At 46.8% G+C, this 118,189-nt stretch overlaps 26 protein-coding genes, 5 long non-coding RNA genes and 2 other non-coding genes across 44 annotated transcripts; 18 read left to right on the top strand and 15 right to left on the bottom strand.

Annotated features, from left to right (window-relative positions):
• Positions 1–1,855: 1,855 nt before the first annotated feature.
• LOC100825279 (protein REVEILLE 6) lies at positions 1,856–3,941 on the top strand. Its single transcript, XM_003565163.4, has 8 exons — positions 1,856–2,159; positions 2,254–2,311; positions 2,406–2,631; positions 2,729–2,824; positions 2,910–3,011; positions 3,112–3,233; positions 3,362–3,421; positions 3,516–3,941. Exons 1-8 carry the CDS (start codon positions 2,044–2,046, stop codon positions 3,567–3,569), a joined length of 834 nt encoding a protein of 277 aa, XP_003565211.1. The 5' UTR covers positions 1,856–2,043; the 3' UTR covers positions 3,570–3,941.
• Positions 3,942–4,150: 209 nt separating this feature from the next.
• Positions 4,151–11,660, top strand: LOC100843352 (ABC transporter C family member 3). The gene is made up of 12 exons (XM_024458294.1): positions 4,151–4,592; positions 4,685–4,735; positions 5,115–6,877; positions 7,851–7,937; positions 8,023–8,655; positions 8,750–8,914; positions 9,610–9,904; positions 9,997–10,211; positions 10,399–10,704; positions 10,803–10,866; positions 10,944–11,183; positions 11,277–11,660. The coding sequence occupies exons 3-12, from the start codon at positions 5,135–5,137 to the stop codon at positions 11,378–11,380; spliced, it is 3,852 nt and encodes a 1,283-aa protein (XP_024314062.1). The 5' UTR covers positions 4,151–4,592; positions 4,685–4,735; positions 5,115–5,134; the 3' UTR covers positions 11,381–11,660.
• Positions 11,661–19,049: 7,389 nt separating this feature from the next.
• Positions 19,050–21,841, top strand: LOC100824974 (BURP domain-containing protein 4). 5 transcript variants are annotated; one of them, XR_002963711.1, is made up of 9 exons: positions 19,062–19,168; positions 19,258–19,302; positions 19,465–19,510; positions 19,593–19,666; positions 19,757–19,825; positions 19,905–19,979; positions 20,068–20,136; positions 20,796–20,899; positions 20,985–21,127. XR_002963711.1 is itself a non-coding variant. In XM_024459777.1 (8 exons), the coding sequence occupies exons 4-8, from the start codon at positions 19,794–19,796 to the stop codon at positions 21,662–21,664; spliced, it is 960 nt and encodes a 319-aa protein (XP_024315545.1). In that variant the 5' UTR covers positions 19,050–19,168; positions 19,258–19,302; positions 19,465–19,666; positions 19,757–19,793; the 3' UTR covers positions 21,665–21,841. The 5 variants fall into 5 exon arrangements, 4 of the variants coding, with proteins under 4 accessions (XP_024315545.1, XP_024315547.1, XP_003565210.2 ...); XM_024459777.1 differs by having other exon boundaries at positions 19,050–19,168; positions 19,465–19,666; positions 20,985–21,841; XM_024459779.1 differs by lacking the exon at positions 20,985–21,127 and having other exon boundaries at positions 20,283–20,845.
• A 2,350-nt stretch (positions 21,842–24,191) lies between these two features.
• Positions 24,192–25,303, bottom strand: LOC100836021 (glycine-rich cell wall structural protein). The gene is made up of 2 exons (XM_003567979.4): positions 24,761–25,303; positions 24,192–24,652 (listed from the first exon to the last, which is right to left on the bottom strand). Exons 1-2 carry the CDS (start codon positions 25,203–25,205, stop codon positions 24,546–24,548), a joined length of 552 nt encoding a protein of 183 aa, XP_003568027.1. The 5' UTR covers positions 25,206–25,303; the 3' UTR covers positions 24,192–24,545.
• Positions 25,304–26,826: 1,523 nt separating this feature from the next.
• Positions 26,827–27,470, top strand: LOC112271160. Its single transcript, XR_002964089.1, has 2 exons — positions 26,827–27,100; positions 27,192–27,470. It is a non-coding gene; the product is annotated as an uncharacterized LOC112271160 (long non-coding RNA).
• On the bottom strand, positions 27,385–28,354 carry LOC100830623 (glycine-rich cell wall structural protein). Its single transcript, XM_003568050.4, has 2 exons — positions 27,878–28,354; positions 27,385–27,794 (listed from the first exon to the last, which is right to left on the bottom strand). The coding sequence occupies exons 1-2, from the start codon at positions 28,260–28,262 to the stop codon at positions 27,685–27,687; spliced, it is 495 nt and encodes a 164-aa protein (XP_003568098.1). The 5' UTR covers positions 28,263–28,354; the 3' UTR covers positions 27,385–27,684.
• Positions 28,355–36,097: 7,743 nt separating this feature from the next.
• Positions 36,098–39,217, top strand: LOC100842128 (serine/arginine-rich splicing factor RS2Z32). 2 transcript variants are annotated; one of them, XM_003567915.4, is made up of 7 exons: positions 36,098–36,264; positions 36,647–36,763; positions 37,403–37,442; positions 37,552–37,647; positions 37,762–37,982; positions 38,055–38,144; positions 38,613–39,217. In XM_003567915.4, exons 2-7 carry the CDS (start codon positions 36,648–36,650, stop codon positions 39,007–39,009), a joined length of 960 nt encoding a protein of 319 aa, XP_003567963.1. In that variant the 5' UTR covers positions 36,098–36,264; position 36,647; the 3' UTR covers positions 39,010–39,217. The 2 variants fall into 2 exon arrangements, with proteins under 2 accessions (XP_003567963.1, XP_024315256.1); XM_024459488.1 differs by lacking the exon at positions 36,098–36,264 and having other exon boundaries at positions 36,641–36,763; positions 37,172–37,442.
• Positions 39,218–39,904: 687 nt separating this feature from the next.
• Positions 39,905–48,610, top strand: LOC100824671 (protein Hook homolog 3). 2 transcript variants are annotated; one of them, XM_010232020.3, is made up of 18 exons: positions 39,905–40,185; positions 40,629–40,838; positions 40,942–41,037; positions 41,204–41,256; positions 41,838–41,934; positions 42,713–42,786; positions 43,093–43,210; positions 43,664–43,774; positions 44,198–44,274; positions 44,999–45,065; positions 46,214–46,279; positions 46,567–46,674; positions 46,805–46,935; positions 47,035–47,101; positions 47,199–47,266; positions 47,378–47,471; positions 47,683–47,753; positions 47,857–48,055. In XM_010232020.3, exons 1-18 carry the CDS (start codon positions 40,033–40,035, stop codon positions 47,918–47,920), a joined length of 1,725 nt encoding a protein of 574 aa, XP_010230322.1. In that variant the 5' UTR covers positions 39,905–40,032; the 3' UTR covers positions 47,921–48,055. The 2 variants fall into 2 exon arrangements, with proteins under 2 accessions (XP_010230322.1, XP_003565209.1); XM_003565161.4 differs by having other exon boundaries at positions 39,907–40,185; positions 47,912–48,610.
• Positions 48,611–48,652: 42 nt separating this feature from the next.
• On the bottom strand, positions 48,653–50,477 carry LOC106866168. Its single transcript, XM_014898921.2, has one exon. It carries the CDS (start codon positions 50,459–50,461, stop codon positions 49,922–49,924), a length of 540 nt encoding a protein of 179 aa, XP_014754407.1. The 5' UTR covers positions 50,462–50,477; the 3' UTR covers positions 48,653–49,921.
• Positions 50,478–55,885: 5,408 nt separating this feature from the next.
• Positions 55,886–56,849, bottom strand: LOC106866004. Its single transcript, XM_014898475.2, has one exon. It carries the CDS (start codon positions 56,703–56,705, stop codon positions 56,127–56,129), a length of 579 nt encoding a protein of 192 aa, XP_014753961.1. The 5' UTR covers positions 56,706–56,849; the 3' UTR covers positions 55,886–56,126.
• A 3,343-nt stretch (positions 56,850–60,192) lies between these two features.
• Positions 60,193–61,591, top strand: LOC100824370. The gene has a single exon (XM_003565160.4). The coding sequence runs from the start codon at positions 60,448–60,450 to the stop codon at positions 61,363–61,365; it is 918 nt and encodes a 305-aa protein (XP_003565208.2). The 5' UTR covers positions 60,193–60,447; the 3' UTR covers positions 61,366–61,591.
• Positions 61,592–62,636: 1,045 nt separating this feature from the next.
• LOC104582450 lies at positions 62,637–63,502 on the bottom strand. Its single transcript, XR_730176.3, has 2 exons — positions 63,202–63,502; positions 62,637–63,065 (listed from the first exon to the last, which is right to left on the bottom strand). It is a non-coding gene; the product is annotated as an uncharacterized LOC104582450 (long non-coding RNA).
• A 1,944-nt stretch (positions 63,503–65,446) lies between these two features.
• Positions 65,447–70,308, bottom strand: LOC100823374 (importin subunit alpha-2). Of its 4 annotated transcripts, none has more exons than XM_014899394.2 (11): positions 70,098–70,308; positions 69,156–69,378; positions 68,514–68,667; positions 68,208–68,334; positions 67,856–68,040; positions 67,563–67,642; positions 66,934–67,084; positions 66,422–66,503; positions 66,264–66,322; positions 65,870–66,175; positions 65,447–65,758 (listed from the first exon to the last, which is right to left on the bottom strand). In XM_014899394.2, the coding sequence occupies exons 1-11, from the start codon at positions 70,174–70,176 to the stop codon at positions 65,597–65,599; spliced, it is 1,608 nt and encodes a 535-aa protein (XP_014754880.1). In that variant the 5' UTR covers positions 70,177–70,308; the 3' UTR covers positions 65,447–65,596. The 4 variants fall into 4 exon arrangements, with proteins under 4 accessions (XP_014754880.1, XP_024315253.1, XP_003567730.1 ...); XM_024459485.1 differs by having other exon boundaries at positions 68,550–68,667; XM_003567682.4 differs by having other exon boundaries at positions 68,232–68,334; positions 70,098–70,307.
• Positions 70,309–71,484: 1,176 nt separating this feature from the next.
• On the bottom strand, positions 71,485–73,995 carry LOC100844068 (cell number regulator 8). Its single transcript, XM_003567748.4, has 3 exons — positions 73,579–73,995; positions 72,281–72,483; positions 71,485–72,020 (listed from the first exon to the last, which is right to left on the bottom strand). The coding sequence occupies exons 1-3, from the start codon at positions 73,799–73,801 to the stop codon at positions 71,778–71,780; spliced, it is 669 nt and encodes a 222-aa protein (XP_003567796.1). The 5' UTR covers positions 73,802–73,995; the 3' UTR covers positions 71,485–71,777.
• Positions 73,996–74,070: 75 nt separating this feature from the next.
• LOC100829188 (mitochondrial import inner membrane translocase subunit TIM14-3) lies at positions 74,071–76,521 on the top strand. Its single transcript, XM_003567616.4, has 3 exons — positions 74,071–74,288; positions 74,816–74,994; positions 76,051–76,521. The coding sequence occupies exons 1-3, from the start codon at positions 74,286–74,288 to the stop codon at positions 76,205–76,207; spliced, it is 339 nt and encodes a 112-aa protein (XP_003567664.1). The 5' UTR covers positions 74,071–74,285; the 3' UTR covers positions 76,208–76,521.
• Positions 76,290–77,828, bottom strand: LOC100824060 (probable glucuronosyltransferase Os01g0157700). The gene is made up of 3 exons (XM_003565159.4): positions 77,158–77,828; positions 76,778–77,066; positions 76,290–76,700 (listed from the first exon to the last, which is right to left on the bottom strand). The coding sequence occupies exons 1-3, from the start codon at positions 77,715–77,717 to the stop codon at positions 76,506–76,508; spliced, it is 1,044 nt and encodes a 347-aa protein (XP_003565207.1). The 5' UTR covers positions 77,718–77,828; the 3' UTR covers positions 76,290–76,505.
• LOC100831835 (probable WRKY transcription factor 26) lies at positions 77,823–87,719 on the top strand. Of its 2 annotated transcripts, XM_010232018.3 has the most exons (5): positions 77,823–78,995; positions 79,081–79,233; positions 79,308–79,681; positions 79,766–80,015; positions 87,401–87,719. In XM_010232018.3, the coding sequence occupies exons 1-5, from the start codon at positions 78,777–78,779 to the stop codon at positions 87,563–87,565; spliced, it is 1,161 nt and encodes a 386-aa protein (XP_010230320.1). In that variant the 5' UTR covers positions 77,823–78,776; the 3' UTR covers positions 87,566–87,719. The 2 variants fall into 2 exon arrangements, with proteins under 2 accessions (XP_010230320.1, XP_003566790.1); XM_003566742.4 differs by lacking the exon at positions 87,401–87,719 and having other exon boundaries at positions 79,766–80,334.
• LOC100843557 (protein THYLAKOID ASSEMBLY 8, chloroplastic) lies at positions 80,491–81,383 on the bottom strand. The gene has a single exon (XM_010232019.3). It carries the CDS (start codon positions 81,345–81,347, stop codon positions 80,574–80,576), a length of 774 nt encoding a protein of 257 aa, XP_010230321.1. The 5' UTR covers positions 81,348–81,383; the 3' UTR covers positions 80,491–80,573.
• Positions 81,434–84,209, top strand: LOC100823672 (serine carboxypeptidase II-1). The gene is made up of 9 exons (XM_003566361.4): positions 81,434–81,925; positions 82,032–82,127; positions 82,223–82,315; positions 82,448–82,533; positions 82,628–82,891; positions 83,035–83,162; positions 83,277–83,372; positions 83,532–83,637; positions 83,738–84,209. The coding sequence occupies exons 1-9, from the start codon at positions 81,550–81,552 to the stop codon at positions 83,900–83,902; spliced, it is 1,410 nt and encodes a 469-aa protein (XP_003566409.3). The 5' UTR covers positions 81,434–81,549; the 3' UTR covers positions 83,903–84,209.
• LOC100839803 (lectin) lies at positions 84,512–85,784 on the bottom strand. The gene is made up of 3 exons (XM_003566082.4): positions 85,502–85,784; positions 85,163–85,281; positions 84,512–85,026 (listed from the first exon to the last, which is right to left on the bottom strand). The coding sequence occupies exons 1-3, from the start codon at positions 85,742–85,744 to the stop codon at positions 84,648–84,650; spliced, it is 741 nt and encodes a 246-aa protein (XP_003566130.1). The 5' UTR covers positions 85,745–85,784; the 3' UTR covers positions 84,512–84,647.
• On the top strand, positions 85,649–86,696 carry LOC112270897. Its single transcript, XR_002963493.1, has 2 exons — positions 85,649–85,790; positions 85,872–86,696. It is a non-coding gene; the product is annotated as an uncharacterized LOC112270897 (long non-coding RNA).
• On the top strand, positions 86,287–86,360 carry TRNAI-AAU. The gene has a single exon. It is a non-coding gene; the product is annotated as a tRNA-Ile (tRNA).
• Positions 86,701–88,768, bottom strand: LOC100823749 (protein THYLAKOID ASSEMBLY 8, chloroplastic). Its single transcript, XM_003565158.4, has 3 exons — positions 87,305–88,768; positions 87,107–87,196; positions 86,701–87,028 (listed from the first exon to the last, which is right to left on the bottom strand). Exon 1 carries the CDS (start codon positions 88,730–88,732, stop codon positions 87,959–87,961), a length of 774 nt encoding a protein of 257 aa, XP_003565206.1. The 5' UTR covers positions 88,733–88,768; the 3' UTR covers positions 86,701–87,028; positions 87,107–87,196; positions 87,305–87,958.
• A 50-nt stretch (positions 88,769–88,818) lies between these two features.
• Positions 88,819–91,594, top strand: LOC100833385 (serine carboxypeptidase II-1). Its single transcript, XM_003568652.4, has 9 exons — positions 88,819–89,310; positions 89,417–89,512; positions 89,608–89,700; positions 89,833–89,918; positions 90,013–90,276; positions 90,420–90,547; positions 90,662–90,757; positions 90,917–91,022; positions 91,123–91,594. The coding sequence occupies exons 1-9, from the start codon at positions 88,935–88,937 to the stop codon at positions 91,285–91,287; spliced, it is 1,410 nt and encodes a 469-aa protein (XP_003568700.3). The 5' UTR covers positions 88,819–88,934; the 3' UTR covers positions 91,288–91,594.
• Positions 91,595–91,843: 249 nt separating this feature from the next.
• Positions 91,844–93,275, bottom strand: LOC100844355 (lectin). The gene is made up of 3 exons (XM_003565060.4): positions 92,887–93,275; positions 92,548–92,666; positions 91,844–92,411 (listed from the first exon to the last, which is right to left on the bottom strand). Exons 1-3 carry the CDS (start codon positions 93,127–93,129, stop codon positions 92,033–92,035), a joined length of 741 nt encoding a protein of 246 aa, XP_003565108.1. The 5' UTR covers positions 93,130–93,275; the 3' UTR covers positions 91,844–92,032.
• On the top strand, positions 93,034–94,043 carry LOC112270898. The gene is made up of 2 exons (XR_002963494.1): positions 93,034–93,175; positions 93,257–94,043. It is a non-coding gene; the product is annotated as an uncharacterized LOC112270898 (long non-coding RNA).
• Positions 93,672–93,745, top strand: TRNAI-AAU. Its single transcript has one exon. It is a non-coding gene; the product is annotated as a tRNA-Ile (tRNA).
• An 8-nt stretch (positions 94,044–94,051) lies between the features above and the next one.
• Positions 94,052–99,228, bottom strand: LOC100822851 (NF-X1-type zinc finger protein NFXL2). Its single transcript, XM_003569212.4, has 13 exons — positions 97,967–99,228; positions 97,415–97,528; positions 97,285–97,340; positions 96,944–97,010; positions 96,545–96,637; positions 96,249–96,334; positions 95,985–96,147; positions 95,656–95,856; positions 95,328–95,518; positions 95,110–95,191; positions 94,690–94,896; positions 94,492–94,581; positions 94,052–94,413 (listed from the first exon to the last, which is right to left on the bottom strand). Exons 1-13 carry the CDS (start codon positions 99,161–99,163, stop codon positions 94,234–94,236), a joined length of 2,727 nt encoding a protein of 908 aa, XP_003569260.1. The 5' UTR covers positions 99,164–99,228; the 3' UTR covers positions 94,052–94,233.
• An 849-nt stretch (positions 99,229–100,077) lies between these two features.
• LOC100823450 (fasciclin-like arabinogalactan protein 11) lies at positions 100,078–101,254 on the top strand. The gene has a single exon (XM_003565157.4). It carries the CDS (start codon positions 100,238–100,240, stop codon positions 101,021–101,023), a length of 786 nt encoding a protein of 261 aa, XP_003565205.1. The 5' UTR covers positions 100,078–100,237; the 3' UTR covers positions 101,024–101,254.
• A 5,017-nt stretch (positions 101,255–106,271) lies between these two features.
• On the top strand, positions 106,272–107,519 carry LOC100823145 (protein DOG1-like 3). The gene is made up of 2 exons (XM_003565156.4): positions 106,272–106,843; positions 106,916–107,519. Exons 1-2 carry the CDS (start codon positions 106,337–106,339, stop codon positions 107,180–107,182), a joined length of 774 nt encoding a protein of 257 aa, XP_003565204.1. The 5' UTR covers positions 106,272–106,336; the 3' UTR covers positions 107,183–107,519.
• A 608-nt stretch (positions 107,520–108,127) lies between these two features.
• LOC100822836 (probable E3 ubiquitin-protein ligase RHG1A) lies at positions 108,128–111,620 on the bottom strand. Of its 2 annotated transcripts, none has more exons than XR_002962827.1 (5): positions 109,575–111,620; positions 108,975–109,314; positions 108,782–108,883; positions 108,573–108,698; positions 108,128–108,451 (listed from the first exon to the last, which is right to left on the bottom strand). XR_002962827.1 is itself a non-coding variant. In XM_024458291.1 (5 exons), exons 1-5 carry the CDS (start codon positions 109,942–109,944, stop codon positions 108,365–108,367), a joined length of 1,041 nt encoding a protein of 346 aa, XP_024314059.1. In that variant the 5' UTR covers positions 109,945–111,620; the 3' UTR covers positions 108,128–108,364. The 2 variants fall into 2 exon arrangements, 1 of the variants encoding a protein (XP_024314059.1); XM_024458291.1 differs by having other exon boundaries at positions 108,782–108,865; positions 108,941–109,314.
• A 296-nt stretch (positions 111,621–111,916) lies between these two features.
• LOC112268525 lies at positions 111,917–112,807 on the bottom strand. Its single transcript, XM_024460144.1, has 2 exons — positions 112,082–112,807; positions 111,917–111,983 (listed from the first exon to the last, which is right to left on the bottom strand). Exons 1-2 carry the CDS (start codon positions 112,753–112,755, stop codon positions 111,917–111,919), a joined length of 741 nt encoding a protein of 246 aa, XP_024315912.1. The 5' UTR covers positions 112,756–112,807.
• Positions 112,808–115,470: 2,663 nt separating this feature from the next.
• On the top strand, positions 115,471–116,213 carry LOC112271120. Its single transcript, XR_002964010.1, has 2 exons — positions 115,471–115,516; positions 115,665–116,213. It is a non-coding gene; the product is annotated as an uncharacterized LOC112271120 (long non-coding RNA).
• The last annotated feature ends 1,976 nt before the right edge of the window (positions 116,214–118,189 follow it).

Below are 118,189 nucleotides of genomic sequence, written 5' to 3'. Positions count from 1 at the left end.
AGTATACAGTACTGATGATTACTGACTGAACACACGTTTGCTGGAATCTATGAACGACATGATGCAGTGTAATTTCTGCTGCGTTGTGTTGTTCTGTATTTATACTGCTAGTTCGTTCTGTCAGGAGATGAGTATGGATGGTGTTTTCAGAGGAACAATTATCAATGCAGGATTACCGAGTGAAGACGACGGAGTATTTACCACCTTAGCTTTCTGCCCTGTTTGGAGCTGTCTAAGAAGAGGTTATTCTGAGTGTAATGAGACAGTACTAGCTTCTTACTGCGTGCTTTAATGCCAGCTCGTCTATTGTTTGAGGTTGTTCCTTCGATTTGCAATCGATCTATTGCAGAATATGGACATGGAAATGGAGCCTGTTTTCTGAAAAAAGTACCAGGACGTGGGACTTGATCTGGTTTTGTTATTTGTTGATATATAAATGTTGTGGTGTTGAAATTAGAATAATCAGTTTACAGAATGCCTTGCTGTTGACGTTACGATGTTCTAGTTTCAAAATGACTCATAATTGATGTCACAACTGTATTCTAGTAAGAAAGAAAATGATGTCACAACTGTATTCTAGTAAGAAAGAAAATGATGTCACAACTTGTTTGAACTTGAATCAAGATATCTTTGATCGTTTTAAGCGCTAGTGAGTATTTAGTTTCCTTTAAGGAGGCGGCTAAACCCAGCCAGCCAACAACATCAGTTTCATGAAGAGAACATGTGCCTTTTCGTATCATGGTAACAGAGGCCCATTCAAAATTCCCAATTTCGCCCAAACTTTCATTCCCAAATTGGACACCACGAACTAGTGCGACCAAAAATCGAACAATGGAGATGGTAGAATCACATGACAGTCCCCATAGAGCTCAAATTTTTCGGCTATATCCATTGCTTTTTCTTCATGTGGCGCCAACGGAGAAAGAGCGGGAAGAACAGAAGCAGGAAGAATAGTGCGGGAGGGAAATGAGAAGTTCCGCCCCATCTTCTTCTTACAATTGGCATAGGGTGGGCTCCGGTCGTGGTCGGACCAGGCCCAAACCGGTGGTTCGACCCAGATCATGACCGGGCAGCCACAAAACCTTGTTCACTTGAGTGCTAGAGGGCTGACGTGTGGACCATACTTTTGTCAATCTGCTTGAGTGCCAATGTTTGGATTTCTGTCGATTAGCACAATTGATATTTATTTATGGGAGTGTCTATTTCTCGGTAGCCTAGGAAAATAGTTATATCTCAGTCGACAACCGTAACCATCAATGAAGATTTTCTTATCCAATAGACCTACATTAATCTTACACAAAATTTAATGATCGAATAAAAAGGTTGCTATCATCCAGTAAGAAATAGTAATTTCTTAGCAAAACCGTTTATTGGTTGAAGTCTATGCAGCAGCACCAGGAACACGTGCTGAGTGAACCTTCTCCGATTCATCACTTTGAAGTCCTCAACCGAGGCGTGTCCTAAATATAGTCCACCCATAAATTAACCTCACGAGGAATACATGTTTTTGCCTTGGTTTTCTTTTCCCATGACCAGAAACACGTGCCGATAGATATCCCTCTTCTCCGGCTGATTCGCCGGCCGCCGAGTTTTGGGCAACGTGCAAGACGTGCGTGTGCTCTGCCGTTCCATATCCTAGGCTCCTAGCTTAGCTTGTCTGGTAATCGGGACACATGTCACAAATTAACACACAAAGATTTCCCTTTTGGGCAAGGCAAAAACAGGCAGCTCTATGTATCCAGATCGAAGAAATGTGACTGACGCGACCTCTCATCAGGAAATGACGCGGAGTAAAATCCTGGCGGGGAAGAGGCCACGTACGTAGCTGGTGTCCGTATTTCATCTGGTTTTACTAGCGCGTACGGCGTGCCGGCCGACTTCCCGGAAACGGCATTTCCGCGGCAAAGGCGCGTTAACCCCTCTCCTCTCGCCTAATTCTTAGGCCAGCTCGAGTTCGTTCCATCGCCGCCGATCATCCTTAACTAGCTGGCTCCGAACCGCAGACCGCAAGTGGCGAGCAGCACAAGAAGTGATCCCGAGAGCATGGAGCAGACGCCGCCGGGGCCGGGGAAGAAGGCGAGGAAGCCATACACCATCAGCAGGCCCAGGGAGAGGTGGAGCCCCGACGAGCACGAGCGATTCCTCGACGCCATGCTCAGGTCAGCCGCATGGAATCGATTGCTCTGCTCTCTTCTGAAGAAGAAGCCTGAATATTGCCAACCAATCACTTGTGCTTTGCTTGCTTTCATGCAGGTTCGGCCGCGACTGGAAGAAGATCGAGGAGCACGTCCGAACCAAGACCACCGTACAGGTGCTACTAACTCGGATCAACCTTTGACGATTATTTTGTGTTGAGAAATGCATGCAAGGATCGTAAAATGGTGACGCAATGTTCACTCGTGCAGATACGAAGCCATGCCCAAAAGTACTTCCTCAAGGTGCAGAAGCTCGGGCTGCCGCCGCACCACCCGATTCGCAGTCTCGGCATGACGCAGTTGCAGGCGCCGGCCGGGAGCGGCGCGGTTCCCAGTCCGATGACGGTGCTGCACGGCCAGCCGCACGAGTGTCCACCCGGTCTTCTTCAGAGTTCCATCGGGTGGAGCTGCCCCGGCCTTCTTCCTGCGTCCAATGGCAAGCGACTCTGCCTCCAGTTAATTTCTCCACTTAGTTTTGCATAACTAGCTTCTGTTCCGATCAATGACAATATGTTCCTGAATGTGTTTCTCAGACATGCAGAGTTCGGACTGGGCAGACAGTTCAGGCCCTTCGTCCTGGGCGAGCCATGGCGGAAACCCGACTGATACACCCGGAGCAGCACATCCAGGTACGTGTTACCGTCCTTCGATTTCCCTTTGTACACACCATCCACGTTTTTTGATCATCCAGAGCTGGAATCGAATGTCGTTCAGGCGGCAGTTCTTCGTCATCATCCATGGATTGGGCTAGCACCGGAACCGGCAGCGCGAGCGAAGCATCGGTGGACGAAACGATTCCACTTCCGTTGTCGCCTGGTAACAAATCTACATCGTTCAATGAGATCAAATCGATCAATTCTGTAGCACAAGCCCAGGTCAACTGAACTCTGAATCTTGTTTTTTGCCTCTCTTGCAGACGATATGCACTTCGCGCAGGTGTACCGGTTCGTGGGCGACGTGTTCGACCCGGCCACGCCGTGCCACATCGAGGCTCACCTGCAGAGACTCAAGGACATGGACGCCATCACCGTCAAGACGGTAAGTCCTGACCTATACATGGTGCAGATGTTTCGCAGCATCAAGTCTGTTCCCCTCCCCTGCTCTGCTCCACGAAAGATGGGTTCTCAGCAAAGTGACACAACGTTTTTCTTGTTTACATGGTGCAGATCTTGCTGGTGCTGAGAAACCTGGAGGCCAACCTGACGGCGCCCCAGTTCGAGCCCATCGTGAGTTCTGAATTCTCTGCAAATTAGTACTTACAATACAGTGGAATTAATGGTGGTTAACCTGCATGTGTTTCGTTGTCTGAATTTTGGACAGAGGAGGTTGCTGTCGAGGTATGACCCGGGGCGACCCCTGTCTGGCCAGTTATAAAGTACACAGAAAATGCAACCTGAAAAGGAAAAACATACTACTACAAGTGTAGTGCCTGCAGGACTGAAAGAACAACTAGTTGGGAAGTTGGAATAGATACATACAGATATATGTAGTCTAATGGAAATTATATATATATTTTTTAAATGTAGTCCAATGGTGATTCTTTTGAAGAGCTGGATATACAAAACGAGCATTGTTTGTAGGGAGTTCGGGAGTTTGTGTTTCAGAGTTGAGACTGTCTAGCAGTAGCACTGTATTACTGATATCCTTTTGGTGGACTTGAAAGTTGTAACATGTGCTCAACGTCCCAGAAAATGTAGGGATTTTTTTTTACTGAAGACAGGAAATATATGGAATATTTCACTGTAAGTTGTAGTAGCACTTCTGAACAACTGATTGGGAGTGTCTATTTACTGAAAACAGGAAATATATGGGAGTTTTTTGGCTCTATCTGTGGCAAGGTCAGGATCCATATGCATGGAAAATGTTGTGGACATGGATCTCATGCGCCATTCTTGGTTGGAGTAGATCAGATGGAGCTGTGTAAAGCGTGTGCTCTGCTCTGTCCAGGTGACCAGAGCTGCTCTGTTTCTATGTTATTAGTTGGTAGGTGGGCAACAGTGTTTGCACTCTGGGGTGTTTTTCTTTTAGGATAAGCAGATCGCAGTTCCTAAGGTAGCTCTCGCGCGTCACAACTGGATTTGTGCCCTCATCCCAACCGTTGGTATATGCATCATCCGATCCAGCGGCTCTGTGTTGGGGCCACCACATGCGGTTAATAACTAATCTCCTTTTTTTTAGCTAAAAAAGTTGCAAGTAATCTCCTGTTTTGTACTCTCAAAAAAAAGAAGTAGGGAAGCAGAGTTCTTATATAAAACGAATGCGATTCTAGGATTTATAAATTTTGGGTCCGTCACAAACAGAAAAAATTAAACAACCGAAGAAGGCTCAACATATCCCAACAGAGGGCGCACTCTGTTGAGTCGTCGGCGACTGCCAAACGACTTTAATCAGCGCGAGGTACTCTTATAATCTTTGGCCCTTTCCTCTGTTTCGATTTTTTTTCCTTGGAATCTGAAAATAAATAAGAACATACTACTCTTTTGCTGCAGATTGATCTTTCTGTTTAACTGTTGATCGTTCTGAGTCGTCATCTGATAAAGGTTGATGATGCCTACTTTTCGATTTATATTATCTTTTACAATTCATTCATGGTGGACTGCAGCATCCTGTGTCATATTTTTTTTTCCTCTTGTGCATTTTATTAATGAGTTTTAACCCAGATCTGACAACTTTCAGTAAGCAGCTGCGTCATGCTAGTACTAGGGTTTCTTGAGATTTGGGATCTGTATCAATCGTCTCTCTTGGTTGTTTTTGCCCTCTCCCCTAGATTTAATTGCTGGGCAAACAACTCGATTGGCTTTTTTACGCAAACCGGAGATCTGTATCTTGGTTTTTCTTTTATATAAAACATGAGGGTTCTATGCTCTGCTCCCCGCATTAATAATTATATTAAGGATTACGTCTTTTTCTGATGATCAGGAGTTATTAGGTTATCAATCATGAAGCAATCACTCTTGGACAAGGCAGCTTCTTCCCAATCTGGGGCAACGAGCAGTAATAGATCACTTTTCACAGATGCTGGATGGTTTAGCATTATCACTTTCTCTTGGATGGGCCCTTTACTTGATCTCGGCAGAAGGAAAACGCTAGATCTTGATGATGTGCCACTCTTGGATGACCATGACAGTTTTCATGGGGTCCTCCCTAACATCAAGGCAAAGCTTGAGTGGGTTTCTGCAACAAGGCAGTACACAAGCATTAAGCTGGCCAAAGCTATTTTCCTCACAACGTGGAGACTAATCCTTGTCACTGCAGTTTATGCCTTACTCAGTGCTGTTGCTTCATATGTTGGTCCCTACCTGATTCAGTACTTTATCGACTACCTGAATACAAGCCCAAGATACAGTAAACAAGGCTACCTATTAGCATTGGCATTTGTTGCGGCCCAATTCATTGAAGGCCTCTCAACAAGGCATTTGCACTTCAGACTACAACAAGTAGGCGTGCGTGCCCAGTCAGCACTTGTTGCTATTGTTTACCAAAAAGTCCTTGCCCTCTCTAATCAGTCCAGGCAAAGCAGCTCAAGTGGAGAGATGATCAATGTTATGAGCCTTGATGCCGAGTGCGTGGCAGGTTTCAGTCGGTGCATGCACGATCTTTGGCTGATTCCTGTGCAAATTATCTTAGCCATGCTTATCTTGTACTCCACACTTGGTTTGGCAGCATTTGCCGCCCTTGCTGCCACTGTTTTGACAATGCTGGCTAATATACCAATAGGGAGGATGGAGCAAAATTATCAAGAGAAAACGATGAGTGCCAAGGATGCCAGGATGAGGGCTACGTCTGAGATCTTGAAGAACATGCGTGTTCTCAAGCTTCAAGGATGGGAAATGATCTTCTTGTCCAAGATCATGGAGTTGAGGAAGGAAGAGATGAATTGGCTAAAGAAAAACGTATACACTTCGGCTATGCTTATATCTGTCTTCTTTGGTGCTCCTGCTTTCGTTGCTATGATCACTTTTGGAACTTGCATCCTTTTGGGCATTCCACTAGAAACTGGTAAAGTATTAGCTGCTTTGGCAACATTTCGGCAGCTTCAAGGACCTATCAATGGTCTCCCCGACACAATCTCTATGGCCGTCCAGAGCAAAGTATCACTTGATAGGATATGCTCATTTCTAGGACTTGAGGAGCTATCGTGTGATGCTGTAACTAAACTTCTGACAGGTACCACCGATGTATCAATTGAGATAAGGAACGGTCATTTCTCTTGGAATAGGTCCTCGCAAGTGCCTACTCTGCAAGACCTGAACTTCCGTATACAACAAGGTATGAAGGTTGCCATCTGTGGAACAGTTGGATCTGGTAAATCAAGTTTACTGTCTTGCATACTCGGAGAAATACCAAAATTGTCAGGAGAAGTTCAAACTTGTGGAAGGATTGCTTTTGTCAGCCAGTCACCTTGGATACAAAGTGGGAAAATTGAAGACAATATACTTTTTGGCACGCAAATGAATAGGGAAAGGTATGAAAAGGTCCTTGAAGTATGCTCTCTGATAAAGGATCTGAATATATTACCGCTGGGTGACCAGACGATTATAGGAGAGAGAGGCATTAACCTTAGTGGCGGACAAAAACAAAGGATACAAATTGCCCGTGCTTTGTACCAAGATGCTGATATCTTTCTGTTTGACGATCCATTTAGTGCGGTTGATGCTCATACTGGGTTGCACTTATTCAAGGTATAGATTTTCTATTTGCTTGTTCTCAACGTACACTGAACAATGCATGCTAAAACAAATAACTTTAGTTGATTTATGCACGTATTATTGTTTAAATATTTGTTCAAGTAAAATGATTACACTTTATGTTTAGCACATGCTCTCTCTCCGATCGTCACTGCAAGGGTAGTGTCGAAACTTTAAAATCACTAAATCTTTTCTCTCCTTTCTTATCATTGGTGTCTGCAATGTCAAATTAAACTTCAGATCAGTAGTAGCAATTCGTATTCTTATACCCCAAAATAACATTTGCGGCTCGGGCACTAATGCCCTCAGCGGGAAAACATAATGCCAAATTAAAAAAATATGCCGGAAAACTAACATGTAATTTTGTAGAATTACTATGTGCACACTTGTAAATGTTCGTACGAAAATAAGGTTGCGTAAAATCAAGTCCAACGTAGAAATAGTTCCCGTTTTAGCCTCTTGTCCTTTTTTTCTGGTGCAGACCACATACAAATTTCGCATCCAATAGTTTATTCGGTATCCGCTATATTGTTTAAACATGGATGTAGTTTCAGCCTGATGCACATAGAACCAAGTAGCGTGAATGCCTTATTTTTCGGTATGGTTTGTCCTTTTTCTATCCAATCTATCCGAGTACTAGTACTGGCAACCATTAGATAGGCTAATCTGGTCGACATCTGTTTCCTAGAGAAACAAATCTACAAATATATACTTATCTCACTAAAATGAATCAAATTTGGAATAGAAGTAGTAGCTTATCTCGAATTCATCTAGGATGGGAGACGCAATGTGCTTCTATGTCCATTCCATGATGATGTTTTTCATAGTTATTTTAATCATATTATTTGGGGGTTGGCTTATATTGGCTAAGCAGTTTTGAGCTATTATGTCCTTGAGTATGATCTTGGAGTGAATGAAATATTTGTTTCTATCAAATAGAACTTGATTATGACTTATATTTTTGCAGGAGTGCTTGCTTGGAATTTTAGCTTCAAAAACTGTCTTGTATGTTACACATCATATTGAATTCTTACCCTCAGCTGATGTTATCCTGGTAATTTGGCTTCTGATGTCTAAGTCTCTACTTTATGATACATGCATGAAGATTTTCCTTTTCAATTATTCCCTTCACATTTCAGGTCTTGAAAGATGGAAAAATAACACAAAAAGGGGATTACACTGAAATTATTAATTCTGGAGAAGAGTTAATGGAATTAGTTGTGTCACATAAGGATGCCTTATCCACTCTAGACATGTTGGAGCTTCCAGGTAGTCATTCTGATAGTAGTCATCATCCTGATGGCAATAGAAGCACCCTATTCACAGAAGACGGGGAAAATGATCATAAAATTGAAGGAGAAGGAATTGTTGGAAATGGTCAACTTGTACAAGAAGAAGAGAGGGAGAAAGGCCGGGTTGGATTTGTTGTCTACTGGAAATATATTACAATGGCATACAAGGGAGCACTTGTGCCACTTATTTTGCTATCTCAGATCATTTTTCAATTTCTTCAAATTGGAAGCAATTTATGGATGGCTTGGGCAGCTCCAATATCTAAAGATGTGGATCCTCCAGTCAGTAGCTTAATGATGATAAATGTATATGTTGCATTAGCACTTGTTACCTCATTGTGCATCTTCATACGGTCCCATCTTCTTGTCATGGCTGGATGTAAGACTGCCACTATACTATTTCATAAGATGCATCAATGCATCTTCCGAGCTCCGATGTCTTTCTTTGACTCTACTCCTAGTGGACGCATCTTGAATAGAGTAAGATGTTAGCTTTAGAAACTTATGTTACGTGTCCCTGGAGTGCTATTAGCTTTTTGATTGGGTTAGCGCTGAAAGTCAAATCAAATTGCAGGCTTCGACCGACCAAAGCGCAGTGGATATCAGAATTTTTGACCTGATGGGCTACCTTCTGTTTCCGGCCTTCGAACTTGTTGGAACAGTTGTTCTAATGTCAAGGGTTGCATGGCCAGTCTTTGTAATTTTTGTCCCCGTTATTGTTGCATCCCTGTGGTATCAGGTAATATACTTCTCAAGTTATTATATAGTACTCCCTCCGTTTCATAATTTGAACTAAAACCACGACAAGAATTATGAAACGGAGTATGTAATTTGCTCTGTTTGATTCGAATTTTTGGTTGGTATCCACCATTTTTGTCATTCATAGAGAAAGTATGCGCACGTTGATTCACAGCTAATTATTAATGCAAGAATGATCCCAAGACTTTGCATAAGGAAATTAGGGTAGATCAAGGTCAAATCCAACATAATTTAGCAATCAGAAATTGTGCAGCAAAAGGCAGTTCTACCTATTGAAGTAGGAGTTCTGAGTTCTGACAAATGACTGCAGTTGAACCGAAAGCAAACAATTTTGTTCTGAGGTAAGTTGTTAATCTCAGTGATTTCACATGAATATCATGTGTTAAATTGGTAGGTGCAGTTCTCAATGTTAGGGACTCAAGTGGAAACTGTAGAATTTTTTTCCCGTCAGAAACTGTAGAAATTTAACAGGGAGATCATATAAATCGTGCACTTTAACCTTTCGTAAACATATTTTGGCAAACTAATAAGTTATTCCTTATGATACTACATTTTCTGTATAATGCTCACCATATTGCACGTCCAAATGAAAATTATGTATATGTGTATTATACGAAATTCATTGGTGCACCTCATGTTATTTTACTAATCATCATTCATTTCCTTCCCTTTCAGCGATATTACATAAATGCTGCTAGGGAGTTGCAAAGGTTAATTGGAGTTTGCAGAGCCCCTGTGATGCAGCATTTTGCTGAATCGATTACTGGCTCAAATATCATTAGATGCTTTAATAAGGAAGGTCAGTTCATCAGTTCTACCGGTCATTTGATGGATAACTTTTCTCGGCCATGTTTATATAATGCTGCTGCATTGGAATGGCTGAGCTTGCGCTTGGATATTCTTTCATTATTTATTTTCGGGTTCTCCTTAATACTTCTGGTCAGCTTCCCAACTGATCTAATCGATCCAAGTAAGTAAACATGCTTTTGTTAGTCAGATAAAATTCGTTTACAATGTGTATTAACATCATTAATTAGTGCTAATTATATTATATTCATACAGAGACAGCTGGCCTTGCAGTCACTTACGGACTAAGTCTGGGTATGCTACAAGGGTGGGCTATTGCGGTCCTGTGTTGTTTGGAAAATTCAATGATATCTGTAGAAAGAATGTTGCAATACACGACTATTCCTTCTGAGCCACCTCTTACAATATCAGAAAGTAGACCGAATTGCCAGTGGCCAGCAAAGGGAGAAATCGAGCTTCGTAACGTTTATGTTTGTTTCTTGAACTTTATATATTCTCTTCTTACAATTATTGCAGCTAGTTACATCAGTATATATGTAGGTGGGACTTCCAAAGTTCATGTTTTCACCTTCATTATCAAGATATTAGTCATATTACTCAAGTATTCGCACTTTCGTTTATTAGTAATTGGTGACAGTTTTGATGTATGTGATCCAGGTGAAATATGCACCGCAATTGCGTTTTGTTTTGAAAGGCCTGACCTTCACCTTACCAGGAGGAATGAAGACCGGTATAGTTGGAAGGACAGGTGGTGGAAAGTCGACCTTGATACAGGCACTATTCCGCATCATCGATCCATGCATTGGGCAAATATTGATAGATGGCATAGACATCTGCACCATTGGGCTGCATGACCTACGGACAAGACTGAGCATCATTCCACAAGATCCTGTTATGTTTGAGGGGACTCTGCGCAGCAACATCGATCCTCTGAATGAATATAGTGATGAGCAAATCTGGGAGGTACTTCCAAGTTTACTTGTTATTTTCATTGCCGTATTTGCTACAGTAGTATTTTGATGGCATGGCCAAAATAGTTTATGTGTCCTATTGTTATCTAGGCATTGGACTCGTGTCATCTTGGAGATGAAATTAGAAAGACTGGGCATAAGCTTGAATCTACAGGTACCAGAATGTCCCTTGACTAAACTGTTTTGTTTTATGCCATTTCTTTACTGGTGATCTTGTAAATCGGAATCCAGTCATAGAGAACGGCGAAAACTGGAGCGTGGGTCAGCGGCAGCTTGTTTGTTTGGGAAGGGTTATACTGAGAAAGAGGAGGATTTTGGTTTTGGATGAAGCAACTTCTTCAGTGGATCCAATAACCGACAGTTTGATTCAAAAAACCTTAAAGCAGCACTTCACCGAATGCACAGTAGTTACGATAGCGCATCGTATCACGTCAGTTCTTGATAGTGAGAAGGTCATTCTTCTGGACAACGGTTAGTCCCTCGCTTTAAAACTTATACAAGACAAAAGTGCCGAATTCTGTACTTGTTGTCCTCCCGGTTTAACCGTGTTATGTTGTAAACCAGGTGAAATTGCAGAGCACGACTCACCTGCGACGTTGCTTGAAGACACTTCATCCTTGTTTTCCAAACTCGTGTCAGAATATACCATGGGATCAAATTTTAGGTGAAAGATGCAAGAAGGGCTTGAATTATTCGAGCCTGCTTTCCAACTTGAAGCGCACGTTCTGGCTAAAATTTCCTGGTAGTTTATTCTTTAGAAGAAAAAAAACCGGTTGTTCAGAAACTCTATATTTCTTCGTCACAAGAACGTGTGATAATTGTAATGGAACAAATTCGTGCGTATACTCAATATAGTTGTTATCTTCACGTCAATAGAGTGATGGAGAGTATTCATGTACAAACGGAATTTTTATCGCAACATCTGGACAATAGTATATGATGATCAAACTGTTCGTTTGAAAAAAAGACTACTTTATGCGTTCGTGGCAAAAGAAGGAATTCAGATTGTCAGTGGATTGTGAGCTCTTGTTTTTTCACTGCGGGCATATGCAATAGTATTTTTTTCAATCACTATCCTAAGTCAAACAACATAAAGTTTGTAGAAAGATATACTAATGTCTACATCGTCAAATAAGTATACTATGAAAATATATATCGTGATAAATTTACTAAAACTAATATAGAATTGTAGATGTTGGTGGAGTTTTCTATAAATTTGATCAAACTCTAGAAAGTTTTTTTTTCATGTGAAACAGCACGATGTGCTATTTATATATCAAAGAGATTCGAGCGGAAAGCTCAACTCAGGGAGCTTACAAACACAAAACAAAAACTATGAAAAACAGAAGAGGGGGATCAACTAGGGAACATCATCAGCTCCTAAGCCCGGATGTGTTGTTAAGGCTCCACAGGCTTGCCTTAGTCTTGATCCAGGACACAACAGTACAACACCACCAACAGATTTCCGCGAGTGATTGGAAATTCGATTGTTCCGCTCCTTCCATATGGTCCAAAGGGAAAGCAGGAAGAGGGACGTGGCAGCCCTGGCTTTGGACTTGGAGTAGGAAGATCGAAAGAGCTCCACCCGGCCAATCCACCATTGCCTAAGGGAAGACGAGGGCTCCGAGCCAGCCGGGTCAAAAGCAGGAATTATGATCCAGCTCGCAATCTCCCTGTGAAAGGCCGCATGGTTCATATATATTCCAGTGTGATCAATCAATCACGGATTACACGGATGATACAAGGTAACTACAATCTCTAGGCTTGATCTCGAAGCTAGTCCTATACCAGGGAACTATACAGGAGATTGGAGGAGATGGCGGGCTACTAGCACCTGCCATATATACACTTTCCAACACTCCCGCCCTATGTGCCGAATGAAACAGCAATTGAAGAAAATATGACCAGCATTCTCCAAGGCATGCAGGCAAAACGGACACCACTTATCATTAGAAATTTCTTTCCTCTCAAGGAGATCAGCAGGGACGCGACATTGCACAAGCAGCCAAGCAAAGAACTTGCACTTCTCCGGAGCCCAACAGTTCCAAAACATCTCACCAAATGGTTGCCTAAAGGTAACCTGGAACTGTGCAAAGTACGCCAAGTAAAGACACGCGAGGCACTCAACTTCCAAGCGACAGAGTCAGGGGCGAAACTAGAGAAAAAAAATACCCGGGTGCACAGCTTTAGCATTTACACAAAAGCACATAAGGAAAAGCATAGTATACAGTAGCAAACAAGTGATTTTTTTTGGGTGAGAAATAGCAATCAAGTGATGATTATGAGGCTTCAAACATTGATGACTTAACAAAGATTCATCGCATTCACAAACAAAAATTAAACCTAATATAATATGGTTATTACCAATTACCAGAGAGAATTTGTAAAAACTAAAAAAAATGTTTATTCACTCTAGAACTAGTGATGATGTACATCAAATCAATTTTTTTTAAGAAAGAAGATTAATCCAAAGGGACGAGCCTTTGTTGCCTGGGTGGCTGGGACCCGTCCCTGGTGCAATCTTCCTGCTAATATCTGGTGCACCTACTAATTGCAAGGAATAATAAGCCTTAATTTTTATTTCTCACCCTGGTGCCTGTGCACTATGGAGTCATCACGTAGCTCCGCCCCTGGACAGAGTCATGGGTGTCCGGGGAGAGCTTAACCTAGGAGACATGACCAAAGAGATTGACAAATTCCTGAAGCTCAGCGGCTGAAACGGCAGAAGGGAGGTCGCGGATCCAGCGATCACCGGTGATAGCTTGCCAACACAGCGGTCTTCCTTTTAGACTTGACAAACAGCAGTGGCGCAAGATCAATGGGCCTGCAATTGGAAGCCCAAGCATCATGCCAGAAATTGATCAACTAGCCATCTCCAATAGAGATCGCAGAACAGGCGGAGAACAGCTCGCCGTCGGCAGCGGAGATGAGAATCTCCAGCCTAGCCCACGGCTTCTTAGGCGCAGCCCACCTCAGCCAGGCCCATCTCAGCCTCAAAGCAGCAGCGAATTTGTGGAGATCGAGAATTCTGAGCCCACCAAATATCTTGGGCCTGCAAACATCAGCCCACCTAACCAGACAGCTGGCGCCATTGCACACCTCCTCTCCCTTCCACAGCCAACTTCTGCAAAGCTGTTTGATCTTCTTAATCACCCAGCTAGGAAGATCAATGGCGGTGAGAAAAAAACATAGGGATGGCGGAAATTACCAAGCGCAACAGGGTGATCCTGCCACCTTTGCTGAACATATTGGCCTTGTAACCAGCAAGCCTGGAAGCGATCTTGTCGATGAGCGGCTGAAAAACTACCTTGCGCGGCATGGTAAGTGATAAAGGTAGCCCCAGGTAAGTGGTGGGAAAAAGCACTGATCGACGTAGAGAAAACAGAGAGTAAGTCTTGCAGTTGCAGGTCAATCCCTTCGCATCGAATGGGAAGAACAAAGCTCTTAGCAATGTTGACATGCAGCCCAGAGATAGAGCCAAACACCTCAAGAAGTTGCGATAGATAGAGCAGATCATCTTTGCCAGGCATCATGAAAAGAATCACGTCGTCGGCGTACATGGACACCCGAAGCCGAGAGACACAATAACCCGATAGCAGCTTGATGAGGTCATGGAGCGAAGCAAGATTCAGCAGTCGACACTGAGAGGCTCCACTGCAAGGTTAAACAAATATGGCGATAGAGAATCACCCTGCCTCAAACCCCTAGCATGCCACAGCGAGGCGCCGGGAATCCCATTGCAAATGATCTTTGACGTCGATGTTAGAGCTCACAGCGGATCGGCCCAGCTACTCATACATGATCGCCGGTGCCTTACCGGCCCAGGTCCACAGGAGCCCACAACAAATAAGGCCTTAAGCCTAACTCAACCCAAAAGACCGATCCAATAGGCGAGGTTTGCTCCACCTTATATGTTGTGCTCCCCCACAGTCAATTACCGATGTGGGACTAAACCCAACATTCTCCCCCGTCACACATCGGGCCGAACGGGCTCCCCCGTTATCTGGAGATGTTAGGTTCTTTTTACCAATTGTTAGAGCGCACAGCGGCTCGGCCCAACTACTCATACATGAGCTGGTGCCTTACCGGCCCAGGTCCACAAGAGCCCACAACAAATAAGGCCTTAAGCCTAACTCAACCCAAAAGACCGATCCAATAGGTGAGGTTTGCTCCACCTTATATGTTGTGCTCTCCCACAGTCAATTACCGATGTGGGACTAAACCCAACATTCTCCCCCGTCACACCATCGGGCCGAACGGGCTCCCCCGTCATCTGGAGATGTTAGATTCTTTTTTTTTCCTGACCATGGGCCTTGATCTCCCGTTACTAAGAGATCAACCACGAGGCTCTGATACCAATTGTTAGAGCGCACAGCAGCTCGGCCCAGCTACTTGTACTTGAGCTGGTGCCTTACCGGCCTAGGTCCACGGGAGCCCACAACATATAAGGCCTCAAGCCTAACTCAACCCAAAAGACCGATCCAATAGGTGAGATTTGCTCCACCTTATATGTTGTGCTCCCCCACAATCAATTTCCGATGTAAGACTAAACCCAACATTCTCCCTCGTCACACATCGGGCCGAACGGGCTCCCCCGTCATCTGGAGATGTTAGGTTCTTTTTCTGACCATGGGCATTGATCACCCATTACTAGGAGATCAACCACGAGGCTCTGATACCAATTGTTAGAGCGCACAGCGGCTCGGCCCAGCTACTCATACATGAGCTGGTGTCTTACCGGCCCAGGTCCATAGGAGCCCACAACAAATAAGGCCTTAAGCCTAACTCAACCCAAAAGACCGATCCAATAGGTGAGGTTTACTCCACCTTATATGTTGTGCTCCCCCACAGTCAATTATCGATGTGGGACTAAACCCAACAGTCGACGAGCCCCAGATAGCCGAGAGCCAGCTAATCCAACAAGCCTCCAAACCTCTGGCATGCAGCGTGCTAATCAGGTACGGCCAGGACACAGAATCGAAAGCCTTATTGAAATCAAGCTTGATGAGCAGCATGGGCACTCTAGAGCGATGGAAACGCCTAGCCAAACCTTGCACATAGATGAAATTGTCTTGCAAGCACCTGCCGGCGATGAAAGCACTCTACCCATGGCCAATGAGTGAAGGCAAACAAGGAGCAAGCATGTGGGCAAGTAATTGAATGAGACTGATGGGTCTATAATCTTTGATAGTGGCAGTGTCCGGCTTCTTGGACAGGAAAATAATCGAGGCAGAATTCAAACGCCCTAGCTGAGAATGATGTCCCTTCAAGAACTGATGGACGGCCGACCAGAAATCACCCCGGACGAGGGGCCAGAAACTCTGGAATTTTTTTCTTGTGAAACCATCTGGCCCAGGTGCTCAGTCAGCCGGCAACGAGCGGATCACCACGTCCAGGTCTTGAATAGAGAAGGAGCCGTCAGGCCGACCTGGAGGCAATCGCGACATGCCAAGTGCATCTCAATCAAACACCACCCCAGCAGAAGACGGCGAGCCAATAGTGTCCATGAAATGTTGCGCCATCTCCTTTTCCTCGTGGGAGGTGCACAACCTGTCAGTCGTCGTGGAGAGACTTCTGATGAAATTTTTGTCACTACGACCCGAGGCCTTGAGATGGAAGAATCGAGTGTTTGCATCACCAGCGTGCAACCACACACACCTAGATCGTTGACGCCACATGAAGCGGTCCATGGCCGCGAGGCCTAAGACCCGCAGCTTCAGCTCACAGGGAAGGGAGATCTCAGGGACCGAGAGAGGACGGTGATCCTGAGCAAGATCCAGGTCCGCAATGAGTGTTGGCAATTTCCATTTGCAGCGCAACATCTCCGATATTGGAAGAACTCTACATGCGCAGATCGTGAGCACATTCCGCAAATTGTGGTCAAGCTTGCCCTTCCTTCCGTAACCATGTAACCCCCTTTTCCGTGTGCAGTCCCAGGTGAGGTCGATGATTGTTCTTATCGGTTTCCGGTCGCGTTGTTCTGCGCGCTGGAGGTTCTGGGCGGCAGAGTCAATCAAAGTATGCGACCGTGCCAATTGGAGACATATGAATATAGTCATCCACTACGCCAGAAAGAGGCTCTGGTGCACGGCCTCCAGTGACGGTGGGGGCGGGTCAAAAGACTCACCGCCACTCGAGGCTGTTGGAGGAATCCGGAACGAGACCAGTGGCGGTGGGATTGTGACACGAGAATCACCGCCACTCGTGCTCATCTACCAGTGGCCGTGGCTGTCCACCGCCACTGGTGTTCGGTAGGGTTTTCCCCAACGAGCACCAGTGGTCGGTCAACTAACCTACCCGCCACCGGTAACTGTTCTATAAAAGAAAGTTATTGTATCCGCAGCTAGTCTAGCTCGCGCGTCTCTGAGACCAGCTGCGGCTCATCCACACCGGTGGCGGCGGAGCTCTGCCAAAATTGGATGGCGCCGCCTGCGGGAAGGTTGATCCTGTCCTTCTTCTTCCTTCTGTCCCTCTTCTTCGTCTCCTCTTCTTAATTCCTCTCCCGGCCAGCTCAAGCTCTCTGATGGCGTGCCAACCGCCGTTCGCCGGCGCCGGCAGCGCGTGGCTCACTGGGCCGGCCCCCTTGCCGGAGCTCCCCCTCTCTCCCTCTCTCTTCTCCCCCCCTCTCTGCTCACTCCCTCACTCCCTCTCTCACTCGTCGTGCTGCTGCTGCAGCTTAGCCCCCGGGGGCTCTGAAAACCGAAGTAAACAATTTCAGGCCAACATCAAAGTTGAGCTACAAGAAGGTGGTAGACTACTGGAAGACTGAAAGAGAAGACGCTAAATCCTCGTCATTTCTCGTGTATGATGTTCAAAGGGAAATCGCCACAATTCATAACCGAGAGGTACTGAAGGAGAATGGGGACTTCTACGAAGGTGTGGTGGTCAGGATGTACAACTAGTCTTTCGCATGTGATAAACTTCGAAACTTTGATGTGTAATGTAAGTTTGAAACCATTTGTATTGAATGATGTGTGGCTTTTGTAATAAGTTATGTGACCAGATGCAGTTTTTCATATATATATATTTGCTGCTGTGCTGTGAATTCTGCCATTGTACTGTGAATTATGCTGGTGTACTGTAAATGCTACAGGAATTGCTTAATTTAAAAGAAACAAATATATTTTTAAACTGAAATATCGACAATAGAGCACCAGTGGCCGTGGCTGCTCATAGCCATTGGTGATGTCCACCCAACAACGGCCGGTCGGGCCACGGCCACTAGTGTTGCTTCCGGGCCTCCAGTGGCGGTGGATCGTCCAGCCACTGGTGCTGGTACAACACCAGTGACGGTGGCTGCACCCGGCACTGGAGCTCTGGATTACTAGTGGCGCGAGCTCAGTGGCGGGGCACTCCACCGCCACTGACCTTGTTTCCGGCCCGCCACTGGTGACCATTTTTCTAGCAATGATCCAATGGTCGTTGTTTTCAAAAGAAATAAACATTTATAAGCAAAGATAACAATGAGGTGGCCCAACAATTAGAGGTCTGTACGTGAAACAACTTACTTAGCATGGTTGAGTAGGACAATATATTTGCGCCTTTTGAATTTGACCAAGAATCCTCAAGGAAATTTTGCGACCTGGTTGTTGAACTCTTGGCCATTCTTTTGGGCCGATTGTCACATTGTTGAACAACACTGGGTGGATTACGGCCGCGTCAGCTTGCCTCATCCGTCTGGCCTCCCTTGTGCAGTATAGAGCCCACAATCTTAACATGTTGTTGTCGAGGCTTTTGCCATTGAAGACGTGAAACAAATCAAGAATCAGCTCTGATGGGTTATCTTGTAATTTTTTCTACTCCCTCCGATCTATATTAATTGTCTCAAATTTGTCAAAATATGGATGTATCTATGCCTAAAAAATGTCTAGATACATGTAATATTTCGACAATTAATATGGATTGGAGGGAGTAGTATATATGTATATAATTCCATTAATTTGCTTTCCTAGCATACTTAACCATAGTAAATAAATGGACCTCTAAAGATGTGAATCATGTTTTTGTTTCGGTAGGCTTATGGCCAGTGCCATTGATTTTCAATGAGTGGTCTAGACTGAGCAATGTTACGCCGTGATATTACTGCATGACAATGTTAAGAGGACACGAATCCTCCAACTCAGGCATCTAGAAACAGTGCAAATCGCATGCACACGGCAAGGTGCACAATGCGCATGAAAGGATCCCAAGCGTGGAATCAGGCCCAAATTCCGGCACACACGATATGTGCTAGCTCAGTAGTTTGGACCTGTCAGGGTACTCAGGCTCGATTTCGTGCAAAGTCAAGTCTTTTTCCCATGGCTATATATACCCACTCCCCAGCCTGGTACATTATTCGAGCCACAAACCTTCAATCGTTTGTTTGACGAAACCATTAGCCATGGCTCATGTTGTGCTAGTCGCTCTCATTCTCTACAGTGCGCTGGAGAGGGGGGACGCGACATTGGACACCATGGGTAAGCATGTACTCCGTATTGTTTTCTTTCCAGCTCATTAAGGACATATTTGATCACCTTTGATAAATACGTACGTACATGTGTTATAGGTAGTGGAACTAGTGGAGAAGGGGCTAGTCGATCCTTTACCGTGGGTGAGTACCCCGTCAATTGGCATGGCCGAGTTTCTTTAGCACCTCTTCGTAACATGTTAAACCAGCTTTTCTCCTGCCTAACTCATCTTAACTACTACTGCTCACTAATTAAGTCTTGAATATGTTAAATCAGCTCATACTACTGTGTATTGTTTCCTGCAGAAGGAAGTGCTTTCGCAGCAACTGCTCCGCCCACACTTTCCCGCAAGTACTAGCACTTCTTACCAAGTTGAGAATGCATCCGATCCAAGTCTGATTTAGCTGAGCCCTTAATTTGTTATCCCCTTCAGAAGAAGATGGTTTCGAACGAGTGCCTATCCAGTAAAGTGGAGCGGGAAGGGAGAAGAACCTCCAATTACCTCTGGTAAGTACTACTTGTCCTAGCTATTACTAAGTTGGTAATTAACACACGTTGAATCTGAATCATCTCATAGTTATTTGCTTTGTCGTGCAGGAAAAAATGGTTTTGAAGCCAGTGCATACCCGGTGAAATGGAGCGGCAAGGGTTATTTCGCTCCCCCTCGTGAGTGTACAGCTACCTTAGCCAGTTCAAAACATGTTAGTTCCAAATCAACTCATAGTTAATTTGTTATCCCCTTCAGAAGAAGATGGTTTTCGAACGAGTGCCTATCCAGTAAAATGGAGCGGGAAGGGAGAAGAACCTCCAATTACATCTGGTAAGTACTACTTGTGCTAGCTATTACTAAGTTGGTGATTAACACGTTAAGTCTGAATCATCTCATAGTCATTTGCTTTGTCATGCAGGAAAAAATGGTTTTGGAGCCAGTGCATACCCGGTGAAATGGAGCGGCAAGGGTTATTTCGCTCCCCCTCGTGAGTGTACAGCTACCTTACCTTAGCCGGCCAGTTCAAAACATGTTAATTCTAAATCAACTTATAGTTAATTTGTTTTGTCCTATATATTATATATGAGCTCTTCTACGGTACCCCAGAATTAATTTGGACCGTCCATTTTTTAGATCTAAGGGCTCAGATTTGTTACTACTCCCTAATACTCCAATTGTGAAGTGTGGAGTAGTAGGATGGAGTAATCAGAATAAAGACCAAAGACGTAATTTCGTCAAAGAAAAAAAATCCCCAAAACACACCCCGACTGACACCGGAGGCTCCCGTGGCAAGGGAGTGGAGGGCGGAGGCGGCGGCGCATGCTGGGCGAGGGCTGGTCGAGGACGGCGGCGGCATCTGTCAGGAGGAGAGGTGGCCGTAGGCTGGGAAGGCGTCGCGCGCGGCGTCGAAGGTGCGGGCTGCAAGGATGGAACGGGGAGCCGTGAAGGTGACGGTGGCGGCCGCGCGCAGCGAAGGCCATCGGCGCGTAGGGAAGGCGGTGGCGCGGCAAGGGTGGCAGCGGCCACGCGCATCGGGACCACGAGAGACGAAGACAATAAATCTAAATTTATTTTTATCCATGCGAAAATGTGAAAAGACAAAAATATCCATGTGTAATACTCCGTTTAATCCTGCTGGAGTAACAGGTACGGGAGAATTTGCCCTATATATACAACAGAAAATGCCTTTTCAATGAGTTCTTACCCAACGAGACGACACCGATGGGATGGGCCTCCATCAGGGACACCTCGTAAGTATTAAATCTCCAAATATAAGATGTGCATGTTGATGTTAATATTATTTTTACATTCATTCATGTGTTCATAACCGTGCAGCTTCAGATGTTCCTAACTCACCAGCAAGTCACCATCACATGAGAGTTCAAACCGGCATGCTTTTCTTGAAGAGGAGTCTGCACGTTGGGGTTATACTTCCGGAAGGCACCATGTTTGCAGGAGCTCATGTGCCAAAGTCTGAGAATTCTTTCTCTACTCCCTTGGAGTTAAAGTATTTGGGCACCATCCTTTCTATTTTCAAAATACAGCACAACTCAGTTAAAGCAAAACAGATAGCTAACACCTTTCGCTCATGCGGTGGGCCGGGTGACAAAGGCGAAACGCACAAGTGCTTCTTATCGCGCTCGGAAATGGCAACGTTCGCCAGCGAAGCACTCGGAATCAGCCACCCACGAGCAGCGATTACAATCATCCATGGGGAAGAAAACCCGAGCTCCAGGTACGTCGTGGCAGCTATCTCCCAGATGGGCAGCGATGTGGTGGCATGTCATCTCATGCCATTTCCTTACGAGCTGTTCTATTGCCACCGGCCAAGAAATGTACTGTCCTTGAGGGTGCAGCTCAAAGGCGCAGATAGTACTATGGTGGGCGTGACAGCCATAGTGATGTGCCACATGGACACGTCTAACTGGGACAAAGAGTACTTTGATCTGCTGGGTGGAGAGCTCGCTGAACCTATATGCCACTACATGCCGGACAACTATGTTATGTTCTATTAGATGCAGCATTGTGTAATAAATCACTATCAGATTCTGGAACCCTCACGCTGCTACAACACAATCTGGTAGTGCATGCCATGCTAATATATATACGTATGTTGTGATGAGATGCATCGTGATGAGATGTATCGTGATGCAAAATTATCTATCCTTATATATAATAATTAAATTAATTAAGGTGTGCTTGCTGGACAAAGGACTCATGTGTGTTGTTTTAATACTGCTAAGTTTCTCTGTGGGCTGGTACTGTGTTATCTTGGTCCGGTACACTCCCAGTGGATGCATCTTGAATAGAGCAAGCAATTATCTATACAAACTTCCGAGCTGATCCACTCCTAGTTGCTATCCCCCAGGTAGCCTGGCCGCCATAAGAGTACTTGACTAACCAATGAGATTATCGGTTTATTCAACCGAAGATCAACCCTAACATTTAAGTATGTAATGTGACCGAGTAATCTTACATGCCACTAACTGAATCAGATAAACACAGGCTTCCATAAGATTAAAATCGGAAGGAACTTGCCTAAACCCTAAACCCTTGAAAACAGAAGGAGAACACTGAAGATGCAACAACCCTTCCGCAACTAAGCCACTGATATGCATTTCACGCATGTGTACCGGTTCGTGGGCGGTGTGTTCGACCCGGCCACGCCGTGCCAGATCGAGGCCCACCTCCAGAGGCTCAAGGACATGGACGCCGTCACCGTCAAGACTGTAAGTCCTCATCTCTTTCGCCATGATCATTCGAAGCATCAAGTTTGTTTCCCCTGCTCTGCTTGCCCACTTACAATGGATTGACTGAATTCTGAGCAACAGACTCGACGTCTTTTTTACATAGTGACTGCAGATCTTGCTGGTGCTGAGAAACCTGGAGGCCAACATGACGGCACCCCAGTTCGAGCCCATCGTGAGTTCTGAATTCTCTGCAAATTACAATACAGTGGAATGGCGGTTAACTTGCATGTTTTTGTTGTCTGAATTTTGGACAGAGGAGGTTGCTGCCGAGGTATGATCCTGGGCGAGCCCTGTCTGGCCAGTTATAGAGTATACCAAAAAAATGCAAACTGAAAAAGAAAACCATACTCCAAATGTAGCGCCTGCGGGAGCGGGACTGAAAGAAGGACTAATTGGGAAGTTGGAATACATAGTCGATCGGGCAGAGATATGTGTAGTCTAATGGTGATTCTTTTGAAGAGCTAGATACAGATCGAGGATTGCCTGCAGGGCAGGAATTTGCGTTCCGAGTTGAGACTGTCCAGTAGTAGTACTGTACTAGTTTGGGCCTCTCGCTGCTCTTCTTTACCTCGGAAAGCTATTCTGACGGATAGCCGCCGTCGATCAGCTGGAGAAACCCTAGCACCCGCCGTCGTTGAAGATTGCCAGTTCCCCTCGCCTCCGGCCGCAGTCTTGGCGCTGCGAGGTGAGGGGAACCTCGATTCCTCTTATATCAATTGTTTGGTCTTGATCGGCAATGCGATGGCGGAGGTTGCGATGTCGTTTCGAATAAAGGTACTCTGGTTCTTTGTCTACTGTGGAGGTGCCTCAGCGGTCGTTGCCGCGGAGCAAGAGAATTTTAGTCACCATATACCCGATCTTACAGATTTTGGGTTTGTGTACTCGCAGATTCGTTTATACGTATCGGTTGAGTTTTTGTCAGTGTGTCGTAGTGCTTTTGCTGGTTTTATGTTTTGGAATTTTGGAATCCTTCTCTGGCGTTCTGGTGAAGATCTTGCGGTTCGATGACCTGTACTTCTAGGGGATCATCCCTGGCCCAAGTACGTTCAACGCTCATGACTTCTCATCTTTTTAGATGAACGACTCAAGGGGCTTTCTGAAACCTTTGAAGGTAGTGAAGTTCGTGCAGGGATACGAATGGCTATGTTGCCGCTCCAGTCTGATTGCAGTCTCCATGTTGAAGCTTGGTAGTATTTCATCATGCAAAAAATGATACCACGGAGAATATGTTTTTGAGAGATTTCGTTGTAATTCTTAGTTATAAGAATTATCTTGTAATCTTTTGGGTCTATGATCCAATACTTGTACCTGTAATGGTTCTCGAGTTTGAATAAAGTTACAGGTCATTCTAAAAAAAAAAAGCTATTCTGACGGACTAGGCCGTCATGTTGTCCCACCTCGCCATGAGATTGTAATTTTAATTTCTTCTTCTGTAAATTCCTAGCCCCTCTATTGTACATAAACGCTTTTGGTTTGGTTTTATAAAATGTGGTGCAGGCTGGCATTTTGCCCGCTCAAGTTCCTTAAAAAAAAACTGTCCAGTAGTAGTACTGTACTAGTTTTATCTTTTTGTGGAGTTGTAACATGTGATCAAATATCAACCGAATATCAATTTACTGAAAACAGGAAATGCACGGAAATTCTTTTGTTCTTTCTCTGGCAAGGTCAGGATCCATGTTGCTGTGGAAAGCGTGTGCTCTGCTCTCTGAACCTGTTAGGTCTCTGGAAGATAATCCGGAGCAGATCAGGTTGTGTGTTTTGGGCCGAAATGAGATGGGCTGATTCGGTCATCGAAACGAAATGCCGTTTTGTATAAAGCGGCTGGTGGCCGGGTGATGATGCCATGCGTTTACAAGATTTTCCTCTGCAATCCGTGCACACAACACAGGCCGGGTTCGGTACATATACCTTTGCATTTTGTTTAATCATGGAGTAGACATACAGCATAACTTTGTTTTGTACACAGCCACGGTACAAACACAAGTCATTTTACCGGTTCATGCAAGCATAGCGTGGCTCTTTATTTAGGTGATACTGGTACGGATGGATTGAGCATGGTTACTAATAGTTCAACTAAGGCAGGCATGCCTTAGCTGGGCTCGCGCGTCGACGGGCGGCATACATGTCTTATGTGTAGGCCTGTTCTTCACTTCCACTTGCGGCCGTGCTTGCCGCCGAACATGCCCTTGTGCTTCCCGCCATGGCCGCCGTAGCCGCCGTGCCCCGTGTGGTACGACCCCATCCCCATGTGACCTGCACGCACGTTCATCATCACGAGCGTCAGTTACTCACAGTTGGTTAATTGGAGCAGGTGCTATATATAGCTTGATGAGATGACAGTTAGCTATGTATGTATGTTACCGTGCTGCGCGCCGTGCGAGGGGTACGCCGCCGGCGCGTAGCCGCCGTGCCCGTGGCCGTGCGCCTGGTAGCCGCCGTGCGGAGGGTAAGCGCCAGCGGCGACAGGAGGGTATCCGTGCTGCTGCTGATGGCCATGGCCGCCGCCGTAGCCGTGCTCGTTGCCGTAGCCATGGCCTCCATACCCGTGCTGGCCATGGCCACCGCCATAGCCGTGCTCGTACCCGTGCCCATGACCGTGCTGCTGGCCGTACCCCTGCTCGTAGCCGTGTTGTCCATGGCCACCGCCGTATGATGATCCGTAGCCATGTCCACCGCCGTATGAGCCGTGTCCCTGCTGGTGGCCGTATCCGCCGCCGTATGATCCGTGGCCTTTGCCGCCGGTGACCAGGCTGGACACGAACCCCTTCACGCCGCCGCCGCCGTGCATGTCGTGCCCGCCGCCCATGATTACTCACTCACTTACTTTCGCCGATCGAATCAAAGGATGATCACTTACGAGGAGCTGTGATCTGTGTGTAAGTCTGTTCGAGTGATTTTGCCCGGTGTGCCGAGACCCGTTTTATAGCGCCTCCGGACGGCTTGCGTGCCTGCGTCTTCTTTCGACGTGTCCCGTAGGCTGGAGAGCCATCTGCACGCGCGCGTGTGCTACGTCGGCAAGCCGGTCGAATCTGCACGCCCGGCCGGCATGGCTCAGTGGTGCATGATAGGGTTGATCGATTCTTATGCCCTCAATCTTTGCCGATATTTTGTGGGCAAGATTCTTTTTAAATTTTTACTATATTTGACGGTCGAAAATGAAATGGGTTGAGTGCACGCCGCACCTGATTCTGTACGCCCATTTCCCCTTCATTTTTAATGCACCTGCAAATATTTGTCTCTCACCGAAGAAAAAAAAAATAGGGTGTGGCTATTTCTAAGTCGTCTGTTTTTTAAAAAATGAGCCTTAAATATTAGTCGACGTTTCAGAACCGTTAGATTAAGATCAGAGGGTCATCTCCATTCTCTCATCTCTCGCTTGCTATCGTTGGATTAAGATCCGATGGCTAACATGTCGATTGATATCTAATTAAAAAACAGACGACTTCTCAATAGCAAAACCGAAAAAATAAACTCACGCATAATCTGTTTTTTTTTAATTAAACTTTTCGCATACCGAGACACCAGAATGCAACTTTCAGGAATGAACTCTCGTGGGCATCCAACATACCTTGTTGGGCTGACCACCCAAGTTAAGCTTGGTTCTCCATAATCTGCTTTTAGCTAGCTTGAGGCTTCCTCTTCTTCCTCCCCACGCCGACTTCCAAGGACGGAGCCAGGATTTAAGATTGGAGGGGCAAATAGGAGAAGTTTAAGATTGGAGGGGGCAAATTAAGTACAAATGTTAGTATTTTTCCTATTTTTACTCATAAACATCACTAGTTTTTCATTAAAAATATTTTTGTCGGGGGGCTGTTAGGTATCAAGCGTTGCCAGTGAATTTAGTCCCACATCGCTAGTGGAAGGGGGTTACGGGCAGCTTATAAGGTAGAGTAGCAATCTTTCCATTTGACCGGTCTTTTGGAATGAATAGGGCTCTCTGCTTATGGGTTGTGCCGGATATGCATAAACATCTGAACACGACACGATTGTGTGGAGCTAGGCCGGAAATGCTGACAATTGGTATCAGAGCCAAGTTGCCATGCCTGCCTGTGGGGCTTCCTGGGGGGGGGGTGATGTTAGGTACCAAGCGTTGCAGGTGACTTTAGTCCCACCTTGCTAGTGGAAGGGGCTACCGGCAGCTTACAAGGGATATTAGTCATCCTTGCATTGGACCGGTCTTTTGGGATGGAGAGAGCTATCTGCTTATGGGCTGTGCCGGATGCGCATAAACGTCTGAACACGACACGATTGTGTGGAGCTGGGCCTGAGAGGCTGACAGGGGCCAAGCCGCCCCGCTGCGCCACCCCTTGTCTCCTTCACTGCCGACTTCTCCCTGTTCGTCACCCCCCATGTCTCTCGCTGCACCATTCATCCAGCCTACATTTTCGGTATCGCACCGTCGGATGCCACAACTGAATATCAACACACACAAAAACAATAAGAAACAAGTTCTGTTGAGACAATTATGAGTGTGATTGAGTTTTTCTTGTTCCACCAAACAAGTTACCATTCTGTTATTTCAACCAGACGCCCTTCAAAAGGGTGACAACACTCATTGAGATACTCGTTCGCTCCCCTAGATCGCTGAGTAGGTGGGTGAAGAGTGTGATGCCATTTGACGAGGCCGGACGCACTCATCCTATCCCATGCCGCGGAGGTTGTTCCTACATCGGTGGTCTTCTGTTTTGCACAATTGTGTTGGTAGTTTCTCATCAACTGTCTCATCGGCTTGTTTGTTTTCTACTCCCTCCGTCTCAAAATAATTGACGTTCATTTGTATTGACGTGGCCAGCTACCTTCTCACATTTTTAACTCCCCCGCTTCCACGTCGCTGTTGGAGTCGAACTCAGCCGAAGACCGCGGGACAGAGGAGGTATAGAATGAGGGTTTGTTTGTAGGGGTGAATTTGTGTTCATATAGTTCAGACTGTCTAGTATAGTTGTGTATTTTTCCTTTTGGTGTATCTGTAGGTTAACATGCATGTGTGTTTTGGGCCGAAATGAACCCAGCACGCGTATAAAACGACTCTGTACGTAGTCTGTACAGTACAGTGTACACATACATCACTCCTTTATTTTGCACACACGCTCACGGTACGGCACAAGTCATTAGTAACCAGCTGCTCAAGCAAAGCCATCGTACGTACATAGTACTACTAGCTCTTTATTTAGGTATACATGATACGGAGGGAGCATGGCCCATTAATTCAGCTAAGACAGGCATTAAGCTAGCGTACGTAGCTGCCTGCCCTGCCTAGACCGATGGGCGCGTGGCTATCCGGTTCTTCACTTCCACTTGCGGCCGTGCTTGCCGCCGCCGAACATGCCGCCGCCCTTGTGCTTCCCGCCATGGCCGCCGCCGGCGCCGTGCCCGGTGTGGTACGATCCCGTGTAACCTGCACGCGTACCATCAAATTAAAAGTTGGAAAATTCGTGCACGTGCTTGATGACGACGATTAGTAGTAGTAGTAGTTCTTACCGTGCTGAGGCGGCCCGTGGGAGCTCATGGGGTAAGCCGCCGGCGGGCAGCCGCCCTGCCCGTGCGGCGCCTGGTAGCCGCCATGCGGAGGGTAAGCGCCGTGCTGCTGCTGCTGCTGCCCATGGCCGCCACCGTATCCGAGCTGCTGCTGCCCGTGGCCCCCGCCGTACCCCGGCTGCTGCCCGTGGGCGCCGCCGCCGTACGGTCCGTGCCCCTGCTGTCCGTATCCCTGCTCGTAGCCGCCGCCGCCGTACGGTCCGTGCCCCTGCTGGCCGTACCCGCCGCCGCATGAGCCGTGGCCCTGGCTTTTCCCGCCGGTGACGAGGCTGGACACGAACCCCTTCACGCCACCGCCGCCGCCGTGCATGTCGTGCCCGCCGCCCATGATTGCTTGCTTGGTTCACTTAATTTCGCCGTTCGATCGAGTGACTTGGCTTCTCGGTGGTCTGCTCGTCGTGTCGAGCTCGGTGGCCCGTTTTATACCCGCGGCTCCGGCCGTCCGGCCGGCCTCTTCTCTGCTTTGGACGTGCATGTCACGCTCGAGCCGCCATTCGCGCGTATGTCGACGAGCCGAATCTGCGGCAGCAGGCAGGGCTAAGTGGTGTGTACGATAGGCTCGATTCTTATGCTCTCAATCTTTGCCGATGATATTTTAAGGGCAAGATTCGGTTTTACTATATTTGACGGTTGAAATGGGTTTAGTGTCACAGCCCCAGCAGCCACGTATTTTATAACTCTATAAAGTTGAAACTCACTAAATGCAATAAATTTTGCAGCTGCACATGCAGCCTATCCACGTCATCGTCCACGTCAGCGCTTTTTTCATCTTCTATTCCCCCGTGTTGCGTTCCATGCCGTGCCGCCAGCGAACCGTGCGCCGGTCACGTCGCCTTCTACCCACAGGTCACATCAGGCGCTTGGGCCATGTTCCCAGCCCACCAGCAGTCTTCACGGACCTGTGCAGCCGATCGATGATTCCATGTGCCCCGTGCTTTCAATTCCCTTGCGCTGCCCCGATCGTGGCCCTGATACAGAAGAACAAACTTTCCGTCCGTTCCCCTTCATTTTCCACTTCCACTGCCCGCTACCATTCAATACAAATCGTCAGCCTCCTCCGCTTCCTCTTCTTCCTCCTCCTATATCTCCAGCAATTTCAGTAGTTGCCGCTAGCCCAAGTGCCCATCTCAGCTCATCTTCTTCTTTGTTGGCCGTTGCCCAACTATTCGAGCTTTAGGGCATGGTTACTGATGTAAGATTCGCCGTAAGATTCGTGACCAGGCTACGAACCAATCGGCACCGCCGTCGTCGACCAGGAAGAGAAGGAGCGCAGGGAGGTCTTCGCCGCGGATGAGCGGAGTGCAGCCTGCGCGCCGCCATGCTGGGAGCGGCCGGTGTGCGGTGCCATGCCAGTAGAGGGCTTAGAAATGGAGCCCCCTGCCCAAGTATCCCTTACTTTGCTTGAGAACCATAACTGCTCCGCCGGCTTGCATGATGCACTAGGCTTCCCCAAATCCTCCATCACACATCAGAGATTGGAAGATTATTGATGAAGTACATAATTTATTATCTTGATGATCAAAAGGAAGAGAAATGAATGAAGGTACGGGAGTTCTTTCTTAATCTATGAAGCTGATGCCTAATAATGGCATGATGCCTACCAATTGTTCGTCAAAAGGACAAACAAGAAGTTTAATCAGTGTACCTTTATCACTTAACCTGGATTTATTTGGGCGGTAGACATAATTTGTTTACTTTACCAATTAAGCTTTCCCACTATAATATCAGTTTGTTGCCATGATGCTTCTGCAATGTAATCATTGATACCCCATTACATTGATCTAATTTTTTTACTGCACCTTTTTTACATCTATTAGTATGCAATTTGCTTCCAGCATGTAATATATTCAAGCTTTAGTTTCTCACAGATATATTAGAGCTGAAATTTCAAAGTCATTGATGGTCTTCCTTTGCCGAGCTTATGATAGATACAGATGCAATGTTTTCTGTGTTGATAGTTTGATAGGTTATTGTTAATTGTCCGAATAACTGATCTTCATTTTGTATTTAAAACCAACTTTTGCTGCCTGTTGTATTTTGCCCATTTGGAGAAGCCGAGAAGCTGGTATGATATATAAGTTATCGTCATCACCATTTGCGATGCGACTTTTCATCTATATAATATTTTTTATTTGTTTGCTTCAGGAATTGGCAAAATAGTGCCATGTTCTTTCTTATCTACCTTCTCTTACACACATTCGTGAGTTTAGCGCTTTGAAGGGAGGCCAATACTTTCGATAATAAGTTCTTGCTTGCAAGTACTTCGGTTTAATGTTCTCATCTTATAATTTCTCCACACACCATCGGATTCCTATACAGTGAACACTTGGCAGCAAGTCCGCACGCAATTAAAATTTATAGTCTCTGATTGTGATCATGTTTGTGGTGGCAAAGGTAACCTATCATCTTTTGTTTGGAGATGCTTCTCCAAAATATAGTTGTTCAGTGCAGTTTGATGTTGTAAGAGCTTTCATGCTTCACAGCCAAAACATGTTTCAGTTAGCTCTGTTATAATACATAGGTTACTGTCATTATTAACGTTATTCCATTCTACTGTAATATACAGTTCCAATGTTCACAAGGTTATATTTTTAGTGCAATTCCAAAATCTGGTGATTGTTTGGTATTGATTGTGATTTTCCACGGGAGCTATCCTTTTAGATATAATAACAAAGCCTACAAAGGGCTTCCGTGAATAAACTAAGTCTAATTGTAACCTTGATGCATATTTAAGTTTCCTAATCCATTTTTTAATTTGATGTGGTATTACTTTAATTGTACTTGAAACTCCTCGTACCTAAGACTATTTTTTGTGTGCCTATATCAATCCATTAGACACTTAGCAGAATGTTCTCTTTTTAGCTAATCATAGTTTTACTTTGTTCTCTTTTTAGCTAATCATAGTTTTACTTTGTTTGTTTTATTGTTACTTTATAAAGATACGTCTTAACAATTCCGCAGCAACACGCGGGGCATCATCTAGTATATAAAGCACCTGATCCCGTACTTACATCCTTTTGATCCTATATAATGGTATGTTTTGTTTCCCACTGAAAAAACATATATACACCTGTTTTTTTTTTGTCTCAACCCCACCCGGCCTTGTACAGACATAAATAAAATACGTGGTTCGGCCACCGGCACAAGAGTTGTACTAGAGCCACGATTCCAATTAGAGGTGTCATGCTGCAGCCTAGGCTAAATGCTGCCATTTCACTACGTTGTCAACAAAGTACCACATTGAAACTACTCTCGCACGGTCTCCACACCGTGCCCCTGCTGGCCGTATCCACCGCCGCATGATTTGTGCTAATCAAACATTAACCTAGACTTGATCAAAATTAATTAGCACTAATCGGATTAAACCCTTAACCCAAAATTAGACTCTAACGACTAGTGATGGCTCTGATACCATTGTTAGATTTTGAGCAACATTAGGATTAACAATTTCATACACTAGTCATATTTAGAGCACTAAGATAGTGGGGTTAGAGTTGTTCTTACAGGAAGATGATGCCATGATCGTAGTTGCAGTAGGCGTTGCCGTAGGATGGAGATAGCGTCGTCGCTCTGGCCGCTACCGGCATTGATCGGCTACCAAAGTTGACGTCGTGGTCGACGGCCTTCCTGCAGCTTCAGCGCTCCCTAGATCGGTAGGGCTTGTATTCTTGTGTTTGGTCTGTTGAGATCTCATGTCAACCAGAGAGCCAAGCGAGGGGCCAACTTTCCTTTTTATATGGCGCTGCACTACAGGGGACCGAAACCGTTAGTTGGTTAGTGCCCCCGATCAGGGCGTGATTAATGGGGTTAATGCCATGAATGTTGGTTCTGGCACTTCCCTCATCAACGGCCTAAATCAACGTCCTTAATTACGGGCGTGATTTAGGGGCATTTATTCCGATGGTTAAACCAGAACAACCAACATTCTCCCCCTTTATCATTAGGTTTATTTTCATTTGTCCTTTTCCACAGGAATAATGTACCAAAGTAAGGGTTACAATGACCGATGAAATGCCTCTGAAACTCAATACTTATAGTATATCAGCCTGTTTCAAAAGATAACATTTTTCTTATTGGGAGTGGTTTCTTTTAGCGGTCCCCAAAATTCCAAGATCAATAGGCTTCCAGTAGTCCCATGCCGGCAACATGCTTACAAAAATACTGGGTGGTAAGCCTTTAGTTAGTGGATCCAAAAGCATAATTGTCATACTTATGCTTAACATTATTGGTTTGATTCTGAATTATATCTTTCACAACATGAAACATATTGTCAATGGTTTTGGCAAAACACCATTTGACTTGTTGTTACTCGCATAGAAAACTGCGTGTTCATTATCGCAGTATCAAGTGGTTTTGGGATGTTGTCTACCACTTTGGTTTTGGGAAAATACTTTCGACATACAACCTCTAAGTAGCCTCATAACATGCCATAAAATAGTTCGCATCATTATTGATGCCATGAGTGTCCTTCGGAGCTTTTCCACGATTTAGCTCCACCATTAGCGAGGGTGAGGATGTAACATAACGTGGAAACCTTAATATCCACACACCACGCTAAAGCAATGTCTAGATAGCCCACGATATGGAGGTTACCAGACTTCTTGTTATTGTGCATGTTGACTTTTATTTTCTTGCGTACACCGCAAGCATTTTCAACGGCTTTTCCAGTGGTCCTGTTCTGGATTCATTATGTAAATTTGCCAATTATCCCGATCAGAGTTAGGGGCCATTCATATCTACTTAAATACATATGGCTTCTAACAGCTGAAGCGATAGGAATCGACATTATCTGATCAGTTTCAAATGGTCCCTTGGACATTGAAATATCCAACTTTATTGCCCCTAACTTTATTAGCAGGTGAGACAGAGTACTAGTGCATAACGTTTCTCTTTTGTACTCTGCCGATGTATGTCATCATAATATGACTTATATACTCCTCTTGGACCTTCGACTTGATGAATCTCAATACAAGAAAAGTATGAGGATCACAAAGATTTTTTATCTCATAATTAAAAGATGGAAACTTATTGGTCTGCCAATAAGATTTCATCTACGTAAAGTGGTGAAACTTACTCCCCCATATCTCATTGTTCCAACGATTGTGCTAGCTCATAATGGTATTTCTTTAAACATGCCATACGTTAACTTATTCTTTCTTTATTATGAGCATTTCATTTAGAATTCTAGGTTTGAACCTTTCAGGATTTTCATAGAGTCACGTTTGATTTTGTAGAGCTATTTATAGCCCACCATTTTATTTAACTCACTCTGGAAACTTACTTAGTTCCATATACAATTAAAGACATCATAATTTTCATCCTATATGCATGGCAACAAAAAACTAAGATGAATGTTCACACACTATTTATCACAAGGAAATTGTTGAGAATCAAGACTAAGTGTTGCATTAGGGATGTCATAATTCTCAATCCACCTGATGCACATGAACAACGATCTCACAGAGTTCTTCTTAAGATTTATGTTCATAGGCTCCAGGGTCCCTATGATATCTTTATTTTGGTTAACATAAATCCAAAATCCTGATAACATGCATTTCAGTTCTAATCCACGACACCGTTGGGCAGAAGATGGAAAAGAACTTAATGGAGTCTGGCACATGATTATAAACAACGTTGGTCAGAAATATAATCATAATGCACATAATACTGACAAACTTGCCACTTGAACATTCATGTGTGATTCTCATAATGTTCATGAGGGATTAAAGTACATAATAAAAGGAGCGTGACTTCTATATTCATTCTCCAAGTAAGACTTGGTGATTCATTTTCCAAGTAAGACTTGGTGAAATCATGCTCCAAGTAAGATTTCTCGTTGGTTCCATCTTACTTGGTGACATTCATCATTTCTATCCCATATTTAATGAGACTTTTCATTCTCCCCCTCGAAATGTGGACATAACCGCAATTTTGATGAGGTCTCATTATTGAGTTCTCTTATATCTTTAGTTGTGTCATAGCACACATAATCATTACAAAGGTCATTCGGTTTAGGCAAAACTTGTACTGCCTCATTGCGAGATTAGCATTTGGTACATACATAATCAATGCCATCCATTATAGAGACACAAATTAAGTTCCTCCAGTAATTAACTAGGAGCATACAACAATAACATCAGTCATCTCGTAACATTAGTGTATAAATTCAACTTTGTCTCCTTAATTTGCATCAGCAATATTCACAGCGACACCTAATTCAAATCAACATAAAAAATATATCCTGAAATTTGGCTCCAAGGATAGGAAGCCATTGTAATAGTCCTCAATAGAGGAGAAATATTCACATTAGCATTCTTGGAATTAGGGATTGCTCCCCCATACCCAATATAAACATTAATTAATGTCATCTATGTGACATAAGACTTCACTCCCATTTTCTGTCGTAACATCATCGTCATCATCATTAATAATAACAAACAAAAAAAACAACAACATTAGCGACAGAAGCTATGGGAGATTCCATATGTTGATTTGAATTATTGCTCTAATCTGTATCACCGTTGGGTAGAAAAACAGAAAATAACTTAATTTATTCACATGTGACACATGACAATAATCAACGTTGGTCAGAATATTATCATATGACATAAGAACATCTGGTCATTAATTGAATCTCTAACCAAAACTTCCCGTTGGTTCCGTTTTGACTAGAGAAACTTAAAATTAGATAATGATCAGTAAGAACATTTGCTAAATTAATAGCCCTCATTAACATAGTACAATAATATTATGAAATCCATGATGTTATTGTACACATGGATTCATAACTTGTTACTGATCATTAACCTTTCAATGACATGTTACAAAAATAACATTCATTTTGAACATTAGCGTGAGCAGTCATAAAATGACATCTCACTGAGACTGACCTCAGTGTGAAAAAGACATTGGTATTATTAATAATAAATTTGTACAAATGATATTTGGATATCAAATTGCATCCGTGGTAACGAAATTACAATACTTGGTGAGTGATAGTTGCCAAATAAATGACAATGAGACCATGATATTAAGGATGGCATTAAAATTCCTTAAACATAGGCATTAAAATTCCTTAAACATAAAAACCTTCCTTATTTAGAGAATTAAATCGAATTTGGTCAACATCACTATGAGCCTTTATGACCTCTTAGAAAGTGCATGCCAAAAGGCATAAATACACCAACATAATACTTTAGCATATTAGCTCAACATTATTAGTCCGCACAATACGTTGTGGAAAACCGTACCACACGTTAATTAAAATTTTCGTTTACAATTAAACTACATCAACTCATTAGAGATGATCATATTAAGAAAATGCCATAATTATAACAACAACATTACTCATTAGTTATGACCATACCAACAATAAAATTACATAACATAACATAACATTATCATAGACTTTCATCATTAATTTTAGCATATAATAATAAAAAAAGATGATACATGCATTAAAATTGTCATTAACATTAAACATCGCATTGAAATTCTCTACACAAAAATTCTCATTAGATCCATTTTGTTTAGATAATCAAACAACATTTTCAATATCAACGTTTTGAGAATGACTCATAAATTAAAACAGCTTTGGTCAGAATTAATTTTAGAACCTGAATTCTCAAATTAGGCATCAAGTTCAAACATTAGAATTTAATCATTAAGTGATGCCTAAAATGATGATCAACATAAAACAAATGAAATATTCTAAATAAAGTATCTCGTTGGTTCAAATTTATTCAGAATAAATAAATGTCCAATTTCTGTTAGCAAGAAAATTCGGGCCATTTTTCATTAAGTAACAGTGCAAAAACATATTTAAATAATCCTTTTATAAGGCAAATGCACTGGAAATAAAGAAAAAAAGTTTAGAAACTTCAGTTCGGCCGAAACTGGGCCGGCCCAGCATTTTTCTTCTTCTTTTTACGCGCGGCGCGCAACGGAAAAAAATACCGCGTGTCTTCTTTTTTTTTCCTTCAGCCAGCACGAAAAAGTCCACGGGCTAGGCTAGCCTAACCTGGGCGGAAGCCCGTCGGCCAAATTGGCCCATTAACACCCGAAGGCCCAACTGCATTTTTGCAGTGCCGCCAGTCGTCGGATTGCATCTAACGGACAGGGGCGACCCACGGTTGATCAAAACTCCCCCCAGAAAACCCTAGCCGCCCACAGTCTATCTCCATGAATCAAAGGGGGCCTTAGTCAAAACTCGATGGACAACTAGACCAGATCAGATCTCGCAGGCTCGCTCCGTGGCTCGTCCTCCTCGCGCCAGCACCGCCACCGCTGCCGAGCGCCCCAGCCCCCTGGCTCGTCTTCCGCCACCGCAGGTTGATCTCCCCTCTCTCTCCGGACCGTTTCTCCTCCCATCACCCCACGAACGGATTCCGCCCTTTAGCTCCCCGTTTCATCTTCCCCAATTCATAACTGAGGCGAAAATCAAGGTGGGGCGGCCGCCCTACCGGGTCCTCCGCCCGTGGTTGGCGCAAACGCGGTGTCGAGCAACTTGTGCTAGATTGGTCGCCGCTTCTGTTCTAGAATCTAGATGTATAGGAATAGAAACAGATTGTTGAATACTTTTCTAATTACAAAAGTTTAGTCGACTAGTTGCGTTGAAAGGAGCTTGCTTTGCTACTGCTTTGCTGTTTGTTTGCAGTGATGTTAGTGCTGGACTTGTAAATGGAAACATTTTGTCTGTTCGTTACGGTGCAGAATGCCTCGCTACGATGAGCGCGATCGATACGGCGGCAACACTAGGCTGTACGTGGGTCGTCTCTCCTCGCGTACCCGGTCCAGGGACCTGGAAGACCTCTTCGGCAGATATGGGAGGTGAGCAAGTTGGCCCTAAACATTTCAAATTTCGTCAAGCAGGACTAATTCATTCTGCCAAAGCTGCCTTTGCCTACCAAAGGTCTAGTTTCTTATATCGCCTTTGGATTTTGAAGGGTTAGATATGGCAACGGTTCAAATTAGTCAGTGCTATTATAAGAGTCAAATAGGTTTGTGCTTTGCTTGTTTTGTCTAATAACATGGTAGAGCAGAAGTTCGGAGGCGCCTCTCCAATTTCTTGCACCCAATGGCACTGCCATCCACCCTGTTACTTTGAGGCACTACCATTCCATACAAGAAAACCAGCACCTTGTGCTCCCTCAACATTCTTCTTCCCCATTGTTTTTCTTACAAATCAAATAATATCCACAAGCCCTTCATGTTTTAACTTGGATGATCTTGTTGAAGGTTTTGGGGGCATACCCAACCTCGGTGTCCATGGTGAGAGGGTGCCCTTGGTGGAATTGGTGGCTATTCTCGCAAAGTTTCTAGCTGACTTTGGCGAATCTTTTGATAAAAACTGTGTCCTGTTTTATTGGAAATCACAATCATGACTGGTGTTTAGTTCGTTCTGACTGGTGATACATTTCTCTACTTGCATCTTGATGGTGTTACTGTTTCTGGAAACCATTTGCGCAGAGTGCGATATGTGGATATGAAGCATGAGTTTGCATTTGTTGTAAGTAAAATGCTCTTGTTTCTCCTTATAACTTTTAAATCCATCATGAGTTCATCTGCACTGTTCATATATGAGTCAACTCTTTTGTCTTCCATGTATCATATTGCAGGAGTTCAGTGATCCCAGGGATGCTGATGATGCAAGGTACAACCTTGATGGCCGTGACTTTGATGGAAGCCGCATGATTGTAGAGTTTGCTAAAGGGGTAATCTTAATTGTTTCTTAAATCTGTTTTACTACTGTTTCTTGATCTGTTCTTTGATGCTTTTACATTGTTATTGTTTGACCTGTCTAATTATGATCTTGATTATAATTTTAGGTTCCACGTGGCCAAGGAGGGTCACGTGACCGTGACCGCGGTGGTGACCGTGAATATATGGGTCGAGGGCCCCCTCCTGGTTCTGGCCGCTGCTTTAACTGTGGTATTGATGGGCACTGGGCTCGTGACTGCAAAGCTGGTGACTGGAAAAACAGGTGCTACCGTTGTGGTGATAGTGGCCACATAGAAAGGGACTGTCAGAACAGCCCTAAGAACCTCAGGTATTTCCTGTGAGGTGTCTTCTTTATTTTAACTAGAGCACATCTTAATGCGAGCCACCTTTATGAAAGCAGGCGTGGGAAAAGTTACTCAAGATCTCCATCTCCTCGCCGTGGAAGGGTCCGTGATAGGAGCTACAGCAGGAGCCGCAGCAGGAGCTACAGGTATATAGAGCATTCCTAGTTTTCAAAAATTGACAATATGGGGTCTTCTGCTGATTTGTCCGTCATAATTTATCTGTCATGAATCATGATGCTGTGACGGTCTGTGGGGTCTAAGCACAGTGCTGGTAGCAATTCATACATTTTTTCAAACTAAAACCTTCCATTTTTTTCAAAAGATGTGGTAATTCTGTTCTCTAGGTATTGTTTTCTATCACATCAGGTAGTTTCACCTATTGCTTTTCTGTGGGCACAGTTTTAACTGAATTTGTTTTGAACTAAAACTAGTTGATTTTTTTGCAATAGTTCATAGAATCTCATGAAAACCGGATATATGTTTTTTTATGCCTCTTTCAAACGTACAAAATTAGATTAAAATGTTTGATCTTTGTTGCAATTGAGCTACGTTTTCCTAGAATGATGTGCACAATTTGTATCAAACACTGACAGTATTCCCCTTGCTTTACATAGCCGCTCACTTTCTCCAAGGAGGGATGAAAGGAGATCAAGGAGCCCCCGTGATAGCCGCAGCCCAAGGAGGAGTCCCCGTGACAGCCGCAGCCCTATGAAGAGCCCCTGTGACAGCCGCAGCCCTGTGAAGAGCCCCCGTGACAGCCGCAGCCCTGTGAGGAGCCCTTCACCTGCTAAGGGGAGGGCCAGGAGCCCCACCCCTAATGGCAGCAGGAGCCCTGCACCAAGGGGAAATAGCAGGAGCCCAATGAGGGCTGACAGCCCTAGCCCAGCTGACCGTGAGCGCCGTGACGTCAGTCCAGCTGCCAATGGTCGTAGCCCTAGCCCAAGAGATGATGAAGACAATGGCAACCACCGCGCTTCGCCCGGTGGAAGTGCATCCCCTGGTGGGGGTTAATGGATGGATCAAATGCTCGCTGTGTTCATGAAACTTTGCAAACATGTTGAAGAAAGACTTGCCTGTATGGCTGTATGGATTTGATTTTCAGTGTGTACTCTATTTGGTATTGATACTCCTGTAGACCATAATATCTGTTTGTTGTACTAAGTGCACATGGAATCATTTTTGAGTAATCTTGTGTGTTGAACTGGTTATCTGTCGTCAATGTTGTGCTAATCATGTATTGCAGGAAAGTACTGTCGTCTTTGCATTCTATCCTGGAAAAATGACGGGAAAATGTTTCCCATTTTAATATATTTGATTTGCCTATTGAGGAATGGCTAACGTGGCTTTTCAAAGCCTATACCTATGAGGTTAGTCTAGTTTGTGCAAACACTTTGTGTGATTTCGTCGGTGTATAGTGTATAGTGATCATGATGGAGCTTTTAGTTTTCTCCTAGAGGTTCGGTAGCAATTTATTTGTCTCCCATCGTTTGGGTCTAGAATTTTGAAATTCAGTTTGGATTCTAGGAACAAACTTGTTTGGCTTGGTCGATACAGAATTGAGGACATAAATTCAATCTAAAATTACGTCGAATCACATCTATAGACTATACCTAGTCTCAATTCCTCTCTATAAAAGACATTCTCATTATATAAATCCATGTGACAAACAAATATGATTTTTTAATCTAAATTGAAATTCAACCAAATGAAACTCAAACAAAAGTTTGATCTCATTTCATTTCTACCCACGAAGACAACCAAACGAGCAGTAAACATTCTCTAGAAAAAGGAAACAGCCGTTTTTTACAGAAAAAAAGAAAGGTCCGTAGAAAATAAATAAACTATCACCGGAAAAAAAAAACAGGAAAGCGAAAACCATACGAAACCCTTCTTCTCCTTCAGTTGAAACTCTGAAGCCAACTGAATCCCCTACCTGAAGAAGACAAGCAGAGAGCAGACAGCGCCTCGGCCCGCGGCCCCCCTCACCCACCTACTCCCGCCCCGCCGGCTCGCCGTCGCCGTCGTGATCCCGCGATGTCTTCGTGGCTGCGGAGCGCGGTCAGCAAGGCCGTCGAGGCGGGCGGCCGCAGCGGCGTCGCCCGCACCGTGCTGGGCTACGCTGACGCCGTCGCTCACCACGCCGGCCAGGCCGTCGCCGAGGGCACCAAAATCCTCAATGATCGCATGGTGAGCGCCCCGCACCCCTACCCCCGCTCCGGAAACCCCTTCAATTTTGTCGAATTTCTTGCTGCCGCGAAGGTGCGAGTGCGACCGGGTGAGCTGTGAAATTTGTGAAACGCGCGATTTTTATGCAGACTGGCCAGGTTAAATGACACCCGGGGTGTCCTGATAGTAGCTCAGTGTGTATGAATTGAGAGATCTCCCAACAATTGCATGATTTCATGCCCCACATGTTATGGCAAGTGTCATATGTTCCAAGACTGGGAGGGGTTGGCACAAAGGGGAAGAAAGGCTAGCAAGTTTGGGGATTTGGGCTTTGATTGTTTGGTTTGGTGCTGTGTGTATACACTGTACTCAGAACATCAAATGCCATGTTCCTGAATCCTCGTGATGGTTTTACTCTGGGTGAATGTTCCCTAAGTTATCCATGTGTTTTATGTGATCTGCAGAGCACTCAAAACTACAAAAGTGTCAAGCAGACAGTGAAGCGCTTGGAAGAGGCGGCGGTTTCATCACGCGGGGACGAGAGAGTTCAGGTTCTAAGGCGCTGGCTCAGGGCGCTTCAAGAGATCGAAGCTGCACTTGGAGGTTTGGATGGGGCTGTCCCACAGAATGTCCCTTCAAGTGAACCGAACACCTCAAAATCACCATTAGCAAGAGTATGCATCTATGCATCACATTAGCTTCGTGTGTCCTTTAGCCATGCTCTGTCTGCTATACTTCCTTGGTTACATATTTTTTGATTTCTACTCCCGTGTGCAGGTCTTGTTTTATGACGCTGACATTGGAGGATCTCCTATGAACTTCCGAGATGTATTTCTCTATAGCCAAGCACTTGAGGGTATTACATTGTCCATGGTGAGTTGGTTCAGCCATGCTATCCTGGCTGTCAAGATACCATGTACTTCATCTGACTAAGTAATTCATTTCTTAACAAACCAGCTAGAATTTCCTGTTATATAATGTTATTGTTTGTCCTTACCACCGATAGAAGCTAAACACCTTTAATTTTTGTCATGATCAGATTCTGGAAGCTCCAAACGAAACAGAGGTTTCCCTGCTTTTGGAAATTTTTGGGTGAGCATATTGTGTGCATGATCTACATTTATGTTTGGTTGTTAATGTTGCTAACTTTCTGTCAGATTGATCTACCGGCCTTCTATCTTCGGTTACTTAAATACTGCATTACTGGGAAAAGAGCATCAACATTATATAAATTATGTTAGTAGTTTAGTGGTCCAGATGAATAATGGAGTACTGCACATGATCTCTTGAAACACCTGAGGAACTTACTGCTTTGAAATTTCAAGGCTTATTTTTATCCTTTAGGGCTGACAGTTGATTTCATGCTTATTTATGAGATAGTATTTGCAATGTGCGGATATAGGATTCTTTTATGTTTTCTCCATGTTGGTAATGTATATTCTTCCTGAACATACACAGTTAAGATAACACTTTATGCTCTTATGGTTCTTACGTCGTTATTATTTCTGAGAAAAATATGATCAGTTGATAATTGATCTAATGTAGCCATGGAGCAGCCTAAGCTAGTTACAGTTGCCCGCATATTCTGAACAACCACATTCTTGTAACACTGAATGTTTTTCTTTTTGAACCTCAACACCCTTTCCATTTTAACTATTTGTCATTTCCTCCAGCCTATGTCTTACAGGAGGGAAAGAAATTAATAACGCGATTATGAGCAGTATTCAAGACTTAGCAAAATCATTCTCGGTTTACCATGATGAAGTCCTGGTATGTTTGTTGATTGTCTACATACTCTTATGCCATGCAAATTACTAAACCTGTGGAAGGCTAAAATTGTAATATAATTATTTGTAGTTTGTACCGATGATTCGAGATTATTCACTCTGTGCTCTGTAACTGCCTGACTTGTAGTCTACAACTGCTAGTCACATCTTTATCTAGATGTCTTCTTTCCCAGTGACTGGAGTTTGTTTGTCTATCTTATCTAAAATTTATTTCTTGCTTGCTGCTTACATGGTAGATTTTTTTTTACCATATCTTGCTTCTTTTCTTTGCAAGCACTCATTTATATTTTTTATTTGCACTATCCAATTTTAGGGTGTATCCGTGTTTTACCCTGCACATGATTGGCTATCAATTTCTTTTTGCGATAATCATACAAAACTCCTACCAAAAGGGAAATAAAAGATGTTATTTAAGAAGACTTTAGGTTTCTAACGAAATAAGTACGAGAACAAAAAAATAACTATAGACGGTGAGGCCAGTCATTTGTAACTGTGTCATAAGCTGTGACCAAACAGTCATACTCTGGCACTGTGCTGAACCACTGATTTATTACAAGAACTAGAGTGATGAATTTGGTGATGCATTTCTCCTCAACTGTCACGGACTAGGGGTATTGTCTTTTATGGAGAGAGAGAGCATAACATCGTTCAGTATTACGCATTTTTAACGTCTTCCAGTTAGGGGCAAATTTGAATGTGATGCACAAGTTGGTGAACTTCTGGGTAATTGATTCTTGCCAAAATATTATGTTCACATTTAGGTGAAACGCGAAGAGCTGCTTCAGTTTACCCAAAGTGCTATTTCAGGACTAAAGAGGAATGCGGATGTTGTGAGGTGAGCATTAATGTACTGACTGGCTGTCAAACACCGGTTTTCTTACCGATTGTCTACACAATCTGATATATATTAAGTGCTGTAATGAGATTAGATGTTATATTTGTCCCATATATTTTTGTAGTAATTGATTCAAAATGTGAACTAAACTGTCGATAATTGGAATCACAAATTAGACCCTTCCATTTTTCTTTACCTGCAAAATCTGGAGCGCCCAAAAGAGATACCATGGTGCTTTTGCCTCTGTTTGTAGATAAATAGTAGCAGTTCTTTTTTTTTTACTCTAATATGTTAATTTCACTTCAGGATAGATGCTGAAGCCACAGAATTATGGAAGAAACTAGATGAAAAGGAGGCATTGCGAGTTCAATCAACTCAAGGCCCTGAAAAAGTTTCAGAAAATACTGCTCTTGCAATCGTTGAGGTGTTGCCTCTGCCAAATTTATATTATATTAGTAATTACATATTCACAGAAGTTTTCTTGATTTAGCTTAGTCGTCACTCACCGGACTACAGTGTGATGTGCGTACACATATGGGATTAGCTTGAGAACTTCAGTTATTTCATTGGAGTAGAATTTCTTATTTCACCCCACCTTATTGAGCGAATGCTGGTCAGAAGTGCATCTGGCAGATTGATTCTCCCTGAAATCAAATGTGAATGACTAATTGACTATACAGAACAGATGCACCAACCGCGGTTTCACTGATCATGTTAAATCTGTTTGTTGCATCAATAGGCAATAGTTCTCATCTAAACAAAAGCAGTAGTTCAATATCACATGCTTGATTTGTTTTAGCATTTCACATTCTATCAGCAATGTTTTTTGTTTCTCAGTTCTATGCAAGGCACTAACTGAATTCTCTGCTTTGACCAGTCTTTCAAAGAAGCACTCGCTGAAGTCCGGTTCTGCTCTAGAATGGAAGATCTGCTAATGAAGAAAAAAACAATTAGTGCTGGGGATTCCCCAGATGTTCACTCCCAAAAGGCACGTATTCATGTGATCTTTACGAAATCATTTTTTAGCTAGACATCTTCATATTTTAAAAGTAGCTATTTAGTCTTGGAAACTGATCAAACATTACAGTTCACAAACAAAACAGTGGGTTTTAATTGCCTGCATTTAGTGATATTTTAGATCTCGAATGAATACCTTCCATTCTTTCGATACTACACACTTGCTTCGTACCTTTTTTTGTTTGTTTCTGGGATTTCAACTGTGGAATTTATCCGTGAAAGAATCGAATCGACGAGTCACATTGGTGAGGGTGCCAGCTTCCGTATTACCTTTTGTACAGTTTAGACTTCTTATATTGACTCGGTAGACACTCAGCATTAAGTTACTATATATGCACACTTGGTGAAAAAAGACACGGATTGCAATAACAATATCATGTAGTAAACTTTGCAGGTGGACAAATTAAAGGTCTTAGCATCTTCCCTTGCTAATTCGTCCTCCAAGGCAGAGAAGCGTATTTTGGATCACAGGTGGAGCTTCCATAAAATTTATCTCTATGGATCTTTTGATGCCATTTGATGTATTTTGTAGCATCTTCTACCGATAAATTCATGTTCCCTTATTGACGATCCTTTCAAGTTTATGATTTTTCTGGATGAATTCGTTTACTAGAGTAACTAGAGTAACATCTAACAGTGTCATTGTTTACGTTTGGTTCATGTTTTGATAGTTCTTTGATTGAAAATTAACACTTTTTTTACAGTGGCACTATATTCCACTTGTGTATGCACACATTATTTTGTCTATATCCACTGTGGCATTATGTGGTGTGTAGTTCTGTACTTAAGATTCATGTTTTTTTTGAAAAGAAACCGTCTCCGACAGTAAAGTATATTCAAATAAAGGATATTGACAAAGAGTACACAGACTTAAGATCCTTTTACTCAATCTTTTTTTTTTTGCGAAGATCCATTGGATGCAGAGAGTTATCTTCAGAATTTCTGTGCATTCAAAAAAGCGACTTCGCTCTCTGCAATTACGTCGGCAGACACGCAGTTATTAATAACTCAACTCCTTGTCTATATGAAATCTCTCTGCGCTATTGAGTAGACCATAAAGTATCTGTCAAGTTGCTCTCTATTGTGGTTGTATGTTTTTCTGGATTTTTTTGGTGTACTTTTGTTTCGAACTAATCCATTCATTGTACAAAAGACTTTGAAGTGATCTTTCAAACTTTTTTGTGCATAATGTCAGACGCCAGAAAGAGGAGGCTCTTAACTTTCGTGCCAAAAAGGAGAACGAAGTGTGTGCAGTTGAAAAGGTAAGGATCCTAGCTCATATGGTGGTAGTAGAATATGTTTCTGTACTCCTTGTACTACACGAACTCACATTTTAAAACATACGATTCATTGTGATCTTCATTTAGTACCTGGTTTTAGCTATGCACCTTTTGAAGCTTCTCTTATTTCATGGCAACTGCATCTAAGAACTGTTGTCAGGAAGTCATCATGCATGTGCAGTGTCCCTGGGATGGGATGTAGGGCCGTGCCACCATTCCAAGCTGGAGCGAGCCACGGATGGCGTTCGAGCTTAGAGTTAGGCTCAAGCTCAGCTTAAGAAAACTCAAACAACTCTAGCTAAGCTTGGCAAGGAGCTCATGCATATAATTTTTTTAAAGAAAATTATACCGACTCCGAGCTTAGCTCATTTCACAGTCCTATCATTTCCATTGATTTTAAGGAGAAAATTCACTCCAAATCAACGGGTTAGACACATAAATGGTTGCTCAAGGAATTACCAGCTCTTGGACAAGTGTATCAAAGAGATTACATTCCTAGAAATCCATAAATTCCAAGAACTGTGTTGTATACCATTTGGCACTGTGGCCTGTGCTGCTGGCAATGGTGGCATTGAATATTGGGTCAGATCCCACCATTGCCACACCTCACTGGACACATATCAATTGGAGAGGACAGCGAGAAGGATGGGGAGGGAGATAGAAGGAACATGATCTCGTGGCTGCTAAGGCTGAATTGCAATCGCCTTTTGTGACTGGGGAGTGGGGCTTTTGACTGGTTACTCGTGAGCCAGGCAACTTGGTCAGGGGAAGTGAAATTTGCACAGACTTTGGGCTGTTGGAGTGAGATAGCATTATGCCAACAATGGACTACTGAAGTCACTCTTGAGTATGCAAGCTGGCTTTGCCGAATAGCTCAAGCTTAGTTAATTCTGAGCTTGAGCCAATCTTGAATTGAGTCTGGTTCTAGCTGAGTTCGAGTAGCTTGTTGAGCCCAACCTTTTTCTTACAGGGCTATTAGGACATCTGCCTATATTTGTGGATTCTAAGCAGTTCTCATGCCAATTCACACATGGCACACAGATGTTATAAAATGAATGCATGGATAAATATTGCTTTGCTGTATATTCTGCTGATGCTCCAAATACATTTTTAATGTGTCACTGATATAGGAGTTAACTGCTGAGATTTCTGAATTGGAGAAGCAAAGGGATGAACTCGAGGCTCAGTTGAAGAAGGTACTTTTTCCTTAGTAAGACCTTCCTGTATTATTATTTTCGTGCTGACTTCTTGTCCTATATTGGACATGGACATGATCACATGAACACCCCCACGCCATGGAATATTTATCTTTTTCATTAAAATCCTGCTGTCCTGTATCGATCTCATTATTTATATCTATATAGTGTATACTGGGGGAGGCACGTTGTCAAGTGCCAGTTTTCTCCCTACTGGAGTCCTGTTATTATTTTTATAAAAATAGTTTGTTTTGATTTTGAGGTCCTTTACTACATTTCTCCAACAGGTTAACATTTCGCTGAATTCTGCTGTTGGGCGGCTCAAGGTAACGAGGGAAGAGAGGGATCAATTTGATGAAGCAAACAATCAGATGATCTTTAGTTTAAAAGCAAAGGTGCTGCTACTTCTCTGATTGACCGACTTTTTGTTTTCTTCCAGTAATATCTCATGAGGTTGATGGTCGCTGTTTGTGTGAAAGTACTGATGAGCTTAATATTTTGTTTTCTTTGCTGGCATTTAATCAGGAAACTGAACTTTCAAAAAGTATTGCCTCTTGTAATGTGGAGGCTGGTGTAGTAAAAACTTGGATCAATTTCCTCGAGGATACATGGCAGCTTCAGTCGTCATATGATGAACAGAAAGAAAAGAAAACCAAGTACGTAGTGATTTATGGTCATACTAGCCTATGATTGCCACCATTTTATCCTATCATCCCCTCTAACCAATTCAGCCCTTTTTTGGTTTATGACCATAGTGATGAGCTAGAGAGATGCACAGGCAATTTTATGAAGCTGACGAAATTTCACCTTTCTACATTCAAGGTACTTGGATATAAAAGCCTCATTGCATTTGTAACAAACGCACTATACTATTTGAATATATCTTCACTGTTTTGTATGTATCTTCTGTCTTTGACAGGAAGTTCTAAACCCGTCAATTGAGCGGATCCACACATACGTGGATAATTTGGCAGTCTTGAATTCAAGGTTGTTCAATTGTTTTTTCTAAGTCTTCCATATACTTATGGAATTCTTTTCCACCAAAACAATAGGTCCTAATGACTTTTGCCATTATTTGGTTTGAACGAAATATTGTAGGGATGAGTCAACAGAACTTGAAGATGAAGAGATATCAGAAAAGACAAGCCCACAGAAATCCCTTGAGGAGGAATATTTGGAAACTGAAAAGAAGGTTCGTACCGAGTTCCCACTGTTGAATTTTGATTGCCTGGTTTTAAGATTGAGCTGCTAATTGATTGTTGTTAAGCTAATCGACCTCTTTAAATATTTGTGTGTGTTTGTTTGGCCAAAATTGAAGTTAGTTGTACAGTATAAATCACATCATGAACAGATATGATCTTCAGCCTGTTCAGTTTTGCTTAGGAATGTTGCGATGTTTTCAGATTGTAATTGCCTTCAGCATAACTGATCACATGAAGAAGCTGTTTTATTCTGAGCAAGGAGCTAGTTCGAGGTACTGCCCAACTTTGCAAACGTATATTCTTTGGTGTGCTTGTGAAGTTTGTAATCCCTGCAACCGGGATGTCTTATTTTCTTTAATTTTCTATTCTTTCCAGGAAAGATGATCCAGAGATCAGGAACTTATTTTCTTTAATTTTCTATTCTTTTCAGGAAAGATGATCCAGAGATCAGGAACTTATTTTCAGAGATAGAGAAACTGAGAGAGGCATTCGAGTCTATAGAAAGGCCGACACTAGATATTGAAGTCCGTAGAGCGAAGGTTCCGACAAAGGAGCGATCTGAATCGAACTCTTCACCTGTTCAGGCACCGTCGACGCCTAAAGCTACGCCTGTGGATTCCCCCAAATGTCCTGTGAAATCCGAGCAGACTCCGGATCCTGATTTGGACCTTGCAGACTTGGAGTTAGAATTTGGCAAATCTAACAGATACTCCCCGGAAGATATAAGCGGGTGGGAGTTCGACGAGCTTGAAGAGGAGCTGAGAGCTGACATATCCAAATCAAGCAATACGAAATAACCATTGACAATGTGAGATGTATACTACGTTGCCTGCCTTGGCGTGCGGTTTTTTTCTGGAAACTGCGTACGGCCGGATACTTGAATGTACATAGTGTTGTTTTATTGTGTCCATTGTTCTATTCTTACTGTACGAGGTATGCAAATGCAAATGTGTACACAGTTGACAAGTCATTTTTTATTTGTCTGTTCTTGTCATGGACGTGTATACAGAAAACAGTGAACCATTTTCTCCCTATGTACAACAGACTAGTACAGGTTTATGTTTGAGCTTTTGACAATGAAAATAATAAATATATATGCTGGGAAGAGGCTAAATCGGCAGTTGCTTAACATTTTTGAGATTACTGTCTACTACTGCAGTTTTGGCAACAATTGAACAAATTAATAGAGCATGTGCCTCACAAGTAGGAAATACAAAACCAGATCAGGTCAATGCCCCGATTCTGGAACGATAGGTCATTTGCAAATCCAAGATACCAACTCAAACGATAAAGCACGCTAATTACACCAGGATTGATTAACCCCAAACATACAGTAAATGCAGAAAAACAAGGCGTAAAATACAGGAATCAGAAAGAAGAGCTCGGACGAGTAACTTGTGTAACTAAGGACTCAGCAAACGGGGGCGGGCACTGACTGATGCACTCAACTCGCGGGGAGAACCAGGTGGGAGTTTGAGCAGAGGACGACGATGTCTCGAAGAAGGTCCACGGCCTCGTCGAGGGCGGCGCGCTGGCTTTCGGCGACGGCGCGGAAGTCGAGCGTGGCGAGGCGGGCGCCGCCTCCGCCCTGGCTGCGGAGTTGGGGGCCTCCCTTGTCGTCCAAGTGCTCGACTGCCCGCGCGGGTTGGAGCTGGCACGGTGCAGCCCCACGAGCTCGGCCGCCTTCATGTCGGACGAGGCGAGCGTGAGGCTGCCGGCCACGACCCTGAGCGCCTCCGCCGCGTTTCCGGCGTTGGTGCTCGCCGCCGCCGTCGTCGTCCGGATCGGCCCCCGCGGCCATCTATTATCTCCTTCTCTCGCTCTGTCGCGGGCGGTGGTTGTTTGGTGGCGTCAGGGCTGCTGCCTGCCAGCCTGGCGGAGTGGGCCCCGCTTTTGAAACCGCAGGGGGAGGGAGACGGTGAATTCCCGTGGCTCACAGCTGGCATAATATCAAATCAATCGTAGCACGTATGCAACTCTGATCCGCGCGTGCTGTCATAGATGTGATCATCCTAATTTGAACAATAGATCAGGCCAACCTGATTCTGGAATTAGTCAATTACAAATCCAAGACACCGGCTGAAACGATGAAGCACGCAGCAGCAGCTAATTACACTCAGATTGATTAACCTGTTCCTGTTCTTAGACAAGCCCAAAGAGATTACATACAATGCAGAAAAAAACAAGGCGAAAAACAGTCTGTGTGCGAGACTGCCTTTGCAAGTTGAGAGCACTGAAGCATTTTTACATCCGCAAACGAAAGCATGAGACATAAGAATCCGATCGAAAATGACTCGCTGCGTCGTATCGTTCATACATCGATCCCAGTTTGCAACAGATCAGAAAGAAGCAACAGTTGGATCAGAGTTTCAGCGCGGTCGGCTGCGAAAGTTGGCAGGCGGACGATCGAGACGACTGACATCCATGGCGACCGAGACAGTCAGGGAGGGAGAGCGAGGAGGGCGATGTTGATCTCCATGACGCAGGCATGCAGCGAGTGCCTGGCGTTCTCGAGGGCGACGAAGGCAGCGGCGCGCTGGGGTTCGGTGACGGCGTGGAAGCCATGGCGCTGGCGCTTGCTCTGGCGGTCGAGCAGGAAGCAGAGCGTGGCGAGGCGGCCGCGGCAGCACTGGAGGTGCAGGCGCGTGGCCTCGTGGGTCGCCGCCGCGGCCTGGACCCTGAGCAGCGCGGCCCGCACGTCGGCGGCGTCCGGGTGGAGGTCGGCGAGGGAGGGGAGCGGCCGGCGTGGGTGGGGGCTGCCGCCGCGGAGCGCCAGGAGCTCTGCCGCCTGCATGTAGGAGGCGGCGAGGGTGAGGCTGGTGGACACGCCCTGGAGAAGCTCCGCCGCCTTGCTGGCGTCGCCCGGGTGGCGGATGAGGGTGGCCGCGTGGAAGAGGCGCTGGAAGGAGTCCTGGCAGAGCGCCTCCACTTTCAGCACGCGCTTCCGGACCCGGCACTTCCACGCCGCCCGCTCCGCCATCTCTCGATCTCTTTGGGTTTCTTGGCGGCGGGGGCTTGTTTGGCGTCTCGGCGTCAAATAGGGAGCCTGGCGGAGTGGGCCCCGCTGCGGTAACCGACCATTCACCCCGCGCCCGCGGTGGAAGTGAAAAAAGATTTGAAATCAATCGGATCACGCAACTCCGATGTATGGGCCGGCGGAAATGCTTTTCTCTGCACCAACAGAGAATAACTTCCACCCATTCCACTGTAAACAGACAGTCCCGCCTCCACCAAAAAGGATACAGTGCTACTCTCAACTCTGAAACACAAACTCCCTACAAACAATCCTCATTTCGTATCTAGCTCTTCAAAAGAATCTGTATTTGTTTTAAATAATTTTTTCCATTCAACTACATATATATATCTACTTGTTCATTCCAACTTCCCAGTCAGTAGTTGTTCTCAGTCCTGCAGCTGCAGGCACACTTGGAGTATGGTTTTCTTTCTCAATTCTCAGGCTACATTCTCGTATGCTCTATAACTGGCCTCGCCCAGGGTCATACCTCGACAGCAAACCTCCTCTGTCCAAAATTCAGACAACAAAAACACATGCAAGTTAACCACCATTCCACTGTATCGTACTACTAATTTGCAGAGAATTCACAACTCGCGATGGGCTCGAACTGGGGCGCCGTCAGGTTGGCCTCCAGGTTTCTCAGCACCAGCAAGATCTATTTCTCACCTCCAGGTTGTGCTCTTGGATCACGCGTCACCGCTTTGTCTTATCCACGCGTCGGACAAGCGTTTAGGTACGAGGTGTCGCGTCCGGCCGCCTGGCTGTTTGCCTTGGCGCCACGCCAGGACCTACGTGGAATATTTGCACGTGTGTTAATCTGTACGTGTGTCCTGATGATCAGACAAGCTACTAAGATGGAATAGCACAGCACGTCTTACACCTTGCCGACTTGGATCAACAGCTAGCGCCCAGTATTTCTTTCCCTTGGCCGCGAATCAGTAGCTAGCGCATGTGTTCCTCGTGAGTTTCGTGCGTGCGCGGCCTGGACCAGATTTTGGACACGTACGCCTTCATTGGCTCTTGTGTAGGGTGCAACAAAAAACAAAACCGCATCCATGAACCATGCAAAGGATTCTTGGTTCCTTCCTTCCTCGGAATGAAATTAACGCGATGATGTTAAGTTAACGGATGATATATTGGCCGGTTTCATGAAAATAGGTAACTCAGATTATCTCTGACCAAGTTTTAATAATTAAAACACGCACTGAAAAAATGGATTCTCCATGCATGCACATCTTGATGAAATTTGGCTCCATCCGGAACATGCTCACTGGACCCCATATTTAAAAACGGTTTTGTTATTTTTAAGTGGAATCAATCGCTGCAGCATTATCCATCTACAACTGGAGCATCCTTGCAAGAAACAACAGAGGAACCTGTGGCTCACCATGCAAAAGGAAGCAATCGCGCGCGGTGGTCTGGATCAGGATCCAGGTTTGGAAGAACTGGTGACACACATGGTTATGCATCATCCTCACTTCCTGGGCGGTCTCTGTTTCCATCACTTGGATCAGTTTTGCTGCATCATCGCGGAGGGATTGGCGGATTCCCCACTTGTCTACACCGGTATATACATAGTCCAGACAGCAGGCAACTGACCAGATGATATCCAAACTCCTGTGGGCATGACGAGAAGCTTCGGCCCGTCTCCCCTCCCACGTCCTCAGATCGACGGCAGAGATACCTAGATACGGGGCACAGAGATGGAATAGATGGCTTGCCTCTGAATGCTGGCTGCGGAGAGCACAGATGGCGTTCTGGGCCCGGCGAAGCCTCAAGGACACCCGATAGAAAATGGATTCCTCCGTGATCTTCAGGGTCGGTGAAGCGGCTGCGGTCGGGAGGCCCACTGCCGCCGACAGTGGCCTATATAGCGGCGGAGCCCGTCCATGGCCTGGGCGGCGCCGTTGCCCGCGAGGACGACGTGAGAAGCAGTGTGCCCGGCACGGATCGCGCGACGAGGCTCCAGGAGGCCCCGTGCTCAGCTCGTACGTCTGCAGATAGACGCGGTGAACGAGCGGAGCTTGGACGTCCTCGGCGATCTCGATTGCCTCGAACAGCGCCTCCGCTGCCTCGAGGGAGCGCCTTGGTCGTCGGCGTTGATGCGGAAGCAGAGCGTACACAGCGAGCGGGTGAGCCACTGGCGGACCAAGTCGATTTCGACGTCAGCGTCTTGGATCCTCTTATGGAAGAGCTCCTTCCATGGCAGCGCTGTCGCCATCTGTGCCCGGGAGGTGTTTGGTTTCTGGCTTGCCGTCTCGGCGAGTCGGCGCAGCCGTTTTGTTCCTTATAAGCAAGTTGCCGATTGACCTGTGTGTCGTGGCCCGTGACATGGGAGCGAGGTGATTCTGCACAATGCCGCCAGCGTCATTGACAGGTGGGGCCGGCACTGCAGTGGACCCCACGTCCGTAACAGAATGTTTACCTCTGCTCTGCCGTCTCCGGCTGGAATGGAACGGAACGGAACTACTCCCCTCGCGCGCGGTACAAGAATGGCGAGTGTAATTAAAATATCACCACCGTCAGACGTCTGCTTGCGCAGCTAGACAGCACTTCCATGGATGACCTAATAACATTTCTGTTAAATTGTCAAAATCTACCGATTCCTAAGAACATTGCAGAGCTACACATAGGGAAAAGACAATCCTTCCCCGGACCGCTAGGGATGCTCGGTGACAAAATCGTAAATTGTTTAATGACAACTTTGTAACTTCACTCTTGAGCCATCCACAACCTACAAATACGAGAGCACCCCCTCTCATTTGAGGGTTAGAAAATTTCTCTTTCTCCGTCCGAGTAATCGGTCCCCTTCTTCTCGAATGTCCCGTCCTCCGATGGCCTTGTAATCATCCCGGTATCCTAGTTTAAAAAACCAGACCGGTGAGGCTGTCGGTGATTGGTTCATCAAACCAAGCACTGGTTCATTGGTTCAATAGTTAAACTGAGAATTAATAAGGAATATCAATTATTTTAGTATTGAAACAAAGAATTTACATAGTCAAGTAAGACCAGTTCCTTGTTTTAGCACAAAACCATGCGTGGACATGATGGTTAGTGCGTGTGGACTATCATAGTCATGTCTTGGTTCGAAACCTGCCCACTCCTTTGCTCAGTTCAGCCGCTTAGCAGACCGACGGAGGCGCCGGTTCCAAAAATTTTCCGGTAAGACCGCCGGTCTAGGCGTGGGGTGGCTAACCTTCATTGTCCGAGCAAGCACCCTAGGACAGTTTTGTAATTACAAAATAGACTTTACTAATGAGATTGATTTGTGATTAGTTGGGCTTCCATAGTTGATGGGTCAGGGCAGCTGGGTTTACCAATGGCATTGTTCGGTACTAATTAAAACATGTTGCAGATCTTTAAAATGATTGAGACGTTGAATTTTAGCAGTTTGAATGACCGAGATCTCTTGGATGCACCGCAACACGTGCTTTTGCTTTTAACGGTAGTGTACACAGAAATAGATGTAGATTGAAATATGACCAACAAATTATAGATAATGAAAATAGTAAAATAAATAAACAATAGATCCATCAAAACAGTAAGACTTGCATTGGCAACAAATATATATAGAACCATGTATTCCTGAGGTGCATGGGATATATATAGCTAGACAAGACCCTATAGACAAGCAGAATATTCTTATGCATGCATGCTCGATCCCAACTGTTCCCTATGCTTCCAATATATATACGAGCTTCACAAGGAATTTAATGCCAAACTTTAATAGCGTAAGTTTTATATACATATGTCAAATATAAATATTATTTCCCTGTAGTGGGTCAAATTAAATTCGACCTAGAAAATGGGTATATATTGACCTTATATATTTTGACGGAGGGAGTATCTGATGGCTACCCATAGATCTAGAGTCTCCATATGAATGTAGGTATTCTGATCCGGTAAAACCCTGTCCATGATCGTCCCAAAAGGATTGCTAATGGGAACATATTCTGTTTCAGTACCGATGACAGGCGGCGGCATAATAATCAGGCGGCGCCGGCATATGGGCCAAGTCTGGTTTGCCTCGATGAGCCACTTGTCCACGCAGTGTCCGCACGGAGTCTCCTTCCAAGCGGACGTCGCGGCGGCCTCGTAGCATACGGGACAGACTCCGCCGCCGTCGTCGTCCACCGTCTTGAGCACGTCATCGACTCCTTGTACGTGTTTCATGGAAACTAGAAACTCTAAAAAGGATTGGGTTTACGTTGTTGGCGAGCGAGCGGGATACTATGTTGTTGGTAGATATATGGGCTTTATTTGGCACAGTACGTTGTTGGCGAGCGGGATACTATGTTGGTAGATATATATACGGGCCGGAGAGACGGGACGCGGATTAATTAGATTAACCGGGCGGAGTCGGAACCAGAGCCAGGTGCCCATGTACGAGCAGGATTCGGTCCTTGACGGTGAAAAGAGAAGAAAAGGTAACTTGACCGTAACGACGAAATACAGTAGGAGTATATACGTTGGATGGCGAGCTGGATCGCGAACGTACGGCTCTGATACAGCATGCCGTTATCAATTGAGTTGGCCGTTGCCTGGAGGCTTCTGGCCGCTGATTAACTTGGAGATTCGATTAGGATTTACTCCAAGACCAATATAACAAGTGAGGAAAAGGGATGCGTCATCCAAATTGAAATTCTTCACGTCACGAGTTTTACTTAAAATAACCCCGATTATATATGATCAAAGTCAAACCTTACACTTGGATAAATTCCTAGTATAATATTTTTGAACACCAAAATAAGGCAGCGAACCATTAGAGATGTTTTCCGACTTCAATTCTTGTTCTTATAAACGGAGCCATTCTATTCTTCTTTAGTGCACTGCAGGAAACCCCTGCCCTCTTGTCGAGGTTCGGCAAAAAAAAAAACTAGTCATCGACTTCAATTAACCAAGGATCAACCACACTGCTAACATGCATCTTAATGGGTTGCATCACATCGTTCATACATGTACTAGTTCCACGAATTGATATGATCGGTACTAGAACAGTGCATTAGCATCCGAAGCAATCCTTGCAAGAAACAAGACGAACAAAACAAATACAGATCAATCTCGAACTGAACAATAGGGAGCTGTAGCAGCTAAGACAGTCGGATTAACACGTACGTTGCTACAAATTATAGATAATAGAACGGAAGGCCCCAAAACATGGCAGAAATGGGCGAACACTAATCTGCCGCCTTTGCAGGGAGTGAATACTGCACTGTCCGCAGTAAGAACTGATCCTCTCCAAAACACAGCAGCATTGACGAAATTAATAACTTGTTGACAGTTAGAACAAGACACGAATCAGCAATAAACGGAAGCATTACGCAAGCACAAATTAAATCGGATCGAATGCTGCATGATCACATCGTTCATACATGTATTAACTCCAGGCAATTAACAGCAAACATCCACGAATTGATCGGTACTGCGTTATCATCTAAAGCAATCCTTGCAAGAAACAAGAGGAACAACACAAGATATATGGAGTTGGAATTGGACGGACCACGCATGTCACTAGTCATCTACGGGACGGGATCAAGGAAGCAGTAGCGAGCGAGCGCTTGTGCAATGAAATCAAGAGAGAGACCTCGCCAACAACGGGAAACGTAGAATCGATGGATTAAGCTGTAGGTCACTGGATGCGGGCGACAGGCTTGGTGGCGAAGATAACAAGCGCGGTCATACTCACCGTCCTGTCATGCGCGTAGCAGAGCTCCCTGGCGACGGCGCTGATCTCGGCTTCAATGGAGGCGCGGGCGTGCGGGGCAGGAAACGGGGCACCGGGGAGGCCGCCGAGCATGAAGGCGACGCCCTGCACGCGGCCGCCGCACTCGCGCAGCCTGGTGAGCGCGTCCCGGCCGTGCTCCCTGGCGGACTGGAGCTTGGCCAGGGCGAGGCGCACGTCGTCGCCGTCGTGGAGGAGCTTGGCGCTGGCCACCGGCTCCGTCGGGATCCGCCCGCAGCCCCGCAGCGCCAGGAACTCGGCCGCCACCATGTGGGCCATGGACGCGGAGAGGCACCGCGATGCCTTGGCGATGTTCTCCGCCGCCGAGCGCAGCTTGTCGGCGTCGGCGTCGGCGTAGGGTCCCAGCACCTCCGCCTGGTCGCGGTTCGCGTCGGTGATGTGTCTCCTGGCGTCGAGGCAGTCGTCTAGCGCCCGCAGCACCTCGCCCTGGAACACCGACCTCCATTGCTCAGTCGGCTGATACATCTCTCTCTGTCTTTCTCTGTGTTTCTCTCAGAAAGAAAGAAAGAAGGAACGAAAGAACGAAAGAACGAAGCGGAAAGAAATAGGCAGCCTGGAGCCTGCACGACGCCGCGAGGTTCACTGACACGTGGGGCCGGCCTTGCGGTGGACCCCACTCCCGTAACGGAATGTTTACCCCCTCTGCCCTGCCGTCTCCAGCCTGGAAGTACCTCGCCGGCCTAGTAGTAGAAGAAGAAGAAGAAGAAGAACCGAGGGTAATTAAAAATCTACCGCTTCAACAGCGTCTACAAATAGTCAAATACTATCTCTCTCTCTGTTTACTAGAATCACAAGCCGGACACCCGCAAAGCTAGCGGCAATGGAGGAGGCGTGGCGGAGGACGGTGAGGACGGCGGCGGTCCACAGCCTCGCCGTCTGCTACCGCATGGCGGAGGAAGCAGCAGACGGCTCCATGGACGGCGCCTGCGTGAAGCTCCTCGCGGCCATCGCCGCCGCCCGCACGCACTACTTGGACCTGAACGTCGTCGGCCAGGACACGGGCTCCGAGCAAGCCGTGGCCGCCGCGATGCCAGCCACGGCCCGGATCTGGCTCGCCGTCGACCGGATGAAGCGTGCCGACACCGTCCACACGGCGTGCAGCAGCGTCTTTTCCCTCTGCGCGCCGCACATCGGGGAGGCGTCGTGGTGGCACGAGTGGCAAATCCACCGCACCGCCGCCTTCATCCACATGACCATGGCGTTGCGGTAGCTGCACTCGGCCTGGTCGCGCGCGCTTGCGGCCATGGAGATCCTCTTCATGCTCCAGGACAGGGAGCCACTGTCCCACGTCTGGGTCGCCTGGGGACCCGCCGCCCTGCAGCTCCTGCGCCGCGCCCAGGAGGAGCTGCGCAAGGCGTAGGAGGCTCATGCAGCGTGCCCTTATCCTTCAGTTCGCCCAGAGTTCGATTCATCACCAGTGATCGAGTAGATATATAGTCTCTTACGGTTTTGCGCGCTCTGTTCGTCTCGATCCTCTTCCTCTGGAATTCCGTCGATCCTTGCAGGAATTGATGCTCACTTTGATCAGTTAGATAGAGTGCCGCAGATCGAACATTAACTGATGCTCAGCTTGTTTCTGCAATCTCCTGTAACCTGATCCCTTCGAGTTGCTACGTAGATCAGAGTTTCAGTTTGTAGATCAACTTGGAGATTCCATGTACTAGAACAATATTGATGCTCTGTAATGTTCTTGATCAGTTAGATAAAGTGCAGGTCATTGCTGCTTAGTTTGTGCTGTGACTTGTTTGATTGTTTCTGCAATTAATCTTCAGTAACCTGATCCGTTTCTTAGTTCAATCATCTATGTCACACATCACTGGCTATCCCATGCGTCGAAACTACAAAACTGATTGATCACCGTTGATTTCTCTATTGTAGTTCCCGGCTTACTTCAAACCTGCATGCACAACTCCAAACATATTTTCAGTTGCCGCCGTGCAAAGTCAGACTGTGAAAGTCGACGGGTTGACTTCAGAGCCTTCAACAGGCCCAGTTTAGCGGTGCCATCCGTGTGGAGCGCCACCGAATCCAACATCAGGCCCATGGACTCCCGTCCCCTCTTGTTTGCTCACATTATTCTTTTGACGAAAAACTCAATTCTGTTCGTTTATGCGAGCTCAACAGCAACGCTGTATTCTAGCTGTGTACTGTACGTGCACCATTGCAGCAGTGACGTGCTCTAAATCTGTGCCAGCAATTTGTCCAGTTTTAGGAGCTAATATCTGACAAGGTTGGGTACTCGAGGGACGGTAAGCTGCCGAGATCATCTTTGTCACGAAACGAGATATGGTACTTCAGATAAAATAGCTAGGAAGAGTTTATTGGAAGAGATCAAGACATGGTGCCGGCTTTCACATTTTCCCTTCTTGCATTTCAAAAGAGAGAGCATGTTTTCATTCCTTTTTTATTGTAATAATATGTGAATTGTTCTTTTGCGGGGAATTATCTGTGAATTGTGATGGCATGCGCATCACTTTGCCTCTTTTCCTTCTTCACAATATATGTATGCGATGGAAATTACTGCATCATATCGTTCATAGATTCCAGTGTAACATCAATAACCAACAGCTAAAATCACGCACGGCTGATTGGATCAGTATGTATGAAACTCCAATTTTGCTTTGTAACTTGTCTAATCCGCACTAAACCTGTTTCACACTTTGGGAGAACTATATGATGGTAAGCTGAAGTGTCCGGGGCAAACTTGTGGATTTAATTCATGTTTTACACATTATGCTTATGTCTATTTATTATTTTTTGCTTTTCTTGTGTAGGCCAAACTTCTGAAGGTACTTTGAACTTCATCCTATTTATAGAAAAATACATATTGTTGAAAATTTTGTCAACACCGAGGTCAGTTTTCCCGATATTGAAGAGAGAACAATTTATGATCATGACAACACCACCCAAATTGCACAAGGAGAATACACTATCTGATCAAAGGAAGACAAGAACAAAGGGGGCGGGGGGGGGGGGGTGTGCAAATGCTAAAAATAAATTTTCAGAAAGGAAGGGTCATGCATAGACATCCTAAACTGACACTAGACCCCTACCTGTAAATTTGCATGATCAACAACATGATAATTTTGATCTTATGATACATGACATAGCATCGGGAGATTGGATGGTGCATTACCGGCTTAATCAAGCTGACCCTGCATTGATTGGCCGCTCTTCACCAGAGCTAAACCTCAGACACTTACTATGGATCGGAGTGAGACACTTATTATGGATCGGAGTGAGTAAGAATTAACTCACGAGAAGCTAGAGTGGGAGCGGATGCAGTTCTGCCACCCCACTTCACATGATAGGAAAGCTGGGTAGAAAAGCTAGAGAGAGCCTTTTCTGTTGTAAATGAACATGCTAATGCTATATTTGGAGGGTCAATACTTTGCAAGTGTCACTAAATTTAATGCAGCATACCGATCATACGTGAAAACCACCGTAAGCTCAATAGCCTCCCCCACACACACACACATACTTGATTGCCCGGTTTAGGGGCTCAGTTGGTATTTAAATATGATAATGTTATGTGATATAGTTCGCCGTGTTTGTATAAGCACAAAATGATGTGTCTCTTGTCCGAACAAACGTCAAATTGTTTACCAACGTGATGATGGTATTTTTTATTTCATCTAGAAATCACGACGTAGTAGCCCTGAGCATCTTGATCTCCATCTCTTGTAATGGAGGGAGTAGTTGGTTGGGGCACACAAGTAGTTTGTGGTGTACTCCCTCCGTCCCATGATATGAGAGAGGCACGCACGCATCCCTAGATCATTAATTTAACTAACCAAATATAAATTAAATAATTAAAAAATTATATCATCAGAAAGTTCTTTTGATAATGAATCTAATGATGTAATTTTTGTTAAAAGACGAATCAAATTAAATGCTTGTGTGCCTCGTGTTATGGGACGGTGGGAGCAGTTGGCAGAAACGTACGTGCGCAAAATCCTGCTTCTGCTTGAGCCTTGAGGAGGAACCCACCTCGCCGGCGTAAAAGTAAAACGAACCTGGGAAGGAAGAGCATCCGCGTTTATTTACAGCAGGCGGTAACTTTATTTAAAGCGTCTTCCAACGCAAGGAACCATTACAAATTGGAATCGCCCCCTTCTTCCTCTTCTTCTTCTTCTTCTACGTCCCGCTCATCTCATCCACCGCCATCACACGCACGCGCCCGCGCGGCAGAGCTCCATCGGTTTCGATGGAGGAGAAGCGGCTCTGGAGGGAGGCGGCGCTCATGGTGCCCGAGACCCTCCTACTCGTCGGCACCTCGGAGGGGCTTCTCGCCAGCATCAACGACGCCTGCAAGCTGCTCGGCGAGGACATCTGGGGAAGCCCCGAGGACGACGACGACGTCGAGGTCGAGGTCGTCGTCTCTCCCGAGGAGAGCACCACCGGCGGCGGCTCCGACTCCGACTCCGGGCGCCGCTTCGGGGCCCTCTTGAGGACTGCCAACAGCTGCGGCCTCGCGCACACCACCGTCGGATCCCCCTTGTTCACCACCCTCGACGGCGACCAGAGCTACGGCTCTGGGTTCCCCAGCTACTCCCCCTTGATGAACACCACCGGCGGGCGGAGGTACGGCTCCGCGGCCGCCATGGACACCAGCGATGGCGAGGCCGAGATCGCCCCCTACGACGAGCGCATCCACAACGAGCTGCTCGACGCCGGCTTCGACCACTGGGCCAACCTCCTGGCCAGCGCAATCAGCCCCAGCGGACCCCTCACCGCCGCCCACCGCGAGATCACGCGCCTCGTCGCGCTCCACGGCGAGGCCGGCCACGTCCTGGCCCTCTCCGCCGCGCGCCTCGGCCTCCGCGACGACGGCCCGGCCTGGGCGGCGCGCTGCGACCACCGGGCCGCTTTCCTCCCCAACGCGCACGACGCGCTGCTCAGGCTGAGCGCCGCGGCGTCGGCCACCGCGGCCGCCGAGGACTTCCTCCGCTGGCGGTCGCCCGATTCCCCGCGCCGGAGCCAGTGGGGCTCGGTGGCGAGGAAGCTCGTGGGGGACGCCAGACGCGACGTCCTGGAGGCCCGGCGCGCCGTGGAGCTCATGCGCGACGCCGCCGTGCGCGAGTTCTTCGACGCCTGGGCGCTCCTCAAGCGCGCCGCGCCCTGACTGCACTCCAACCGCATCATCCGACCCGAATGGACATATATTGTTTTGATTGGCGAATCAATTTCTGAGATCGATCAGGTGTGGATCAATCAATCTAAGCTTTTTAGCTGAATCGCAAACAACATCTGAAGAACACCAAGTGCATGCCTATTTCTGAAACTTTTTCGCTCAACTGTAACTGCAACAGTATCTGCAAAACACCAAATGCATGCTAGTATTTCTGCAACTGTTTGCTCTTGCCTGCCTCTGTTTGTTTTTTCCCCATTGCTTCTGATGCAATTGATTTCCGTTTCGTTATTGTTGGTGCTAACTGCTATGCAATGTTAAGGTGCATGCATCATCAGCTCATCGGCTGCCGTTAATTTCTTGCTTAGAAACACACTGCTAATCTGGCAGATACTGTACTAACAGCCCCAGGACACGATACATTCTTCAGTGTTAACAAAGGGATGACATCTTGCTTTTTCTTGAGCCGACATGAAATATATATTAGAATGGTAAGGCAACTTCAGTCTTGCTAGCGACAACCCTTGTTAAAATTTAAAGTCAAACCATCCCAGCACCGAATCCTACAATCTCTCCATAAAACTGAGCTCTGAATCTCCTCCTTTCAAACAAAATTCAGTTCAATGCTGAGATATCGAAGCTCCCCCTGCTTGCTTCTATCTGAAAAATTCCGAGGGAATAGCAGAGATAGCTGCTTTTAGTCCCTTTCTCTTGGAGCTTGCCAGATCTTCCTTTTCTTTTGCCATTCTCTCCCAACACTAGCAGAGAACACAAAGAAGCTGTTGCAGTTCTTCTGTCTCAATCCAGTAGTATGCAAATAACATGTCGTCTCCAAAGAGGCATTGCAGCACGGCCAACAGCAACTGTGTCATAAGTAGACCAGAGCGTGACCGTACAAGGACCAACTTGTAACTCTTACAGATCACAGGCTGGTACTCCAAGGAGTCAAGCACCAATGCAACACCTGGGAATGCACAACATGCAGGTACAAGCCACAAACAGCTCTAGTTTACCTGGAGCTCAATGCTCTGGGATTCAGAAATGTTCAGGGGAAACTCAGGTTTGTCAGTTGGCTCCCCAGAACAGTTATTTGTCAAACTTGGAAGCTAGAGACAAGATTTGGGATATGTTTGGTTTATGACTACATTTGCCCTGCTAAATTTTTGACAGCCCATGAAGATTTGTTCTTGTTTGCTTAGTTGGTTTCTCAAATTTTGGTTGCATACGGAACCTTATCAATCCCCATCACAATCCTTCCACAAATCTTTGGAAAATGGAAAATAAATTCTTGACCATCTTTTGGCTTAGCCAATGGTTGGAAAAAATTAGTAAAGCAAATTTGGTACAAACTCACCCAACTCATAAATTCTGATTGTTTGCAGCAACGCTAGAAATAAGAATTCCAGATGGCAATAAGTCAAGGTTCTCTAGTTCATCCAACTTTGGTTATGCTGCATTTGTTATTTTAGGGCCTCATTTTGCTTTTTGCACCAGGGCCTCAAATTACTCGATAGGGCCGCAGGGCGCGTGGATACAGGCCCGGCGGTGGGCTTCGGCGTCGTGGTAGGCCACGTCGCAGCCAAACCTCTCGTTGCCGCAGCTCACCCTGGCGGCGCCGGCAATGGCCTCGGCGCCGGCGCAGGCCCCGCGGTGCGCGCCGCGCACATCAGGATCAGGTGCCCCCCCGATTCGCACTGCATGCATGTCGCCAAGATTTGCGCAGATCAGAAATTCGAATCAGGGCATTGGAGATTTAGGATCTGAAGCGAGAGTTGGGGATCGAATCGAATGCGGTACTACTGTAGATACGGATTGGGGGCATTGACCGACCTTGAAGATTGGGGGCTTGAGGGGATTGCGGCACACATGGCAGTGGAGGAGCTCGAAAACCTTGGTCTTGTCGAAGAAGATGGGGAAGTCGAGGTCGGCCTGCGGCGGCGGCAGCTCCGTCTTGGGCGCCGGCGTCATGGCGGCGGCTTGCGCGAGCACCACGGCCAGAGCTCCCTCTCCTCCAACTCGGCTCATTTCTTGGGACTTGATGGCTTGTGGAGTGGAATCGACCGGACACACCACTCGTCAGAGCTTTAGCTTTCACGTGGGGGCGTATTAACTATGCTTTAGCTTTCACGTGGCTTCGCTCGGGAAGCCAGGTTCAGCTGAATTTCTCACAAGCTGCTGCCCAGAGAAGCTCCCGAAACTGTTTACATTCTTTTTTTTTTGGCTTCTGAAATTTCAGTTCAGAACTTGTGCTAAACATGAAACTAGTGCAGGTTCACGACGAGTTCAGCAAACAACAGAGAATACACACTTAGATGTTAAATTTTCTTGAGATACAAAAAGAGTCAAGATTGGAGACTCACAATTTAGATCCAACCAATTTCTGAGATTCATCCATGCCTAACATAAAAAAATTGTACCAGAATCACAAGTTCACCAAGCAACGGAAATTTTACTAGAACCACTGAAAAAACACAGTATTGCTAGAGAACCAGAGGAGCTCGGCGACCTGGGGTGGGGAGGAACTCGATTGACTAGGGGGCGTAGGACGGTAGGAGCTTGGGCAGAGGAGTCGGGGAGGAGGTCTTCTCATCCGGCGGCGCTCCGGGGAGGTCATGGCGGATCTACGGGCGGCGGTCTCTGGCGGAGGCTGGCGGTGAAGAGACGAGGTCCGGTGGCGGGGCAACGTCGTCCTGGAGCTCTCCGGTAGGGCTATGAGGTCGTGCTAGCGTTGACAAGGGGCGAAGTGCGGCGGCGGCAGATCTGGGGCAGCTGCAGCGGCTGAAGAGGGAAGAGGGAGGGGCGTAGATCCAGGAAGATGAGGGGAGGGGGCGGCGGTTGCGGGGTAGATGGGGATGGCGGCGGCCGACAGTCGGGATGGAGGGGGTAGGCGTGTGGGGCAGCCGGTTGCGGGGGAGATGGAGGGAGGTGGCGGTTGCAGGGTAGATGGGGATGGCGGCGGCCGGATCCAAGGGAGCTGATGAGGGGAGGAGGGGAGGGGGCAGCGGTTGCGGGGTAGATGGGGATGGCAGTGGCCGGCGGTCGAGATGGAGGGGGTAGGCGCGCGGGGCGGCCGGTTGCGGGGGAGATGGAGGGAGGTGGCGGTTGCAGGGTAGATGGGGATGGCGGCGGCCGGATCCGAGGGAGCTGATGAGGGCGGCGGCCGGCGGTCGGGATGGAGGGAGTAGGCGGGGTGGCCGGTTCTGGGGGAGATGGAGGGAGGTGGCGATGGACATGGACTCGGGTCTTAGTAAAAAATGGTTCGCGGGTATAACTTGGCGGTGGCATTTTGGCCGTAAAAACGGTTCGCCGCGAGGGCAAGTCCGAAAATGCTACGCGGAGAAGCCCAAGAAACTGGTCCGGACCAGTTTCTCCTGGCAGCTGTTTTTACACATGATTTGGGTTGGGTTTCTCCTGACAGCTGGTGGGAAATTTTCTCTTCTTTTGGGCTTCAGAGGGCCATAATCAAGTCTGGTGACCATGACCAAAAGAAGTAGGTCTAGGATGAAAATGCTAATGTGATGTGATTTGTGAGTATCGAACATGGTGTTTTTGCGGCTATTTTTTTTAAATAATACGAACTTTTTAGAATTTTCAAAAATAATACGCCATCGGTCTGGGCCAGGCCGATTAGGGCTTGCCAGCCTGGCCCAAGCCGATTAGGGGCAGTCCGTCTTGGGTTTGACAGGTGGGCAATAATACGTCATCGGTCTGGCCCAATCCGATTAGGGGCGATCGTCACGGCCTCGTCGAGGCAGATGGGGCAGCCGCGGCCGTCCGGTGGCGCCGAGACCGTCTTGAGCGCCTGCATGGTCCTCTCCACCAACAGGGAACGTACTGCATCTGGCTCACATGTTTGTTCCATCTGCGTCGTGAAAAATGCGGATGTCGATTTAATTCCTTCCCAATTAAGCTATAGCTCTTGTTGTTGGTGCTTCACGGTCTCCAGATTAATACTGTAGTTAGCACCTTAGAGAGATACGGCCTGTGTCTCTATTATACACGGAGGGCCGCCGATCGACTTCTTGTCCCACTCGGACTCGTATGCCAGTGCCTGCAGGTTAGCGGGGAGGAACACTGGGCAATCACAAAGACATTCAACAGCATTGTGTTCTACGATTGCATGCACAAGAATGCATGCGTTTTACAATCTGAGCACAACTCTGAGTTCATCCAGGTCTATGTATGTATGTATGGATGGATGGATGGCATCCAACAACACCGGCTCTCATTCTACGCCGTAATCCTCACCGAAATACTTGTCAACCAATCCATTCGCCATGTTCCTCATCACATCGTTCTCGTGGAACTGGAACCTCTCCATAGCCTCAATGCCATCCTCCCTCTCCACAAGATTTGGGCCTTGTCCATCGGGATATCCCCTCATGGCCTGCAAAAATCGGTAATACACCTCTTAGCGTATCTGTAGAGACGGCCTCATATGATGAACGAGGTTTTGGGAATAAGATTGAAATAGCTCAAGGCAGTAGCATTTCCTCACCAGTTCCAGGAACTGAAGTCCAAGTCTCGCGCTCTCTATATCAGCAGATCTGAGCAAATTTATGAATCCTGGGAGGGCTCCACTGTTTATGATCGAGACTAAATGTTCCACGATTATGTTTGGGGGTTCACTACTTCCTGCTGGGACAACACACAGGTTGCCCAGGGTGTAGGCTGCTTCCTTACGGATATCATATTGTGCATTATTCAGGAGGTGTATCAGCACAGGTGTGGCCTCACTGGTAAAAATCAATTTCTTGTGCTCAAAGCTGCCTGCTGCTATGTTTGACAATACCCATGAAGCCTCCTACATACGCAGTCCACGAATTTGAAATCAAAAGAATAATACGTGTTGGCCAAATGAAGTAAACTTGAACCAGAAAAGGAAATCAGACCTTCCTGAGAACCCTATTGTCACTCCTCAAGCATTTTATAAGACTTGATAAAGCTTGATCTAAGAACAAATTTAGTTAGTACTTGCAGACTGTAAATCATTAGCAAATGAAACATGGTGCTATTATATGATTAGAGACAAAAGGGTTCATTAGCTAACCTGTGATATTGTTCCCAACAATTAGGATTGAATCAACCATGTATCCATCCCCAGCTACAACATTTCCTAAACCACGAAGTACCTATTTAAAGTACAAGTATCAATTTGCATGAGCGGTGAAATCAAATACACTTCTTTTGAGGGCAAAACTGCAAGGAAGGGCCTGATAGTAAAAATCACACCACATAGACTCTTGGAGGTTTAATAAAAAGTGCACAATTATTGATGAGAAAGTATCCTTATAACTGCAGCTTTTTTATTTGACGGCTCTATCAGACATGATCTGCTCATTCATGCATTGGATATCAAATTGACAACCATATTCTAAACATGGTTACGGAAGTTCGAAGTTTGAGCCAGGAGGCATTACTCTTTAAGATACGGTCAGTTTGCTGGGTAGTAGTTAACTACGATAAACATTGTTAATAATAAGCATTTCCAGGGAAAGCGCCAAAAGTGTGAATAAGCAAAAAGAACACTATGAGATCGGAAGAGGAAAGAAGAGATAATACCGGAATGAGCAACTGTAAGTTCTCAGATGCTAGCAGACGTCGAATCAGCAACTGAGGCACATGGCTTCTCACTATTAAGCTAATAGCTTTTTCTGAAAGTGCTGAAAGATATACCACTACCCACGCCACCTCAGTTGCTAGCTCTTCATCCCTGAAAGATCGCTAACTCATCAGTGGGAGTAATGAGCAAAAACATGCATGCCACTCCTATAAACTTTAGTTAAATGTTCTCATGCCATTTACAGATCACAGAAATACCTAGAAAATATAACCAGGACTGGAGCAACTGCACAAGGAAAATAGTAGCAAGTGTCCAGCAAATACAACTTGGCACATGATACTAATTTACTAATAAATGAGGAGGTTGAAAGGAAGTACTGCTTCTACAAGCCTATATTACGATCATATAGTGAAGGCCAGTTACAGAGCACAGGTCAGTGAATCTGAACAATATTCTTCATGGAACTGTAAGAACCAGAATAAATAACTGGAACCAGTTGTAACGAGTAATAAGTTAACAACAGGACAAGGATAGGTCTCCTTGAATCTTAGAAAACCAACCAAACGGAGAGTAAAATAATTAATTGAAATTCAATGCAAAATACAAAGATGTCTGTTAAGAGACATACGCCTTTTCCAAGTTCTGTACGATCGCATTTAGCACACCCTCGATGCCAATAAGCTCATTCACAGCCTTGGGATCAGGCCCCTAGGTCATAAGAGAAACATAGATCTTAGTAAAATGATGCTTGGTCAATAGCCACTTCAATCTTACGCTTAAGCACTAGGAGCTCCTAAATAGACTCACTTTAAGCTTACGCTTAAGGATTCATAATTCCTAGATAAGCTCTGGGAGAGACATAACTATTTAACTTGACAGAAGAAACTTGAGACTCATACAGTCAAAAGTAAGAGATGTAACCTTGATGAGATTTGACAATGCCCATGCAGCAGTTCTTGCTGCCGAACCCTTGCTTGACAGCATTAAGCGGGCAAGAGGCCACAAAGCACCCTGTGCGAGTAATGTGCTTCTCAGATCTGCTCCTTCACCAGCAACATTGCCAATGGCCCACGCACATTGCTCAGCAACAAGTGTGGAGCTCTTTTCTACCAAAATAGAATGGGGAACTTTTTTAATGTAATCAAAGCTCCAATTTCCAACCGAACTGCAATCAAATGTCTACCTAGTACCTACCCAACGTTCATGATAAATGTGCATTACAGAGGACCAGAGATTAATATATTCCTAATGGGATGAAAAGAAAATTATATACTCCTCAACAAGGGAGAAACCGAACCACCAAGGTGAGCAACAAGCAATGGTAATGCGGGCAGCAACGATTTTGTTTCTTCTGGTTCCCCAGCTGCTATGTTTGTAAGGCACCAAGCGGCCTCTAGCAACTGCAATAAAAGCATCAACAATCTCCATAAGACAAACTGTTGAAATGAGTGTAAAAAAACAAATCCAATGCGAAGATTGGACACATATAACTGTATAACAGCAAATAGATAACATGGAAGTTATTTTTCAGGTAAACTAGAAAGCTGGACTCTCTTTTTTCCAATGCAAAATGATCAACCTGTTCATCTGAAGATCCGAAAGACAGATATTGTACCAAAAGAGGAACTGCTCCAGCTTTAATTGCTGCTTCAATTGGAGGTACTTCAGACTGTGACAGCAAGCGTCTCAAAGCACGAAGCACCTCTGTCTTCTTCTTCTGGGCCCCTTTCCCCCTATGAAGCATCAAATGGTTGCAGAATACACTACTCCATAAATAAAAGTTACTAGTGTTTAAATCAAACCTTACAACTTATTGACGTGTATCTTCAGAGTGGAATCACAGTAATCACACTAAGCCAGGTACATAAAAGATAAAATAGAATACCCAACAAACTAAGGTCAAATTTGGTTTATGCATGTGAATCATAACTCATAAGATAGCAGCATACATTTTTCGAGTCCAATAAAATGGGGCGTGTAAGAAATAATGCAAATTCTTCTCCATATGCACCACAAGCAAACATTACATGAAGAATTTGATCTCCGGTAATTGGTATACAGGAAAAGAACTACGAACCTATCAGGTAGTCATAGGCAGTGGGTTTGTTTGGATTCCATAAGAAGAAAACAGGTAGGTCTATAATATGCAAGGTACAACTAAATAACGTGTCAAGGAAGGACTTGTACTAGCACATGAGGAGATTCCAAGGAAGGCACATACTGGCTTGACAAAGCTGATTTCAATTCTTCAACAGCTTGAGCAGTTCTTGCTTCAAGACCTTCTTTCTCCTTATCAACAACCATATCATCCTCCTCAATGCCAGCATCATCGCTACCAGAAAGCGGGGTGCGGCACACGCGCTTTGCACGGATCAAGGCTTCCCTTCTTTCCTTCCCTATTGCGATAGCCTGTTCCCGCCTCCGGCTAGCTGCGGTATTGTGCACTGCAACCAGATTTCCAACCAATTAACGCCTATAATAACCAACAGTCTAGCAGCAAGCTCCCCTACAAGTGTGTTCAGTATTTTATTTTTGCCACCAGCAATTAGTTTATGATGGAAAAGAACTAACCCTATGATTTACACCAGATGGCACTTCATGGTAGTTTGGTACAAAACACACACAATAAGATTTAAGCGCTCGTGTAAACTTAAAAGTTAAGACACTAGTAAACTTGAGGGAAATTTCTACAGGCAGCAGACGTAATGACACTCGAATGGAACTGAGATAACATTCCACTCCTATGACTAGTTCAACTCATAAAATAGGTCATCTAACTTGCAGAAATGCATTTCAGGCAACCTAGGTTTCAGTCACAATTCACTACGTGTCAAATTGTTGGCAATCCCACACTAACTTTCTCACTATTAGCAAGTTATGAATAACTCAAGTGATTCTACACAACCAAAGGTTGCTGCTAGGCAAGATAAGCCACTATCCGCTTACTCTTTAACTTCCTAACCAGCTCGATCTTCCATGGCAGAGAGACGGGAGAAGGCGAGAAATAGTTCGCGCTCGTCGCTAATAACCCCAGCAAGCAAGTATACTTCCTGGTTTACTTAAGAGAGTATCGGGGACTTCCGCCACCGGCGGCGGAGCCACGGCGAGGTGAGCAAAGAGGAGCCGAGGAACTGGGCGTGAGGCGGGGAGGGAGGGAGCGGACCTGAGGACTTGATGGCGTAGCGGTGCCTCTGGAGCGGAGAAGCGGGAGGCGGCGAGGCCGGGGTGTTGCCGTCGGCCATCTTTTACGGCGGCGGGAGCTCGGCGATGGTTGGAACCAAACGGGACGGGACGGGGAGAAGACCGAGTAAGCAAGACCGTAGAGTGGGCCCAGCTCGAGATTGCTCGGTTAGACCATCTCCAGGAGCTTCCGTATCCAATCCCCATAGTTAAATTTGAGGAATTTGATCAAAATAAGAGGTCCAACAGCTTGCCCATCTCATTTCCTGAATCTAGTCGTTCGCTATATTGCCTTCGGGATCCCCCAAAGTGAGGAGCACGATGGAGAATCCCCATCCATCAACCACCCGATCGGAAGGTTTCGTTCCGCCGAAATCTTCTCCCGAAGGTACTCTCCACGCGAACGTGCCTCCCTCCGTCATCTCCCCGCCTCCCTCTGCGCCGCGGCCCTTGGACGAAAGGGGAGCGGGAGATGCAGCGCACCCGGATCTTGGACGTCGTCAGGGATGGAGAGAGGGAGGGGTCGTCGGGGATGGAGAAAGGGATGGGCAGAATATAGGGCAGCGCTTGGCAGGGAGTAGACGGCGGCGGCGCAGGTGTTGGTGCTGGGCAGGGACGCAGGGTGCGGCTCTAGGCAGGGGAGGAGACGGCTGCGCTGGGCAGGGCATTGGGGAGGGGCGCAGGGGGGCGGCGGAGCTGGGGAAGGCGCTTGGGAGAGGTGCAGGGGACGGCGGAGCTGGGGAGAGGCGCGGGGGGTGGCGGTTCTATTTGTTGGAGAATGGAGGGGGGGGGGGAGAATCGGGAGTTGTTTTCTTGGGAGTTGAGAAGTAGAGGTAGAGTGAGACTGGGAGAGTAGAGGGAGGCAATGGTTTTTTCTTATCGTGTATGGATAAAAAATATGATCGCTAGGTCCTTATCTCGAGTTTCTATATGATGTATGAATTACAATGTTTGATTTCAAATCAGCTGGAAGATTTAAATATAATATTATACTCCAATTTACTTAAATAATTTAATACGAATAGAATGAAATGTTTTTATTTCAATTATAAGCATTTCAAATATACTGGCGAGGGATGCTCTGGCGAGGGATGCTCTTATATTTATCTTGCTGCTAGTGCGGGCCGGCTTATTGCCCACGGGCCACAACATTGGGCCCAACTCTGTTTCGTGGCCCAGCGTTGTCGAATTTCGCCAAAATATGAATTTAAATTGCTGTACGTCTGTACTGGCTTCTTCTCCAACTGGTTTTCATCTTCGTTATTGGTAGAATTGAATTGCAAATTGTGGCATCCGAACTAGCTCTCGGAAGTCGGAATCGTAGATCAGCAAACATGTAGTGGTAAAACACAATAATAAGGTCCAGGATATCACTGAAAATAACACTCTGACATTTGCAATTCAGAGATAATCTATATACACAACAAGCAGACAAGTGATATATTGCAGTTCAGAATCCATACAAGACACAGCAGTAGGCAACGAGTACACACATTTGGAATGTTCAACAAGAACTCCCAGAAGATAACAAGCGGGAGTTGCATTGCACGGCAGGGCATGTTCACATCACATATTTGTATATACTGACGACGAGGTGAAGATCTGAGGAAGCAGAACATCAAGGGCAGAAGACCAGCCAGGGCAGGGAAGGAGCTGGAACAGCTCACATGCCACGAGCCATGTTCTGCTCCATGGGTGGCATCATAACCAAGACGGAGCGCCCGTTGTTGAAGCCAGGGTGGGGGACCCTGCGGCGCAGCTCGCGCCCCTCCTGGCAGAGGGCACAAGGGTGACACATGTAGTGTGTTGCTAGGTCGCAGACGACCTCCAGGTGTTCACGCCTCTCCTCGTCCTCAGCGAGGCCACGGCAGCACCCACATTGCCTAGTGAAAGCCTCGAAGCTACCCTGGAAGACAAAACATGCAGCGTAATCATGTCAGCACATCACTTGCGACAGCTTCACAGTGGGATAGGACTGAAGCACATATGGCAGAAGTTCTATCTAAGAAATTTGTGTGAATAATCTAAGAACTCGAGATAAGTATGTAAGCCTTGGCCCAGCATCCTGCTTCATAGTGAGTGACAACTAAAAATAGATATATCTTCTCACTGCAAACTGAGAAGATCTTTTGGAACCATAAAAATGAGCAGATTGAGAAAACTTGCCTCGAGATTGTATCTTCGACGAATAGCTGTACGAGTGGGATGAGAAAACCATGGGGCTAGGCAGTTCCACCCAAAGAGAGAGTTTCCAAGCATATAGAGGCCAGTGTAAGGCAAGCAGCTGTTTGCAAAAGTTCCCGGTGCTGCTGCAAGCCTCTCAACATTGCTACCATACAGCACACATGGTGCCACACTTCCGAGAAGACCTGAAAATATCCAAACACCATTCAGTTAGTTATTTGTTAATTTCCAAATTAACAAAAAGCAATCAAAAGGATTGCTACGGTAAATATTTCGCATTACAATGAACAACCACAAGTTAGTTGGCATTTGGTTAGTTAGGACAGCATTGTCATTTTTTGAAGAGACAATTCAGCTCTGCCAGACTACCAGTAACTTGTTTGAAGGAAAATGGACCTTAGGGCCTAGACAGAAGGGTCCAGATGCATGTATTAGTTCGTATTACAACGAACAACCACAAGTTAGTTGGCATTTGGTTAGTCAGGACAGCATTGTCATTTTTGGAAGAGACAATTCAGCTCTTGCAGACTACCAGTAACTTGTTTGAAGGAAAATGGACCCTAGGGCCTAGACAGAAGGGTCCATACGCATGTATTAGATAGAAAAATTAGCATACCACACTAGAACAGTGCTGGCTGATAATGGAAAGAACCATAATTAAAACTGAAAGTAAAACAATGTACCTTGTATAAAACCTTTCTACTGCCATTTAAAGAATACCAAATCAGAGGCAGCCTACAGTAATTTGCAAGTTGTGAAAACATTACACAGAGTTCATTACAGTGAGGGAAATGTAGCTTAATCTTCAAGTGATGCACATAACTTAGTGCTAAGGGTGCCTCCCAAGAAGCAATTTGCAACCTACAAATGTCACTGAGGGCTTATCATGAAATATGTGTGCAAATTCGTACTTTCAAGGCCTCCAGGAGTCACGATCCTAAACTCGGCATCGATAAGTAAAGCATTTGGCAACAGATATTAGTTCTGAGCAAGTCAATTCTTATATTAATGTTGCCCTGCCCTACCATCCTACTAACTCCTATTAAGAATTACAAAACAAGAAGCGAACTGGACAGATAACAGATGTTATGACAATCAGATAACAGTCTTGGACACCCCAACCAGCCCCCAGGGATCTCTTAGCTAAAGTCAGTGAAAATCCTAAGCAATCCGCCAAAATCGAGCTGGACAGAAGCAGAGCAAGCACGTGTTCCTCTGCCCAACCACGAAGCCAAACCCTAAACCGAGAGATCTGGGGGGCAAACGAGGGGGGCACGTACACACTTCGAGGTCGCTGCTGCAGAAGTCGTCGTTGCGGCCGAGGCAGGAGAGGATCCCCGAGTCCCAGCTCTCCCGCGGCACGGCGGGGCCGGAGACCGGCTCTCCCATGACGACCGGGACCCCGTCGGCGCAGCCCTTGGTGGCCTCCGTCGGCAGCTTTTCGTCGGCGGACGGGGCCAGGAGGGGGCTGGCCTCCTCGTGGTCGACTTGGGTCGCGCCCATGGCGAGAGAGAGGCGAGGAATGCTGCTTCTTCTGGCTAACGCGAGCGAGGGCGAGGCAGAGGGAGGGGATCGTGGAGGAGGAGACTTTTGGCGGAGGGGCGGAGCTGGAGCGGGTAAAATAGGGCGGAGGAAGCGCGTGGAGGACGACGACGATGGCGTGGCTTCCTTCGCTGGTAAGTGGTAAGACAGAGAGACACGTTCCTTCTGGAACCCGTTTTGTTCAGAAAGGCGTATTTTGATCGCTTTGTCAGTGACAACTGGGCCCCAACCATTTCCCTTCTCGGTTCCATTCGCAGGCGTCAGCAAGGCCCAGCCCAAGTAGGATTCCATGACCCATTTCCGCCGCGAAGCTTCCAGAGCCTCCACCACGGTACTGCGCCGCCGACGCCGGCCTCCTCTCCGGCGATCTCTGCTGCCCTAGCCCCGTCCACTCACTGGTCGCGCTCCCGCCTGCAACCAGTCGCCGGATTTACTGGCCGTGGAGATGGTGAGCTCCACTGAAACACGCCAACCTCAAGCATTTCCTGGATAGGTTTTATGGTTGTGCGCATGTTCCTGATCAGATTGGATGGATTATTTTCTAAAAGCGATGAGAAATTTTGACCCATAGGTAATAGGCTGCAGTTAAATTCCTTAGTATTTTCACAGCATATCGATGCTACTGTGCCTAGGGCTCACGGGGACCCTTTTTTTGGTTGTCAGGCTAAAACTAGGAACGATTAGATAAATTGTTCTGCATTTCACGGCAGTTAACTTTATCCTTACCTGTTTATTTGGTCATTTCGTCTGAACGGTACTGTAGATTGGTAGTTTCTGCCCGCTGTAAGACGGCAACTAGCTTTCAATAGATTGCCACAATGGCATCAGGTTAGTATAAATCACAATTTTCTATTCACAAGAGGTTTGCCACCTGAGCCTGTGTGATGATTTTGGGACGAAATGGTGTTTGGACTTTTAATTTCCTGTTGTCTCCATTCGCTGCTTCTTGTTTACTTTTATTCAATATCTCTGCAGGCCACGCCACTCATAGCTGGGCTCGCGGTCGCAGCAGCTGCTCTAGCTGGCAGATATAGCATCCAGGCTTGGCAAGCTTACAAGGCAAGGCCTATAGTTCCAAGAATGCGTAAATTCTATGAAGGTGGCTTTCAAGCTACAATGACCCGGAGGGAAGCTGGCCTCATCCTTGGTGTCAGGTGCATGCTATATAAAAACATAATTCTGATAGCACAACAATATATTCTTTATGCTTCTTTTGGCATACATTTATTCATCTCTAGCAGTCTAGCTCCATCTATGCCACTGAAATTGTTGAGTTCTGCACAGCACAAGCACACTACTTGGGTTTATGGATTTCAATGGTTGAACAAAAGAATTTGCGTAGCACAACAATAGATCAGTCATCATTAGCTTCCCTTCCTGTTCCCTGCAACAATTATGCTTTCTGGAAGTCTGCTCAGATAGCTGATCATAATAGTTGGCAGTTAGTTGTCCCAACTTCCTTTCTTTCCTGGAAGTACGTACAACGTACATTTCACATTATGGAATATCATGTGGTAATATTTCCAGTGCATAATAAAATGTAGTCTTGTAGTCCATACTCTGTCCACGCTAACCACTAGCATACTCAAATGCAGATTGATAGGTGCACTTTACAAAGTAAATATACTACACATAGTGTAGGTTTCAAGTTAATAGTTTTCAACTGAACACCTTGCAAATAAGGCAAAGGGAACTTCTCCTCTGCGAGGATTGGGCTAGGATCCACCCATTCTGAACCCATCCAAACGAGGCTTGGAGCTAGATGCTTATATAAAGGATAGAACTTCCATCTTATGCTGGAATCACGTGTGCCATCTCCATCTTATATATATTGTGTTTCTGTTTGTGATTTTACTGGCAAGGTCAGTTAAATGCAGCCGCAAATAATTTTTCCCCCTGGCAAAATAAGCTCTTCCTTGGAATGATATAGCCTATCTTGAACTCAACCTGACAAAAAAGAGTTGTCCAATCTTGACACATTTTTTTCCTTCTTTCTGCCTGGTGCATATGTACTTATTATTACAACATTTAGAAGAATCTATTTTTGGATTTGTGCATCTAAATTTGAGTGCATCTTGACATACCAGGTTGTTCATTCTGGCATTTAAATACATGCCGTTTATTTGTGATTTAATTGATAAATTTACAATTTAAGACATGCTTTATGTCCTGCCATTGTTAAGTTACCCTGTTTTCTTTTGATTCATCAGAGAAAACGTCCATCCTGATAAAATAAAAGAGGCACATAAGAGGGTCATGGTTGCCAATCATCCGGATGCGGGGGGAAGCCATTACCTTGCTTCGAAGATCAACGAGGCAAAAGATGTTTTGCTTGGGAAAACAAAAGGAGGTGGTTCAGCCTTTTGATTGTATAAAGCAAAATGTGCTCTTCCAATGAAGATAATGTTTTGTACTTCCGGACTCAGCAGTTGGAAGGCAGACAAAAACATTGATGGGTTACTACAATCTCTGGACAACGAACATTGGACCATCTTCGGCACAGCTGGTCCTTTTACTATTTGACACTTGAAGACCCGGTTATGCTGGTTCTGGAATAACCTATATACATGAAGTTGCCCTGTGTTGAGTTGCACATGATATTTGTCCATCTGTCTATTCTATTGTGATAGCTATACAGCCACATGGTTCTTCTAGCTTGCAATAATCATGTCATATAGTCATCTTCGTCTTTCTCCACTGGACTTCGCGTCTTTTGAGTGTCCTGTTCTTCAACTTGTGGAGTGTACCTTGGCATATCAAGGTGCCAAAGCATTATCTGAGATTCGGAGCAATGGGAAGGGATGCCCTTCTGTGTTTCTCCATCACCGACTGCCATTTGTCGTACAAACTGGATGAAATCCTGAGATAAAAAACCATGATCAGGCAAGTTATCAGATTACTACTAGAGACCACTGGGGCTTGGCTCAATTGACAAACCTGAGTTTGCTCTCCTGATGAGTTGTTCTTGTTGATGAGCCTTTCCGATTCCCAGAGTATTGAGCTCCTGAACCCAAGCCCAGAGAAGTGTATTTCAGGAGATATACCAGAGCTGTTGTGGACTGCACTTGCATCTTGTGCAGACACAGGTGGTGGTGCCTGTGTGTCGTTGGAGCTCGAGTCTTTTGAGTACCAGCCTGTGATCCGTGATGAGTCACAGGTTGGTCCTTGCATTGTCACTCTCTGGTCTGCTGATGACACGGCTGCTGTTGGCCATGCTGCAATGCCTCTGGATCAAGGATTGATTGGACACGAGATGTTATTTTGATTGCGGATGAGAAGTGTAGCAAAGCTGCAGGAGAAGGGGAGAAGGAACGCACCGAGTCTGCCTGAGCTGCTGAAAGAAGCGGAGATCGTACACGCCGGAAGCCCTGGCGAAGTGGATGACGCCGTTCAGCCGGTGCCGCTCGATGTGGCTCAGGGCCACGTTCCTCTGTCGGCCCTCATCATCGCCGGCACCGGTGGCGTTCTCGATGGCATAGGTGAGATGCCGGAAGGTGACGCCAGTGCCACGCAGCACCTGGACGGCGCTTGCCGACCTGTTCTTGGCTCCGACCACGATCCATATCATTGGCGGCTCGACGTGCCGCAGCGTGTGGCCCAGCCTCGTCAGCGCCGCCTCCTGCGACATGCCGTCACCGTCGTTGTCTGGACGCGTGACGGTGACGATCAGCAGGAGGCCCAGGTCAGGGACGGCAGGCGCGTGCTGAACATTGAGAGATGGAAGAAATGAAGCGCGGAGAATGGCTACCGACTGGCTGCTGGTGCCGGCAAGTGGCGCGAGGGCGCCGATGGCGAAGCAGATGGCGAGCTGGACGACGGCGGCTTTGCCCTTCCGCCATAGCTGCATTCTCTTCTTGGATCTCTCCGCCGAATCCATCCTCGTCAATTGAATTGCTACTTGGTTCCTGAGTTCCTCCCTGCTGTGCTGCTCTCCTGAACTTGTTCAGATAGAAGAAGCAAGGATGAGAAGTTGGAGGTCCCGTCCTGATTGAACTGAATCTGTCTGAACGGAGGAGACTCCGATCTCAGTTTTAATACATGGAGCGGAGAAATGCGGTGCTTGCTGGTGCCAGTTGACTTAACAGAGGGTTGTCGCTAGCACGACTGGATTTGACTTTCAGGATGTGGTGTGAATAAGCAGCAGCAGGATGTGATGTCAACCCTTTCACAGCAGAGCAAGGGAAAGAGAATGTCGGTGCACGGTCTTAAGACCAAGTATGCGCCAGATTAGGTGTGTGTTTGTTTGTAAGCAAGGAATTAGCGGCATGATGAGCGGTCGTAACAATCAAATGTTAGTACGGGGACACCACAACGACTCCACGTTCAAGAACGAAAGAAGTCTGTGAGCTTGGTCTGCGGTGCAACATCACGGACTGGCTGCCGATCGAGAGTTGACGGTACAGGGGAGCAGAGCAGGAAATTGTACTGACCAAGCGCAGCTAGACAGAGGCAGTCACCCTCCACCCTCCAGGCCGCGTCAGTTTGCTTGCTTACATGTACTCGAGACGCCATTAACACCAACCAGATCCCCGCCGGCCACTGCCATCACCATCGGCTCCGACGTGAGTATCTCCATCCATCCTGCTACTGCTCGTCGTCTGTAGCAATTGCCGTTACCTTATCCGATGGGACCTCCCGGAAACTCCTTTCAGCCGCCCGCACGAGCTTTGACCCCAAAACCCCAGTCCCCTTTCGCGGAAGCACCCCAATACCACCACCTTCACATTTGGTCTAATTCCACGGACACCTTTCTGTCCACCACGTCACCGCTGACGATAAACTTACTTTCAATACTTAACGATCACGCTTGTTGGTTGGCGCCCAGCAGCACTAGAGCCACTACAAGCAGCAGCTACTTAAGAAGGCGCCACCGAGCAACCACTCCTGTCCTCCCTCTCTCCACACCTCTTTCGATCAGCCAGATATCCTTTTCGCCATGGCATCTTCCACAGGGAGCTTGGACCACGCCGCCGGGTTCACCTTCACCACCTCCTTCACTGACCTGCTCTCCGGCTCGACGCCGATGCCCAAGTTCAAGTCCTCGCAGCCGCCCAGCCTGCCCATCTCGCCCTCGTCCTTCTCTTACTTCTCCATACCTCCGGGCCTCAGCCCCGCCGACCTGCTCGACTCCCCCGTCCTCCTCAACTACTCCAATGTCAGTCAGTCTTCCCTCCCTTCTATTCTCCTCTTGCTGCTCTGCAATTGTTGTTAGCTGATTTCGGTTATTCCTTGCTCATCAGATTTTGGCGTCCCCCACAACCGGTGCGATCCCGGCGCACTGGAAGGCCTCTCAGCAAGATCAGGACAGCCGAGGCAGCGGTGACTTCTCCTTCCAAGCCGTCAACAAACACACAGATTCATCGCCTCAAACAAATTCTTTCCCTTCCATCAAGGTATGTATGTATGTATGTACACACTTGATAAACACTAGACAGTAGTAACTCACAGCATGTGTATGCTTGTGCAGGAGCAGCAGGTGGCACAAGTGAGCAACAACAAGAGCAACAAGCAGCTGGAGGACGGGTACAAGTGGAGAAAGTACGGGCAGAAGCAGGTGAAGGGGAGCGAGAACCCGAGGAGCTACTACAAGTGTACCTACAGCAACTGCTCCATGAAAAAGAAGGTCGAGCGGTCCCTCGCCGACGGACGCATCACGCAGATCGTCTACAAGGGCGCGCACCACCACCCCAAGCCCCTCTCCACCCGCCGCCATAACACCTCTCCACCCGTCGCCGATCAGGAGCACTCTGGCGTCACCCCCGAGAACTCTTCTGTCACGTTCGGAGACGATGAAGCCGACAACGGGTCGTCGCAGGGCGCCGAGCCCCAAGCCAAGCGCTGGTAAGTAGTGTGATTCATCATCGACGTACGATTAATTCATCATCGTGTTGTTGGACTAATTGGAGAGTGGATAATTGCTTTCAGGAAGGAGGATGCCGACAACGAGGGCAGCTCCGGCGGCAAGCCGGTGCGCGAGCCAAGGCTAGTGGTACAGACGCTGAGCGATATCGACATACTGGACGACGGCTTCCGGTGGAGAAAGTACGGCCAGAAGGTCGTCAAGGGCAATCCCAATCCAAGGAGCTACTACAAGTGCACCACGGTGGCCTGCCCGGTGCGAAAGCATGTGGAGCGGGCGTCGCACGACAACCGCGCCGTCATCACCACCTACGAGGGCAAGCACAACCACGACGTGCCGCTCGGCCGCCCGACGACGTCCTCTTCCTCTGCTGCTGCCGCCGGACACGGACAACAGGGCCCCTACACTCTGGAGATGCTCACCAACACCAAGGACGAGCCCAGGGACGACTTGTTCGTCGACTCGCTCCTTCTCTGCTAGGCAAGCAAAAGCATATGGGCGATGGCCTTAATTTACGTAGCGTCTATCACTTGACTGACTCCTCCTGATTTAGTTTTGGCCATGATGTATTCAGCGTTGTGGTTGTTTCTTATTTGTAAAGTTTACATGATAGTCACAGAATTTAACAGTTCCACCTTCAGCTCCGAGCTCAACGCCACACTAGCTGTGAGTCTGTGACTGACGATAAACCTGAAAAACATTGCAGTTTGCAATGGAACAGTCAGATTTCAAAACAAGTGAAGTAGTAACGTCCATTCTTGCGCGATCTGCAAACCGTAGACGGAGGTCGAAAGAGGAGAAATTGTTGTTCATCAGTCTTTAACTATGAAAGGCATGCAAAATCATCATTACTAGGTCTCTCGATTTACTGAACTAAACAACAGAGCCAGTCACAGCCGTCTTGCTCTTCTCCCTCGGGCGCATTTCGTCGGGCAGGTGCCTGGCCTCCCAGTCGGCCAAGTCCGCCTCCACCTCCGCCGCTTCCTCGTCAAGCCCCAGCCGCTTCATCCCTTTGGCCATCACCCTGTACATGTACTCGTCCACCTCGCAGCCTCCCTTCCTGACCGCCGCCTCGTACACCCTCCAGGCGGCGCGCGCCCTGCCCTTGGCCACCAGCGCGCGCACCAGCCGCGTCAGCTTGTACACGTCCTCCCCGACCCACACCCCCTCCGAGGACCCGCCGGCGGCGCCCCGCTCCTTCTCCTCGATGAAGGCCTCGACGAGCGCGTCCACGGCAGCTGCGGCGGCGGGGTCGTTGGAGGGCGAGGAGGAGACGAAGGTGGCGTAGAGCTCCGGGTCGGGGCGGTACCAGGGCTCGGCGCGGGCGACGTGGAGCGCGGCGAGGGCGAGGGACCAGTGGCCCTGGCGCTGGAGCTCGGCCATGGCGGCGAGGAGGTCGGCGCGGAGGAGGCGGCCGAGGGCGGCGGAGGCCGCGGCCGTGGCGGCGGGAGGGGAGCGGTCGGCGGCGGTGAGGCGCTTGAGGGCCTGCACGGCGTGGATGGCCTCCGTGGAGAGGGAACGGCCCCGCTGGAGCGGGCCGCGGTTGTCGCGCGGGCCGCAGGTGATGATGGTTCGAGGACCGGGCAGGAGCTTGGCGCGCAGGGTGGGCGCGGGGGTGGTGTGCGGGAGGAAGAGGAGAGACGCCATGGTAGAGGAGGCTGAGCAGCGTAGGCGCGGCTGAAGCTGGAAACACAAGGAAGGGGATGAGTTTTATTATTGAACGATGACGATGCCGCAGTATACGCCACACGAAGGTCGAGTAAACTACCATCCCACGCTTTCCACGCTCCCCCGCAAAGTCGCCATTAAACTGGAGAGGCTCACTTGCAGCAGACAGAGACAGAGTCCAATGGCGACGGCCGTGCTAATCCTGCTGGCCGCCGCCATCCTGGCGCCGTCTCTCTCCAGCTGCGCGCCCGCCTCGGCTACTACCACCTCTGCGGCGGCGGCCGACCGCATCACGCGGCTGCCGGGCCAGCCGCCGGTCAACTTCTCCATGTACTCGGGCTACGTCACCGTGGACGCCGCCGCGGGGCGGGCGCTCTTCTACTGGCTCATCGAGGCCTCCTCCACCGCCGCGCCGGACTCGGCCCCGCTCGTGCTCTGGCTCAACGGCGGGCCCGGCTGCTCCTCCGTCGGCTACGGCGCATCCGAGGAGCTCGGCGCCTTCCGGATCAGCCCCGACGGCACCACGCTCGTCCCCAACCCCTACTCCTGGAACAAGAGTCGATTTTTTTTCTCCCTCGCTCTCTTCTTCTTTTGACCGAGAATTGTGTTAGCTTCCTTGACAACTGACACTGGGATGGAATTGGATCGGCTCGTTCCTTGCAGTGGCCAACATGCTCTTCTTGGACTCCCCCGCAGGCGTAGGGTACTCCTACTCCAACACCACCTCCGATCTCTTCACACCCGGCGACAACAAGACAGGTCAATTTTTCAGGATTACTTATCTATTCAAGTGCTAGTACTGTTCTTTGCTCGCATGAGGATGTCTTCTGCTGAATACCAATGATATCTTGCAGCTCACGATTCGTACACTTTCTTGGTGAATTGGCTGGAGAGGTTTCCGCAGTACAAGCATCGCGATTTCTACATCTCCGGGGAGAGCTATGGAGGTGAATTGCCATCAGATCGAATTGGTTAATTCTAGCATGTTGGCTCTGCGTTCAACATTATCCAGCAATCACATGTATATGATTCATGTGTCACCTAGTTTGTTCACTGTTGCTGCAATGGCTGCTTTTCAGGGCACTATGTTCCTCAGTTGTCTCAGCTAGTGTTCAGAAACAACAAAGGTATCAAGAAGCCCATCCTCAACTTCAAAGGCTTCATGGTCAGAAACTAATCAGCTCTTCTTTTGATTCTCCCTTAATTGGTCTGGACATTTTTCTTGTTACATATGATCAAATAATCAATCGCTGTTCTAGGTCGGAAATGCCGTTATTGATGATTACCATGATTACGTTGGAACTTTCGAGTACTGGTGGACGCATGGGCTGATCTCTGATGATACCTATCAGAAGCTGCAGTTGGCCTGTGAGTTTGATTCATCTGCGCATGCTTCCAAGGCATGCAACCAGATCTATGATGTAGCTGAAGCCGAGGAAGGCCTGATTGATGCATACAGTATCTATACACCAACCTGTAAGAAGGCCTCATTGCGTAAGCGGAGGCTAATAAAGGGCCGCAGGGTGAGCTAATCCACTACTAGAACTATAATTTGTTCATAGCTAAGCTAGTACACTACTGTACCAGCATGGTATATCGGTATTATGTATTGTGCACATGTTTAAAGTACCGTTGTTTAGACACATATTTTTTTGTTCAAATATAGCCCTGGTTGCCAAGAGGATATGATCCTTGCACTGAAAAGTACTCCACAAAGTACTATAATCTACCAGAAGTGCAGAAAGCTTTTCATGCCAATGTCACTGGAATGCCGTATGCCTGGAACCCCTGCAGGTTTGTTCAACTGGTTTCATCTTGTTTTACTCACAACTACTCATTCATCATAACTGACAGTAAAGCTTGCTTGTTAGTGATAGTTTGCGCTAAACTTATGCCAAAAATTCGCAGTGATGACTTGTTTGAGCATTGGAAAGATTCACCGAGGTCTATGCTTCCTATATACCATGAACTTATTGCTGCTGGCATAAGAATATGGGTCTTCAGGTACACCAAATTTATGTTGAAAACATGATTCACACTGGAACATAAATATTTGACAGTGGTGCCAATGCTGATCTATGATCATCACTCTCTGTATGGTACCATAGCACAGCCATTCTGTCCTTCTGAGGATTTAATCATTTAAATTCGGAAATTTGACAGTGGTGATGCTGATTCCGTGGTACCCCTCACTGCTACAAGATACTCCATTGATGCGCTCTATCTTCCGACTGTCACTAACTGGTATCCCTGGTATGAGGAGGAGGAGGTTAGTCAGCAACCTGTGCTAAAGAAACACTGGCAGTTTTATTCCCTTTTTCACTTGCTACAGCTATACTCATCATTCTAATGGTGTGGATCTTGCTTAGGTTGCTGGTTGGTGCCAAGTGTACAAAGGTTTGACGTTGGTGACAATCCGAGGAGCAGGACACGAGGTTCCCCTCCATCGTCCACAACAGGCCTTGAAGCTTTTTGAGCATTTTTTGCAAGATAAGCCCATGCCTCGGCCTGTAGATAGCATTCAGTCGTTTTAGATATTTCTTTCGCTTAAAATGGAAGGTCACGCTATGAAGCCATCTTGTTGTACAATTTCAAGCCTGGCTCACACGTTTCAGTTGAGGAGATATGCTCTGTTCGATTGATGTTGGCTACTTGGCATTATTAATTATTTCAGTGCAGTAACTTTAGAAATTGGAACATAATTCCCATCAAAGTTGTCTGATGAGAGTTTTGTTTTCAGTTTTCATGTATACTGAGCACTGGAATGTTAATGTAATGTAATTTGGAATATTCACGTACGTACTTATTTGACACAATACCATGCTACCATGTTCACTATTATCTGTAGAAGAGACAACAGTACCATTCTAGATCAAGTTGCAGGCTTGGGGTCTCCCTGACCCTCTTGCTGACATAATTATCAAAGATGTTAAGCAACATGTTAAGCTTGGAATATGTTAACCTTGGTGAATTGTATGCTTTTGTGCTTTGTGGGCATTCTTCTTCTCATACAAAACAACGTGCATTTAGTTCCGTCTTTGAAAAATAAAAGATGTTTTAAGCGTGGCATATGTTACAGAAAAGAAGTACTACTCGGAGGTTCAGAATAACCAGGTACTCTCATATTCTTTCTAGTGCAAGAATTTTGGGAAGATAAACATTCTTTCGGAAGTCTTGGATTTTGTAACAGCACAAATATTATTCCCATGCATCACGCTGATCTTAGCGCATTTGACAAACAAAAAGCTATCGATCATCGATAATAAAACACCAACCAGATCATTTTTTTGGGATGATCTTGATGCCCTTGATGAGGAGCCCCCTCTTCCACTCCCCACCATCATACTCAAACATAGAGATCCCAACCTCTCCATTCTGCCCCATCTGTGGTTTAACCTCCCCAACCTTGAGCTGCAGCCACTTCTCCCTGGGCTTCTCCAGCAGATTCTCTTTGCGCTGCTGGACCGTTCCGTCGGGGAGTTTGAGCTGGAGGTTCACCGGCACAGACCATCCATAGGCTGGATCTTTGAGCATCACTTCGAAGACAACCTCATAGGTGACTCCCGGTGTAAGATGGGACAGCTCCAGCTTCCCATGAACCTCCAACCAGCAGACGTTCTGCAGCATCACTGCCTCGATTTTTTCAGCTTCGCCGTCGCTGATTTGTTAAACATGTCAGGTTCAGAAACAGCATGGTAATTAAGTCTAATTCCTGAGAGCATGATCTGTGAACAACTAAAAAAAATCATCTTTACGTATGTAGATGTACATGTTGTGATTCTGAATTACAGTACCTTCCTTCTTTCAGGGCATGCCAAGTCCAGTATCTGGGGTCTTCACTCCAAGTGACGGCTAGGCCTCTTGGGAGCAGCATGAAGCAGTTGTGCCTGGTCCTCTCATCCACCCAGTACTTCTGCATTCATTGAAAGTTTGAAGCATAACCATGTTCAAAATCAAAAGCCAAAGCTTATATATTACTCCCTGCGATCCTAAATTGTTGTTGAAATATTACATGTATCTAGACGCCTTTTAAGAGTATATACATCCATATTTGGACAAAAATTTAGGATCCGAGGGAGTATACAGGATTCCATGTCATGCTAGTTCATGTTTTCAGAAGCAAATTAATGAACCTTTGTTTTTCCGGCCAAGAAGATCCCTGTGCAGGCCTGATCTTCCATTGCAGCTAAATCAGTAGCCTTCTCGTTGGCGACGATCTCCCGGAACATGTGAGGAGCCGGCGCTCGCTTGGACTGGGCCTGCAGGTTTGTGCCAGAGGTGGAATCAGCACTGTGCGCCATCGGCACGGCACGGCCATCGCCGGTGCACGATGACACGGAAGACGTCTCTTTTGGCGAAGACGGCGCGGCCCCCATGGTCGGTTTTCTCTCGACTGGACTTCTCCTGGAGTGCTAGCTGATCGTGAGATATATATATAGCTTCAGAAGTTGGCTTGAAGCCTTGTTAGAACAACTGAACTGAGCTGAAGCATCACGATTTCAGGGTAAAGAAAGTGAAGACGGAATTTGGACCTTTTTCGCGCCTACCGTGCATCGTTGGACGGCGGGCATGAAAGGCAGAGAGAGTAGTCCCAGAAGATAATGTCAGCAAATTAACAAGGTAAGTTATTAATACATTTATTTTCCTTTTCATCTCCAGCGTTGGGTGGGGCATCTGATTCGTGAGATTGAATTCCCTGCTACGTACGCCCAGCCGGAAGAGAATCCACCTTTCTCTTTGTCAATCAATAATACTATTGCTGCCGTTGCATTGCATTGGTGGCCTGCTCGTTCAGTTGGGAATCCTTCTTGAGTTATTTAACTCTGCTCCTGTGCTTGATTTACTGTCGGATTACATGTCGGATTTAGTATTCTAATTAAAAAAATATATAACTTTCTTTAATTACTGTAATTAAAGTGGCCTATTAGCTTAGCTGGTAAGAGCGTGGTCCTAATAAGGCCAAGGTCGCAGGTTCGAGACCTGCATAGGCCAAATAAATTATTATTTTTTAGTATACAGGGATATTCTCCCGAGCTGCTCCAAAAGGAAGCTCCCAGCGCCCAGATTCACCTGAAGCTCCATGCGATGCTGGGACGTTTCAACTCTGCTCCGTAACTTTGCTTCAGCTCTCTGGCGTGCTGTTAACTTTGCAGCTAAAAATGTTTAGTGACTGCTGAGCTGATGCTCAGAACCTTTTTTTTTTCCTTTTCTTTGAGTGCTGTAAAACCCTGGTTTCGTTAATGCAATGGAAACGGGAGGCTCGGAGCCTTACGGTAACTTCAAAACACAATTCAAACAGAATACAACGCCGTTTTCCTTTGATACAAACGAATGAACCAAACAATGGCATCCTTTCAGTTTCAGATATACGCTTCCAGAGACTGGACCGCGACAGTAAAGAGTCGTTTATTGATCTACATCTCAAAACTGGTTACTGGGCGCGCAAGAACCCATATATAAAAGTCTCAAAATATATATTTTTACAACCTTGGAGCCCTCAGGTTCCTTTGCCTGGTCCTCTGCTCCTCCATTTCGTTCATCCAATCTGAAATCTGGTAAATAAATTTCACCGTCACCACCACCAACCCAACCAATCCAGCTATAGCAATTACCAGTAGCAAAAGTTTCAGGAGAGGCCCCGAAAGGAAATCCTTGATTTTCTGCAAAATATAGGCGCACGGTAAGGACCACACTTCAGGGGATCCAATACGTAAGCAGCACATCTGTATTTTACACACCTGTAACATCGAATACGGAGCAGGTTCTTGTCCTCCACGCTCACGCTTCTTCTTACGTTTGGGCACGTTTGCAACTTCCATGGCAGGATTCTAAACGGAAATTGCAGGAAACGAGCACATATTTAAGTACCAACAAAATCCAATTGTTTGGTGGTGAAAACTTGGCAGAGAACAACATTATTTGGTAGATTCGGGTACCTTAACCTCCTGAACTTTCCGGAGATGCAACTCTGTGGAAGAAACGGCGTGGAGCGGGCGTCGCACGACAACCGCGCCGTCATCACCACCTACGAGGGCAAGCACAACCACGACGTGCCGCTCGGCCGCCCGACGACGTCCTCTTCCTCTGCTGCTGCCGCCGGACACGGACAACAGGGCCCCTACACTCTGGAGATGCTCACCAACACCAAGGACGAGCCCAGGGACGACTTGTTCGTCGACTCGCTCCTTCTCTGCTAGGCAAGCAAAAGCATATGGGCGATGGCCTTAATTTACGTAGCGTCTATCACTTGACTGACTCCTCCTGATTTAGTTTTGGCCATGATGTATTCAGCGTTGTGGTTGTTTCTTATTTGTAAAGTTTACATGATAGTCACAGAATTTAACAGTTCCACCTTCAGCTCCGAGCTCAACGCCACACTAGCTGTGAGTCTGTGACTGACGATAAACCTGAAAAACATTGCAGTTTGCAATGGAACAGTCAGATTTCAAAACAAGTGAAGTAGTAACGTCCATTCTTGCGCGATCTGCAAACCGTAGACGGAGGTCGAAAGAGGAGAAATTGTTGTTCATCAGTCTTTAACTATGAAAGGCATGCAAAATCATCATTACTAGGTCTCTCGATTTACTGAACTAAACAACAGAGCCAGTCACAGCCGTCTTGCTCTTCTCCCTCGGGCGCATTTCGTCGGGCAGGTGCCTGGCCTCCCAGTCGGCCAAGTCCGCCTCCACCTCCGCCGCTTCCTCGTCAAGCCCCAGCCGCTTCATCCCTTTGGCCATCACCCTGTACATGTACTCGTCCACCTCGCAGCCTCCCTTCCTGACCGCCGCCTCGTACACCCTCCAGGCGGCGCGCGCCCTGCCCTTGGCCACCAGCGCGCGCACCAGCCGCGTCAGCTTGTACACGTCCTCCCCGACCCACACCCCCTCCGAGGACCCGCCGGCGGCGCCCCGCTCCTTCTCCTCGATGAAGGCCTCGACGAGCGCGTCCACGGCAGCTGCGGCGGCGGGGTCGTTGGAGGGCGAGGAGGAGACGAAGGTGGCGTAGAGCTCCGGGTCGGGGCGGTACCAGGGCTCGGCGCGGGCGACGTGGAGCGCGGCGAGGGCGAGGGACCAGTGGCCCTGGCGCTGGAGCTCGGCCATGGCGGCGAGGAGGTCGGCGCGGAGGAGGCGGCCGAGGGCGGCGGAGGCCGCGGCCGTGGCGGCGGGAGGGGAGCGGTCGGCGGCGGTGAGGCGCTTGAGGGCCTGCACGGCGTGGATGGCCTCCGTGGAGAGGGAACGGCCCCGCTGGAGCGGGCCGCGGTTGTCGCGCGGGCCGCAGGTGATGATGGTTCGAGGACCGGGCAGGAGCTTGGCGCGCAGGGTGGGCGCGGGGGTGGTGTGCGGGAGGAAGAGGAGAGACGCCATGGTAGAGGAGGCTGAGCAGCGTAGGCGCGGCTGAAGCTGGAAACACAAGGAAGGGGATGAGTTTTATTATTGAACGATGACGATGCCGCAGTATACGCCACACGAAGGTCGAGTAAACTACCATCCCACGCTTTCCACGCTCCCCCGCAAAGTCGCCATTAAACTGGAGAGGCTCACTTGCAGCAGACAGAGACAGAGTCCAATGGCGACGGCCGTGCTAATCCTGCTGGCCGCCGCCATCCTGGCGCCGTCTCTCTCCAGCTGCGCGCCCGCCTCGGCTACTACCACCTCTGCGGCGGCGGCCGACCGCATCACGCGGCTGCCGGGCCAGCCGCCGGTCAACTTCTCCATGTACTCGGGCTACGTCACCGTGGACGCCGCCGCGGGGCGGGCGCTCTTCTACTGGCTCATCGAGGCCTCCTCCACCGCCGCGCCGGACTCGGCCCCGCTCGTGCTCTGGCTCAACGGCGGGCCCGGCTGCTCCTCCGTCGGCTACGGCGCATCCGAGGAGCTCGGCGCCTTCCGGATCAGCCCCGACGGCACCACGCTCGTCCCCAACCCCTACTCCTGGAACAAGAGTCGATTTTTTTTCTCCCTCGCTCTCTTCTTCTTTTGACCGAGAATTGTGTTAGCTTCCTTGACAACTGACACTGGGATGGAATTGGATCGGCTCGTTCCTTGCAGTGGCCAACATGCTCTTCTTGGACTCCCCCGCAGGCGTAGGGTACTCCTACTCCAACACCACCTCCGATCTCTTCACACCCGGCGACAACAAGACAGGTCAATTTTTCAGGATTACTTATCTATTCAAGTGCTAGTACTGTTCTTTGCTCGCATGAGGATGTCTTCTGCTGAATACCAATGATATCTTGCAGCTCACGATTCGTACACTTTCTTGGTGAATTGGCTGGAGAGGTTTCCGCAGTACAAGCATCGCGATTTCTACATCTCCGGGGAGAGCTATGGAGGTGAATTGCCATCAGATCGAATTGGTTAATTCTAGCATGTTGGCTCTGCGTTCAACATTATCCAGCAATCACATGTATATGATTCATGTGTCACCTAGTTTGTTCACTGTTGCTGCAATGGCTGCTTTTCAGGGCACTATGTTCCTCAGTTGTCTCAGCTAGTGTTCAGAAACAACAAAGGTATCAAGAAGCCCATCCTCAACTTCAAAGGCTTCATGGTCAGAAACTAATCAGCTCTTCTTTTGATTCTCCCTTAATTGGTCTGGACATTTTTCTTGTTACATATGATCAAATAATCAATCGCTGTTCTAGGTCGGAAATGCCGTTATTGATGATTACCATGATTACGTTGGAACTTTCGAGTACTGGTGGACGCATGGGCTGATCTCTGATGATACCTATCAGAAGCTGCAGTTGGCCTGTGAGTTTGATTCATCTGCGCATGCTTCCAAGGCATGCAACCAGATCTATGATGTAGCTGAAGCCGAGGAAGGCCTGATTGATGCATACAGTATCTATACACCAACCTGTAAGAAGGCCTCATTGCGTAAGCGGAGGCTAATAAAGGGCCGCAGGGTGAGCTAATCCACTACTAGAACTATAATTTGTTCATAGCTAAGCTAGTACACTACTGTACCAGCATGGTATATCGGTATTATGTATTGTGCACATGTTTAAAGTACCGTTGTTTAGACACATATTTTTTTGTTCAAATATAGCCCTGGTTGCCAAGAGGATATGATCCTTGCACTGAAAAGTACTCCACAAAGTACTATAATCTACCAGAAGTGCAGAAAGCTTTTCATGCCAATGTCACTGGAATGCCGTATGCCTGGAACCCCTGCAGGTTTGTTCAACTGGTTTCATCTTGTTTTACTCACAACTACTCATTCATCATAACTGACAGTAAAGCTTGCTTGTTAGTGATAGTTTGCGCTAAACTTATGCCAAAAATTCGCAGTGATGACTTGTTTGAGCATTGGAAAGATTCACCGAGGTCTATGCTTCCTATATACCATGAACTTATTGCTGCTGGCATAAGAATATGGGTCTTCAGGTACACCAAATTTATGTTGAAAACATGATTCACACTGGAACATAAATATTTGACAGTGGTGCCAATGCTGATCTATGATCATCACTCTCTGTATGGTACCATAGCACAGCCATTCTGTCCTTCTGAGGATTTAATCATTTAAATTCGGAAATTTGACAGTGGTGATGCTGATTCCGTGGTACCCCTCACTGCTACAAGATACTCCATTGATGCGCTCTATCTTCCGACTGTCACTAACTGGTATCCCTGGTATGAGGAGGAGGAGGTTAGTCAGCAACCTGTGCTAAAGAAACACTGGCAGTTTTATTCCCTTTTTCACTTGCTACAGCTATACTCATCATTCTAATGGTGTGGATCTTGCTTAGGTTGCTGGTTGGTGCCAAGTGTACAAAGGTTTGACGTTGGTGACAATCCGAGGAGCAGGACACGAGGTTCCCCTCCATCGTCCACAACAGGCCTTGAAGCTTTTTGAGCATTTTTTGCAAGATAAGCCCATGCCTCGGCCTGTAGATAGCATTCAGTCGTTTTAGATATTTCTTTCGCTTAAAATGGAAGGTCACGCTATGAAGCCATCTTGTTGTACAATTTCAAGCCTGGCTCACACGTTTCAGTTGAGGAGATATGCTCTGTTCGATTGATGTTGGCTACTTGGCATTATTAATTATTTCAGTGCAGTAACTTTAGAAATTGGAACATAATTCCCATCAAAGTTGTCTGATGAGAGTTTTGTTTTCAGTTTTCATGTATACTGAGCACTGGAATGTTAATGTAATGTAATTTGGAATATTCACGTACGTACTTATTTGACACAATACCATGCTACCATGTTCACTATTATCTGTAGAAGAGACAACAGTACCATTCTAGATCAAGTTGCAGGCTTGGGGTCTCCCTGACCCTCTTGCTGACATAATTATCAAAGATGTTAAGCAACATGTTAAGCTTGGAATATGTTAACCTTGGTGAATTGTATGCTTTTGTGCTTTGTGGGCATTCTTCTTCTCATACAAAACAACGTGCATTTAGTTCCGTCTTTGAAAAATAAAAGATGTTTTAAGCGTGGCATATGTTACAGAAAAGAAGTACTACTCGGAGGTTCAGAATAACCAGGTACTCTCATATTCTTTCTAGTGCAAGAATTTTGGGAAGATAAACATTCTTTCGGAAGTCTTGGATTTTGTAACAGCACAAATATTATTCCCATGCATCACGCTGATCTTAGCGCATTTGACAAACAAAAAGCTATCGATCATCGATAATAAAACACCAACCAGATCATTTTTTTGGGATGATCTTGATGCCCTTGATGAGGAGCCCCCTCTTCCACTCCCCACCATCATACTCAAACATAGAGATCCCAACCTCTCCATTCTGCCCCATCTGTGGTTTAACCTCCCCAACCTTGAGCTGCAGCCACTTCTCCCTGGGCTTCTCCAGCAGATTCTCTTTGCGCTGCTGGACCGTTCCGTCGGGGAGTTTGAGCTGGAGGTTCACCGGCACAGACCATCCATAGGCTGGATCTTTGAGCATCACTTCGAAGACAACCTCATAGGTGACTCCCGGTGTAAGATGGGACAGCTCCAGCTTCCCATGAACCTCCAACCAGCAGACGTTCTGCAGCATCACTGCCTCGATTTTTTCAGCTTCGCCGTCGCTGATTTGTTAAACATGTCAGGTTCAGAAACAGCATGGTAATTAAGTCTAATTCCTGAGAGCATGATCTGTGAACAACTAAAAAAAATCATCTTTACGTATGTAGATGTACATGTTGTGATTCTGAATTACAGTACCTTCCTTCTTTCAGGGCATGCCAAGTCCAGTATCTGGGGTCTTCACTCCAAGTGACGGCTAGGCCTCTTGGGAGCAGCATGAAGCAGTTGTGCCTGGTCCTCTCATCCACCCAGTACTTCTGCATTCATTGAAAGTTTGAAGCATAACCATGTTCAAAATCAAAAGCCAAAGCTTATATATTACTCCCTGCGATCCTAAATTGTTGTTGAAATATTACATGTATCTAGACGCCTTTTAAGAGTATATACATCCATATTTGGACAAAAATTTAGGATCCGAGGGAGTATACAGGATTCCATGTCATGCTAGTTCATGTTTTCAGAAGCAAATTAATGAACCTTTGTTTTTCCGGCCAAGAAGATCCCTGTGCAGGCCTGATCTTCCATTGCAGCTAAATCAGTAGCCTTCTCGTTGGCGACGATCTCCCGGAACATGTGAGGAGCCGGCGCTCGCTTGGACTGGGCCTGCAGGTTTGTGCCAGAGGTGGAATCAGCACTGTGCGCCATCGGCACGGCACGGCCATCGCCGGTGCACGATGACACGGAAGACGTCTCTTTTGGCGAAGACGGCGCGGCCCCCATGGTCGGTTTTCTCTCGACTGGACTTCTCCTGGAGTGCTAGCTGATCGTGAGATATATATATAGCTTCAGAAGTTGGCTTGAAGCCTTGTTAGAACAACTGAACTGAGCTGAAGCATCACGATTTCAGGGTAAAGAAAGTGAAGACGGAATTTGGACCTTTTTCGCGCCTACCGTGCATCGTTGGACGGCGGGCATGAAAGGCAGAGAGAGTAGTCCCAGAAGATAATGTCAGCAAATTAACAAGGTAAGTTATTAATACATTTATTTTCCTTTTCATCTCCAGCGTTGGGTGGGGCATCTGATTCGTGAGATTGAATTCCCTGCTACGTACGCCCAGCCGGAAGAGAATCCACCTTTCTCTTTGTCAATCAATAATACTATTGCTGCCGTTGCATTGCATTGGTGGCCTGCTCGTTCAGTTGGGAATCCTTCTTGAGTTATTTAACTCTGCTCCTGTGCTTGATTTACTGTCGGATTACATGTCGGATTTAGTATTCTAATTAAAAAAATATATAACTTTCTTTAATTACTGTAATTAAAGTGGCCTATTAGCTTAGCTGGTAAGAGCGTGGTCCTAATAAGGCCAAGGTCGCAGGTTCGAGACCTGCATAGGCCAAATAAATTATTATTTTTTAGTATACAGGGATATTCTCCCGAGCTGCTCCAAAAGGAAGCTCCCAGCGCCCAGATTCACCTGAAGCTCCATGCGATGCTGGGACGTTTCAACTCTGCTCCGTAACTTTGCTTCAGCTCTCTGGCGTGCTGTTAACTTTGCAGCTAAAAATGTTTAGTGACTGCTGAGCTGATGCTCAGAACCTTTTTTTTTTCCTTTTCTTTGAGTGCTGTAAAACCCTGGTTTCGTTAATGCAATGGAAACGGGAGGCTCGGAGCCTTACGGTAACTTCAAAACACAATTCAAACAGAATACAACGCCGTTTTCCTTTGATACAAACGAATGAACCAAACAATGGCATCCTTTCAGTTTCAGATATACGCTTCCAGAGACTGGACCGCGACAGTAAAGAGTCGTTTATTGATCTACATCTCAAAACTGGTTACTGGGCGCGCAAGAACCCATATATAAAAGTCTCAAAATATATATTTTTACAACCTTGGAGCCCTCAGGTTCCTTTGCCTGGTCCTCTGCTCCTCCATTTCGTTCATCCAATCTGAAATCTGGTAAATAAATTTCACCGTCACCACCACCAACCCAACCAATCCAGCTATAGCAATTACCAGTAGCAAAAGTTTCAGGAGAGGCCCCGAAAGGAAATCCTTGATTTTCTGCAAAATATAGGCGCACGGTAAGGACCACACTTCAGGGGATCCAATACGTAAGCAGCACATCTGTATTTTACACACCTGTAACATCGAATACGGAGCAGGTTCTTGTCCTCCACGCTCACGCTTCTTCTTACGTTTGGGCACGTTTGCAACTTCCATGGCAGGATTCTAAACGGAAATTGCAGGAAACGAGCACATATTTAAGTACCAACAAAATCCAATTGTTTGGTGGTGAAAACTTGGCAGAGAACAACATTATTTGGTAGATTCGGGTACCTTAACCTCCTGAACTTTCCGGAGATGCAACTCTGTGGAAGAAACTTTGACCTTTTTCACGCAATCTTCACCACATAGGAGTAGACCGCCTCCAAACTGACCTTTAGGCACTTCTTTTGGATCACGACCAGATCTTCGGTACTCCTTGAGAACATCTTGACATACCCACTCCTTTTTCAGGGTGTTGCATGCACAACGTACATTGACCTTCATAAATATCAAAAGAGGTACAGGAATAAATACATTAAAAAAATACAGCTTAAAATTCCATTTACTTAAAACTCCCCACAAATAATAATATATCATTATATCCTAAGACTTTGCATATAAAGTTTCATCAGCTAAAACAGATCAAACACATGATTATTAGCTGGTTATCAGGTCACAAGTTGTTTCAAACTACATATGCTGAGGTCATACCTTTTTCATGCACTGATCAACTGATGGGCATTGATCAGGGTGACATATTTCTGAGCATAAGTGGGGGCAATTTGGTAATTTCCTGCACAAATGCCATAAATAACATGTCCAAAATTTCAGTACTTTAAGTTTGGTTTACAATTATGCAACATAACTATTGTTTTTACAATACTCATAACAGCACACCAACAATTAAGAACTGGGAATCCGTAGCTGACCTGTGACATGGGCCACCACAGGACCTTACTTTCAGCTGTTCCTTGGCATTTAAGTTGTTATAGTGCACGCACTCAAAAGAGTGTGTCATAGCACCACAATGACATGATCTTTTAACAAGGACTTTGCAAGGTGGACAATCGTTCTCATGGCATGGCAAAGGGCAAGGATGTGTACAAGGAGAATTCCTGACCTGGAAAAAGCAATAAGACTAAACATCATGCACCCACGCTTACAAGAAATATGTAGAGCACAACTAGCTATTTCGCATAAATGTTTGTAACAGACAATTCTAAACTGGAGGTATGTCAAAGGAAACAAAGAACTGACCCTTTGACAAGGAAGGTCGCAGTCTTCACAAGGCTCAGCAAGTGTGTTCTTTCTATGAAGAGATAATATGATATCAGCTTTAGGCTGACCCAATGGGATCTCTAACACATGGCAGGCCTTTGTGCAATAATGGTTGCCACAAGGGAGAGGGTTTCCGCATAAATTCTGACAGGGAAATTGCCTCCTTTTCGAGCAAGGTATCTGCATAAATATGAAAAAACAAAAAAATATCATGCTTTCTACAATCTGGTGCTCAAACAAGTGCATTTGAGAGAGGGAGGGAAGGAGGTATTAATTGACCAAAAGATAGCCATGTCGATGAAACTTACTGCACGTTCTTGGCCTATATGCTGTCCCAAACATGGCACCAGAACAACTTCTTGGCATGGTGGGCATGGTGTTCCAGGCGTACATTCTATATGCTTTTCCATTTTCTTCTTCATTGGTTTAAGTGTGTACTCAGGGTTCGGAGGAGGGATAGAACCATGACACCTAGGTAGAGTCATGCAAGATTGTTAGACATCAGAGGAAGTTATAGTTCTTGGTACACTACTGAGAATGGCACACTGAGCATATTAGTTAAACAAAAAAACCTTTCTTTACACTTGTGGCCACAAGAAAGTTCTTCTGCGCAGATCATTTTGCAAGGTGGACAGGCTCCATAGTGGCATTTATGGGGCTAAAGGAAGAAGATTAAATGTTAAGTAAATTCTGAGGACCGGTTTACAACAGGAAAAGTAATTAAAGTACACAGAAATGACATGCAACTAAATTCACCAAAAAAAATAATACAAATAACCTTGCAATGGCCATCAGCAATGAAATTTATCAGGAGATTGCCATCAATGAGTAATGACATTGTTAAAGAAAAAGGGGCAGGGCTGTTTACCCGGCAGTCAAACTTGTGTCTGCAAAGGCGATCTACATTGCACTTTTTTGAGCATTTCGGTGGTTTCTGATTCTTCTCAGTCCCACAAGGAACCTACAATAGAGTTATGCATTTAAATCTACAAAGTGAAACTTAGCAACTACAGAATAACTATTCAACACACTAGCAGTATACAGACCTTGAGTGAGTCAGGAGACACTCTGAGGATGAACATATAAATGAAACCGTAGCAAGAGTTACAATTTAGGCAAGTGCACAAGAACACATAAAAATGGTTGGAATACAGCTGTTCCATGCTGATAATTTCTCCTAATAATCTTGTGTAAGGAAATAGACAGGACCGAACATAACTCATATAAAGAAATCAACAATAGAAATTAAGAGTCTACCAAGTTCAACCTCAAAGTATGTTTTCCCACAGAAGCATGAGATGGTCTTCATCAAAGGACAAGGTGAACAAGCACCTCTGGTAAACAAAAGGAACAAAGTGTTACTAGAAATTCAATCAAAAAAATGAACAAATAATATCTGGGCCTTAAGATAGCCTCAAAACAGCAGATACATGTTGGACTATGTCAGAGCAAACATCACTACATATTTGGAAACCTGTTATGTGCCACTGGTGATATTTTGGTATGTGCCTTGCAATCCAAGATGGGAGCATATACATGCTCAAATGCAAGTGACACGAAACAATAGCAAATGACATGCCAAAGATGCACTTTTGATTAGGGCAATACCTGTGGCATGGGGATTGACATTTATGGTTGCCACATCTGAGCCTCCTATCACAAATCTAGAAACAAAAGTCTCCTTAGTGCCTGAAAGGGGCCATAATCATGCAAAGAAGGAATGAAAAAGAAGATGTACCTCTGCGCAGGGTGGGCAATCCCCAACACAACAACGTCGCTTACAAGCATGGCGTCCACAGTCACGTAAACGCTGACATTTCCTTTCGCAGGTCAAGTCTTGGTGGCAAGGCAACTGATGCAGTGCATCACAAGAATAGGGAAATTTAGGCATTTACTTCCTAATGAGCAATAACATAGAAGCAATATCTAACGAGCTATAGCGTTACTGCTGGACCAGATTAAGGAGAAATGAAAATTACCGATTGCTACTTATTGTTACTCTGTTAGGCAGTACGCATATATAAAACTATTTGAAAGGCAAGCCTTCAAACATCCTAAGTTGGTTCACAGAGAACCATGGAAATGTAGATATCAACAATTGACCATTACATGTAGCAATTACATGCAGATAACATTCTGCCAATTAGTTGCTAATAGTGTGTTTATTTCCTTTTCTGTATTTTAGAGAACTATTAATTTATTTGCTCACATGATGTGATTGAATATCTGTTTTGTTTACTCCTTGCAAGGTTGTCATAACTCATAACAAACATGTTGAATAGATATGTACCTCCTTTTTCAGACCCCCACAGCGGCAGGACTTTTTGATCACAAGACGGCAGATCTTGTCACACTGGCCTCGATGGCACCGCTCAGGGCACTTGTGCCGCCCGCACCCTAGCACCTTCTCACAAGTCGATCCACACGTGGCAGCCTCCATGTCACACTCCAACCTTGGATAATCCGTCTTGCCACAAGGGCAAGTCCGCCGTCCTCGAAGCGGACATTCCCCGCACTTTCCACCATGGCATCCCCTCTCACACCTATGTTTCCCACAATCCAGCATCCCACCACACTCCCTCTTGCACTGGAAAACCCTTTCAGAGCACAACCTCTCCACCGTTGTCTCCCCACACTCACACTTGTGATTCCCCCGCACCGCACACGGCGGACAGGGCCCATCATGGCAATCCACCGGGCACCGGTGGAGTCCGCAGCTAAGGCTTTTATTACATTTACTCCCACAAGAATAACGCTGACGCGCGCAGCGCCGGGGTTCACGGTGTGCTCCACAAAAGCAGCGAGCGTTAGGGACGACGGTGGGGCACGGAGGACATGGTCCAGGGTGGCAACGCAGGAGGCAGGTGTGCTGGCAGCCGGAGTCTGCATTTGAATTGAGGGGGCGGTCACAGACCTCGCCACACGAGTGTGGGAGGATCCAGGGATCGGCAGGCGGGTCAACGGTCTTGGAGCAGAAGCAGTGGTAGGAGGTGGGGGTCTGGGATTTGGGGTAGGCGACGCGGCACTTGGGGCAGCCCCAGGTGGGGGAGGGCGCGGCGGAGGCAGACTGGTGCGCCCATGACTGGATGCAAGGGAGGTGGAGGAGCGCGAAGCAGGAGGCTGAGCAGGACCAGACGGGGTCGGAGGGGCGGATTGGGTCCAAGCAGATCAGGCACGGCGGTGATCGGCGGCGCGCGGCGGAGCTGAGGAAAAGACGGACCTTGGCGAGGTCGGCGCCGTCGCCGGCGACGGAGAGGTATGTGGAGATGACGGAGGCAGTTGCCGGGTCGCTGGCGGCGAGATCGGTCTCGTCCCCGGAGGAGGAGGAGCAGCACGAGGGGTCAGAATCGGAGACGTGTCTAGGGTTTGAAGGCGAGGGTGCGGGCGCAGGTAAGGGCGCTGCTGGTCTACGCGCGGTGGCAGTAGCAGTGGCGACAGGAACCGGCTTCCGCGAAGAGGATGCGACGGCGGCGTAGGAGGACGGCATCGCCGGCGGCGAGATTTGCGTGGGCACTGAGTGAGGAAAAGAGCTTTTGCGATTAGATCCAAGAGATTTCGTACATTTATAATTCGGGCTGTGTGTTTTGCGTTGGGCTTTAGCTGGAGAGCCAACAGCGTTGGGCTTCAATTCGGTACGGGCCGAGCTCTATCCATTTCTTGCTCCTGCAACACAAACAAATTACCGGAAAAACGAAGCAAAATGCATTCGGATGCAGCAGCACCGGTCTGGCAGCCTGATGGTTTTGGTTGTATGATGAAACGTTAGCATCTGCCGTCTGTCTGTGTGTCTGTCTGCATGATATGCACGCAACGCATCACGATTTCTCGGTACTTTTGTCCTTGTCCATCAGTGTGTTTGTTCTCCAGCTGAAAGAAGCAGAGGACCTTCCCGAGCTATCTACTCTGGAATGATCTACTACCAGTTATTCCTATTCTGAAAGATACGTAGCAGCTAATTTCTCAGGTAACTTCAAATCCGCGGGCAATTTTAATCGTATCAAGGGCCTATTTACCTTGGCTAGCTAGGGGCTAACATGACAGCTTAATTTGGGCCCCCTGCATGTGTCTGGCTAGCTAGCTATTGGATGACCTTTTCAGCTAATGCTGAAAGAACAAACCAGCTCCTATACATTGCCTTGCATTGTCAGGTGTACAAATCCAGCTCCAAGATCACCATCAGCACAGCTCCCATTGTCAAAAGGATACGAAAGAAGAAGAAGAAGAAGAAAAACTGGATCGATCGATCGTGTCTCCACTCCCCAGTCCAGGGCTTGCTGCTGCTTGAAGCAACCCAGCTAGATTATTAGTTAGTTAGCCTGTTCCACCTCGGCTCAGGGTTTGGTGCCCTGTAACTGTATGACATGTAACCACACTCTGCTTTACCTGACCACCACACACACAAACCCTGCTGCACCCACCACCAATGCTACGTGCTCTGCTTGCATCTCACTCCAATCTTGTTATAACTAAGCCACAGCTAAGCTCGCAAGCTCTCCACCAGATAGATCACTCTCGCATTTGTCCTCGCTGATAGCTAGAGTTTCACGATTACACCACCAGAATGGAAGCCATGCAGAGATCATTTCTAGTGCTGCTCGTGATCTCAGCGGCGATCACGGCGTCGGCGCAGGGCCCAACGGCGGCGCCAACGACTCCAGCCCCAGCGGCTCCGGCACCGGCAGCCGGAACGACCAAGACGACCAACATAACAGGCGTGCTAGCGAAAGCCGGGCAGTTCAACACGTTCATCCGGCTGCTGCGTTCCACGGGCGTCGCCGCCCAAATCGACAACCAGCTCAACAGCTCCCAGACGGGCGGGCTCACGGTGTTCGCGCCCACGGACAACGCGTTCACGAGCCTGGCTTCCGGCACGCTCAACTCGCTTTCGGACAGCCAGAAGAACTCGCTGGTGCAGTTCCACGTGCTGTCCACGGCGGTGCCCATGTCGCAGTTCGACACCGTGAGCAACCCGCTCAGGACGCAGGCCGGGAGCAGCTCCCCGGGGGAGTACCCGCTCAACGTCACCGCCACCGGCCAGCAGGTCAACATCTCCACGGGGGTCGTCAATGCCACCGTCGACAACACGCTCTTCACCGGCGACCAGCTCGTGGTCTACCAGGTCAACCAGGTGCTGCTGCCCATGGCCATCGCCGGGAAGAAGGCGGACGCGCCGGCCCCCGCGCCGCTGGGTCCGGCCAAGAAGACGCCGGTCGCTGCTGACGCGCCTGGCGGCGCTGATGCCGACACGGATTCCACCGCGTCCCGGGCAGCCGGAGGTGGTGGGGGTGGCGGCGTCGTCGCGGTGGCCATGGCATTGGCGTCCTGCGTCCTCTGCTGGGGGCTGTGACGTTGCCCATGAGACTGCGATTCTCGGTCTACACGTCGAGTTTTTTTTGGTCACTTTTAATTTCACAAATGTTTTCTTCCTAGTCAATTTTCTTTGACTTGTTCTCTTCCGTATCGTTAATACCGTTGTACAATTGCTAGGGATGTAAAAGTGTAATCTGTACCGTTGCGTATATATATGATTTTTATGTAATGCTGCTAAATAAATACGGAGTATATGATTTTCTCATAATAGTTTATTTTAGAAAACACCATTTACATTTAAACTGAGCTGCCAAAATGTCTTATAATTTACGGGTTTGCCATATCAAAGTTGCCTGATTTGATTTTTAGTTAGTGATAAGTTGATTGATCAGCCGTTAGATCTGGTTTGTGCTTTAAGATTCCAAACGAACGATGGATAAGTTGACTTTGGATGGTGTCCAAATCCAAACCCAATGTGTCTGATAAGTCGAATGAGATTGAAACCTGGAGAAGAGTTCCGTAAAAGCATGGCAAACAAAGCAACAACAAATTAAATTCTAAATCAAATAAAAACTGAAAGTAGTAGTAGTAGTAATAATATTCAGAAAATCATGAAAAATGTAAAATAATACAAAAAAGTAAAATAACTTATTTTTCACATTTTTGTAATTGGGGAAGTCAAAAGTTTCAGGTTTCAAACTTTTTTTAATTTGAGACTTTCGAATATATGGTTTTTTGAATATTTTGTAAAATAATTTATTTCCTTCCATTTGCTAGCTTATTGTCACATTTCAGGGATTCAGAGTTGTCGCCCGAAGCCATCATCGACCTTGTCAGCGGACTCGTCGGACTGGTGCTACGGCCATCCTCATATGGAACTTTTCACTGGACATCGCCGTCGACGTCGTCGCGATCACGACGCCGCCCGAGATTCATAGCGCCTCCCCTTTGTGCTTTCTACGGTGTGCCCCTTTCCAGCCCTTGTGGAGTGAATATGAGGTGTCGCTGAAGTGCGTCATCGCTCTCATCGTTGCAATCACTGGAGTGATCCTGACAGCGATGCTCATCTGGAGTTTCATCATCGGTTGTTCCTCGTCATACTCGTCCAATAGCAGACTAGGGGGCCCTGCCCCCCCCCCCCCCCCCCCCGAAATTGGAACCGATGATGAAATAAAATGGTCTTCAATATAGGCAGATACATTATATATATATATATATATCGGGTCATGGTCTTTAAAAAACTTTCAGTATTAGTATTAGTAGTATATTTTGATTAAATAAAGTGGTCTTCAATACTTAATCCTTCATATATCACATAATATAATCGTTGATGAAAAAGCAAACGGTTGGTTTGGCAACCAAGAGCGCACCACTCCACAACTGCGCGGCCCCATGCCCACCATGTCCTTCATGCCATGCATTTTCGTCCTGCGTGCCTAAAACCTGTCCAACCGCAGTGCCGTGTGTTGTTGTCCCAGTGCCATACGCTCCTCCGGCCGACGACAATACTCGGTCGTCCCGGCCCCTTGCCCGCACCCCTGTCCATCGGCGGCTCGGAGCTATCGGCCAAAGCCATTATCTATCCTCATATGGAGTTTCGTCACCAGACGTCGCCATTGACATTGTCGCGACCATGGCGCCGCCCGGGCTTCACCGAGTTCTTCCTCTTCGCCGATGGGATTTCCACATCAAGGAGACGATACCGAGGCTTCGAATTACTTTGATCAGCATGCAAAATCTCAGAGTCACATAAATCATATACATTGCTCACGAGTGTTGATCTAACTAATGCGACCTTTGCACAAAAAATGATCAGTCATGCGTTTCAAGATCTGATCTTCCTTGAAATTCTTAACGGTGTTAACGTGATAAAAAGTTGATTATACAAATGGAAACGCTACCAACATGTCCTCCTTAAAGTCTCCGTTACAAGAATAAGCAGATTTGTGAACTATAAATATGAAAACAAAATAGTCTTTTGCCATTAATCTACCAGCATGGATTGCATGTGTATGAAAACAAAATATGTGTATATGGATTTGTGAACTTTAATTTTGAAAAGAAAATAGGCTTGAGGCAATGTCCTACATGTATATGAGTACATGGATTGCATCTTTGACATGTGTCAAGATCTTAGCCATTGATGCAAAGCATGCAAAACCTTATACACACTTGTACTTAAATATCAAGTATTAGAAGATTTCATTCTTTTATTTATTTTCTATTCTAGAATACTACAAAGGTTCTACACAATTCCAACTAATGTTTATTTTAATGTTGGAGATTGATACACTGATGGACACCTTAATAGTATGCTGTCTTTGTGCATCGATCGACGCAGAGGCCGGATGTTACCCTCTTTTTTGAAAGAAGTAATTTGTTCGAGGCAGCATGTTCGATTATGAACACCATTAGTCCCGCCCTACTGGATTATTTGTTCGGGCATTACAATCTTGTTGTGCTAAGAGCATCTTTAGCAGGCCCCATAAAACCACTCGGCCCTTACACGTATACGGTTTTTGTACGAAAAATAGTCGGAACAGAGCCCGTAAAACCGCATGGTCCGTATAGGTTTTACGCCATCTGTAGGGCATGTGGGTCGATTTATGGTATGCTTGCTTCATATTCTCCGCCTCCTCCTCCCAAATCCGCCACCGCCGATGAGAACTCTGCCACCGCCCCCACAAGATCGGTGACCCCCCACCGCAAGATGCATCCCGTGAACAACTCATTTGGGGCTGGGGAGCCTTCGCCTCCGCCGATCGAGGAGAAGCGGAGCCGGCAGATCCGGTCAGAGGGCGTGCAAAAGCGTGCTCCCTCGCTGAGGGCCGGCCTCGAGCAGCAAGTTGAGGAAGTTGTTGCCAGCCGGAACATCACAAGGGTAGAATAAAACCATTTTATCGAGCTCTCAATTCCGAGAAATACAAGTGATTCCAGGAACATCACGACGGTCAGCACAAGACAGACAGTAAAGCATATTAGAGCAACTCCAGCCACGCGACCCAAACGGACCATTTTTTTTGGCCGTTTTCGTCCGTTTGGGTCGTGGGCCGGACAGAAAATGGCCTTCGCCCGGCCTTCGTCCGTTTGGGTCGCGGGCCGGACAGAAAATGGCCTTCGCCCGGCCTTCGTCCGTTTGGGTCGCGGGCCGGACAGAAAATGGCCTTCGCCCGGCCTTCGTCCGTTTGGGTCGCGGGCCGGACAGAAAATGGCCTTCGCCCGGCCTTCGTCCGTTTGGGTCGCGGGCCGGACAGAAAATGGCCTTCGCCCGGCCTTCGTCCGTTTGGGTCGTGGCCTGCGTCCAGCGGGGGGGGGGGGGGGGGCAGAAATTGAGAATAAAAAAACAAAAATGGAGAAGAACACAAACATGAATCTACACATATTTGCTTCATTTCATAGATGGCCTTTGTCCTCCTAACCAGAAGGGGAATGATGGTTACACCAGAGTGGGCTGTGAACCACTTAAAAAACTAAATTTCTAAAATGGTTCATAGCCCACTCCAGTGTAGCCAGCTTTGCACTCCCGGAAGCTACTCGTCGTCGCCGGGGAACCGGAGTAGCGGCGCCAAGTCTTTGTCGGTTTGCCAGGCCCGTCATTTTATTTCGAATGCACGGTACGCCGCCATCTCCCTGACAATCTCCGCGTCGTCCAAGGCATTCCGATGGGCGTCGTCCTTGGCGCCATGCTCCGACGAGGCCTTCATCGCGAGGAAGATGAGGCGCTCCTCCTCTTCCTCGAGAGGCACGAGAACCCGGAACTCGACGCAGGGGGCGCGCTCCTCCAACGCCTCCGCCTCCGGCGCCGTCACTTCTTCCACACGCGGGCCTTTCTTCCTTCAACCCACGCGCGCCACGCCTCCTATTGCAACGCAGTCCCGATCCAAATCCGCGCAAATTTGTGTCCGGAATGCGTCTTCGCGGACCGAGAAACGGATGCTGGCCCAAATGCGTCGTCCCGCTGGACCGGGCATTTGCTCCGTTTCCCGCAAACTGACCGCGCCGGCCCAAATGGGTCGTCCCGCTGGAGACGAGCTCAACAACATTAAAAATGATATTTGTTTCCCATGCTTAAAAAGACACCGGCCATTTCTCCCTTCAATCTCCCTCGTGGACGTGCGCCTTGTCAGCATCTCTTTTGGAGAAACCATGTGCGCCTTGTCAAGTCGGCCGAGGAGGAAACCAGCAGCACGAGCTTTTTTCCTTGGCTGCCAAGGAAGGAAACCCACTCTCCTTTATCTCTAGCTAGGGAACCGGGCCGCCGTCCCGAGTTGGCAAGTTGCCCAGCAGCCTGTTTAGTTTAGACCACGGGGAAAAGGCCAAGCCGCTGCAGGTGCATGCACAACACACATTGATGATGTTTGCACGTTGCGTTGCGTGCGTCCAAACTCTAGACCATGGCCTGACTAGAGGCGATGCACCCACCAACCTACGAGGCTCCGGGTGCGTGGATGGACATTGTCCACATGCATAGCTCTGTTTCTCGACTAAGATATGTTCTGAGGACACACACCTGCATGCCTTCTTTTCTTTTTATAAGCTAGATTTGTTTTTTCTTGCCCAACGAATCCAGTGCTATGTATGTCATCAGATCAAAACAACCTTGGTACTGTACGAGAGTGAGGCTCTAATTTGAAAACAGGGAAATACTTTCAGAATCCTTTCCTTTTAGCCGCGGGATACTCACATTGTTAATTTCCAACTATCAATTCTTAACTAGTACAAATTATTTTATACGTGTCGTATTATATCATATAGGAAATTACTTCAATAAATGATTTTATATCAGTATACCCTCTCCATTTTAAAATATAGGACATTTAAGTCACACAACAGTGGATATGACTGAATGTTTCAAGTTTACACTGAATAGAAAATTTTCATTTGATATGTCCCTATTCATGTGATTTAGGGTTTAACTTTTAAACGTCGAGCGTCTCCAGCAGTTTGTGTATATTTGGTTGTCTATATGAAGTTATAGACAGTGGTTTAAAAAAAAAGTCTTTCAATTTTTTTCAACAGCTTGTCTATATTCTCTATCTTTTGGTATCACACAATTAGTAAATCATCTCTATCCAACATTTAAACATCGTGGTTGGGTAGTCCATACGTAGTTTGAACGATGTGTCTAAATTGTGGACAAGCTGCTGGGGTCTTATTTTGCCATTTGCTTGTCTAAATGGCACATGGATAATTATACAGAAATATCTGAGGCACCGCCTATATTAAAGAAACGAGACAAAGCCATCATTTGTCGTATACGTTTCTCAACCTTTAAAACCACCCACACTCGAGCCATCCATCCAAACAACACAGAGCGGCCGACTGAGAGTGAGAGGCCACTTGGATCACCATGACCGCCGCCTCGCGCCCACAGAGCAACGGCGAGCCCCTCGTAGACGGCGAGCCCTTCACCAAGTTCTTCGGGTGCTGGATCTCCGAGCAGTCCCGCGACCTGGCCGCGCTCCGCGAAGCCGCAGCCGCCGCGTCGTCCTCCTCCGCCGACCTCCGGCGCCTGGTGGACCGGGTGCTGGGCCATTACGAGCACTACTACCGCGCAAAGTCCGCCGCGGCGGCCGCCGACGTGCGCGCCATGTTCGCGCCCTCGTGGATCTCCACCACCGAGAGCCTCTACCTCTGGTGCGGCGGCTGGCGCCCCACCGCCGCGCTCCACCTGCTCTACTCCAAGTCCGGCGCGCAGCTCGAAGCCCAGCTCCCGGCCTTCCTCGACGGCACCGGCAGCCTCCGCGGCGACGACCTCGGCGGCCTCTCCGCCGACCAGCTCCACGCCGCCGACCAGCTGCAGCGCCGCACCATCGGGCGCGAGCGCGAGATCGAGGAGGCCGCCGCCGCCGCGCAGGTATTCGATTAGTAACCAATTCGACCCAGCATCTTCTTCTACTTCTTCTGCTTAATTACAATATGTGTATAGGAGTCGTTGGCGACGGGGAAGATGGTGGAGCTCGCCACCGGGGCCATGGAGGCGGCGGGGTTGGAGAGGGAGATGGAGGCCAAGGCGGAGGGGATGAGGCGGGTGCTGGAGATGGCGGACGGGCTCAGGCTGGACACCATGCGGGCCGTGGTGGCGCTCCTCCGCCCGCCGCAGGCCGTGCACTTCCTCCTCGCCGCCGCCGAGCTCCACCTCGCCGTGCACCACTTGGGCCGCCGCAAGGACGCCCACGCCCACGCGCCGGAGTGAGCCAGCGGCGCCCGGGCGCGTGGCAGGCAGCTCTGCAGTACCATTTATGACACTCGTCGTCTAGTTGCAAAAGCCCTTTTTTTTTGGCGACTTTGTTTATTTGGTCAACCCGAGCTGATAAGCTTTGACCGTGATGATTTGAACTAAATGTCCTTCTAGAAGACCAAAGTGTTTTGCTGTTGTTACGACTTTCAGCTGAGGAGGGCAATGTACTAGTACTAGGTCAATATTTGAAGGAAGAAAACATCTCATCATCCGTCGGCATCCTCCTATGGAAGCAAATCTAACCAAGGGAACCAATCTGATGAGTTGCAATTTGACACCAACTTCTGTCGTACACTCTATCTACCAAGGAACTTGTGTTTCAGTGTATCATTTTTTCGTGGGATCAACAGGCCTGTGCTGCATTCCACGTAGAATTATAACAAAATGCCGTGCCGATTGCTTGCTGCAGATATAAAAATGGACATTGTGACAGTTTGGATGTCGATCCTACTAGCCGGTGCATATCTCTCAGAACAGGGATAGCTGGTGATGATAGTTCTGGAGAGGAATGCCCCTTTCCTCTGCTTCTTTCAGCTGGAGAACAAATACACGGCCAACTGATCGACAGTGACAAAAGGAGGACAAACTGTGACGCGCTCATATGGAGTATCATGCATACAGGAGGAGGTCATTCCGGAATATGCTTTGGCCTGCTGCTGAATCTCCATCAGGCCCGTGGTGCATCCCCTGGCATGCACAATTAACACAGATAGCCACATCAACCTGATCATCAGCAGAACGGCAACATGACCACTTCTTTCAGAGAACCTAGAATTTTTGGCAGTTTTCTACACAGCAGTCTAAGGTGCCAATAACCAGACGTCTTGCAACCATATCAAGTCAGCAATGGCTGTGCCGATGGATGCAGAAATATCATGGACACTACAAGAGTTAAACAAATGGTTGGCTAGAGGATTTCCTTTGAAATTGATTGCTGAAATTTTTTACAGCAAGACAAAACACAGCTACTTCAAGCACACAAACTAATTAATCCAACTTAGCGCACTTATTAGCATGGCTAAGACGACATGATTGAGTCTGAATCTAGAATAAATAGAGAGAAACATAATGTTATTCGCTTCTCCTGCAGCCACATAATTAAGCCGCGGCCAATTTGCACACCGGGCAGGCGTTCTTTTACTGCAGCCACTTCTCGATGCAGTCAGCATGGAAGTCATGCCTGAACTTCAGTACTGCCAGCACATCCTTGTCTTTGTACACCTCCTGCAGTAGTATTCACCCAGCATACATTAGGATAAGGGGGAGAAAGCAAAATTTAAAGCATGTCTGTAATATAATGTTCAACATGGAAGCAATTTGATAGAGCCGCTGAAGAAAATAGTACCAGGCAGTCGTCGTCTTGTGTCTGATCAGAACAGCAACAGACCACTTTTTTCACACAGCTTGAAATCTTTTCATCCTCAAGGCCGGTTTTGACGTTACCAATGGATTCCTCTAAAGCCAACAGGTCCTGTACACAGCCGAATGTAAAAGTTAAGAAAACATTCTAAATTTTCTTTGTGACGAGGCTGAAGAAGCAAAAGGAAGCTCTACCTCGTAACTCATCTCATCGATGTTCAGTCTCAAGTCCCTGTGGGGGTCAACAGGTGGTGGTTGCCTTGATTGGTAGAGAGCCAACTGCTCCAACATAAACCGCTTCACAAACAGAGGAAGATCAATTAAGAACTAAAACTTCTATGGATACTAAATCACCTGTGTCTCAGCCATCGAAGGATTAATACCATACATTGAGTTCGTTGCTCTTTGGTTCCTTCCACTGTTAGCATGCCCCATGGATACATGTCTTGCATGTGTAGAAGATGCAGCAGTGCCAATAGGAGATGGCTGATTGATCCTCACCGATGAAGAGGTAGTAGGATGATAGCTCGGAATGACTGCTGCATGGGATATTGCTCTAGAGCTAGACGAAGCTGCAGAAGATGGATGGGCATAGCCAGCATTGGCAAATATCGCACCACCTGAAGAACCTTGGACAGTAGTGGCAGCAGCAACAATTGAGCTGTTGCTATGCATAGCAGGATGATACAGCCTCGACGACGAGACCGTGCCAGTGACCCCAGAGGCACCTAAACAACAATCGAAACACATGTGTTGCAAGTCTGAACGGTGAGAAATTTAAACAGTAACAACAAAAACCGCATATCGTATATCATATAGAAGACTAGAGACACACTTATAGTTCACATTTTTCTGGTAAAGTTGTGCATGGTTGAACAAAGAAGAGGTAATTAGGGGTGTCAAAAAACGGTTTGGATCCAAAAACCAGGAGTACATTGGAAAGACTAAAAGCACATCCAACATATTCAGGTAAGGATTAACTACTAACCTGAAGGTAATGTCCTTGTTGGCAGAGAAAAGGGTGCTTGATTCCTTCCAGCTGATGTACTTGTGAAAGCACTTCCAGTTGAACCGAATGTCGGCAGATTATTGTTGATTGCGGTGGAAGTTGAAGCAGGCCTAGGTTCAGGGTTGTGGCGTGCTCTGACATTCCTCCGAGGCGCTTCTTGATTAACTAAGCTTTGGCCATTCCAGTTGCTAGGACCAATGCTTAAAGGCATTTGAGGATGTGAGGGCTCACTAAGTGCAGTAGGATTTTGCTGCACAGAATTAGAGAACCGAGTATTGGAAGAGCTTGAGCTTCCCATGTGATACTCAGCAGAATTCATCCCATTCACAAGATGAGCTTTTCGCTTCATTGCAACCCTTCTGCTGTCCAGTAGCGCAACATGGGAACTCACCTCAGCAAAGCATTCTTCGGATCTGAGTGATCCAATTATTGCAACTCAGGTACAAGACATTGCTACTAATCCACCTTATTTCTTTAGTGAAAGTTTATGGTGTCCTTGTGCTCAATGGTAAATCTACCTCATTACTTCAGTAGCAACCAATCTAGTTTGTCCCAGGCACGCAAATTAGAGACGACAGACAAGACTGCTGCCTCCTCTTTGTTGGAATATGACAATAGGTAATCCGCTCACGAGAGCCCAATAACAAGAGGTTTGCTTAGTTTTAAAGCCCCCCTCCCTTGCACCCAGTCCTATATAAATTGTCACCTTTTTTCCCCAAAGCTAGAAGGGCCTTTGGATTAAGTGCTTCATTTTTTAAGCTTGGCTCCACCTAATGATCAATCCAATTACCAAAATGAAAGCAGGAGTGGGTGTTAATGCGGATCCATTCAATCAACACTTTTGCTGGCCTGGACTTTCCACAGCCTAAAAATGGCCTATCAGTAATATTGGCATATCATGGATCACACGGTTCCTCCAGGATTTTCATAACACGAACCACCAATAGGTGTAATTTCAATCAAGTCGATAAATCAGCAATTGGGGCGCACAAAACCAATGCAATGTCATCAATATCTTATTAGTCCAATGATCGTGCATCGGTACTACCGCAAGCGAAATAAAGCCGCTTGCAATCTTGGCCTCTACTGTATTTTAGAAAAAACTTGGCCTGTACTAGCAGAGTCCAAAATTGGTGACACTGGTTGCCGAATCAGACTCTTGCGAAGATTAAAAATACGTGATTTTTACAGTTGATTGGCAACCAGCATGATAAAAATGCTTTTAGGGAACAAAAATAATAATCCCCAATCAATTAGCAGATGGGGATGATCTGCGCATATAAATGACCCCACAAGGCAGCAGCCTGCCCAGCTCTATCTAGCTAGCTAGCTCTGTCTATCTTTAATGAATACTAAAAAGATACGGGCGCAAATGCAAGAGAGCCCAACAGATACGGCATATCCGAGGCGGGTCCAATTACAAACGGTCAGCTGGGACATTACGCGGCACGGTCCCTGAGAAAGTAGTAAAATAATGCACACCAACTCAGCTCTTCTCCCCTGCCCGCCGTCTCCACGGCGCTCCGTCGTTGCTCAGATAATCGCACATAGGCCAACTCGTACAGCAAGAAAAATCAACAACCGCCAGCAGGAGCATCTAAACACGGATTATTGCAAGCTACCAGAAACGGTGTCGGCGAACTCAAACGGTGCCGCAGCCCGTAGGGGCGAATCGCATCACAGAAAGAACTAACGGGAAGTAGCAGAATCGTCCGAAATCAAGAGAGGAAGCGAAGGGAGCTGGCGGGGCGGTGGATCCGGAGCGCGGATCGGCTGCTGGAAAGGTGTCCTCCGGGAAGGCTGGCGGCCGGAGCAGCAGCAGTGGAGGCGACCGCGTTGTTGTGGTTCAAACCGTGGGTGGGGGAAGAAGGCGAGACGAGAGAAGAGAGCATTTGTAACGGGGAAAGGAAGGAAGAGAGCGTTGGGGGCGGAGAAGGAGAAGGCGCCTCCCTCTCCCTTGTCACGCTCCTTTTTTATTACTTCCAAATTACTACAAACAAATACTAGAAATACACACACCATCACCTGTTGCTCCCTCCCTCGCGGCCTTGCCTTGGTTGCCTTTTTCGTTCTTCTGGTTTTGGATTTGAGCTTTTGGCTCTCCCCCTTTTCTTTTCTTTTACTTACTCCTACTACTCGGAAAGGAAATAAACGACAGCCCCAGACCCAAGAGCCGGTTAATAAGATTGTTCCGAATGATGCTGTTTCCGGTAGGTTTGAGGTTCTTTCCTTTCTCACTGCCAACTCTTTTTGTTCGTAACTTTGGCAAATGCAAGTACGTGTATAGAGAGAAAAAAAAGAGACTTGCTTTTTTCAGTCGGTCAATGGCCGCCGGGCCATATACACCACCAGCCCATGTAATGATCCGAGCAACCATTGTCTTTAAACCTACAAAAATGAAATGTGTTAGAATAGAACCGCTAGTCTAGAACAACAAAACTCTAATCTATAAAACAAATTCTTCTGGAATAAGTTTAGAAGCTTACTTATCCAAAAAGTTCAAGAAATCAGAAGCATCACCCTTAGGCACACCATCTTGACTTCCAGAAATGTTACCCACTGCCGCTCTTTCATCTTCATCTGGTGTTTCTTTATCTGACTTAACCTGTGCTTCATTTCCAGTAGTTAATATTCCAATTTTTGATTCACAACTTTCAGCAGCTCCATCAGCAGAGTGCACTGCTGCTCTTTCATCTTCATCTGTTGTTTCTTTATCTGACTTAACCTCTGCTTCATTTCCAGGAGTTAATATTCCAATTGTTGATTCAGGACTTTCAGCAGCCCCATCAACAGAGTGTGCTTGTTGAGGTGACTTCTTCACCCTGCTGTCTTGATCAGGCACCGCTACTTCTCCGCCATCACTGTGATGGGAGCCCACTGCGTCTGCCCTTTTTCCAGTAGTTAATATTCCAGTTGTTGATTCAGAACTTTCAGCAGCCACAGAGTGTGCTTGTTGAGGTGACTTCTTCACCGTGCTGTCTTGATGGTGATGGGAGGCCCCTACCTCAGCCCTTTTTCCAGTAGCTTCACTTGGTATAGAACTTCCACCCGCATCATCTGATTGCCTTTGTTGAGATGATTTTTTTCTCTTCTCCCCCTTGTCTTCTTTTGGTTCCTTGTCTTTTCTCAGTTTCTCTATAAGTTCACGATACCATTCCATAGCCTTGTCTTTGTGCGGTTGATGTATGATAGGGAGGAATCGGCCATTGAAGTAAATGATGTCTCTTCGTGCTCTTCAAATAACATTCAGACAGCTTGATTGATTTGTTGGCGGATGGTCTCATCAACTACATATATGAATAGAGCATCATAGCGTTTGCAAACAACATCTAATCTGTCGCGGCAAAACAGAAGTGCTAGTCCACAGTCATTCAGCTCCTCATGTAAAGTCTAAAATCCATAGAAAGTAAACTTCTTTTTCAATAAACTCTTACAGACATCCCTATGACCACCTTTGCCATCGACATAGTAATCCGCCAACTCACTATAAGAGAAGTCTCTGAGGGCAGCATAGCTTTTGTCCTGCGGATCTAGCACCCAGCCGTGAAGCAGAGGCAATCGCAGAAGCTCACACAGCAACCTTGACCCATTCTTGTAATTAAAATTTACTTACATGTACAATATATACGCATGTCTGTATTTTTCAAACATTAAAATGTCATGTAATAAATTTATTCAAACAAGCTGGGCTTGCTGCTAGAGCCTGAGAGACGAAATGTTTTTCAGAGTGCATTAATTACTACTCACAAGGCCTTTCGCGTTCACTCCTAGTAGACGATATAGATTCCGAATTAGTATATTAGGAAAGAATAACAGTGAATTAATTAAGCTAACTTATGTTTCGTTCCAGATTATAACAATAAGGATTAACTACATGTAGATTACTTGCTATCTCGTTTTGCGATCAGTACGTGCAACTCTATTCTTAGAATTCGGCCAGTTAATCATGTGTGTATATATAGGGTTGTGAACTTCCTTTAGTGGAAATGATATGTTGAGAAATAGCAATGCCTGCTTGAATATTCTAGATTTGAAGAATTACAAGGAAGAGATATTTGCAAGGAGTCTTCCAGAGAGAATGATAAGTATTTTGTTACGAGAACACTCTAGAAATTTTGTGAGTATTCATGAAGATAACAATATTTACCATGAAAGGTCATAATGCAAACTCCATGCTAAGCGAGAATTCTCTAGAACTAAGATACATATGTATAGTATTCTCATGACATATTTACCATGACAGAAGTTCCAAATAGTAGGAGGTGATGGCTGGCGAGTCTTTTCTCATAAAAGTGTCAGCCTTCGGAACGGTGTAGTTTTGCATTACAGTTTGTTATATAATAGGGGTTCTGTGATATTTGCTCTAAGTTCCACTATAATAGTTCTAATAAATGGAAAAAATATTTAGATGCAATTTACGAATTGTAGCGTAGTAGGTGGTTCTTGTCATGTGACGTGGAAATCTATTGCAGCTGGTGATCGATGCTTATAATGGCAGGAACGGCAGGTTCAAAATTGGTGGTTCTCGTCAAGTGACGTACTGACGTGGCATCATCATGAAAAAACAAAATCCGATAGCTAGAAATCAATCAAACGACGGTGGTTCTGGACGCAGGTGGCGTTCTTGACGTAGAGCTCGTTGCGGACGAAGCTGGAGTAGACGAAGGAGACGTTGCCGTCGCGGCGGATGGCCTGGCCGTTGGCGAGCAGGCAGTCGCCGGGCGCCACGACGCTGACGGTCCTGGGATCCACGGGCATCAGGGACCGGAAGTTGCCGCACATCAGGTGGATCCCCGAGATGGTGCAATGCCGGCTGCCGCTGCACTGGTTGGAGACTGTCACCGTGTACGCCGACGTCCCGCTGCGGATCCCCCAGGCTCTGCATGATCACGAGGTCCTTTTGCACGTTGCAGTGCCCGCCGCCATGGGCCGGCGCCGCGGGGGGCGGCGGGGGAGCCGGCTGCGCCGCCGCCAAGAGGAGGATGGTCATCGAGGCTGCGAATGCCATGAGCCACGCCATGGAGATGGAGCTAGCGTTCGTCTTCATCGTCGGCGGAGGAGTTCTGAGACTTGCTCGTATGTGCAGAAGCTAGTGGGTTAAGGCGAGCGATGCATCTATGTATACACGTATATACATGCATGTAATTTGGAATTGGTGTGGGTATTTGGAATGATCCGGATTTCTTTTGGCATGACGAGCGCCGGGAATTAAAGAAAGAAATTCTATTTCTTATTCCCATATGTAGCTAGCCCCGGCCAGAGGCCAGAAGTGGATGGAAATTACGCTCTTATCTTAGCTCTTCTTCGTATCTTCTGATCCAACATCCAAGAACCTTTTAAGTCATTAAACTCTTGTTAGACTTAATCTCTTGTAAGTTCGGTTTAGATTCAGGAATCGGCAAAGAAAAAAAAAAATCGCTTCACACGTATTCCCTCCGTTTCTAAATAGTTGTTGCTATTCTAGTGCAGCACTAAAACAACGACAAGTATTTAGAAACGGCGGGAGTAGTGTCTAATCAGGACTCTGTGGTCTTGTACTAGGACGATACGAGTATATACACACACGGGCACGTAGGTTAAATTAGTTGATGTAACATAAAGAGTAAATCTATAATCTAGCTTCTTCTTCCTGGTAGCTAGATCAGCCCGATCGTTCAAGCTGGCATGGACGCCGCCGACACCGATCACCCTGAAGCTTCTGGTGGACACGAAGGCGAAGCGCGTGCTGTTCGCGGAGGCCGGCAAGGACGCCGTGGACTTCCTCCTGGCCCTCCTCACGCTGCCCGTCGGCACCGTCGCCAAGCTGCTGCCTGACTCCGGCGTGGCCAACATCTACGCCAGCGCCGAGAGCCTGGACCCGGCGTACGTGCAGAGACCTGAGCGCGCTCCAGGAGAAGACCGTGCAGCTCGGCTACAACGAGGTGAGTTACTCATCGGTCAGTCAACACTTGCTCTTACTGTCAATTTGACCTTTCTTCTTTCAGTCAGCACCTCGGCTTCAGGGGCTACTCCTCTCCTCTGTTTACCTTCGCCTTCCATTAAGCATTTGTATGTATCGATCGATTGCAGGGTTTGGAGATACTGAAGGCGTCGCTGCAGTCCAAGACCGTCCTTACCGACGTTTTCCTTGCAAACAAGCCTCCCTGCAGCGGCAGCAACGACCCCTTGAATTAACCCTGCAGGTTGCTCTGCTCCTCCTCTGCATATGTCTGCAGCTGCAAGAGTAGGCTTAACTAGGTTTGCCCTTTTGTATGATCATCTGCAGGCACAACGCCTCAATTCGTCTAGCGTGATTTGGTTGGTCTTTTAATCTACCAATTATTGCTACTCCGATTTAGGTCGTGTGTGTTCTTCTGTTGATACCTGGTGCCGTCAGCGGTCAGCTACCCATATTCTGTTGGTCCTCAAAGCTGTCAAGCATCAATATTGGATTTGCTCTTATAGTTGGGTGGAATTGAACCAGATAGCTAGTGTTACTAGACCAGCTCTCTGTGTACAATAAGGCAGCTCGCCTGCCGGCATCCAATGTTTCGTGCCCTTGGGATGAAGCATCCTCTCGATCCATCAGTTTAACACCATCCATCAAAGGAACGTACTAACAAATATTACTCGCTACTACTGCAGCATTATTTATATTCACTTAATTCTTAAAATCACACAACATGCATGATGGATTGTAATGTTGTTTCGGCAGTTCAATTCCTTCGAAGAAACTTACATACTCCAGTATTTTTGTAAACCAGTTTCACAAGTAGTAATCTGGGATCTTATTGTGCGTCTTCTCCTCGCCCAAATCGTCGTCCTTGTTGTCATCGCTGCGAGCCCTTTTGTTCTTGGAGACGAGCACATCATCGTCGTCACCACTCCCGGATAAAAACACATCGGTCAGCACCGTCTTGGATCGCAGCGAAGCCTTGAGAATCTCCACCCCCTGCACGTACAAATCAAGTCAAAGTTCAGCAGGTTGCAAAGGGAATTCCCAGCACACACACGGAGGACGATCAATAGATCAGAGAGTCCGTGGAGATTTATGTACCTCTTGGTAGCCGATCTGGACCGACTTCTCCTCGACGACGAGCCCTTTGTCTTCCCCGTTGAGCTTGCTGATCAGCGCCATGCAAGAGATATTCGACATGGGCGCGACGGTGAGGTCGTCCATGACAGTGTACGTGACCGCGCCCCCGCACGATCCCGCCGCCGCCGCCGCCGCCGGAGCTAGTGCTGCCGCCGTAACCGGCGCCGTAGTACGTGACCGCGCCGTTCTCAGCAACGGCGGCCAGCTGATGATGGGGCGCACTGTACCAAGACGTTGTCGGCGTGGCGGGGCAGTAGTATACGAGCAGGGACGCAGCAGCAAGGGCATGTTGGTTCTCAGCAGCGCGCCGTGCACGGCGGCGCTCTGCACGTACGCCGGGTCCAGGCTCTCGGCGCTGGCGTAGATGTTGGCCACGCCGGAGTCAGGCAGCAGCTTGGCGACGGTGCCGACGGGCAGCGTGAGGAGGGCCAGGAGGAAGTCCACGGCGTCCTTGCCGGCCTCCGCGAACAGCACGCGCTTCGCCTTCGTGTCCACCAGAAGCTTCAGGGTGATCGGTGTCGGCGGCGTCCATGCCAGCTTGAACGATCGGGCTGATCTAGCTACCAGGAAGAAGAAGCTAGATTATAGATTTACTCTTTATGTTACATCAACTAATTTAACCTACGTGCCCGTGTGTATATATACTCGTATCGTGTACTAGACCACAGAGTCCTGATTAGACACTACTCCCGCCGTTTCTAAATACTTGTCGTTGTTTTAGTGCTGCACTAAAATAGCAACAACTATTTAGAAACGGAGGGAATACGTGTGAAGCGATTTTTTTTTTCTTTGCCGATTCCTGAATCTAAACCGAACTTACAAGAGATTAAGTCTAACAAGAGTTTAATGACTTAAAAGGTTCTTGGATGTTGGATCAGAAGATACGAAGAAGAGCTAAGATAAGAGCGTAATTTCCATCCACTTCTGGCCTCTGGCCGGGGCTAGCTACATATGGGAATAAGAAATAGAATTTCTTTCTTTAATTCCCGGCGCTCGTCATGCCAAAAGAAATCCGGATCATTCCAAATACCCACACCAATTCCAAATTACATGCATGTATATACGTGTATACATAGATGCATCGCTCGCCTTAACCCACTAGCTTCTGCACATACGAGCAAGTCTCAGAACTCCTCCGCCGACGATGAAGACGAACGCTAGCTCCATCTCCATGGCGTGGCTCATGGCATTCGCAGCCTCGATGACCATCCTCCTCTTGGCGGCGGCGCAGCCGGCTCCCCCGCCGCCCCCCGCGGCGCCGGCCCATGGCGGCGGGCACTGCAACGTGCAAAAGGACCTCGTGATCATGCAGAGCCTGGGGGATCCGCAGCGGGACGTCGGCGTACACGGTGACAGTCTCCAACCAGTGCAGCGGCAGCCGGCATTGCACCATCTCGGGGATCCACCTGATGTGCGGCAACTTCCGGTCCCTGATGCCCGTGGATCCCAGGACCGTCAGCGTCGTGGCGCCCGGCGACTGCCTGCTCGCCAACGGCCAGGCCATCCGCCGCGACGGCAA

The sequence above is a fragment of the Brachypodium distachyon genome, chromosome 2 (assembly GCF_000005505.3).
Source record: "Brachypodium distachyon strain Bd21 chromosome 2, Brachypodium_distachyon_v3.0, whole genome shotgun sequence".
Lineage (NCBI taxonomy): Eukaryota > Viridiplantae > Streptophyta > Magnoliopsida > Poales > Poaceae > Brachypodium > Brachypodium distachyon.
This window is presented reverse-complemented; position numbering and strand designations above follow the sequence as displayed.

What these genes read in the sequence shown, in the direction of transcription:
- LOC100825279 (XM_003565163.4), top strand. Translation starts at nt 2,044, where the DNA reads ATGGAGCAGACGCCGCCGGGGCCGGGGAAGAAGGCGAGGAAGCCATAC. An exon ending in TTCCTCGACGCCATGCTCAG is followed by an intron (nt 2,160 to 2,253) that starts GTCAGCCGCATG and finishes GCTTTCATGCAG; the next exon opens with GTTCGGCCGCGACTGGAAGA. An exon ending in GAACCAAGACCACCGTACAG is followed by an intron (nt 2,312 to 2,405) that starts GTGCTACTAACT and finishes TCACTCGTGCAG; the next exon opens with ATACGAAGCCATGCCCAAAA.
- LOC100843352 (XM_024458294.1), top strand. Translation starts at nt 5,135, where the DNA reads ATGAAGCAATCACTCTTGGACAAGGCAGCTTCTTCCCAATCTGGGGCA. An exon ending in AACTGATCTAATCGATCCAA is followed by an intron (nt 9,905 to 9,996) that starts GTAAGTAAACAT and finishes ATATTCATACAG; the next exon opens with AGACAGCTGGCCTTGCAGTC. An exon ending in GTGATGAGCAAATCTGGGAG is followed by an intron (nt 10,705 to 10,802) that starts GTACTTCCAAGT and finishes ATTGTTATCTAG; the next exon opens with GCATTGGACTCGTGTCATCT.
- LOC100824974 (XM_024459777.1), top strand. Translation starts at nt 19,794, where the DNA reads ATGGAGCGGCAAGGGTTATTTCGCTCCCCCTC. An exon ending in GGGTTATTTCGCTCCCCCTC is followed by an intron (nt 19,826 to 19,904) that starts GTGAGTGTACAG and finishes TATCCCCTTCAG; the next exon opens with AAGAAGATGGTTTTCGAACG. An exon ending in GGGTTATTTCGCTCCCCCTC is followed by an intron (nt 20,137 to 20,795) that starts GTGAGTGTACAG and finishes CTGGAGTAACAG; the next exon opens with GTACGGGAGAATTTGCCCTA.
- LOC100836021 (XM_003567979.4), bottom strand. Translation starts at nt 25,205, where the DNA reads ATGGGCGGCGGGCACGACATGCACGGCGGCGGCGGCGTGAAGGGGTTC. An exon ending in CTCGCACGGCGCGCAGCACG is followed by an intron (nt 24,653 to 24,760) that starts GTAACATACATA and finishes ACGTGCGTGCAG; the next exon opens with GTCACATGGGGATGGGGTCG.
- LOC100830623 (XM_003568050.4), bottom strand. Translation starts at nt 28,262, where the DNA reads ATGGGCGGCGGGCACGACATGCACGGCGGCGGCGGTGGCGTGAAGGGG. An exon ending in CCACGGGCCGCCTCAGCACG is followed by an intron (nt 27,795 to 27,877) that starts GTAAGAACTACT and finishes GTACGCGTGCAG; the next exon opens with GTTACACGGGATCGTACCAC.
- LOC100842128 (XM_003567915.4), top strand. Translation starts at nt 36,648, where the DNA reads ATGCCTCGCTACGATGAGCGCGATCGATACGGCGGCAACACTAGGCTG. An exon ending in AGCATGAGTTTGCATTTGTT is followed by an intron (nt 37,443 to 37,551) that starts GTAAGTAAAATG and finishes ATCATATTGCAG; the next exon opens with GAGTTCAGTGATCCCAGGGA. An exon ending in AACAGCCCTAAGAACCTCAG is followed by an intron (nt 37,983 to 38,054) that starts GTATTTCCTGTG and finishes TTATGAAAGCAG; the next exon opens with GCGTGGGAAAAGTTACTCAA.
- LOC100824671 (XM_003565161.4), top strand. Translation starts at nt 40,033, where the DNA reads ATGTCTTCGTGGCTGCGGAGCGCGGTCAGCAAGGCCGTCGAGGCGGGC. An exon ending in CAAAATCACCATTAGCAAGA is followed by an intron (nt 40,839 to 40,941) that starts GTATGCATCTAT and finishes TCCCGTGTGCAG; the next exon opens with GTCTTGTTTTATGACGCTGA. An exon ending in CAGATGTTCACTCCCAAAAG is followed by an intron (nt 43,775 to 44,197) that starts GCACGTATTCAT and finishes TAAACTTTGCAG; the next exon opens with GTGGACAAATTAAAGGTCTT.
- LOC106866168 (XM_014898921.2), bottom strand. Translation starts at nt 50,461, where the DNA reads ATGGCGGAGCGGGCGGCGTGGAAGTGCCGGGTCCGGAAGCGCGTGCTG.
- LOC106866004 (XM_014898475.2), bottom strand. Translation starts at nt 56,705, where the DNA reads ATGTATCAGCCGACTGAGCAATGGAGGTCGGTGTTCCAGGGCGAGGTG.
- LOC100824370 (XM_003565160.4), top strand. Translation starts at nt 60,448, where the DNA reads ATGGAGGAGAAGCGGCTCTGGAGGGAGGCGGCGCTCATGGTGCCCGAG.
- LOC100823374 (XM_014899394.2), bottom strand. Translation starts at nt 70,176, where the DNA reads ATGGCCGACGGCAACACCCCGGCCTCGCCGCCTCCCGCTTCTCCGCTC. An exon ending in TCGGATCTTCAGATGAACAG is followed by an intron (nt 68,335 to 68,513) that starts GTTGATCATTTT and finishes CTTTTATTGCAG; the next exon opens with TTGCTAGAGGCCGCTTGGTG. An exon ending in TGTTGGGAACAATATCACAG is followed by an intron (nt 66,323 to 66,421) that starts GTTAGCTAATGA and finishes ATTTGTTCTTAG; the next exon opens with ATCAAGCTTTATCAAGTCTT.
- LOC100844068 (XM_003567748.4), bottom strand. Translation starts at nt 73,801, where the DNA reads ATGGGCGCGACCCAAGTCGACCACGAGGAGGCCAGCCCCCTCCTGGCC. An exon ending in CAGCAGCGACCTCGAAGTGT is followed by an intron (nt 72,484 to 73,578) that starts GTACGTGCCCCC and finishes GGATATTTTCAG; the next exon opens with GTCTTCTCGGAAGTGTGGCA. An exon ending in GTCGAAGATACAATCTCGAG is followed by an intron (nt 72,021 to 72,280) that starts GCAAGTTTTCTC and finishes TTTGTCTTCCAG; the next exon opens with GGTAGCTTCGAGGCTTTCAC.
- LOC100829188 (XM_003567616.4), top strand. An exon ending in GGCCTCATCCTTGGTGTCAG is followed by an intron (nt 74,995 to 76,050) that starts GTGCATGCTATA and finishes TTGATTCATCAG; the next exon opens with AGAAAACGTCCATCCTGATA.
- LOC100824060 (XM_003565159.4), bottom strand. Translation starts at nt 77,717, where the DNA reads ATGGATTCGGCGGAGAGATCCAAGAAGAGAATGCAGCTATGGCGGAAG. An exon ending in CAGCAGCTCAGGCAGACTCG is followed by an intron (nt 77,067 to 77,157) that starts GTGCGTTCCTTC and finishes TCCTTGATCCAG; the next exon opens with AGGCATTGCAGCATGGCCAA. An exon ending in CATCAGGAGAGCAAACTCAG is followed by an intron (nt 76,701 to 76,777) that starts GTTTGTCAATTG and finishes TTTTTATCTCAG; the next exon opens with GATTTCATCCAGTTTGTACG.
- LOC100831835 (XM_010232018.3), top strand. Translation starts at nt 78,777, where the DNA reads ATGGCATCTTCCACAGGGAGCTTGGACCACGCCGCCGGGTTCACCTTC. An exon ending in TCCTCCTCAACTACTCCAAT is followed by an intron (nt 78,996 to 79,080) that starts GTCAGTCAGTCT and finishes CTTGCTCATCAG; the next exon opens with ATTTTGGCGTCCCCCACAAC. An exon ending in GAGCCCCAAGCCAAGCGCTG is followed by an intron (nt 79,682 to 79,765) that starts GTAAGTAGTGTG and finishes AATTGCTTTCAG; the next exon opens with GAAGGAGGATGCCGACAACG.
- LOC100843557 (XM_010232019.3), bottom strand. Translation starts at nt 81,347, where the DNA reads ATGGCGTCTCTCCTCTTCCTCCCGCACACCACCCCCGCGCCCACCCTG.
- LOC100823672 (XM_003566361.4), top strand. Translation starts at nt 81,550, where the DNA reads ATGGCGACGGCCGTGCTAATCCTGCTGGCCGCCGCCATCCTGGCGCCG. An exon ending in CCCCTACTCCTGGAACAAGA is followed by an intron (nt 81,926 to 82,031) that starts GTCGATTTTTTT and finishes CGTTCCTTGCAG; the next exon opens with TGGCCAACATGCTCTTCTTG. An exon ending in CTCCGGGGAGAGCTATGGAG is followed by an intron (nt 82,316 to 82,447) that starts GTGAATTGCCAT and finishes GCTGCTTTTCAG; the next exon opens with GGCACTATGTTCCTCAGTTG.
- LOC100839803 (XM_003566082.4), bottom strand. Translation starts at nt 85,744, where the DNA reads ATGGGGGCCGCGCCGTCTTCGCCAAAAGAGACGTCTTCCGTGTCATCG. An exon ending in TCTTGGCCGGAAAAACAAAG is followed by an intron (nt 85,282 to 85,501) that starts GTTCATTAATTT and finishes CAATGAATGCAG; the next exon opens with AAGTACTGGGTGGATGAGAG. An exon ending in CATGCCCTGAAAGAAGGAAG is followed by an intron (nt 85,027 to 85,162) that starts GTACTGTAATTC and finishes TTAACAAATCAG; the next exon opens with CGACGGCGAAGCTGAAAAAA.
- LOC100823749 (XM_003565158.4), bottom strand. Translation starts at nt 88,732, where the DNA reads ATGGCGTCTCTCCTCTTCCTCCCGCACACCACCCCCGCGCCCACCCTG.
- LOC100833385 (XM_003568652.4), top strand. Translation starts at nt 88,935, where the DNA reads ATGGCGACGGCCGTGCTAATCCTGCTGGCCGCCGCCATCCTGGCGCCG. An exon ending in TATGCCTGGAACCCCTGCAG is followed by an intron (nt 90,548 to 90,661) that starts GTTTGTTCAACT and finishes AAAAATTCGCAG; the next exon opens with TGATGACTTGTTTGAGCATT. An exon ending in ATAAGAATATGGGTCTTCAG is followed by an intron (nt 90,758 to 90,916) that starts GTACACCAAATT and finishes GAAATTTGACAG; the next exon opens with TGGTGATGCTGATTCCGTGG.
- LOC100844355 (XM_003565060.4), bottom strand. Translation starts at nt 93,129, where the DNA reads ATGGGGGCCGCGCCGTCTTCGCCAAAAGAGACGTCTTCCGTGTCATCG. An exon ending in TCTTGGCCGGAAAAACAAAG is followed by an intron (nt 92,667 to 92,886) that starts GTTCATTAATTT and finishes CAATGAATGCAG; the next exon opens with AAGTACTGGGTGGATGAGAG. An exon ending in CATGCCCTGAAAGAAGGAAG is followed by an intron (nt 92,412 to 92,547) that starts GTACTGTAATTC and finishes TTAACAAATCAG; the next exon opens with CGACGGCGAAGCTGAAAAAA.
- LOC100822851 (XM_003569212.4), bottom strand. Translation starts at nt 99,163, where the DNA reads ATGCCGTCCTCCTACGCCGCCGTCGCATCCTCTTCGCGGAAGCCGGTT. An exon ending in GTGGGGGTCTGAAAAAGGAG is followed by an intron (nt 97,529 to 97,966) that starts GTACATATCTAT and finishes GCACTGCATCAG; the next exon opens with TTGCCTTGCCACCAAGACTT. An exon ending in CTCCGTATTCGATGTTACAG is followed by an intron (nt 94,414 to 94,491) that starts GTGTGTAAAATA and finishes TATATTTTGCAG; the next exon opens with AAAATCAAGGATTTCCTTTC.
- LOC100823450 (XM_003565157.4), top strand. Translation starts at nt 100,238, where the DNA reads ATGGAAGCCATGCAGAGATCATTTCTAGTGCTGCTCGTGATCTCAGCG.
- LOC100823145 (XM_003565156.4), top strand. Translation starts at nt 106,337, where the DNA reads ATGACCGCCGCCTCGCGCCCACAGAGCAACGGCGAGCCCCTCGTAGAC. An exon ending in AGGCCGCCGCCGCCGCGCAG is followed by an intron (nt 106,844 to 106,915) that starts GTATTCGATTAG and finishes ATATGTGTATAG; the next exon opens with GAGTCGTTGGCGACGGGGAA.
- LOC100822836 (XM_024458291.1), bottom strand. Translation starts at nt 109,944, where the DNA reads ATGAAGCGAAAAGCTCATCTTGTGAATGGGATGAATTCTGCTGAGTAT. An exon ending in AACAAGGACATTACCTTCAG is followed by an intron (nt 109,315 to 109,574) that starts GTTAGTAGTTAA and finishes ATTGTTGTTTAG; the next exon opens with GTGCCTCTGGGGTCACTGGC. An exon ending in TCGATGAGATGAGTTACGAG is followed by an intron (nt 108,699 to 108,781) that starts GTAGAGCTTCCT and finishes GGCTGTGTACAG; the next exon opens with GACCTGTTGGCTTTAGAGGA.
- LOC112268525 (XM_024460144.1), bottom strand. Translation starts at nt 112,755, where the DNA reads ATGGAATGGTATCGTGAACTTATAGAGAAACTGAGAAAAGACAAGGAA. An exon ending in TTCTTGAACTTTTTGGATAA is followed by an intron (nt 111,984 to 112,081) that starts GTAAGCTTCTAA and finishes TCATTTTTGTAG; the next exon opens with GTTTAAAGACAATGGTTGCT.